Raw genomic sequence first — 144,179 nt, forward strand, 5'->3', positions numbered from 1 at the left:
ATCAAAGAGTCAAGAACACATCTCTTTTATAAAGTTTACATCTTCATATATGAAGAATGCTTAAAGCAAATTTACTGCCCCCCCCCAATGTGAATGCATGAAGTGTAGAAAAGTGCTGGAAGAAATTAGAATAGAATAGAATAGAATAGAATAACTCTGGTTATTTTATGATATTTACATCCTAGTTTTTTCTCGTGGTGCTTCTAACATCACATCTGAGGGGAATCACGACGACAGCAAAATGAAAAACATGTGTTGTGGCGTAGGATGTCAGCTTCCTTTGCATATAACGATCTTCTGCTTTTGTCACTTTTAAAATTACAGTTCAGCAACAATTTTGAGATGGAATATAGGCTTCCTGTCTTTGTGTGCATACAAACTGTTTTCTTTTGAAAGAAGAACAAGGGGATTCCCTTTTTAAGAAAGTTTACTACTTCTGCTGGTTTTCTAACAGTTCTTAGTTTCAAAACAACAACATTGTATCTGGAACAATACTTCCAGACGTTCACAGGGTCAATTCAGACTAGCTGCTTCAAATCTTTTAGCAGAAGTTTATAGGGAAACTAACAAGAAGTATATGATATTATTACACAATGGAACTTTCAGAGAATTGGGCTGTGTTCTGTAAGCACGAGAATGATGCTCTGCAAAGGGAATGGAGCTTAGAAAGAAACCAGAAACCACAATGGTGCTTACGAGTCATATTATCTGTATAATGTTGCTCAGAGATATGGTGCTGTAACAGAGTGACTGTGATGTTGTAGGGAAGGAAAATGAAGAGCTAAGTGCAGAAATCACTAGCAGTAAAGATCACTAGCAGTTCTCTTGTTTCCTCACGAATATTGTTCAAATGTTCCTGCTAGAGAACAAAGCAAGCAACACTGAATAGAATTGAGCAAATTAAAATCTGATTCAACATCCTTTCCCAAAAGCACTGTGATGGGAAAAAGTTCTGCAAAAGTTTTGTAAGAGTGGAAGAAAGTCCCGGGCATCACTTTTGCATGTCAGCTTTAAACATCTTGTCTGTGGTGCTTAAACAAGTTGGGAATGAAGCTGTCTTAAGCAAACTCTTCACTGGATTTCAATTTGTTCTTCAGCTTCGGAAACATCTGGCCAGGGGTTATGTTTGGGTGGCTATGGGGTGTGAATTCAGTGGTACAGATTTTCCAGCATGTCATGATCTACTTCCATAAGGAGACCCTGATCTAATTCTACCATCTACTCCCATTAGGGGGATCCTGAATTCTAGACAGAGACTTAAGATATCTCTCTCTCTCTCTCTCTCTCTCTCTCTCTCTCTCTCTCTCTCTCTCTCTCTCTCTCTCTCTCTCTCTCTCTCTCTCTCTCTCTCTCTCTCTCTCTCTCTCTCTTCTCTCTCTCTTCTCTCTCTCTTCTCTCTCTCTCTCTCTCTCATGATGCCTCTGTGCATGCGCAGAAGCATCCGGGGAGTGGGGGGAAGGTTGGCAGAGCCACCTGCCACCGCCACTACCAGTTGGCCAAACTGGGAGCAGCCCACCTCTGATATATTTGTATCAATGGTGGGATTCAAATAATTTAACAACTGCTTCTCTGCCCTAATGACCAGCAGGGTAGGTGGGGCTTGGTGGTCATGTTACTGGGTTGGCATGGCCAACTCAACATCACTCACATTGATGGGCGCTTCACCTTAGCTGTTACAATGTAATAAGGGTTAACCAGAGAGGCAGTTTCTGTAAGGAGGGCAATAAAGATTAGGCTAGAAACTCCACCAGAATGTTTCCTTCCTGCCTTCCTTACAGGATTAGCCTGTAAAGTGGAAAAAAACAAAAGGAGATTTCTTCCAACAACCGGTTCTCTGAACTGCTTAGAAAGTTATCAACCGGTTCTCCCGAATGGGTGCGAACCGGCTGAATCCCACCACTGATTTGTATACTCTTCATTTGTCCCTCTGTCTGCTGTGCTTTGGGTATGGGATTTCTAATCTTTGTTTCTGGATGCACACACCAAGGAGTAGTTCTTATTGGATTCCCCTCCTGATAGGATGTAGTTAGCTAGATGATAAACTTTGCCTAGTTCTATAATTCATTGCTTCCCTACTTGTGGTCTATGGACCTCTGGGGGGGGGGGAGGATGTTGTCAAAGGGGCCCTGCAAAGACTTGAAGAAATGATGATTTAAATCTTGAGTTAAGTCTGTGGGCATGGTCCAAGGCCACAAGAGATGTTTAAATGGGGTTTGTGGTAAAGAAAAGGTTGATAACCACCAGAGGTGGGTTCCTACTGGTTTGGCTGAGTAGGTAGTAACTTGGCCTGCCACGTCCCCAAACTGGTTCTATCGGTGGTGCCTACAGCAGCACCATCTTGTTTTTTTTCCCTTCTGTGCAGAATCACTTTTTCAGTGTTGCGCATGTGCACGTGCCACCTCCGTGAGCGAACCCACCCATGATAACCACTGCTTTCCTTAAATAAATCTTTTTCCCCCTCTCAGAGTTATTCAAACCCGATTTTTAAATCGCTACTTAGGTCAGAGTCCTGCTCTCAGGAAGGCTTCCTCCTACAACAGTTAGCATGGCCCTGACCCCCTCCGTTCTGTGCCAATAAATCAAGTGTCAATTTCCTTTTTGTGAAGCAAGTCTCTGAGGACAGGTGGTTTCCACTGGTATTTTTAATAGGGTTTTTTTTTAATGAGTGTCTTGGGGTTGATTGTTCTATCTACTTGACACCTTGCCATCAGGGCAGTTACCAGTGAATCATTCTTCCTCTGCCCTTGATCTAGAAAAAGAAACCCACAGTATCCCACTTTCACCTGAGAAAAGGAGGAAGGAACTGCTGTGCCGTGTTGGTAGAAGTCGGAACGCATTTCCATCCTTGATGGAAAGCAAAAAGATGGAGGTTGTGAGAGCAGACTGGGGAATGTTCCCCAAGAAACAGTCCATGTGTCATTCTCATGCTTGGGCAGAACAGGTAGAGTAGACAAGATTTTAATTCCTTTTGCTCTGAGCAGTCCTTGGTTGTCCCTCTGAGCTTTGTTGTTTCCTTGTTGGCATTTCATTACCCCAAACTCGGTACCCTCGTTTAGTTAATGAAACGTTGGCGAGAAAACAACCAAAGTCACAAAACTCTTCGTTTCAACCCTGAGCTGCACATATTCTTCTCTATCAATTCCCTGGCTCTACTGATCTCCGCATCCCGATGCAAATCAGAAAAGCGGAAGAAGAGGGAGGAATGAAGAGGGAGTGAGAAGGGAATGTAAGGAGGGTGAGATGGTGGGAAGGGGAGAAAGGAATGGTTGAGGGGGAGGGGAAGTAGAAGAGGGGATTGTTGGAGGGGAGAAATGAAAGTTGGAGGGGTAGAAGAAAGGGTGTATGAAGGATAGAAGTGTTATGAGTTGTATTTATTGCTTTTTTTTCTTTTTAACTGCACAGTATTTAAGTGATTGTATAAAGGAAAATGAAAATGAAATAAAATGTTTGAAGTAGAAAAGCGGAAGCAAGCGAGGGGAAGCATTTTTATGCACTTTAATCTGGTTTCTAAAACTATCCACAGTGAAAGCAGTTCACATGACTTACAAGAAGATATAAATATAGTTGTGATGACCCGGGGAAAGGCACAGAGGCAACACAGTTAGCTGATAGTTCAAATCACCCCTTTATTGCTCCAACTTTCCCCCAAATGCTCCCACTTTGATGGGAAGTCCCAGAGCAAAGTGATCACACACCCACACCCACCCACCCACCCACACACCTCCAGCAGCTTCTGGATGCAAGTAGTCCAGCACAACGCTGTGAGCACTATGGCTGCAAAGTAATCAATCCAGCAGGGTAAGGAAATAAGTCAGAGGTGGGTTCCTACCGGTTCGGACCCAGTTTGGCTGAGTAGGTAGTAACTCAGCCTGCCACGCCCCTGAACTGGTTCTCTCAATGGCACCGTAGGCATTGCCATCTTGTTTTTTTAGTACTGTGCATGCACACGCAGTGCATCCCTGAGCAAACCGGCAGTAGCAGCAGCCAGAACCCACCCCTGGAATTATTTTATTTATAGGGTTTGTATGCCGCCCACTCTTGAGAGACTCAGGGCGGCTATAAGTCAATGAGTCCAGGAAGCAAAGGAACAAGGCAATGATTTGTGGAAGCAAAGGAACACAGCAATTAACCCAGGAGGCAAGAAATGAAGCAAGAAGTCCAGGGAACTCCAAACAACAGCAATGGCACACAAAACTCCATGAATGCCCCTCCACCCAGCGTCTCCTTAAAGCTCAGTGCCCAAGTGTGCCTTGTGAAAAGGGGTGGGGCGCTCTCCTCCCAGGTTGTTGAGTCAACCTCTGTTGTTCCCTCCTTCTCTCCATTCTCCATTCTTGGAAATCAGGAGGGAGTGGTCCTTGCTCATTAACTGAACTCTGTTGCTCCTCATGTTCACTGCTTACCCTCTCTTGGTCACCTCCCTGCCTACAAACCATCCAGTGGTGGGATTCAAATAATTTAACAACCAGTTCTCTGCCCTAATTATTTCTTCCAACAACCAGTTCACCAAACTGCTCAGAAAGTTAACAACCGGTTCTCCCAAACTGGTGCGAACGGGCTGAATCCCACCACTGAAGCCATCCCAATCCTGAAAGGCCCTGGCCTGACTTGGTCTGCTTCTCCCCACATTCCTCCAAAGCCAACAAAGCTGCCCTCTCGATCTCCATTGGCTTCATCTTCCTCCGCAGATTCAGGCTCCAACGGGGGCACGGCAATAATTCTGTTTTGACTGAGTTTTCATTCTTAGTGTGCTGCTCCTGTGGCTTTCCTGAAAAGGAACCCCCAAAGGCAGGCTACTCTTCCCAAATTGTCAGAATTAAGGATTGCTTTGTTGCAATTGCAAAACAGTAGGCAGTTCTACTTCTCATTGAAGCGGAGAACAGCAGGGTGGAAAACCCAAGGCCTTTCATAAAAAATATAAAATAAAATTTTACGCTCTTTCTTCCCCAAAATTACATCACAGGCCCTCTTTCTCAAACAATTCTGTTTGGACATTTTGGATTTTTAAATTATTTTTTGATTAGGGTGTTGCAACGCTTTTAGCCATGTATCATCTACTTAATGAATTTCACAAATTCACCATTTTCACTTCCTCTTTCACAAAGAATTGGATTGGGGAGAGTTACACCATTGAGATATGCTGAATCATAGCTTCATCTCTGGAAATAAATTCACATTATCTTTAGTGCTTTGTCAGAGTTGTGTATTTCTCTAAATGTACGCCAGAAAGGGAAAAAAAGTACAAAAAAGGGGACAAAACATAGTTGCATAAGATTTCCTTGCTCTAATTTGTAGATGCACCAACTTATTTTGAATAAAAATTCAACAGATGTCATCTTAGTGGGAAAGACCGGATATTAGTAAGACACACTTTGTGATTTTGTGAGAACTTGCACAGTAAATATCGCTCTGTTCCTTCCTCCAAGTGTTCAGTTCTTTAACTCTTCTCAAAAAGTATTTGTATTGGTGGCTGTTTGTGGTTCTATTTTATATTTTTTAAACCTTATACAGTTGTTGTGGCCCACCAGCAGGCAGTGGAGATGGTGGCAGACTCAGAGAGTGAGGAGGTTGGGGAGGAACACGGACCAGTGCTGGAGTCTGGGGAAGGCTCTGATGAGGGCTCTGCATCAGAGGCAGAGATGGGGCCAGGGACATCCAACAATTGTCAGCTGCCTTCGGAGTTGAGATCAGTGGGGCAGAAGGACAGCTGGAGTTTGTTCCCGATGTGCGCATGCACAGAGCTGCCAGGAGAAGGGAACAGTTAAGGAACAAGGGCCGACTCGGGAGTAAAGGCACAGGTGGATGGTGAATGGCCCCTCCCAGAGGGAATAAAGAGGAGCAAAAGGGGAATGGCGTTTGCAGGAGACAATTAGTTCGCTTAATTAGTGTGAAGAATTGTTTGTGACTCTCAGAGACTCCTTGCCAATTGTTGTCTTGTACAGCATTGTGAAGATAGCGGCCTGGCAGCTCTCCAAGCCTGATAAGGTCTGTGGTTGTAAATTCACCCTTGAAAGACTGTTTGCCGGGACTTTGCTGGATGTGAATGAGAGGAATTTGCATTAGCTTAATAAAAAGGGGTTTTGTCGGGACAAGGAATCTGCATGTCGATTCCTCGGGAGAGGGCCTTCTCTGTGGCTGCTCCGGCCCTCTGGATCGATCTCCCCGTGGAGATCCGGACCCTCACCACCCTTCAGGCTTTCCGCAAAGCCACTAAGACCTGGCTGTTCCGGCAGGCCTGGGGCTGATGAGTTCCCAGCCCCACTTGAATTGTTGCGACTGTTGCTGTGTTTTTAACTTGCTTGTTCTTTTTGTTTTCCTGTTTGTATTCCCCTTCACCTCTGCTTGTTAGCCGCCCTGAGTCTCTCAGGAATAGGGCGGCATACAAATGGAATAAACATTTCAAACATTGCTTCGTGATTTTGGGAAGTCTAGGTCAGAATAACATTTCTAAATCTTATATTTAATTGTAAATTTCCAAGAAGCCCTTGTGAAGATTTGATACTCTACAATTATATAAATATATGCCTATGCAGTAGGCATTTTATCCATATAATGATTCCCTTGTGTTTCAGATTGTATTAAAATATACTATTTGTGTATTTCTATTCTTTTCCATATTATTAGGTGTGAAAGGTTATCTCTCTACCAGAAAGCACCAGAATTATATCCTAGTACTATCTTGACATGCACAATGTCATATCCTCCCCCTGATGTAAACCCTGTCAATTCCTCACTAGAATAGACTAGAATTTATCTGAGTTTTTATATGAATGCATCAGTTCTGCAAGTCCCAAATATATTAGGAGCACTTGTAGAAAATGAAACCACATTTTTCTGAATCCAGCAAGGTAATTTGTTACAGTAAAAGCAGCTTGATAGTGGAACCAATTATGTAGGAAGGTGATAAACTTTTCCTGTTGGGTGGTATTGAAGATAAGGCTGGGTAAATATTTGTCAGTGATACTTTCATCTTGATTCCTTCGCTGAGCTGAAAGCTGGACAATAGCCTAAATAGCATTTTCTAATTATTTCATGATTCCCTGGAAATGATGCGCGGAACAGATGCTTGCATTAAGGTTAGCACAACCAGAAACAAGTGAAAATTTTAGGAAAACAGATTTCAGTCAAATTGAAACTTGCTGGCAATAAGATTTCATTTACCATGGAATTGTTCATCAACCTGCCTCTTTACTTGAGGTTCTCCACCCACGAAATTATGTGTCAGGATTGCTGTGACTGGTAATTGCATTTAGATGACCTCTATGGTCACTTTCAATTTGGTACAGGTAGTCTCAAGTTCTGAATAGTCACTTAGCAACTGCTCAAAGTTACAACAATCTCTCCCCCCCCCCCCAAAGGTACTTATAACTTGGTTCTGAAGTTCTAATGGTCTCATACCCGTTAGGGCCACATTTTGGGGCATTCAGCAGTCGTGTTGCTTTTACAGCCATTTGAAGCATGAGGTTCACATTTTTGTGAGAAACCAATGTTTTCTTCTGGGGTTTTGGCCAAAAAGGCATCCATAGCGAAAAATGGGTTCACTTAATGACTACCGCATTCACTCAACAACCGCTGCATTCGCTTAACTGCAACAAAAAAGTTTGTAAAATCAGGTTGATCATGTGATGACCTCAGTGGTGGGATTCACATTTTTTCTACTACTGGTTCTGTGGACGTGGCTTGGTGGGCATGGCTTGGTGGGCGTGGCAGGGGAAGGATACTGTAAAATCCCAATTCCCTCCCCACTCCAGGGGAACGTTACTGCAAAATCCCCATTCCCTCCCAATCAGCTGGGACTCGGGAGGCAGAGAATAGACGGGGGCGGGGCCAGTCAGAGGTGGTATTTACCGGTTCTCTGAACTACTCAAAATGTCCACTACCGGTTGTCCAGAAGTGGTCAGAACTGCTGAATACCACCTCTGGATGACCTGCTCTATGACCATCGTGACTTATTAAGCCTAATTGCCAGGCTAAATTCCAGTCGTAAGTCAAGGCTAGTTGTTATTGTGTAATTCTAGATTGATAGACATCAGAAAGAAACTTGTTGTGTGTTTTCCTATTACTCCTGTTACTATAATAACAAAGCCCTTCTTAGAATGAGGAAGCTAAACCTCTTAGGTTTTTTTCCCCCCCTTTGGTCACTTCCCATCAGTTGATGTTAACAGAAAGCCCTTATTGTTTTCTAATATAGAAAGTTAGCAGCCACCCCTCTCCTAAGAGAATGAAATATTTTGGGAAATATTTAAAAAGGCAGAATATTATATTTCCCTAAAGGAGAAACATGCTCTAGGGAAGCAGCCCCCACCTTTCTTAATAGCCCCAGCAGGACTGGGCCAGCCTATCTACAAGACAAAAGACCTTCAGCTCCAGGGTGATGGGATTAAGACATAACCCATCAGGACATAATAGGATTAGCTCTTTATCATCTAGCAGCAGAGCTCATCACGTGACACAACAAACCCCTTAATTACATCACTGAGTAAGCTTCAACCAAGCCTGGAACTCAGACAGCCTACAAAGTTAGCAGTGACCCCTACAACAACCAATAGAATACATGCTCTTGCACAGGAACAGGAAGCTCAAGGGCAAAACCCAAGAGAGGGTAAAAATAACTCTCACTCTCCACTCCATGTGGTCAGCTGCCCAGACCTTAAATCCATGTGGTCCTGTCCATCAATAAACCATCTTTCCAATCAGCCTCCATGTTTCCAGTGTCTTTTTCCCTGCTTGGAATTGAACCAGATAGAGATTTCTTCCAACACTAATAAGACTTAGAAAAAAACAGCATTGCTTCTGCTCACCAAATTTTATGTGGCTAACCATGAATCACAATCCTGACTGTCAGGTTGTTGTCTACATCTAACAAATGGTCCATATATTTCATGCCTCTGACTTTTTCTGGATTTCAAGTTAAATTATTGGCTTTCCTCCAATGGAGGATGATTAAGCCCGTGGTATCTCCTTCCTCCTGGGTGAATATGTTCCACCTGTTTCTGTAATTAAATCCAGGCCTATGACTGCTATCGGGTCTCATGAAAAATCTTCTTGAAACAATGACTAATTGATTTGGACCAGAAAGGTTGATCTGCTGCCCCGAATTAGCTATGGGTCTTAGTTTTGACGTTGCTGTTTCACGAGTCCCTCCTTCTCCTTTTCTAGAACACCCTGCTCTGATCACCTCCATAGCAATTACCTTCCGAGAAAGCACAGCGGCATAAACACAAGCGATTCAAAATATCTGGTTCAATCGTTTCTTTCCAGTCCTGCTCGGTGTATGATTAAGTGTGACAGTCGCATGTTAGCACAGCGGCTCCATCCGGCTAATGTGAGTTGTTTATGTCTTGCCCATTTCACAAGAAAAGCTGTTAATGAGATGCTGGCAGCTGCTGAAATGTGGAGAACCTTTGCACTAACAGCAGAGAAAACGAGATCTTGTTTCAGCAGCTGCCCACATCTGCTCAGAGATGTCCACCTTTCGGTTACAATTAGCTGATGTGTGCTACAAGCTAAGCCAGAGGCATACAGCCACTCACATCACTGTGTGGTCACCAGAAGTCGCTTGTTACCTTTTTGAAGATTTTGCGCTGCAGCTATAGGTAAAGATTCCCCTCTCACATATGTGCTAGTTGTTCTCAACTCTAAGGGGCGATGCTCACCTCAGTTTCAAAGCTGAAGAGCCAGCGCTGTCTGAAGGCGTCTCTGTGGTCATGTCGCCGGCATAACTAAACACCGAAAGCTCATAGAACGCTGTTACCTTCCCACCAAAGGTGGTTCCTATTTTTCTACTTGCATTTTTACGTGCTTTCGAACTGCTAGGTTGGCAGAAGCTGGGACAAGTAACAGGAGCTCACTCTGTTACACGGCGCTAGGGATTTGAACCGCTGAACTGCCGACCTTCTGATCGACAGGCTCAGCATTTTAGCCACTGAGCCACCTGTGTCCCTATGCTATAACCAGTGGCTAAAAATGGGGTGAGCATCGGAGATGAAAAATCGCGCCACAGCAATGATAGATATTTCTGGTCTTCCCAAAGTGGAGGAGTTTACCAGGACTGTTGAGTTTAATAATATGAATGATTCTGAAGGTGGAGAAAGTAAGTTAGGGAAAAATTGGGGATAGGGAACGATCAGTGCCCACAATGGGCATTTGAAGCAGGTGTTTCATGCATAGCAACTTGCATTGTGTGCTAACCATCAATCTTTTGGATCATCTTACTTGAGCAGATGAAAGAAATGAGACATTTTTAGGATGATAACAGGGGACTTCATGTATCCTTAGAGAATCAAAGCCTTGTCAAAAAAAAGGAGGATGTGCCATTCAAAATGGATAAAACTAATGTGTGGCACCAACCATCCCAGATTAAAAGATACATAGAAGTATCTGTAGTGATAGAAAATTGAAATTATAGTGGCAGAAGACCCCCAGGCTAAAGGTAATCTGGGGTCTAGTCAGTGGTGGGTTCATACTGGTTTGGACTGGTTTGGCCAAACCGGTAGTGGTTTGGTGGTCTGGATCACCGGAAGCGGCAGCGACCCAGGCCTGCCACGTCCCCGAACTGGTTCTCTGGTGGCGCCATCTTGTTTTTTGCCTCTGCACATGCACAGAACAATTTTCATTGCACTGCGCATGCGCGCACAGCATGCATCAAGCATGAGCCAATTGGCAGTTACTGCCTTGCCGGAACCCACCCCTGGGTCTAGTTCTTATTTTACTATCTTCTGTTATGTAATGCTGCTATGAGGAGTACATTAAAGATCATACTGAGCTTTGGAATAAGGATGAGATATTCATATAAACATGAACAGATACAGTATACACCTAGATCATTATGGCGTTGAGAGCAAAAGGAGATAATGATGATATGTCGTTCTGGACTTACAGCAGTGACTTTGGGGATTGTTTGAAGTTACAATGGCATTGAAAAAAGTGACTTATGGCAGCTTTTAATATTTATGATCGTTGCAGCAACATCATGGTGACCTGATCAAAAGTCAGAAACTTGGAAACTAATTTATATTTATGACAATTTCAGTGTCCCGGGATCATATGATCACCTTTTGCAAACTTCTGACATGCAAAGTCAGTGGGGAAGCCAGATTCACTTAACTTTGGGGATTGGGTAACCTAGTAATCTAGTTACCTAGTAATCTAGTAAGTAAACTAGAACTTAACTTCTGACATGCAAAGTCAATGGAGAAGCCAGATTCACTTAACTTTGGGGATTGGGTAACCTAGTAATCTAGTTATCTAGTAATCTAATAAGTAAACTAGAACTTAACTTCTGACATGCAAAGTCAATGGGGAAGCCAGATTCACTTAAGTGTTTTGGATTGGGTAATCTAGTAATCTAGTAACCATGTTACTAATTTAACAACTGCAGTGATTCCCTTAACCATTGTGGCACAAAGAAGAATGTAGAACAGAGCAAAACTCACTTAACAACTGTCTTGCTTAGCAACAGAGGTTTTGGGCTCAATTAAGGTCATAAGTCAAGGACTAATTGTAACGAAGACGTAACTTGAGATTTCCTTACTTCATGGAATGGTTATGCAAGAGGGACATTGGACAGGTCCCTGGTGTTCTCTGCAGCTACTCCATGTGAAAGGGAAGTTACTCAACATCCCCACCCATCTGCCTTGAACTGATTTCACTGACAGCACATTTCCATGTTTGCATGATGCCATTCCCTCTCCTCTAGCTTCAACAAAAGACAATTGGTATAATCTTCCTCAGAGGAATTTTGCTTCCACGGCTCCAAGAGGTCGCAGGTCACAAGGGAACCCATAGAAACAGGAAACGGAGCTTCCTCAGTCTACTCTCCAATACTCAAAAACCTGTTTCCTTTCTCTCCCACAAACACACAACCTCGCAATCCAGCGTTTGGTTTCAGATCCAGGGTGAAAGCCACAGAACCAAGTGAAAGATTTCAGAGGGCCTCTGCTGAGGACCAAATGAAGGACACCATGAGGTTCTCGCAAGACAAGAGAATGTGGGAGGTATTTTCAATATTGCTTTTACTAACCTTCGCAGAAGCCAATTCAACAGACCCAGCTGTGGTTACGACTTTGGATTCTAGCACAGTGGAAGTAAGTCATCCTGGTTTGACTGTTCCTGAAGTCCAGAGCCTTGGAGGTGTGGAGGCAACATCGTCAATACCAGATTCTCCTCAGAATCCCACTTCTGTGCTGACTATCAAACAGGATGGATGGGACATAAAACACAGCCCTCTTACCACCCAGGAGGAAATTCAAAGCTCGCCAACTCCAGCTACAACGGAGCAAGGTGAAAATATCACTCTTAAAACTCCTGGCAGAGAAAAGGACAGTGATGGTAGTGGTACACATGCCAAGGCATCGATCCGGCCTAAGGAGGGTGGGCATCCAGCACAGATCCAGCCCCGAAAGGGTCCCCTTGAAAAGGAAGCACCGAAAAGTCCAGTTGTGAGCAGAACTTCCAGGCACTCGGGCTACGGCAACAACGATGGGCAGCAGGCTAAAGATAACAGAAGCCCCAGCTTTGAGACGACCAGGGGAAAGTAAGCAGAAACATATTGCCTCCAATATTTTTCTTTCTTTCCTTAGGAAGACTTTATAGAAGCCTAGGTAAAATTTCCTTCTGTTCTTCAATAAGAGCAGAAGCCATGAGAAAGTTGGGTGATTAAATAAAGCCAACTGAGTCATAAGTAGAAAGGTATAAACTGTGTTGAACTAGGCACTGCAATGACGATGGAGAAAGCAATTATTGTGGATAGTTTGGTCACAGGTAGAATTAGAATGGAATAGAGCTGGAAGGGACCTTGGAAGTCATCTCTTTCCTTCCACCTTTCCCAGGATTAGAACCTTTTTCAGATCTTCACATAATGGATCTAAATAAATTGTATCTTTATGGTTCATATTGTTTTATTTAGTTTCCTAATATGCTTTATGTTGACTGCTTATTTAGTAACCTATGGCTATCACTAAGGGTTGTATCATGATTCATGATGAATGTACCTATGATGACTATGATCATGATTTATCACTTATGTCTTTTATTTACACGTAGAATTTATGCACTGAAGACAAATTCCTTGTGTGTCCAATCACACCTGGCAAATAAAGAATTCTGTTCTGTTCTTTCTGCTTTGTTCTACTCTACTCTACTCTACTCTACTCTACTCTACTCTACTCTACTCTACTCTACTCTACTCTACTCTAGGATAATTTAGATTATAGAATAACAGAGTTGGAAGGGACCTTGGAGGTCTTCTAGTCCAACCCATTGCTTAGGCAGGAAGCCCTACACCGCTTCAGACAAATGGTTATCCAACATCTTCTTTAAAACTTCCAGTGTTGGAACATTCACAACTTCTGGAGGCAAATTGTTCCATTGATTAATTGTTCTAACTGTCAGGAAATTTCTCCTTAGTTCTTAGTTCTTAAGTCTTCTAATCCAACCCCCTGCTCAAGTAGGACACCCAACACCATTTCAGATAAGTGACTGTCCAGTCTCTTCTTAAAAACTTCCAGTGATGGAGCACCCACAACTTCTGAAGGCAAGCTGTTCCACTTGTTTATTGTGCTCACTGTCAGGAAATTTCTCCTTCATTCTAGGTTGGATCGCTCCTTAATTAATTTCCAACCATTATTTCTTGTCCTGCCCTCTGGTGCTTTGGATAATAATTTGAACCCACTCTTCTTTGCAGCGGCAAATACTGGAATACTGCTATCATATCACATAGTTTTGGTTATTTAAATTACATTGATTCTTGAAAAAAGTAAAGCAATCTGCATGTAAGATTTCTAATGTCGTCTGCAATGCAAAATGTCCTGATCTTTTATTAAAGTAAAAAATTATAAATATAAAATATTTATTTTTAACCATTTTAATAGCTGTTTAGGAAACCAGGGGTGCAGATAGTATATTACTGCTTTGTACTTAAAGGTGAGGGACACAGTGGCTCAGTGGCTAAGATGCTGAGCTTGTCAGTCAGAAAGGTCGGTAGTTCGGCGGTTGGAATCTGAGGCATTGGAATTTAATTTCCTTTTTTTGTTATTGGCTGCGTAGTGGAAAACAATTGATTTATGAATCAATTCCATGAAGGGATGTGGGAACTGACACTGACCGAAAGAGGGTTAACATTGAGCAAATAGTCATGAAGAAACACTCATTTCTGTTTTGATTCGCATTTGGCCTTCTGAATAAATTAGAGGTCAATATTCCCTAGAAAGGGAATAAAGGAAAATAAAAGGGACCCGGTGGCTCAGTAGCTAAGACGCTGAGCTTGTCGATCAGAAAGGTTGGTCGTTCGGCGGTTGGAATCCCTAGCGCCGTGTAACAGAGTGAGCTCCCGTTATTTGTCCCAGCTTCTGCCAACCTAGCAGTTCGAAAGCAGGTAAAAAATGCAAGTAGAAAAATAGGAACCACCTTTGGTGGGAAGGTAACAGCGTTCCATGCACCCATGGCATTTAGTCATGCTAGCCATATGACCATGGAGACGTCTTTGGACAGCACTGGCTCTTCGGCTTTGAAACGGAGATAAGCACCACCCCTTAGAGTCGGGAACGACTAGCACATATGTGTGAGGGAAACCTTTACAGTTACCTAATTAAAGGTGATAAATTTATACTAAGGCATGTCCATGAAGCTATTGCTCTGAAAAAGTGGCTCATGGAGTTTTTGGTGTCAATGAGTTGTTGTTTCAATTAAATGTTGGAAGTCTTCCCCATCAGCTTCTTTGCTTCTATTAGTAAATCTCTAAGCTCTTTGGCCAAGATTTTGGAGGATAAATTGAAGGAATGTTGGCTGCTATTTTGGTATTGGAGGTTATAAGTTTGTCTTTTTGCTCTTAAATGACTATGTGGTGGTCCTACACTGTAGTTTTTAATCTTGATTTTATTGCAAGAAAATTTGATTGATGCAATATTGTTCTGAGCCACCCAGAGTCAAGAAATGCAAAAAAAAAAGTAATTTATTAAAAATAAGCCAGTGAGGCAAAGCAGCAACAGAAAGGATGTATTTTGCTTCATTTTAATAGGCTACATCAAGAAAGCAAAATGCTCCTTTGAAGATCCATACAACACTACTAATGACATTGGCAAAGAGAGACAGAGAGAGAGAGAGAGGGAGGGAGAGGGAGAGGGAGGGAGGGAGAGAGAGGGGGAGAGAATATCAATCCGTTTGGGGGCAAGCCATCATTTAAAAGCCTGCAATTAAGTTCCAGTATCACAGCTACCCAACCAGTTGTTGTCAGGACTAACTATCATGATTTGTATATATTTCCTTTGAGAAACCTACTTCATTTACCTGGAAAAGATAAGAATTTATTGAATTGACTCAATAAATGCCCATCAACAGTTACCAAATTTCTTTCAAGTGTATTGGTCCAGTTCTTGATGGATGGGTCCAGATGGAGAAATTCTTCCCCCTCCCCAATGTCCTTGGCTTATTTAAACTAGACAACCTTTCATATTTCCCAATGCCATGGAGAGAAAGTTGGCTTATTTCCCCAGTTATGTCTTTAACCTTAAACTGTCTAGCAAGGACCTCACCCCTTTCCTAAGAGGTGTGTAAAGGGGGCGTGCATAGGTGCACCAGCGTGCCTACCATCCCTGTCCTACTGTCCCCATTTATTCATACCCATTTCCTGTGTTCGTGTCCATGTTTATACTTATATCTGTTATCTCATACATGTTTGACAAACAAAATATCGTATTTTTCGGAGTATAAGACACACCAAGGTTTTGAAGAGGCAGATTAAAAAAAAAGGTTTTTTTGCACTCTGCAGACCTCCCACAATGGCCTATTTTCCTGGCCCATAGCCTTTAGGGGGGCTTGCAGTGTGCTTCTGGGGTGTGCCCCCCCAAATGAGCAAAATAATGGGCTGTTTTTTGCAAAAATGGGCCTGTTTTTTGTCAAAAAAATTTCATGCATAGCCTTTAGGAGGCTTATAGAGTACTACTGGGGGCTGGGGAGGGGCAAAATTGAGCAAAAAAAGGCCCGTTTTTCAGTCATTTTTGCCCTCCCCAGCCCCCAGGAGCTCTCTGAAAGCCTCCTAAAGGCTATGCACGGCCATTTTGGAGTTTTGAGAGGCAAAAAAAAATCTGTATTTAGTGTATAAGATGCACCCAGGTTTTCAGCCTCTTTTTTGAGGGAAAAGGGTGCGTCTTATACTCCGAAAAATACGGTAGGTAAATAAAATAAAATAAAATAAATGGCCCTTATCCTTTGGCGCATCCTGTTTTCTTTGGTGACCAGCTTTTCAGAAGTGCCTCAGAAAAGAGAGATCAAAAGTCTATGGAGGGAACGAAAAAGAGGAATTGATGATGACATCTCTCACAGTTTCATAAGGTTAACAAGTCTGTTTGACACCCCAGATAATTGGAAACTTTTCTTCAAATGCATTGCAGGGAGTAGAATGTATTCTGTACGGATTGCACAGATTCAGTCCTGGCATCGTCTTTGACTAAAATGAATCCCAGAGGCTGTGGTGCTATAGGTTTTTTTTATAGAGAGATTGGTATAAGACAGATAAAAACAGAAGCTGCCAATATCTTTCTGTCGAGCCTTCTTAACTTAGCAGCGACCAGATGGTTTTGCCTGGTACAGTTACTCCTCGACTTACGACCACAATTGACTCCAAAATTTCTGTTGCAAAGGGAGACATTTCTTACGTGAGTTTTGCCCCATTTTTACGACCTTTCTTGCTGCGGTTGTTAAGTGAATCACCGCAGTGGGCTGCTGGGGGTTTGCAGGGGTTCGGGAGAACCTGTAGCTAAGATTTTGTGCAGTTTGGAGAATCCCCAAATCCCACTCCTGGCTGGCCCCGCCCACCTTGCCCCTCCCCTCCTAGGAGTCCCCACATGGCCCATTTTGGATGCAGGTAAGCGCAGGGAGTGAGGGAGGGGGACGCAGGCAAAAAACAGGCCTACCAGAAATTCAGGAAGGCCCATTTCCGGCCTCCTGGGGGCCTCCGGAGCCTGGAGAGGCCATTTTTGCCCTCCTGGAGGTTCGAGAAAAGCCTCCAGAGCCTGGGGAGGGCAAATTCCCCCCCACCTGCTGTGGTGCAGGAGGCTGACTAGGCCATGCCCACTATGGCCACACCCACCCAGCAACCAGGCAGAGAACCTGTTGCTAATATTTTTGAAGCCCATCCTGAATCCGCTTTTTAAGTGAATCTGGCTTCCCCATTGACTTTGCTGGTCGAAGGTCACACAATGGGGATAACACGGCCTTGAGAAAACAGCAACGGTCCTAAATATCAGGCCTCTGAATTTTGATCACATGATCATGATGAAAGAAACAAAAGGTTAAAAAGTTATAATGTTTATGTAGTTACTCACCAAGCACCTCTAAATTACAATAAAAGAACCAATATATCTTCACATTCCCCAAGGCTAGCCATTAGTTTTGAGCATCCGTAATGTTTGGAAATTGAAAGGTGAAAAATTTCACACGCTCTAAACACCCTAAATGTGGTGGCTCAGTGGCTAAGATGCTGAGCTTGTCGATCAGAAGGTCGGCAGTTTGGCAGTTCGAATCCCTAGCACCGTGTAACTGAGTGAGCTCCCGTTACTTGTCCCAGCTTCTGCCACCCTAGCAGATCGAAAGCATGTAAAAATGCAAGTAGAAAAAATAGGAATCACCTTTGGTGGGAAGGTAACAGCATTCCATGTGCCTTTGGCATTTAGTCATGCCGGCCACATGACCACGGAGACATCTTCGGACAGCGCTGGCTCTTCAGCTTTGAAACGGAGATAAACACTAGAGTTGGGAATGACTAGCACATATGTGTGAGGGGAACTTTTACCTTTACTTTAAACTGTGCAAGGGTCGTAACTGTGAAAAATGGTGATAAGTCACATTTTTCAGTGCTGTTGTAACTTTGAATGGTCACTAAATGAACTGTTGTAAGTCGAGGACTACCTGTACTTCCCATTATTCTCACTTAATATTGGCATAGAAGCTAGGGATGATAAGACAGTGTACAGTGTATTTGGATGGAGCCATGCTACAGATGGAAACTTCCGCTTACTAATTATTAAAAAAAAACGTATATATCTGCTTATCAAACAAAATCAAAATAATATAAATTTTTCACACGCACAAACAACTTTGCAGATCTCATGAAGACTGCAAAGAATCTCTTGGAATAAGTTGTTACACTCCTATTTCAAATACTGCACTAGCTGTTAATTCATATCACTGCCATATGTAATCTGATGTATTCGATTTTTACCCCGCCTTTATAACTTTATAAGTAACTCAAGGTGGCAAGCACAACAATACTCCTTCCTCTTCCTATGTTGTCCACAACAGCAACCCTTGAAGGTGCGTTTGGCTAAGAAAGAATGACTGACTCAAAGTCATCCAGCTGACTTTCATGCCTAAGGTGGAACCACAACATCAATGACTTAGTTTCAAACTTCATGAGAGTATGTCCAGTGGTGGGATTCAAAATCTTTTACTACCAGTTCTGTGGGCATGGCTTGGTGGGCATAGCAGGGGAAGCATATTGCAAAATCTCCATTTCCTCCTCACCCCACTAACCTGCTTTCTAGCTCCATTCTCCTGTGCAGGGAAACAAAAGAAGACCCAGCTCATCAGCTGGGTCTCAGGAGGCTGGTTTACTACTAGTTCTGAGGGCGTAGCTTGGTGGGCATGGTGTACCTTGGTGGGCATGGCTTGGTGGGCGTGGCAGGGGAAGAATACTGCAAAATCTCCATTCCCTCCGATCAGCTGGGATTCGGGAGACAGAGAATAGATGGGGCGGGGCCAGCCAGAGGTGGTATTTGTCGGTTCTCCGAACTACTCAAAATTTCCTCTACTGGTTTGCTAGAACTGGTCAGAACTGGCTGAATACCATCTCTGCTCCTGCCTCAGGTCTTCTGAGGAGGTTCATCCTTGGCTGCTACAGCTTATCTGGCAAGGATTTGGGTTGAGGGCTTCTCTATTGCTGTCTCAACTGGTTAGAATATCTTCTTGTAGAAAAGCCCTCAAAACACTTTTGATGTCAGGTGCAAGGAACTAGAAACTAGAACTAAAGTGATATGTTTCTTGTTCCTTACCTATAGACAGGAATCTTGCCAGGCTAAAGTACACATGGCATGACTACAAGGTAAATACTTCAGCCTCTGCCTTCCCAAAAGAGACTCAAGGCTACTCAACTGTTTCACTCCTCCCCTTAACTCAGTGCCAGATTCCACCACTTTTGTATATTTTTGTTTGAATTGTTAATTTTTATATAATTCTATGTGTGGTACTTATTTTCATTGATATTAATTGCTGTTTTGTTTTTAAAGTCTTTATTTTACATTTATTTTTTATTATTATAACTGTCAAGAGACTTTATTAGCTGGCAACATACCGAGCATGGAAGCCAAAACAACAAACCATTGGATAAGTAATATTAAACACAAAGTAATTTTCATGATGAGTATGCAAAGGTTTGGGGAGTTTAAGGTATAGTATGGCTGCTTCTTGCTGTTTGTAAAAAGATATAAATAATTCTTTAACCTTCTGGATTTTTAATTTTTGGAACGCGATTGCTTGAATAGTACAGATAATGACTCTGGGCAGAATTAAGCTATTTGTTCAGATGGCATTCAGAGAGACAAACTGTACAAATTGTAAGAGCACAAAAACTCTTAGTTGTCTCATCCCCTTCCCCCTTGCTTTATCACTCCCATTCAGCCTGAAATAATAGCAATTGGCTACTGGCTAACATTATATTACAACCATAAATTTAATAATAGGAACCAGAAAACACTTGACTTTGGTTTACAACATAGTCTTAAAAGTGGTTATGACCTAGGGACCAAAGAATACAATACTCGAATTTGGAAACCTCAGAACAATACTGGGCCATTAGTTCAGCCTTTTCCTTTCCTTTCCTTTCCTTTCCTTTCCTTTCCTTTCCTTTCCTTTCCTTTCCTTTCCTTTCCTTTCCTTTCCTTTCCTTTCCTTTCCTTTCCTTTCCTTTCCTTTCCTTTCCTTTCCTTTCCTTTCCTTTCCTTTCCTTTCCTTTCCTTTCCTTTCCTTTCCTTTCCTTTCCTTTCCTTTCCTTTCCTTTCCTTTCCTTTCCTTTCCTTTCCTTTCCTTTCCTTTCCTTTCCTTTCCTTTCCTTTCCTTTCCTTTCCTTTCCTTTCCTTTCCTTTCCTTTCCTTTCCTTTCCTTTCCTTTCCTTTCCTTTCCTTTCCTTTCCTTTCCTTTCCTTTCCTTTCCTTTCCTTTCCTTTCCTTTCCTTTCCTTCTTTCCTTTCCTTTCCTTTCCTTTCCTTTCCTTTCCTTTCCTTTCCTTTCCTTTCCTTTCTGTCCCTTCCCTTCCCTTCCCTCCAGGGGTGGTATTTACTTATATTCCCTATCGATTCGCAAATGTGAGCGTGCCCATGTGCTCAGCTACCTCCGTGCATGAACTCAGCCTTCCGTGCATTGTGCTTTTGGTGAAAAAAGGGCCTAAATGGGATGCCATAGATCCAGGGCGGGTGGGCGAGGCCATCCATGATTTCCTCTACCGGTTCGGTTGAACCTGTCCGAACTGGTAGAATACCACCTCTGCTTCCTTCCCTCAGTCTTTCCTTGCTTCCTTCACTCCCCTCCCCTTCCCCTCCTCCCTCCCCTCCCTCCCTTCTTAAAGGAATATTCTTCTTTGCATTTACCACCTTAGAAAGGAGGCAGTTATATAACCTGCAACTGTTATGCGTGAGCTATAAATAAACATGTTAATTGCTGGCAACGTACGCAGGAGTTTATTAAAAAAATATCCAAGGAACTAAATCTCAGTACAGGTTTTCCCAACCTGCTCCATGCTGTGAAGATTAAGGGGTATCCGTGTATAGCAATGTAGTGGGATTGTTGGAAGAGTGTGGGAAATGGCATCAAAGAATGTAATGCTTTCCTCTCACACAGAATTTCTTTTCCTGTTAAGATGAATTTATTATAAGATTCTTCTCACTGTGATGTCCTCCCAGTTGGCAGCTTTGACCCAAAATCTCCCTGTTCTGAAAAAACTGCTCTTCTATCTAGAACCGTGGCCTTAATTTTTCCTTTCTCTTCTGCTTCCTTATTAGCGAAGCTTCCTGAATTTTTACAATTTTGTACTTATTGTATAAGCCTCGAGTCCTGAGAAACACTCCTGTGTGAAGTATATATTTTTTCTACACAGGTGTAAGGTAAGACAAGATCCACTTGTCTATGCACCACATAAAATGCACCACATCTAACTGATTTGCTTAAATAACACCTCAGAGGGAGACAATGAATGCACAAAAGTACACTTTAAAAAAACACCAGACAGTCTAGAAAGACATTTAGAAAACTCTGGAGTTCCTGTAAAGAGTCCTTTGAACAATGAAAGCTTTATAAATAGCAATTTTCAGACCAAGGATCTGAAGTTCTGCTAATTTGTTTCACTATGAGTTGAATGTTACAGACTTGAAAGTGGAAGGAGTGTTGTGGCCCGCCAGCGGAGGCAGTGAGGAGGTTGGGGAGGAACATGGGACAATCCTGGAGTCTGGGGAAGGCTCTGATGTGGGCTCTGCATTGGAGGCAGAGATGAGGCCAGGGCCGTCTGACAGTTATCAGCTGCCTTCGGAGTCAGAGATCAGTGGGGCAGAAGAACAGCTGGAGCCTGTTCCCAATATGCTTATGCACAGAGTTGCCAGGAGAAGGGAACAGTTAAGGAACAAGGGCCGACTCGGGAGTAAAGGCACAGGTGGATAGTGAATGGCGCCACCCAGAGGGAATAAAGAGGAGCAAAAGGGGAGTTTGCAGGAGACCATTTGTTTGTTTCATTAGTGTGAAGATTTGTTCATGACTCTCAGAGACTCCTTGCCAATTATTGTCTTGTACAGCGTTGTGAAGATATCTGCCTGGCAGCTCTCCAAGCCTGATAAGGTCTGTGGTTGTAAATTCACCCTTGAAAGATTGTTTGCCCGGACTTTGCTGGCTGTGAATTAAGCATTAGCTTAATAAAAGGGGTTTTTGTTGGGACAAGGAGCCTGCTTTGTGATTTTGTGAAGTCTAAGTCAGAACAAGGATCTTCTTAGATTGCTATCAACCTCTGTGGAGATTGGGAGAGTGGATGTCCATGTCTCTCCAGCCGTCACCTCCATTCTTACGCCTCTTTTCTGCCACTGCTTGATGCAAATTCTTATAAGGGGCTCCTCTAGTTAACTGCTACTTTCAAGCATCCAGAAGTCATGTGGCGCACAGACAATACAAGGAGTCCTCGACTTAGGACCAGATTTCGGCCCTACATTTCTGTGACTACGTGAGACAGTTTTGTTAAGTGATTTTGACCCATTTGGTGGCTTTTCTTGCTACAGTATTAAGTGAATCACTGCAGTTGGTAAGTGAGTAACACAGTTGCTCGGTGAATCTGATTTCCCCATTGACTTTGCTTGTCAGAAGATTATCAAGGGGATCCCATGATTGTGGGACACTGCAAACGTCATAAATACGAGTCAGTTGCCAAATATCTGAATTTTATTCAGGTGACCATGAGGATGCTGCAATGGTCATGACTTTGAAAAATGATCATAAACAGTGGTGGGATTCAAATAATTTAACAACCGGTTCTCTGCCCTAATGACCAGCTGGGTATGAACTGCCGCCACCACTACCAGTTGGCCAAACTTGGAGCAGCCCACTTCTGATATATTTGTATCAATGATGGGATTCAAATAATTTAACAACCGGTTCTCTGCCCTAATGACCAGCAGGGTAGGTGGGGCTTGGTGGTCATGTGACTGGGTGGGCATGGCCAACTCAACATCACTCACGTTGATGGGCGCTTCTCCTTAGCTGTTACAATGTAATAAGGGTTAACCAGAGAGGCAGTTTCTGTAAGCAGGGCAATAAAGATTAGGCTAGAAACACCACCAGAATGTTTCCTTCCTGCCTTCCTTACAGGATTAGCCCTGTAAAGTGGGGAAAAAAAACAAAAGGAGATTTCTTCCAACAACTGATTCTCCAAACTGCTTAGAAAGTTAACAACCGGTTCTCCCGAATATGTGTGAGCTGGCTGAATCCCACCACTGATCGTAAATCACTTTTGTCAGTGCCCGGGTAACTTTGAACACTCACTAAATGAACTGTTGTAAGTCGAGGACACACACAGACACACAGAAACAAACAAAGGTGGTACATCCATTTCATTCTGACAGCTGCCATTTTCATTTTTTTTTTAAAAAACTATACTTTCTGAACTATCCTGCTTGGTTAATAGTTGTGTAAAAGAATGAGGAAATACTATTCAATAGGCTAGACTGTGAGAAACAAAAGAAAACCACCAAGGTTTTGAAGAGGCAATTTTTTTTTAAAAAAAAAGGTTTTTGCACTCTGCAAACCTCCCAAAAAACGGCCTGGTTTTTGCAAAAAGCAGGGCATGCATAGGCTTTGGGAGGCTTGTACAGTGCTCCTGGGAGCTGGGGGCGGGGGGGGGGGACGACATGCAAAAAAATGGCTCATTTTTTGATCATTTTTGCCCTCCCCAGCCCCCAGGAGTAGTTTGCAGCCAGATTTTCTCCCTCTTTTTGGGGGGAAAAACGTGTGCCTTATACTCCAGAAAATACGGTACTCAGAGTTAGTTTCAGTTGGAGCAGCAATATAAATGAAATATTAAATAAATATTTCATAAGGTCAAAGCAGGAGGAAAAGTACAGCCTGGACAGAGGCATTGGATCCTTCCTTATCCAAAAATTACAGAACTCCATGTGACAAAGGAAACAAGTGATGATAGACAAATACCTGCCTGAAATGGGTAGTTCATAATGTCAGGCCTCCATTCCGGAAGAAAACAGATATTATTTTCCCCATTAGTCATGCCACAGGGCATTTTAGGGCTGTTTTTGAGAAGAAAAGCATGGCCTTGGACTTACATGCAAATCCACATTTTCTTCGCTTCTAATCTGCTTTATAACATGATCGCTCATCCAGAACAGGTATTAGCTATCTCTAGATAAAGTCTCCAAATGGATGAAGATTCTGAGTTCAGGCAGTCCTCGAATTACAACAGATCATTTACTGACCAAAGTTAGAACGGCCCTGAAAAAAGTGATCTATGACCACCACCACCCCACTTACGACCTTGGTAGTATGATCTCCATGATCGTGTGATCAAAATTCACACAGTGAATTTTCACAGTGCCAACTGACTCATACTTATGACTGTTACTGTGACCCAAGGTCAAACATTTGCAACCATTCGACAAGCAAAATCAATGGGGAAGCCAGATTCATTTAGTAACCATGTTAATAACTTATCAACTGTGGCGATTCACTTAACAACTGTGGTGAGAAAGGTCATAAAAAGGGGGAAATCTCACTTAACAAATGTCTCACTTAACAACAGATATTTTGGGCTCAATTGTGATTGTAAATTGAGGACTACCTGTACTCTGTAGCTAAGACTCTTGTTGGGCGAAGTATTAATTATTGTTAATTTTGCTTTGAAAAGACTCTGTGTTTCATAAATATCCCAGTGTTGTCAAAAAAAAATACTTTTAATTTAGAATTGATCTTGAGCCCTTAAGCTGTGTATGTGCACAAAGGTCAACAGAATGTATGATATTTCAGAGCTGAAATAAACTTATATTTTATACAGTAACATGTTATCCGCAGGAACACTGGTGGTGGTGATTTTATTATATTAATTTATTTGATTCCTTTTATTAGTTTTATTGTTTTAAATGTGGTTTTATATTCTGTAAGCCGCCTTGAGTTGCCACGGGTAAATAGGCGGCAATATAATAATGTAATGTAATGTAATGTAATGTATTATACTATACTATACTATACTATACTATACTATACTATACTATACTATACTATACTATACTATACTATACTATACTAATATAATATAATATAATATAATATAATATAATATAATATAATATAATATAATATAATATAATATAATATAATATAATATAATATAATATAATATAATATAATAATATATTACAAGCAGAGAGCCTCTGGATGAACAGAAAGAATCTGATGAATAAAGAATCTGAGAATCTTCACTTGATTTAGAAGTGAGAACAGGCTCTGGAGAATCAATGTGACATGAAGCAATTCTTAAGTGACGTTTTCAGTGTAGGACTTTGTAGCTCAAGAAAGAAGAACAGAAATACATCATACTGCATACTACATGTGTACCTCAAAAAGCTGGTTGGGAGATACTGGGTATAAAATCCACATATGTATTTGGAAGGTGCCTGCTTTGGATACACCCTTCCTTCTTTCCTTCCTTCCTCCCTCTCTCCCTCCCTCCCTCCTTCCTTCACTCCCTCCCTCCCTCCCTCCCTCCTTCCTTCTTTCCTTCCTTTACTCTCTCCTTCCCTTCCACTTCCCCTCCCTCCCTCCTTTCCTCCCTCACTCTCTCCTCCCCTTTCTTCCTTCCTCCCTTCCCTCCCTCCTTCCCTTCCACTTCCCCTCCCTCCTTCCCTTTCTCCTTCCTTCCCCCCTCCTTCCCTCCCTCCCTCCTCCCCCTTCCTTCCTTCCTTCCTTCCTTCCTTCCTTTCCTTCCCTCCCCTCCCCTCCCCTCCCCTTCCTTCCTTCCCTCCCTCCCTTCCCTTCCCTTCCCTTACCTTCCCCTCCCTTTCCCTTCCTTTCCCTTCCCTTATTTTCTTTCCCTTCCTTTCCCTTCCCTTATTTTCTTTCCTTTTCCTTCCTTTCCCCTTCCCTTATTTCCCTTCCCTTCCCCTCCCTCCTTCCCTTCAAAACCAAATGGGCCTCTGGCATTAAATTTTTAAAAAAGTGTCCAAGTTCTTAGTGACTGCATTTTGTTTGACGAGGATACTGGAGGAACAGGCTAACTTTACTACATGCCAACCTTCAGGGTATTTAGAAATGAACAAGGAAAGGAAGCATGGCGAGGAATTGGGTAGTTGCCGAAAGACTGTAGGCAGGAACTTGGGTGATGGAACTTCAACTCTGACCTCTAGATTTTCAGTAATGAGGTCAGAAATGGGCCTGGTGGAAAGGAACAGAATCGTTCTTCCCTGGTATCTTGGTAACCAGGCAACCATTATGCTAAGCACATGCATCATTTGGACATGTGGCCTTAGGGACTAGAAGAATGTACATGCTGGTGTTCCTATATTAGCTTTGGGGCCTGTTCTATATATATACATACTGTGCGTACAGCACGAGAGTTATATCCTAGAGGTTCCTACATTTTCACCCATTTAAACGGTCTTTTAATTTTTCAGCTGCTGCTTAATGATCTTTAGCATACCGCTGAGGCGATGCTTCTGTATGCGTGGAATGAATTAGACTTCAACAAAAGTTCCGTTTTAAATCTATTTCTATTAAATCTATTTCTGCAAGTCTTCCGGAACCGACTGTAAAAGCAACGCGTGGTGGATGATACGATGCACTCCTAAAATTGCATTACCTTAATCAAAAGGTTGTGATCAATGTGATCTGCCTTATCATTTCCGGTGGCAAGGCCGAATTAATAATTCAGGATGTGCCGAACATTTTGGAAGGAAATTTTGAACCTTATGTTAACACTCTTTTAAATGATTAATGGTATTATTGTCTGTTGCCCCCCAGGATACATAAAAGGTTGAGCGTCTGAGGCATTGGAATTTAATTTCCTTTTTTTTTTTATTATTGGCTGCGCAGTGGAAAACAATTGATTTATGAATCAATTCTATGAAGGGATGTGGGAACTGACACTGACCGAAAGAGGGTTAACATTGAGCAAAACGTCATGAAGAAACTTTCATTTCTGTTTTGATTCGCATTTGGCCTTCTGAATAAATTAGAAGTCAATATTCCCTAGAAAAGGAATAAAGGAAAATAAAAGGGACTCAGTGGCTCAATGGCTAAGACGCTGAGCTTGTCGATCAGAAAGGTCGGTAGTTTGGTGGTTCGAATCCCTAGCGCCGCATAACTGAGTGAGCTCCTGTGACTTGTCCCAGCTTCTGCCAACCTAGCAGTTCGAAAGCAGGTAAAAAAATGCAAGTAGAAAAATAGGAACCACCTTTGGTGGGAAGGTAACAGCGTTCAATGCGCCTAGGGCATTTAGTCATGCTAGCCATATGACCATGGAGACGTCTTCGGACAGTGCTGGTTCTTCGGCTTTGAAATGGAGATCAGCACCGCCCCCTAGAGTTGGGAATGACTAGCACATATATGCAAGGGGAACCTTTAAATTTACCTATTCCTTAGAACTCTCTAGATCAGCATTTCTTAAAGGAAAGGGCATTACGTTAAAAATGGCTGAAGAGCTCAAAAGAAGCATAGGTGATTTCTATGTATCAGTGGAATTATGTATAGGTAGTCCTCCAATTACAACAGTTCATTTAGTGACCGTTCAAAGTTACGTCACTGGAAAAAGTGATTTGTGACCATTTTTTCACACTTTAGGACCATTGCAGCATCCCCTTAGCCACGTGATCAGAATTTCAGATATTTGGCTACCGATTCACACATATGCAGGGTCCCCCTTTGTGGTCCGCATTTGTTGCCTTCTGGCAAGCAAAGTCAATAGAGAAACTAGCTTCACTTAACGACCGTGTTCCTAATTTAAAAACTGCAGGGAATCCCTTAACAATTGGGGCAAGAAAGGTCATACAATGGGGGAAACCTCACGTAACAAAGTGCCCTTGTTTTGCAACATAACGTTTGGGTTCAAGTATGGTCGCAAGTTGAGGACTACCTGTATTAGAAATTTAAACAGAGAAATTTTTATAGAGTAGACTCTTTTCAATCTCAGATCCTCTGCCAGAGGTCTGGAAATTTGAGGGTTCTGCGAATATCTTCTGTTTTTTCCTTACTCGCTTTGCTTTCTTGCTTGCCTATATCCTGCCTTTATTATTTTGACAAATAACACAAAACAGTGGAATGCATAATACTCCTTCCTTCTCCTGTGTATATGTGTGTGTGTGTGTGTGTGTGTGTGTGTGTGTGTGTTATATTTGTGCTGATAAATAAATAAAGGGAGACTAGTATAGATCTATTTCAAGCTATTTAGCTCTCATCAGCTAGCCATACCCTTACTGGGATTTGAACCAATATATATATTTAGTGTCATAACCCCTGGTATGCCCCAATTATGGGAGGAATTTATATTTATCAGCACAAATACAACATATGTGCAGTAACTCCATGACACAAATATTATCCTTATGTATTTGCATTCCGATTTTACAGGATTTCTATCTTGACATCATCACACAGGCTTCCTCATTCTTCTCTATGTACTATGAACCCATGGAGTGTTGGATACCAACTAATGGCTAACAGATTACATTCTCAAATACTAGGATTTAGAAACTGGGCAACTCAAGAAAAATTTACAGAAAGAGTGTACATTATCTTGGTCTATCTCTTTGCTAGCCGATGAAAAGTCTTGGAAATGTGCCTTGGGAAAGGTTGCCATCTGGTGATCGATATTGAGAATTTATGCAACATAAACCGAATCACATTTGCAGCCTTAGACATTAAACTGAATCACATTTGCAACCTTAGACATTACAGGGATTAAGCTATCTAATTTTTACTTATCACATACCTGGTACTCTTCATTCAAGAAAACTGCTCTAAAGTTCTAAACTGGATTTTGATATCACTCATGGGCTGGAGGAAAGGAACAATTTAAGATTAACCCAGACACAACTGAGTGCTTATATTTTAAATTTAAATTTACTTTCTTGGAGACTCCAATAATTCTTTGGATGTAGTCCTAAATTCAGTGGGCTGTCTCAATGTCCATGTTTTAGAGGGGATAAGATGTGCATTCTCAGAGTAAAGTCAGAGTTAGCTATAGGCTAAAGCAAGGAGGCATACAAGAATTATTTTTCCCATGGGGAAAACAACACACACAAACATTTTCCCCAGCTTTTCCTCTTTATAGTTAAAAATAATTTAGTAGAAAGTCAGGAAAAAGGTCATGAAGAAGGAAAAGTCATTTTCCCTTGGCTCTTTCCTCCACTGTGAAGTTTATGCAGATATTGTCTTACTGGATATTATCCAGTTCAATCTTTATGTTTATATTATAACTATAATATAAGCTGATAACCCAGGTATTTATTTATAGGGGTGGGGGAATGTCCAAACCAAACGTAATTTCTAATGTTGAATTTTCCCCTTTATCAGAGGGAGCCTCCTTGTGGAGTACTGTGAAGCCATTACCATGGCAACTCCACTGCACTGTACAGTAGAAGTCATTTTACAGCAGTACAGTAGAAGCCATTTTAAGGCACAACATGTTGCATTGTAACAGAACACCCCCCCCACCCCCCAACGGGTGTTAGGCGTGTCTTACCCCACAGTATTTGTTTCCAAAGTGTAAGTCATCTGTGTACCCAGTTTGGTTAAAATTGCTCAAGGCTTCCAAAGTTATGCTGGAACACACAAACACACACACACACACACACACACACACACACACCATGAGTTCTAGTCATGCCTAAGGCATGAAAGTGACTTTAGGCCAGTCACTGTCTCTGAGCCCAACTCACCTTATAGAATTGTTGTAGTAGGGAAAATAGGAGGAGGAAGTTTAACAAAGTGACTGTCAAATGCTAGGGAAATCAGGAGACCCAGGCAGTTCAAATGGATATAAAGATTTATTGCAAGCTTAAGCTCTCTAGAAGAATCTGAACTACTAACAGTCAAAGCAATTTGGCAGTAGATAAGAAATTCAAGGTGGACTGGATTTGTAGGCATGAATGGATTCATAATTGGTGATGCTATGGACCCCTCCCTCTGACTCAGTCTGGTCATCTCTTACATGACTTTGCAACTCAAATAATGGTGCAGCAGTGACTGGATTAGGATCACTAAAAACTAGTTTTTGAAGCCATCTTCAGCCATGAAAGGCTGTTAGGTCTCCCTTAATTCAGCCTACCTCACTGCCATTGTGGGAAAATATTGGACAAGGGAGTACCATGCATCAAGTCCTGTGACTTGGGTTCCAAAAGATTAATTTGGATTAATTGTGAACTGAAGAAGCTTTTTGGATGAGAAGTGAAACATCTTCAAGCAAAAACAAGTCCAATTACCTTTTGAAAAACACATTTGGGACAACCATGATCTGGATGACTGAGAGTCTCCATAGATATATATCCTATGGATAGTAATCTGTTGTGGGCCAGCAGGAGCTGTTGGAGCTGCAAACAGACTCTGACAGTCTTATGAGTTGGCTCTGGAAGAGGTGGAGGACCCTGGACAGGGTTCCGACTCCAAGCATGGCGCAGAGAGGCTGGTTGGCCACCAGGAGGCGCCTGAGGCATGGAGCAGCAGTGAGAGCCAAAAGGAGTGTGCTCATGACGTCAGGCCTTGGAGTAGTGATGAGGAGACAAGGGAGGTGGTCCTGGATGCCAGGGAACGCCGGGCAGATCGATGGAGAAAACAGCTACGCAGTTACAAAAGATAATTGGACTCAGCTGGTTATAATTAGGCTCCACTCAAGATTGTATTTAAGGAGGGACTCGGGGAGGAGTCTGATTTGCAGGATTCAACTTCATTCATAATGCTGGAGAAGCTGTTATCTGTCTATGTCAAAGTCTGAGTTGCTGCCAAGGTTCTTATCTGTTTGTTTATGCTTTGGCTTTCAGCCACCGAAGTTTATGTTCCCTGTTAATTAAAGTGCTGTGAAATTCCAGTTAAGCTTGTCTCGGCATTTGTTACTGGACGCAGGAGTGGGTCAGAACAGTAATCTAATACAATGGATCCAAATTCTGCCATCTGCATCATCCTACCTCTTAACATAGTGTTTTTTTTCCCCAGATGCCCATCAGAATTTTCATTTATGTTATCAGTTCTATAATAAATCTTATTTCTCCTTCTATTTGCCTAGGAACTGGTGTGCCTACGTTCACACAAGGCTTCAACCCACGATTGTGGTTGACAATGTACAAAGCTACAGCTCTGGGAGAGCCAAGCCGTGCACTTGGATTACGGGATCCTGTGGAACAAGGTATGTAATGGGATTTATATCACTCAGGTGCTTTTTAAATGATGATTAGCTACATTAATGAAGACTGTGAAAACTGCTTAGAAATATTCAATCCTCGTAGGCCAATCTATAGGAAGAGAGAACTTGAAATATACAGAATACTCCATCCAAGGATGGGATGAAGGAAAATAATATTAAATGATCTTTCTGCTAAAGATTCTGGAAAAATTAAAGTTTTCTCAATGGTGGAACACAGAATACAGTTACATATCAACCTTCCACCTACTTCAATCTAGTAATTGGGAAAAACTATCCAAAATTCCAGATAATAGCAATAGCAGTTAGACTTACATACCGCTTCATAGGGCTTTCAGCCCTCTCTAAGCGGTTTACAGAGTCAGCATATCGCCCCCACAGTCTGGGTCCTCATTTCACCCACCTCAGAAGGATGGAAGGCTGAGTCAACCTTGAGCCGGTGAGATTAGAACCTCTGAACTGCAGATAACAGTCAGCTGAAGTGGCCTGCAGTACTGCACCCTAACCATTGCGCCACCTCGGCTCTTATAAGAAAGTATTGTTTTTAATGCTAGCTGGAGATGTTGAGGGGTGAACGTTGGACTTTCTGCATGGAAGGTACATGATTCTTCCTGTTCTTATACAAAACAGCAACAACAACAACTACAACTCACTGTTCAATATCTTTACATTATTAGTTTATAACTTAGTTTTGTTTTTCCAAGATATGTGCCACTGGATTCTAATAATTAACTTAATTCCACAAGAAGACTATATCCCCCAAACCAGGGGTGGGTTGCTGCTGGCATTACTGCCGATTCAGTGTACGTGCAATTTTGTGCACATGCACTCACTTCGCTCATGCGCATTGCGCAGTTGCTCATAAATAGGTCTGCCCATGCCAGAGAAAAAAACCATGCCGCACCGACTAGGGAACTGGTTTGGCGACCCAGGCCAGCAAACCACTATGGCCGAACCAGTCCAAACTGGCAAGAACCCACCTCTGACCAAAACATGTAATAGTGATGCTACAGTCATTTTCATAAACATTTGCTCTGTGAAATAATGGATTATTTGTTCAACTCATACTTATATCCCTTAAAATAACTACAGAACATAGTAAAATGTTCATTGTTCCCTTTAAATGTTCTAGCTGGATAATATGTACTATACTTTCAGTTTTCCTGTTTTAATTTCCAGTGTTTTTTGTATTGATGTGTGTGTCTTTGTGTGTTGGAATCACTGGTGGGTTATGACTGGTACGCCCCATCAGTGGGTGTACTGGTGTCTGCTGGGAGTACCACATACCGTTTCTGTACGGTGCTCTGGAGGGCCCACCCGCCCGCCTGTACTCTTACCGGTATTTGAAGTTTTGGGGGCTTCTGCGCCACGCATGGAGCATATGGCACCTGCACGACGCTCTACCAAGCAGCTGGAGCGTCATGGAGGTGTAGCGGAGCATCGTGGGTGGTAAGTACACATTCGCAGGCTGCATGCATGTGCGTGCGCACTGCATTTGTTCATCTGTTGGGCGCCTGGCCCTGTTGCACTGTACCAGTTGCAGCGGGATCTGGAACCCACCACTAGGTGGAATTGTAGAAGAAAAGCAAGGAGCTAGTGGAATGAACCAGTTTTTCCTATAGTCTTGCTTTTTCATTTTAGGTGTTAAGGACTACAAACCAGTAGTTGATGGACTACTCTTACTTCTCTTGCGTTTAGTTTTTGGAACATGATACCTGCATAGCTTGATTTAAGTGCTTCTAAGAATAGGATAGGATAGGACAGGACAGGACAGAACAGAATAGAGAACTGAACGGAACATTCTTTATTGGCCAAGTGTGATTGGACAACTAAGGAATTTGTCTCTGGTGCATAAACTCTCAATATACATACAAACAACAAAGTAAATTTAATCATAAGATACCAGTAGGACAAGGTAGTAGAAAAGATGAGAAGGATAATAGTAATACATCCATACCAGTGGTGGGTTGCAGGTGGTACGCCCCGGTATGGGCGTACTGGTGCCTGCCGGGAGCACCGGGTACCGTTCCGGTACGGTGCTCCGGAGGGCCCACCCACCCATGCACGGAGCGTATGGCATCTGTGCAACGCTCTGTCGAGCAGCTGGAGCGTCGCGCCGTGTCGCAGGAGGTAAGGACCCATGCGCGTGCTGTGCACGTTCATGTGGTGGATGCCGGGCCCCGTTGCACCTTACCAGTTGGCAACGGGATCCAGAACCCACCACTAATCTGTACTAGATGGGTAAATATCCATAGACATGAGACAGCACTGTAGGAATTACCTATTCAGCAGTGATAGCACAACGTGAAAAACCTGTCTCTGTATCTAGTTATTCTGGCATTCCTGCATTATAATTAATAGTGTCAATATAGCACCACCTTAAACCTTTAATCATAAAGTTAGCCAACTACAAGAAGTTAGACTCTCAGGGTCAGTCAGATTTTCCTTATCCTTGTGCCCTTTATTTGTAGATTGCCTGGACACATTAGCCATTGTCTGCATAGATAGCTGATTAATTAAGAAAGAAAGAGAGACATTCTATCAATCACTCCAAGAAACAAACCTCAGTTTACCTATGAAAGATGCTAAACACTAGCCAGAATAACATGAGGGATATCTAGGGCTGCCTTTAAAGAAAAGAGAGTGAACTTAACTAAACAAACTATTAAAGGATTTAGGTTTTTGACCCATATTCAGCATTTTCCACTGAATATTACATGTGCTGTTTTCCTGCCTTGCCAATGGATATTTCCTGTTTAAAACTGTGCTTTGCAGCTGAGGTAATTCTGTCGCTATGCTTTACTTAATCAACCCCTCCAGTTTTTATCATACGTGTTTATTGCTTTTGACTCCGCAAACTGCTTCCCCGATTTCAGTGTACCAAACCAGCATGTCTGTGAAAACGTGTGTGTGTTAGAAAAGACAACACAAGCATGAAGGTGTGCAACACTATTAGGTTATGTAACATCTATAGGTGAAATCTGTTTTCAGACAAGACTGAATTCGCTTCTGATCCAATGATTGGACTAAGGCAAGATCGTGTGTGCCTCAGTTTTGGAATGGCTGGTTGACAAATACAATGAGATTTTACAGGCATCCATAGTCAATGAGTTTGTAGCCCCTCCGAATTTCATCTATTTTTCATCCAGCTCTTGTACAGTAATCTAAACTGACAAGCTTTTCTGGACTAAGAAAGCTTGTAAATATAATCAGAACTAAACAGAACAGAGGGGCGTTCACCTCCTCTGTGTTCAGAAGCGACACAATTTTTTGCTGTCTAGATTATTTGTGGTACCCAGGCTACATATTGGCAACTCGTGATTAAGGATGCTTTTTAGCTGATCTTCGTGAATACAGATATGAATCGTCAACTTTGTTATTCATTATTAAGCTTTCATTATTCATTGAGAAAGCTTACCGATGAGCTTTTGCGCTGCCTAAATTTTCCCCAACAACTCTCACACCACCCACAATTTATGCTACTGGTTGGGGCGAGCCAATCTGAATCGGCTGAATACCACCTCTGATTCTCACACATTAAAAGATAAATCTAAATCATAAATGAGATAGAAGAGACTTAAGAAAAAAAAAGAATTCTAGAAACAAAACTGATTTGCCTATCTCTACCTATGTGTTGGATGCTAGATTTTTAAGATTTCAACAGCTTAAAAATAAAAAATTTCTGCTTGGAGAATTTCCTGAAGTTGAAATGGATGATTATTTGCCTTCCTTACCCAAGCATTTGGTAATTCTCAAACCTATTAAAAGGAGCAGTGTTTTCATTCAGTTTTCCTCAATCTAATACTAGTTTGGGAAATATTTGTTTTAATTCTCCAAATGTATATATATATCAGATTTCCCAGGATCTTCAAACCTATTTGGTCCATTTTCCACTAGGTGGCAGCCTGGCATATCTATAACGTACGATTAAATTCTAGGAGCAATTTTTTTTTTATTAAAAAAAATGTAATCCATCTCCTTTTATAAAACTCAAACCCATTCCGGTGTTCATATCTTTGTTGCTGTGCCTCAAATACCCTTCATCCAAGATCAACAGCAAATTTAATTACATAGTCATTCAGCAATTGAAATATGCATGGACTTGTTTTCCTCAAACCGTTTCTGTTTTGAATCAGGTCAGGCTGCAGTCTTAGTTTTAGCTCAGATATTCATGTAAGGAGCTGAAGACAATTGATTAATAGTCCATGGCAATCCAAACACATTTCTTAGTCTTAAATAACTTGAATATATGTGAAAGGGATTTAAATGATGATCAGGGAAAAACCTTCTGAAATGCTGAAGTGTATTGAGGACATGAGTATTAGCATCAAAATGTGCCTGGAATTCATAACGTTCTTCCTTTAGCCAATATTAGCATTTTCTCCAGTCACCACACAGTAATTTGTTTCACAATGGTTGCTTATATTCTTACAAGATACAAATTCTATGGGGGACAAAGAAAAGCAACTATTTAAACAGACAGATTCTATACCCTCAAGAAAAGCAGGATATTAAAATAAAATCATGAACATGCTGACTTTTAGGACTTACCTTTCTCCCCACCAAAGGTCTAGGCAGTTTAAGCAGTTTAAGAATTTTGGGAATATTTCATAGGTATTTTCACAATTTACTTTGTGCACAAAAGCATTTATCCATGACCAGAAGGCAAATGGTGACTTTCGCTCTCTCTACCACTCTTATCACATTTTCTTCCTTGTTATGTTGTTGGGGGAATATAAGTAGACATCTATCCCAGGAATGGTTATGGTGCAGGGGTGGATCCCTGCATTACTACCAGTTTGGCACACACACAAATCTGTGTGCATGCGCATTTGCAGCTTAAAAGATCTGTGCATGCGCACAACATTCGAAAAGGGAAAAAAATACATTTTTCCAATGAAGATTGTTCTGCGCATGTGCAGAACAGAAAATCAAGATGGCACCGCCAAGCATAGAACCGGTTCAGGGGTGTGTCCAGCCGAGTTACTATCTACTCGGACGAACCGGACCGAACCGGTAGGAACCCACCTCTGTTATGGTGCCTTCTTATAAAAAAATATAATACTGAGAGTGTTGCTTTGCTATGTAGCATAAATGCGTTTGTGAGCAGCGAAGAATCAGGGCCACACATTAAATTCCAGTTAAGCTGAGTTATTGCTCATGCCTAGACACAGGAATCTAATGCTAAATTGGCACTAGATAAGAGTTAATGTAAGACTGCTTGTGGGCACCTATTGATTCCAGGCTAATTCCTCTCTTGACTCTGCCCCCATGCCTGTCATTCTCCTACAGCAGGGGTGTCAAACTCAAGGCTGGATCTGTCCCACAGGGTGCTTAAATCTGGCCTGCAGGCCCACCCTGGAAACAGTGAAGGACCAGGCCATGGTGCCTCTCCCAGCAAAAATGGAGCCAGGGTGGGCTGTGCGGAGTCTCCTCAAGCCCCGTTTCCTCTGGCAAAGGGCTGCAGGAGGTCATTGTGGCTGAAAACGGAGCCCGGGTGGGTCATCCATGGCCTCCCTGGGTTCTGTTTTCCCTGGTAGAGGGCTGCAGGAGGCCATCACGGCTGAAAATGGAGCCTCAATGAGTGACATTGAGCTGGCCATGCCCATCCTAGCCACGCTCCTCTCTGCCCCTCCCCCCGAGGTCAAGCACAACCCTGATGCAGCCCTTAATGAAATCAAGTTTGACACCCCTGTCCTACAGCTTCAATTCTTAAAAGTAAATAAATAAATGAAATAATTAAAAAAAATCCTTAAGAGAGGGAGCAAGGCAGATGTTTGCAACTCATCTTCAGCCTTGTTCTACATAAAAGGCCTTAAAAACAGAAGATGGCATTTCTATTTCTGAAAATCTCTCCTCTACACTAGCAAAAATGTCCACTCACTGTTTGTTAACGTATAAAATCCTGACTATTCCTTTTCCAGCACTTTACTTTCCAAGGCATCCTTTGTTTCTTGCTGCAATAATCTGTTCTTTAGTTGCGGGAATAGAAGTCTGCCATCTTCGTGCATGGCTCTTCTACACATAGCCAGACAATGTGGAGAAAAAAAGTGAGGGTCCTTGATCATAAAAACTCCTTGATTTTTTCTGTTTGAAGTATTACGAACAACAGTGGTGCAGTGGTTAGAGTGCAATACTGCAGGCTACTTCTGCTGATTGCTATCTGCCTGCAATTGGCAGTTCAAATCTCACCAGGCTCAAGGTTGACTCAGCCTTTCATGCTGAGTCAGCCGAGGTGGCGCAGTGGAGAGCCGAGGTGGTGCAGTGGTTAAATGCAGCACTGCAGGCTACTTCAGCTGACTGCAGTTCTGCAGTTCGGCTGTTCAAATCTCACTGGCTCAGGGTTGACTCAGCCTTCCATCCTTCTGAGGTGGGTAAAATGAGGACCCGGATTGTTGGGGGCAATATGCTGACTCTGTAAACCGCTTAGAGAGGGCTGAAAGCCCTATGAAGCGGTATATAAGTCTAACTGCTATTGCTATTGCTTCCGAGATAGGTAAAATGATTGTTGGGGACAATAGGCTGACTCTGTCAACCGCTTAGAGAGGGCTGTAAAGGACTGTGATGAGGTATCTAAGTCTAAGTGCTATTGCTATTAATTTGCTATTAATTTAAACTAAGCACTTTGTTCATTGCGCGGAGTGTACCATATTTTTCAGAGTATAAGACACACCGGAGTATAAGACGCGCCAAGGTTTTGAAGAGACAAATTTTAAAAAAAGGTTTTGCACACTGTAGACCTCCCAAAAATGGTCATGTTTCATGAAAACAGGCCATTTCCCTCCCCCACAAAAAAGGCCATGAATAGCCCTTAGGAGACTTGTAGAGTGCTTCGGAGGGGCAGGGGGAATTGAGCAAAAACCAGCCCGTTTTTTTGCTCATTTCTGCCCTCCCAGCCCCAAGGAGCTATCTGAAAGCCTCCTAAAGGCTCTGCATGGCTATTTAGGTGAAGGGGCGGGGTTTCAGGAGGCAAAAAAATGCTGTATTCAGCGTATAAAGAGCACCCAGATTTTCAGCCTCTTTTTTGAGGGAAAAAGGTGTGTCTTATACTCCAAAAATACGGTATTCAGAATCACCCATACTATCTAGAACCTTATGATGATGGAATCTTGACTTTCAGAGTAATCCCAAATGCATGGCCAACTATGCGTAGGTTGTTGCTTGACTGCAAAATCCAAAATCATCCCAAGTAGGTCGCAATGATAAAAAAGAAGATGTAAATGTGAGCAAATCCCAGAAGGCAATTTGGTTGCAAAAATCTCCCCGCTAATTAAATGTTACTCTAGCAACCCGAAAAGGTTTCTAGGGATTCACTTGAGCAGAAAGTTTGAGTGGACATGAGTATTTCGGAACCAGATTTCATGCTCTTAATTACACACATTTGCATTGCATCTTATTCATAGTCATGCTGAAACCGAAGGCATAATTTTAACTTCTGGGGGGGAAAAAAGGATATTTATTCAGTTTTGCTCTTAGCCTACTGCACTCCTTGCCTTCAGTGTAAGTAATGAAAATTCAAATAGAAATCTCAAGTGTAAAGGCTATAAATAAGATTACATTTGATATAATTTGCTTTTTAGTGTATCATCCTCTTCTCATGGAAAGCTATTTTTGTATTATGCTGTAATTATCACTCTTTCCTATTAAATGGACCCCCTTCTTCTGGAAGGGTCTGTTTTGATCTTGTATATTTCATAAAAGGTAACACAGTTACCAGTCCTAGCCACTCATTGTGGCTTCCAGAAAAAACTCCCTGGTGTCTCTGTCTCTGTCTCTGTCTCTGTCTCTGTCTCTGTCTCTGTCTCTGTCTCTGTCTCTCTCTCTCTCTCTCTCTCTCTCTCTCTCTCTCTCTCTCTCACACACACACACACACACACACACAGAGGTGGGGTCCTACCGGTTCGGTCCGGTTCGGCCAAACTGGTAGTGGTATGGCAGCCTGGGTTGCAGAAGTGGTGACCCAGGCTGGCCATGCCCCCAAACTGGTTCCCCGGTTGTCACCATCGCCATCTTTCTTTTCTAGTTCTGCTCATGCACAGAACAATTTCCATTGAACTGTGCATGCGTGCATCCAGCGCATGCGCAAAGTACACCCACCAGCAAACCAGCAGAACCCATCCCTGACACACACACACAGACACATAAACACACACACACACACACACACACACACACACACACACACACACACACGGCCTCCAAGTCAAACACAACCTTGATGCGAACCTCATGAAATCGAGTATAGCAAAATTCTAAGTTTACAACTTTGTACAACATGCAAAAATACTGAGTTATTTTTTAGGGTCTAAAAGTTGAATGCCTTTTTTTACATTCTTGTGATGACTAGAATCTCTGTGTCTTAACAAACAGGGCCTTTTTGATCTGAAGTGATCAGAAAGTGATCAGAGGGCGATTTTTTTGGCCCTCGTCCCTAGGATTCCTTTTTGAAATGGTATCTTGTTTACTTCTGAGCATCGAGGGAAAAAGCATTAGTTTTTTTGCAGTGTGATACCAATTCCATGGTTCATAAGCACAACATTTCATTGCTCTGCAATGTCTTACTTTTTCTTGGGAATTATTTCTGTTTCTCAGACATTGCTGAAAATTTTCCTCACAAAGCAGACAATCATATATACTTAAATAAATGCCTCTTCTCGCTCATTTGTGCTCCTGAAATGTTTATTATTATTAGCTTTGACATGCCTTGATTCTGTCAAAAAGCATTTGCTCGTAGTCTTCCACAAGATGCGATCAATAAACTTCAAAACGAATCCCCCTGTGGCCTATTACTGATCTATCATCCTATATCATGTCCCTTCACCCTGACCTCCTCTAATGTCTGCTTTTCAAATCACCTTGCAGTTCCCAATCAAGGACCCAACAAGTTTACAGGATGAAACATATGATAGTTACCTCGCTGGAGTGGAAGTGCTGTCCAGGATACAGTGGAGGAACGTGCCAGCCAACAGGTATGGAAGATATTAAAACGATAATAACCACAACAACCTTTTCTGATAATCAAAGTCGACTGGCTATCAAACTGGTACAGAAGAGAAAAGCTATTTTGATGAATTAGCAACAGAGGTCTTTCTAGAGCAGGGGGGTGTCAAACTCAATTTCATTGAGGGCCGCATCAGGGTTGTGTTTAGCCTCAGCGAGTTTGGGTGGGCGTGGCCAGGGTGGGTGTGGCCACTTTGACGTCACTTGTGTCGAGGCTGCCTGTGGAGGCCCAAGCGCTCTGCCAGAGAAAACGGGCTCCTGAGCTCCCTTTTTGGCTGCAACGGCCTCCTGCAACCCTCTGCCAGTGAAAACGAAGCTTGGGAGGGCCGCATGTAGTTCTCCTGAAGCACCACAGGCACTACGGGCCAGTCCGCTGTTTTCAGAGCAGCCCCGCGGGACAGATCTAAGCACCCCATGGGTGTTGGCTGCTGGGCCTTCAGTTCCTCTGTTCCAGAGGAAGAAAGAACAATTTTTGTTATTACTATTAAACCTAGTCCTGTCTTAGTGCCAAATCTTTGAGACAATCACTGTCTGCCTGTCTGTCTGTAGCAAATCTTTCTGAACTATTGCCAAGAAAACAGCAGAGACTTGTCCAGGCTGAAGGCAGGAGTGATTTGAGGCATGCACGTACCAGTGGTGGGTTGCAGATGATATGCCCCGATACAGGCGTACCGGAGCCTGCCAGGAGCACCGAGTATTGTTCTGGTATGGTGTTTCGGAGGGCCCACCCACCCGCCTGAGCTTCTTACCTGTCCTTTAAGCCTGCGCGACACTCCGTCCATGTGGGCGACTCTGGGCCTCTTCCAACCGTACCAGTTGGAACGGGATCCGGAACCCACTACTGGCACGCAGGCACGCACACACACATATGCACACACAAACACAAGCATACACATACGCAAGCATGGACACATAAATAAATGTAGTCCTCAACTTACAACAGTAAGTTTAATGACCGTTCAAAGTTACAACGTCACTGAGAAAAGTGTCTCATGACTGATTTTCACACTTACGACCGTTACAGCATCCCCATGATCACATGATTCAGAAATGTGGAAGCTTGGCAACTGGTTCGTATTTGTGATGGTTGCAGTATCCCGTGTGTGTGTGTGTGTGTGTGTGTGTGTGTGACGTGATCCCATTTTGCGACCTTCAGACAAGCCAAGTCCATGGGAAAGCAGGGTTCACTTAACAACAATGTTCTATCAACTATCTATCAACTGCAGCGATTCACTTAACCAATGTGGCAAGGAAGATTGTAAAATGAGGCAAAACCCACTTAATGAATGCCTTGTTTAACAACATAAATTTTTGGCCGAATTGTGGTCGTAAGTCAAGGACTACCTGTATTGGAAGTCAGAAACCGTTGCTGGCCTATTACCGCTCATTTGGAGATCTACCTATGGATTGAGATCTATCTTCTCCCTGCCCGTTATACAGCTAAGTAAACTTGCAACAGTTAAGAGTGAGCTAAAGTAGACATACCTTATTCGTAATTAATTACGAATTACGAATTCATTACAGAACAAAGCTCTAAAAAGGGTTCACCATTAGAGTATTACATTTAGCCTGGAAAATTTCTAGATTCAGACACCACTTCAGCTGTGGTAGCCCTTATACCTGTGATGGCAAACCTATGGCTCGCGTGCCACAGGTGGCACGCACAGCCCTCTCTGCAGGCACGCAAGCAATCACCCTAGTTCAGATGCCCCGTGCATGCGCGTGTGCCTCCCGCCAGTCATCTAGTTTTCTGGTCTCTGCCACACATGTGGGGGGCGCACTTGGGGGGCGATCATGTGTGCATGCACGGCAGGAAAGGGCGAATGAGGGTTACATGTGCATCAGGGGTGGTTTCCTGCCAGTTCTAACCTCTTCTATAGAAGAGGTTCCACAAATCTACAGTGCCGTTTAGAACCGGTTCCAGCTCCCTCCCCCCGCCCGTCCCCACATCATCAAGATGAAGAGCGAGAGGAGGAATTCTGGGAGTTGAAGTCCACAAGTCTTAAAGCTGTCAAGTTTGAACACTCCTGGTTTTTTTTTTTCTAAAGTGTTAGGGGTGCAAGGGTCTTGTAAGTTGACAGCTTTAAGACTTGCGTGCTTCAAATGCCAGAGTTTCTGAACCAACATTTTGGTTGCTTAGCAAGAGCGTTGTTAAGTGAGTTTCACCACATTTTACGTTTTGGCCATGCCCACCCAGTCACATGGCTGGCAAGCCACTCCCACAAAGCAGGCCACACCTACAGAAGAGGTTCTAAAAATTTTTGAAATCCACCACTGATGTGCATGCTTGGCGGGTGGGGGGAGAAGATGTGCAGGGTGGCTCGCTCATACACACGCTTCTAGCACTCAGTAACAAAAAGATTAGCTATCACTGCCCTATACCTAGCAAATTTACCTAGCAAAGTAGTTGTGTGCATAGCAGTTAAAGTGAGACCTACGTGAGCTGTTTCCGAGCAGCTGGAAGGAATGATGAATATACATATAACAAAGAAAGGTGATTGTTATAGAATTACTCCATTAGTCAGTGGTCAAGAATAGAATCAATGTATTACAGCTATAGAGCCAAATACCAAGAGAGTGAAAAGCGCTGAAGGATGGAGAGAACTGGCAATACACCACAGAACAAATTAAACAATTAGGGGCAAAGGTCTTTGTCTTACACTGGCACTTGCCTTGGATGAAGATCCTCATGTGAAGAGCCAAATACTGATTTCTGAAGCTACCAGGTTACGACGACTGTCGTAGACAACAACTGTATTCCCATAATATCATTCTGCCATTTCTCTGGAAATTCTTTCTTTTGTGAATTGCAACAATCCAAGAAACTAGATCAACTAAAGAAAAAAAAAGTTGGAAGGGACCTTGGAAGTCTTCTAGTCCAACCCAACCCCTTGTTCAAGCAGGAGACCCTATAGCGTTTCAGACAAGTGGCTGTCCAATCTCTTCTTAAAAGCCTCCAATGATGGAGAACCCACAACTTCTGAAAGCAAGTTGTTCCACTGGTTAATTGTTTTCACTGCCAGGACATTTTCTCCTTAGTTCTAAGCAAGTTCTCTCCTTGTTTAGTTTCCATGCATTGTTTCTTGTCCTGCCTTTGCCTGCTTTGGAGAATAAGTTGACCCCCTCTTCCTTGAGGCAGCCCCTCAAATATCTCTGCCTTCAGTTTTGATTTATTCACCGAATTCTTTGATAAAACCTAGTACATCAATATTATTTAAAAGGATTGCTGTGTGTGATTTTGGCCAGCTTAGTACCTGGTGGAGAGATTTGTATAGCCAGCATGTGATCGTTTGGCTTTCTTTTATTGGAATTAAAAGGAAAATGATATAACAGTCCTTAGTTCTTGAAATTGTCAGCAATGGAAGGCTGGTGAGAAATTAACCTACGGTAAGATGGGCAGCTACAGTGTTTAAAAATAATAAATATTTATAAATAAGTAATTAAACAAACAAACTAATTAATCAATCAATTAATTCTGGGAGTTGGTCCACACATCAGATGCCTTTTGATTTTAATGATACATCATTGGTTACTGAAAAGCGGAAAAGAAAAAATAAAATGTGGTTTGAACTACTTTCTTATTTGTTATACATATTATACTTTAAGAGGATCCCTGTAAAAATGCTGTAGTGTAAAACAGGAGAGTTCTGGGTTGAATCCTTTTCTACTATTTTTTTTTTGTAAAGAAATTTCAGGAAGGAAGGAAGGGAGGGAGGGAGGAAAGAAAGGAAGGAATGGCAAAAGAAAATAAGAGAGAAAGAGAGAAAGGGAGAAAGAGAATGGGAGAAAGAGAGAAAGGGAGGGTAGGAGGGAGGGAGGAAAAAGGAAGGAAAGAAAGAATGAAATCTAGAACAGAACAGAATAGTTTAATTGGTCAAGTGTGATTGGACACACAAGGAATTTGTCTCTGATGCAGAAGCACTCAATATACATACAAATAACAAAATAATATAATAATGATGATTAACAATGAGTATATTAATGATTAATAATGATATCAATAAGGGAAGATAGTAGAGGATAACAGAAGAAAGGAATGAAGGGAGGGAGGAAAGAAAGAAAGAAAGATGATAAATTGGCTGTGGCTCCATCTCCACCATAGTTACAATATACTCTCTGTTTAACTCCTGGCAAGAAAAGCTGGAGTCATTTCATGGAATCATTTCATAAAGTAATTACTTGGAGATATTAAATCATGGCCGTCAAAATGCCTCTTGTTTAAAGATTCATTCACCTCTAGTTGTTTGACCTGTTGGCTTTTTAAGGCATGCCAGCTTTGAATGTATTCCAGCCGGAGGGCATGCATTTAGATACTCAACCCCATTCCCATTGAAGTCAAATGAAATTTGCATCTGGAGGTTTCCTCTGGCTTTACGTTGGAGGCAGGTGGCAAAATGCCATCCGGATGATTCTGCCCACCTTGTATCTTTCCCCTGTATGTTCTGATTAGCCCGGTGATCAAACATGTAACAAATTTGCCCCCGTTTGAAAGGCGTTCAGCTCGCCTTGTGCGAGAGCTTCCTTTGAAAAATAAGAAATGGCATCCATATACATATTTTACATGGATGAATATTACAAGACATGCCATTAGCTGCGGTAGGGAACTCAATCAGTGGTGGAAAGGAGGAGGCTATGATTAAAAATTTATGGGCAGAAACAAAGAAATCTCACCGCTGTTCCCATCCAAGGGGTAGAACCCTTAATTCTTGCAAACATTAACCTCCCTGAAAGCAAGAAGCTCTCGCATGCCACAATGGAGACTGCTAAACCCACACAAACCTAAGACGTTTGCAATGGGTTCCTCTTATTACGCCTCTTACTGTATTCGGTTATAATAAATATAAAAGATTAAACAAGCCAGTGAAAATAAACGGTGTTACAGTGCTTTCAGGCACCAGCAAGCCCTCCCCAGACTCCTCCCTGGGTACCCATTAGGCACCCTATCCCATCTGATTATTTTTTAATGATTCTTTTAAATGAAAAAATAAATAGGGAGCTGTCATGTTCGAAAGCATTAGCCTCTAGCAGCGTATCTATTTGCAGTACTGCCTTTAGGCCTCACCAACACCCCTCCCCTCCACCAGTAGTAGTAGAAAGTATCCAGGGAAAAGGGCTGCGGTCCCTTCTGGTAAGTGGATTATTTGTGTCTCTCATGATAGCCATTTTGTGAGTGGAGTCACCTATGCTCTCAACATACATTTTAAATATGCCCTTAAGCGCCAAAGGTTTATTTGATCTTGATTTATAGAACAGGGGGTGGGGGTGGGGGAAACCCTTAGAATTCTGTGTTTTCAGTCCAAAACAGGATACCTTGGGGGTCTGTTCTTCTTTTTCCCCTTTATTGCCCAGATTCCACCTCTTTTGAAGTGTTAGGTAAGCAGCCTGAAGGGTGGTATGGAGACTCTATGGAGGGAAATATTTAGCTTCATTTGTGGAAACCTGGTTGTATTTATTCATTCATTCATTCTATGAATGAGCAACATTGTCCATCCATGGAGTATCTGCAGTTCATAGCAGTCCAATTTGAAGGACTGGGTGAAGTCAACCCAGGTTATCTAAGGGCATCATGCATCACATCTGCTAAAAATATTAAAAATGACAGTTCAGAAAATCATTTAGCTGGGATTTTGTTTCACAGAATTTTGGAAACAGTTATGGTTGATTGTGTACTACAATTCCATTCCATTCATTACTTCCATCCTTACAAAGATGGAAGCGATTGTGTATAGCTGAAGCAGGGGTGGGTTCCTGCCAGTTCTAACCTCTTCTATAGAAGAGGTTCCACAAATCTACCGTGCTGTTTAGAACAGGTTCCAGCTCCCTCCTCCCCCCGCCCGTCTGCACCACGCTTCCCCTCCTGCCCCTCACTGATTGGCTGGCTCACCAATTGCCCTGCCCACCTCTAAGAGTCCTATCTAAACCTTAAAGTCTTAAAGCTGTCAAGTTTGAACATCCATGGGTTTTTTTTCCTAAAGGGTTATGGGTGCAAGGGTCTTGTAACTTGACAGCTTTAAGACTTGCACACTTCAATGCCAGAGTTCCTGAGCCAACATGACTGGAGGAGGAATTCTGGGAGTTGAAGTCTACAAGTCTTAAAGCTGTCAAGTTTGAACACCCCTGTTTTTTTTTTCTAAAGGGTTACGGGTGCAAGGATCTTGTAACTTGATAGTTTTAAGACTTGCATGCTTCAAATGCCAGAGTTTCTGAGCCAACATTTTAGTTGCTAAGCAAGAGCGTTGTTAAGTGAGTTTCACCACATTTTATAAGTTGGCCACACCCACCCAGTCACATGACTGCCAAACCTATGAATGTTGTTGTATTTTAAATTTGCTGTTTGTCTTATTTATTCCCTTTCCCCTTTTTATTGTAAGCCGCCCGGAGTCCTTCGGAAGTGGGTGGCATACAAGACTAATAAACAGAAACAGAACAGAAGCCACTCCCACTCGGTCACATGGCTGGCAAGCCACTCCCACCCGGTCACATAGCCAGCAAGCCATTCCCACAAAGCAGGCCACACCTACAGAAGAGGTTCTAAAATAATTTGAAACCCACCACTGAGTTGAAGCCACCAAAGATGGACATAACTCATTTGTCATCCCAATATAATTTATTGGTCTAGATTACTACTTTTAATTTCAGGATGCTGAGATCTCACACAAATCAGGAAGTGCGTGTGAATTTCACAGAATTGGAATAGTTATAAAGGAGGCACAACCTTTAACTGCCATACCTAAATTACCTGGAGCTGAGCCTTCTCAGATTATCTCAATGAGTAGAGTAAAGGACAATCATGTTATCGTCTTTCAGGGTGCTGAAGAAACTGTAAAAACTCTAAAAGTATAGCTGCAGAAGTTGATAAAATCTTGACCTAAAATTTTGCATTAGAAATGGTCAAATGCATCAGTTTGACCATCATTCAAAAAATTGGGTGGAAAGGAAAAAAAAAAACATTTGTCCTTTTCTCTTTGGAGAAGTTGGACCAGTGGTGGGTTTCCAAATTTTTTATTACCAGTTTGCTCATGCGCTCGTGCATGTTCCCGGACGTGCATACTGCTTCTGCGCATGCACAGAAAACGTCCGGGCGGGTGGGCAGAGCCTTCCACCACAACTACTACCAGTTCGCCTGATCCAGGCCAAACCAGGAGCAACCCACCTCTGCGTTGGACAAAGCTAGCAAGTGCAAGTTTTAAAAATCTGTTTCCAGAATTATGCAAAGCAAGCGAAGCTACACAGGTTGAGAAAAAGCTTTATACTTTCCTTATCATTTCAGTATTAGAACGTTTGCAACCTAATGGCCAGAAATATGAGCAGAACCAGGGCAAAACTGATCTAAAAGAGGTATAAATGTCATCTTCTTCCAGGATTATTTTCCCAACGTATGTTGTAATATAATTCCTTGTGTAGGCGTAGCGGTCACCCATGGCCCAGTTCATACCGGGGCATGCAGAGCCACGCTGAACCACACAGGAGAAAACAAACTCCTAAAACTCCATAACATCCTGATAGTTCATAACATAACATCCTGAGATGTGCCCTACCAATGACGCCCAGGATTTGACCATATATAGACAGAACTTCCCTGAGCAGTAGATTAGAAATTGTAGTTTTACAGGCTGTTTTTAAGCACATGCTATTGCTCCTCCTGCCTTTGTCCTATCTCAATAAAAGGGGCTCTCAGACCCCCAATCTGGGTCGCTCCATCCCGAGAAAGATTGTGTCCTGTCTTTTCTCCACATTGGCCTCATGGACGAACCACGGGAACATTACAAACGTACAAGAAAAATCTTGTAAATTCCAAAAATCTTGGAAAATATGGACATGTTACTGATTTAGTTCAGTTTAAATCAAGCATCGTATGCCTTTCACATGAGTTTTCTACATCTTCCATAATAGATAATGCTGACTGCATCTGATATGAGTTCGTGTCATACATCTGAGAGGTACCAAGTGAGGGAATGTGGGTTTATATATAATGTTGACCTTCCAAACATTTATTTATATTATGGTGCTTTATTTTTTCTCATTGTTTTTTTTTGCAGAGAAGGGAGCTAGGTTTCATATAAGATATTCTCAATTTTACTAAGACGAATTCTAAGAAAGAAAAAGGGACAGTACAATTGTAGAATTTTCCCAGTAGATGGCTGTATAATGTTTACAATAAAGAAACCCATCTAGAGTATGGAGCATCAGACAAAAGAGAAAGATCAATACTCACGCATGTATACAAATATCAGAAGTGTTTTATTGCGCCTCTATAAATAGCCAGTAAACCGATTCCTAAGAAAAAAAACTTAGTGTTGCTGTTGCTTTCACACCAAGACAAAGGATGCAGCAATAGCATGAAACAGCTGGTTTTCTGAAACATTATTTGAATCCAGATTGCAGATAAAACTGAGCATTTTTTTAAAAAAAACGTCCATCTGAGAAGGGAGATTTACCGTATTTTTCAGAGTATAAGATGCACCTTTCTCCCTCAAAAAAGAGGCTGAAAATCTAGGTGCTTCTTATACACTGAATACAGCATTTTTTGCCTCCCCAAACCCCGCCCCCTTCACCAAAATGGCCATGCATAGCTTGTAGGAGGCTTTCAGAGAGCTCCTGGGGGCTGGGGGGGGCAGAAATGAGGAAAAAAGGGTCGTTTTTTGCTCAATTTTGCCCCCCCCAGCCCCCAGGAGCACTCTATAAACTTCTTAATGCCTCTTTTTGACAAAAAATGGGCTATTTGCTTGTCCCCCCCCCCGGAACACTCTACAAGCCTCCTAAGGGCTATTCATGCTCTTTTTTAAAAAAAAAAACAAATGGGCCCGTTTTTGTGGAAAATGGACCATTTTGGGGGGGTTTGCAGAGTGCAAAAACTTTTTTTTAAATTTGCCTCTTCAAAACCTTGGTGTGTCTTATACTTTGGTGCGTCTTATACTCTGAAAAATACGGGTAATCGCATTTATCAATCAATGGGACTTAAAACCTTTCTGGTCATATTGATTCTGATCATGAAAATCTTCTTTGGACATTCTCGAATCCAGACCTAAAGGAAATGTATTAAAAGCCAAAGCTTTTCAATGCCAGAATCAGAATATTTTACTTTGTTAAGCAAAACCAGGGTTACATTGATTTTAATCTTCCATCACTCATTAATGCACACAGTTCGCCCCATCTTTAAATGACAACTTCGAAGATGTTTTGGTATGAATAATAACAATGGAGCAAGTGATAAGATTAGAATTAAGATTGTTGGGAGAAATATAAACAACCTCAGCTATGCAGATGATGCCACTCTAATGGCAGAAAGTGAAGACGAACTAAAGAGCCTCTTGATGTGGGTGAAGAAGGAGAGTGTAAAAGTTGGCTTGAAACTCAACATTAAGAAAACTAAGAGCACAGGATCCGGCCCTCTCAGTTCCTGGCAAATAGAATTGGAAGAAATGGAGGGAGTGACAGATTTTATTTTCCTGGGCTCCAAGATCACTGCAGATGGGGACTGCAGCCAAGAAATTAAAAGATGCTTTTTCCTGGGGAGAAAAGTTATGGCAGATCTAGACAGCATACTAAAAAGCAGAGACATCACCCTGCCAACAAAAGTGTGTCTAGTCAAGGCTATGCCAATTTCTTGCTTGAAATAAAGACAGTGAGGAGGGATAAAGCTGGGTGTCATCAGTACTCCAAAGCTTCAAATGACTATGCCCAATTGTTCCATGTAGACACTAAGCAACATAGGACCCAAGATGCAACCCTATGGGATATCATAGGTCAATGGCCTCGGGGTTAAGCAGTAGTCTTCCAATGCCAGTTTCTGGTTGCATCTCAACAGGAAGTAAGAAAACAATTGCAAAACATTTCAGGCCCAGAAGATGGCCCATTTTGTTTGGTGAAAAACTTTTATCTCTATCTAAGAAACTACGTGATAACCAGCACTAAATGATAATGATACAAAGGTAATCAAATCCAAGTCAGTTCTAACCAAGTTAACACCATCACCCATATATATGCAGCAAGCCACTCCCACAAAGGAGGCCACACCCACAGAGTCGGTTCAAACAATTTTTGAAACCCACCACTGTGCAGGAGGCCAACTAGGCCACACCCACCATGGCCACCCCCACCCAGAGACCGAGCAGAGAACCCGTTACTGAAATTTGTGAAGCCCACCCCTGGTCCTATTGTAGTTGTTCATTCTTCTTCTCAAAATGTTCTTCTAATTATTCCATCTTTCTTCTCCTGGCATCTTAATGGCTACATGTATTTGTATGCCTGACATACATGCACACAAGGAATGAGTTCTTTTATTATTATTTTTTACGTTTTCTCTGATTTTGTTTCCTACTATGAGATATCTTGAAATATTTGTACTGAAGGGCATGTTAAATTCCTCAAGTAAGGTGTCGCAACTATTTAGCATAACTTACCACTGATCTTGCTGTGCATTGTGCAGCCACAGGAAGAATGCCAGATTCTTCTAGGAAACTCATCAATGCAATGTGCTTCCTTGAACCCTTTGACATTCCAAAATCTCCCACAATACGTGGGAACTTTCTGGCAGTAACCAACATTCAGCTGAATGGAAAGTGATGAGCAAGTTTCTCTAAATTGGGAAGTTGGCAAACCACTCTTTTGTTTTGTTTTTCACCTTTTCCAGGGAATAAAGTTGGATGAAATCAGTTTCCATTCCCCTCTATTTTCACCTCTCCAAGATGACTCGTCTCGTTTTTGCAGCGTCTCAAATACTTTTTTTTTAAGTTTGCATTTAACAGAATAACAGACTTGGAAGGGATCTTGGAAGTGTTCGAGTCCAACCTTCTGCACAGACAGGAAGCCCTATACCATTGATAGCTAATCTTTTTGTCCTCGCGGGCCAAAATTGCACACATGCGAACCACACCCACAATGCAATGCCCCCCGCGCATGTGCACGACCCCCCCCCCCCGTGCCCCACTTTGGACCTAGCAAGCCTCCCTGAAGCCTCCTGGGATCAAAAATGGGGCATAGAGGAGAGCTCCCCTCGCACTCCCCCACCCACCATGCCCACAATGCAATGCCCCCCACGCATGTGCATGACCCTCCCCCCCCCGTGCCCCACTTTGGACCTAGAAAGCCTCCCTGAAGCCTCCGGGGATCAAAAATGGGGCATGGGGGAGAGCATGCACAGCAGAGACCTGAAAATCAGCAGGGCCGGTGGGGGGGCGGCCCGCATGCACGGTGAAGCTGAGCTTGGTGACGGCTCTCGCACCTACAGAGAGGGCTCCGCTTGCCACCTGTGGCATGAGTGCCATAAGTTCACCCTCACAGCCCTATACTATGTCAGACAAATGGTTGTCCAATCTCTTCTTAAAAACCTCCAGTGTTTTAAAAGCTATGCATTTTTGTGTGCCTTATAAAATGCAGACAAAACTCATCCCCCCAAAAAATCAGGGGGGGGGGATTTTGAAGGCCATCTGTGCTGCAGCATGCATTTCCATTCAGAAGTAAGAAAATGCAAACGCTTACATTAAAATAAGAAGCGAGCAATTTTGTCCCCCTCCGACATAGCTCCAGACTCCAGAGCTCCATCACACTATTTCTCCCGGGAGGCCTTTGAGGCAGGAATGAAGTTGCTTCAGCAGCGCCTCCTGGTTCGTAAATCCTGCTTCCTGGGATGCACCCAATCTGGCATTGCATTCCTCTGCTGGCAAGTTATTATAATAGTATGTTTTCTCTCTCCATGGTTTTATCATTGAAGAGACTATCTGATGCTGACTACGAAATAACTGGGGAGAGCATTATGCTGACCTCAAGCTGCTTTTTTCTATTTTTAGAAAGTTAACAAGAAAATGGATCAATTTCACACGTTTTTGTTAAGATATGCAAATAAGACATTTGAGTGGGGAAAAAAGAAGAAGCTGTATAATATCAAGCCAAATGATGGGCAATTTGTGGTTGCTGTTTGGGATTTTTTGGTTGGGGAAATTTGTGGGGTTTTCTAAGGTCCATAGGATATACACTGCAGTGGTGAGTTACAACTGATACGCCCCGGTACGGGCGTATCCGTGTCTACTTGGAGCACCAGGTACCGTTCCGGTATGGTGCTCCGGAGGACCCACCCGCCTGCCCACTCTCCTTACCTGTATTTGACCCAATTGGGCCACTTGCGTATGGACATGGAGTGTACAGCGTCTGTACCAGGGGTGGGTTTCAGACGGTTCGCGGCAGTCCCCGCGAACCGGTTGGTCGGCGAACCCGGAAGTAAGTAACTTCTGGGAATGCTGAAGGATCCGCCTGCCCGCCCGCGTTTCTTACCCGGTTTTGATGAGTTCTGTGCTTCCACGCATGCGCAGAATGCATACAGCGCCTGCGCGATCCTCCAGGAGCAGCTGGGGCATCGCACAGGCGCTAGTATGCATGCGTGCACTGCGCGCGTGCATGAGGATGCCGCCGGCCCCGTTCCAACCGAACCGGTTGGAACGGGGCGAGAAACCCACCCCTGGCCTGTACGATGCTCCGCCGAGCAGCTGGAGTGTTGTAGGTGGTGGGTACTCATGTGTGTGCTATGTGTGTGCACGTGGTGGGCGCCCGGCCCCGTTGCAGTGTACCAGTTGCAGCGGGATTTGGAACCCATCACTGATACACTGATATCACTATGAGTGTTAGGAACCACCAATATCAGATGACCTGATCTGGAGATTGATTAGGTTTAAGAGTTGGTGTCATTACAGAGACTCTCTACCAGTGGTGGGTTCCTACTGGTTTGGACTGGTTTGATCGAACTGGTAGTGGTTTCCTGGCCAGGGTTGCTGGAACGGGCAGCAACCCAGGCCTGCCATGCACCTGAACCAGTTCTCCGGTTCATCTTGTTTTTTGCTTCTGCGCATGCAGGGAACAATTTTTATTGCACTGTGCATGCACATACAGCATGTATCAAGTGTGCGCGCAGTGCTCCCACAAGCGAACCAGCAGTAGTGACTTCCTGAACCCACCCCTGCTGTATACCACCATCTCACCCTTGGTTTTGACCCCAAATTTTGAAATAGCAATAAGAGTTAGACATATATACCGCTTCATAGGGCTTTCAGCCCTCTCTAAGTGGTTTACAGAGTCAGCATATTGTCCCCAACAACAATCCGGGTCCTCATTTTACCCACCTCGGAAGGATGGAAGGCTGAGTTAACCCTGAGCCGGTGAGATTTGAACAGCCGAACTGCAGAACTGCAGTCAGCTGAAGTAGCCTGCAGTGCTGCATTTAACCACTGCGCCACCTCGGAAATCAATAATAAGAATATCAAATCGAATGTTTGGCTACTGAATTTTGTTGGTGCAACCTAAGAATACCACTAAAATAGGTCTCAAGTCCCCCCCTCAACTATGTTTGGGAGCATAGCTCCCAGGCAGAAAGCTTTTCTACCTCTTTATATTTGTCCTTATAACTTGGAGATCCTAAAAATTGATGGAGTATTAGCTAAATTAGGTAACGACAGCTTGCTGAGCAGGTAAGGATAGGTCAAGCTAAACAATAGAAGCAACACATTGAGATATGGCTTCCTGCAATGAGGATCCTGCTACTTTTAAATCTTGATTCCCCAGGTTTACTTCCTTCCCTCCTAGGTTGACCCCACCAAGTTTTTTGGGGAGGTCTATCACATTTGACTGTCCTCCTTTTAAAGCATACTGTCTGCCACATCCTGCCAGAAGATGATGAATGGACAGGTACTTTATCATTCCTGCTTGAAGTCTGTCAAACATAGCAATAACAACACAAATAGAAATATATACCGCTTCCCAGCACTTTACAGCCCCCTCTAAGCAATTTGCAGTGTCAGCATACTGCCCCAACAATCTGGGTTCTCATTTTACCGACCTCAGAAGGACGGAAAGTCTATCCGATTTTCCCTTCATCCCTTTTAAGCCTACTGTCTATCACATTTTGCTTGAGATCTGTCAAGCATAACAGCAGCACTTAAATTTAGATAGTGCTCCACAATGCTTCACAGCCCTCTCTAAGCAGTTTACAGAGTCACCATATTGGGTCCTCATTTTACTGAGCTCAGAAGGATGGAAGGCTGAGTCAATCCTTGAACCCCATCAGGATCGAACTCCTAGCTGTGGGCAGAGTTAGCCTGCCATGTTGCATTCTTACCACTGTGCCACCACGGCTCCTAACATCAGCGACTTCTAAATGTAAGAGAGAAAAATGTTCATTTTTCAGACCTTGGCTTGGGCCAGCTCGTCTAGATCAGAGGTCTCCAACCTTGGCCTATATCCAACTTGACTAAACCCTGAGTCAACCAAATCAGGGGTCTCCAACCTTGGCAACTTATGGACTTCGACTCCCAGAGTTCCTCAGCCAGCCAAGAACTCTGGGAATTGAAGTCCACAAGTCTTAAAGTTGCCATGGTTGGAGACCCCTGATCTAAGCAACACCTTTGAGGTCTACCATTGAATGACATAGCACAAAAGCAACCAAGAGGAACTTAGAAAGGAAGCCATGGGGTTCTGGATTGACTTCTTTCCTGAATGTACTTTCAGTGCTAGCCTTATGTTTGTTGGGATATTGTATGTCATAGCTTACATTTAAAAGATGATCATCAATGAAACTATCAAGAAGAGTTGAACTGTTGTATTTTTCAAAGCAAGCCAGCTCACTAATCTAATGCAGAAGAGGTTGCATGTGATTGACTGACTGGGGCGGCGGAGGAATGTCATTGCCAGGCTAGTGAATATCTTTGGGAACAAAAGAATGGTAAGCGAAGGAATAAAGGATATCCATCAGGTGTCCTTTATCAGCAGAAAGTAACCGATTCCTCCAATCATAGATTATATCTGCTTGCTGCCACCTGATAAATCCTACATAATTAACTGGGATGAATGCTTAAGTCCTGTTGACAGCTATGGCCGTCTGGAGATAACATAGCTGCTGAACATGTAGCTTTCAGTTGATATTGTACTTGTAAGTATTGCCACAATAATGCTTTAAGGGTGGCTAGATTACATGTACATTTATGGAGTACTTCAATATTGTTTCCATAATTACACATGAAGGTTTGTTTCTTTCAATCACAGCCTTTGGTGTGCTTTGACCTGTCTGTCCATTCTTAAATAGAAAGGATCACATTTTCTAGGTTAACTTTCTTGTGATTGGGAGTTGAATTTTGGTCCCTTCCCTTCATCCTTCCCTTCTTTTCTCTTCCCTTCATCCTTCCCTTTGTTTCCCTTCCCTTTTCCTTTCAGTTCTCTTCTCTTCCCTTCTTCTTTTGCTTCCCTTCATCCTTCCCTTCTTCCTTCTCTTCCCTTCATCCTTCCCTTTTCCCTTCCCTTCACCCTTCCCTTCCCCTCCTTTCCCTTAATCCTTCCCTTCCCTTCTTCCTTCTCGTCCCTTCTTCCTTCTCTTCCCTTCCTTTCCCTTCCCTTCATCCTTCCCTTCTCTTCCTTTCCCTTCCCTTCATCCTTCCCTTCTCTTTTCCCTTCCCTTCCTCCTTCTCTTCCCTTCCTTTCCCTTTCCTTCATCCTTCCCTTCCCTTCTCTTCCTTTCCCTCCCCTTCATCCTTCTCTTCCCTTTTCCCTTCTCTTCCCTTCATCCTTCCCCTCCTCCTTCCCTTCCCTTTTCCCTTCCCTTCATTCTTCCCTTCATCCTTCCCCTCCTCCTTCCCTTCCCTTTTCCCTTCCCTTCATTCTTCCCTTCATCCTTCCCTTCCCTTTTCCCTTCCCCTCCTCCTTCCCTTCCTTTCCCTTCCCTTCATCCTTTCCTTTTCTTCCTTTCCCTTCCCTTCCTCCTTCCCTTTCCCCTCCCCTCCCCTCTCTATACAGGTAGTCCTTGACTTAGAGCCATTTGTCTAGTGCCCGCTCTAAGTTTTGATGGCACTAAAAAAAGTGGCTTATGACCATTTTTCACACTTACAATTGTAACCGCATCCCTGTAGTCATGTGATCAAAATTCCGACACTTAGCAACTGGCATGTATTTATGGCCATTGCAGTGTCCTGGGGGGCATGTGATCCCCTCTTGTGACTTCTGACCAGCAAAGTCAACGGGGAAGCCGGATCCACTAAACAACTATGTTACTAACTTAATGACTGCAATAATTCACTTAACAATGGTGGCAAGAAAAGTCACACACCATGGGGTAAAATTCACTTGACAACTGTCTTGCTTAGCAATGGAGAACTTGAGCTCAATTGTAGTTGTAGGTCGAGGACTACCAGTAGTAAGAACTGAAATACACCTTTGGTTTTCATCACTGTGCAGAATGGAATAGAATAGAATAAATATGCTGGAAGGGACATTCCCTTGGAAGAAGTCTTCTAGTCCAGCCCCCTGCTCAAGCAGGAGAGCCGATACCATTTCAGATAAGTGACTGTCAAGTCTCTTCTTAAAAACCTCCAGTGATAGAGCACCCACAGATCAGTAGCAAAACAACAACCCATCCCAGCTTATTTTATTTAAAAGTAAAATAATGGAGAAGAGGAAAGAGAGAGAGAGAGAGAGAGACAGAGACAGAGACAGAGACAGAGACAGAGACACAGAGAGACAGAGATAGAGAGACAGAGATAGAGAGAAAGAGAGAGAGAGAGAGAGAGAGAGAGAGAGAGAGAGAGAGGGAGACAGAGACAGGAAGAGATAGAGACAGAGAGAGAGGGGGGGAGGGAAGGAGACAGAGACAGGAAGAGATAGAGAGAGACAGAGAGAGACAGAGAGAGACAGAGATAGAGAGAGAGAGAGAGAGACACACACACACACAGAGAGAGAGACAGAGAGACAGACACACACAGAGAGACAGAGTGACACAGAGAGAGAGAGAGACAGACAGACAGACAGAGAGAGATAGAGATAGATAGATAGATAGATAGCAATAGCAATAGCAATAGCAATAGCAGTAGACTTATATACCGCTTCATAGGCCTTTCAGGCCTCTCTAAGCGGTTTTACAGAGAGTCAGCATATTGCCCCCAACAATCTGGGTCCTCATTTTACCCACCTCGGAAGGATGGAAGGCTGAGTCAACCCTGAGCCGGTGAGATTTGAACCGCTGACCTGCTGATCTAGCAGTAGCCTGCAGTGCTGCTTTTAACCACTGCGCCACCTTGGATAGATAGATAGATAAATAGATAGATAGATAGATAGATAGATAGATAGAGCAATTCTAACACTCGCATTCTAATCATGCTAAAGTTACATCCACCTTTGAATGTGTCAAAAGCAGAAATATTGATTGAACCCGAAGTGCCGATATCCTTTTCAAGACTCTTTGATCTGACGGGTTATAAGACAAACTAGTTTTTTAGAGCCAGATCCTGATATTAAGCAGGCTTTTCTGCACAAAATAGCATTAGGAGTCAGAAATCATGTCAAGCAAGTGACAATCCTCAGCTCCCTCCTTTTTCTTCTTCTTGGCAACCTGGTGACCCCTGCAGGCATTTATCTGCAAATAGCAGCAAGCCCACTGGATCTGTTGAAGCCAAGATAAGAGAGAGGGAGGGGGGGAATACCGAGTGAGTCCCACTCTTTTCCTTAATCCTTTTGTACTTCAAGAAACCTTTCAGACTCAAATTCCGTTTAAGACCGCAGCTGAGGTTCATGATGATTCCCCCCCCTGTCTTTCCTTCCTGCCCTCATTTTCTTATTGTACTTTGCGCTCCTTCCCGAATCTCTAGGATGGATTCGCTAACCCTACATGAAGTCATATATTAACACAGACATTCCAGGTTTCTGGAATAACTAGGGCTGTCTCTTGGGGCCTGCCATAAACGACAGAAGACTCCCCAAAGATTTCAAAACATTTCTGGCTTCTCTATGCCTCCCGACAAAAGGGAAAATGAAAGAAAAGAATAAAAGAAAAGAGAGAAAGGTCATTGGGTATTTAGGAAACTGCAGGACATGTTGGTTCGGCTGTGTTTACCCTAGCACGGGTGCCATGTCAAACGGTAACCTTTAAGAGAGAGAGAGAGAGAGAAAAAGAGGCAGAGTAAATAGAAATCCTAAAATGTTTCCAGGGGTGGAATTTTGGGGTCACAATAGTAGACTCCTTCTACTCAAGATGAATGACCTCCCACCTCCATTCATGGGGCTGTTTTCCACCTGTGACGCCTGACTGATGAGATGCTTTTTTGAAGAGAAGAATAGTGACCCGTCAATAGAAGATAATGTATTTCATTTATTTATTTATTTATTTATTCCGTTTGTCAAGCATGTACGAGATAACAAGTATAAACATGGACACAGGAAATGGGTACAAATAAATGGGGCAGTAGGACAGGGATGGAAGGCACGCTGTGTCAGCACTCCTCCATTAGATAATCAGGAAAGGAAAACCACGAGACTCCATTGATAGAAATCAAGTGTACTTTTACTAATTATAAATGATCAGAAGTGTAGCAAAGTGAAGACTGATTATTTTGGTGCAAAAGCAAATGATATATAGAATAACCCATTCCCCACCCCTTGGCATCCCAATTACAGTCCAATCATAATTCTCCCAAGTGTCAGGTGTGAGATAACTTCGAAAAGTATCACCAAGATGGAATGTCGGTGCCGTTGGCCTTGGCGGGAAACCTCCTCTGCATACGCAGTAAGACAGGTAGCAGAAACTCCAGAATCCTCCTCCAGCACAAGTAGTAATCCCCTCCCGAATACCATGCCTACCCTCCCCGTTTCAATGGCAGCTGAAGCAGCAGTAAAGCAGAGGCTGACACGCTGGGGCGCTTACACACACCCCTTTACCGACCTCTTAAGAATGGGGTCAGGTCCATGGTAGACAGTTTAGGTTAACGTTACGGGGGTTTGAGAATGTAACAATGGAGTCAGGTAGAGCATTCCAAGCATTGACCACTCTGTTGCTGAAGTCGTATTTTCTGCAATCGAGTTTGGAGCGGTTTGCTTTGAGTTTGTATCTATTGTTTTCCCGCGTATTATTGTGGTTGAAGCTGAAGTAGTCATTGACAGGTAGGATGTTGTAGCAGACAATTTTGTGTACTACGCTTTGATCAGACGTTAATCGGCGTAGTTCTAGGTTCTCCAAGCCCAAAATTTCAAGCCTGGTAGCATAAAGGTATTCTATTGTGAGCAGAGGAGTGGAGTTTAAGACGCACCCTTTTCCCTGCAAAAAGAGGGTGAAAATCTGGGTGCACCTTATAAACTGAATACAGCATTTTTGGCCTCCTAAACCCCGCCCCATTTGCAAAAATGGCTGTGCATAGCCTTTAGGAGACTTCCAGAGTGCTCCTGTGGACTGGGGAGGGCAAAAATGAGCGAAAAACAGGCTATTTTTTCCTCTCCCCCCCCCCAGCCCCCAGGAGTACTCTACAAGCCTCCTAAAAGTTTTTGGCAAAAAACAGGGTTGTTTTTGTGAAAAATGGGCAGTTTTTGGGAGGTCTGCAGAGTGCAAAAACTAATTTGCCTCTTCAAAATCTTGGTGCATCTTATACTCCAGTGCGTCTTATACTCCGAAAAAATACGGTAACCTGTTCAGAAATACAATCAGCATTGGGTCTTTAGTTTCTCCAGATATTAATGAGAAGAACCTCTGTCTGAAAACCTGGAGAGCATTTTATCAGTTGTAGATATATCCCTGAGCGAGATGGATCTTTAGGAGCCCAAGATCACTGCCGGACCCACTGCTCATCCATGCCCTTAGTTTTTGTTCTCTAATACTCCAAGGAAGGTGAGGTTACTTTTTTGCTTGACACCTGGGTCTTCTGAGACTGTGAACAACTCTAAGCTGTCTGTCTGACTCTCATTGGAATATTATTGCTGTCCATCACATGATATGTTTGTCAGAGTTAGCTTGACTCTCCCTTATGTAGAAGAAAGCTCCACAAAAGATATTCTTTCAGAATTCAACTTACATTCCTTTATTCAAAAATACAGTGTCGAGTACTGATCCCTCCCATGAAATCATTTTAAGCATTCCTATGATGCTAAACAGGAAGCCCTTTGAATACTCAACAAGTAATGTACAAAAGGGGATGAGGTGGCTCAGTGGCTAAGACGCTGAGCTTGTCGATCAGAAAGGTCAGCAGTTCGGCGGTTTGAATCCCTAGCGCCGCGTAACGGAGTAAGCTCCCGTTACTTGTCCCAGCTTCTGCCAACCTAGCAGTTCAAAAGCATATAAAAAATGCAAATAGAAAAATAGGGACCACCTTTGGTGGGAAGGTAACAGCATTTCGTGCGCCTTCGGCATTTAGTCATGTCGGCCACATGACCACCGAGACATCTTCGGAGAGCACTGGCTCTTCGGCTTTGAAACAGAGATGAGCACTGCCCCCCCCAGATTTGGGAATGACTAGCATGTATGTGCGAGGGGAATTTTTACCTTTTAATGTACAAACACTGAGTATTGCAACCCTTTGTAATGTGATGTTCTCTGCTGCATTGTAATAACAAATATATATATAAATAAAACTGAACCAGGCTACAAGCAGAGGTAATTTTCTATAGAATTACTGCTGCTCACACTTACTGGAAAGTGACTCTCTTAAGAGATCAGTTCAGAGTATTCTCAAGTACCTAGAGTGCAATTTTGTTCCTTCTTTATTAAAAATGATACGGTTCTCTTGCAGGTCCCTTGGGTAACGTCTCAATATAGATTTAATTATTCCTCATTCTTATCAAGACTATAGTGTGATATTAATAGCAATAGGCAAACTCCCCCTGGCCTGATTCAGAATAGACTCAAGTAAAATGAGGCATTTCCCAAAATTGCTGGATAAAAAAAAAATGGTAGAAAATAAAATCCTTTCCCTTGATTTTATTCCAGATTTGATCCAACCCTGGAAAGTTGCTACAGTTCATTAATCATCCACAGGATATTGCTTGGCTACTACAATACACCTTTTGTCAGGCTCACTCACATGAGGATTGTTGGTAGCAGAAAGCGGGGCTTGTCTATGTACACAGAGAGAGAGAGAGAGAGAGAGAGAGAGAGAGAGAGGGAGGGAGGGAGGGAGGGAAGGAGGGAGAGAGAGAGAGAGAGAGAGAGAGAGAGAGAGAGAGAGAGAGATGCCTAAAGACATGACAATAGGCAGCATACAATGGCAGGATTCTCTCTCTCTCTCTCTCTCTCTCTCTCTCTCTCTCTCTCTCTCTCTCTCTCACACACACACACACACACACACACACACACACACACACACACACACACAGAGAGAGAGACGCACACGCACTTCCTAGGATGAACACTAGGGAAAATCAAATGTATGCATTGACCCATTTCTCTTTCAATCTGATGAAACAAAATTGGCTGTAGAAATTCTTTCAAAGGAGGATTAGAGCGTGTGAAGTTTGCCCTTGCTTAGTCATAAAGTGACCATAAGGGGAACAAGTGGGAATGTTGTGTCTCTCGCTGTATAGCCATTTTTCTCCAAATTTGCAATCTGCTTGATTTCTCACCTTTAATTAAATTCCAATGCACAGCATCATAATAGGGGGTTCCTCAATTGCATGATATGCTCCCATTAAACACACACACACACACAGGCATGTGTAATTTTCCCCAGTTATCGATGCTACTTATCTAAAAAAATCTCTTTCAAACCAATGCAAGTTTCTTATCGCTTTCAACAAAACGAATAGCATATCTGGTAGCTAAGAATGATGGAAGTGGTAGGCTCTCCAGAATATAATTGCCTGTTCACTGTTTACAACTGCAATGGAAACAAATCTGGAAACTCTTCGGGATGGCAATAGTCCCAACATATCAAATTGTCTGGTAATCGAGTTATCTAAATAGCAAAGAATGTCTTTGCATTACAGAGGCATTTTCAACTGCTTCTGTGCACATTGCTGGCTTTGGAAACTATCTATATGATGCAGCCTATAGGAATGTATTTGAAATCAGAAAAAAAACGACCCTGCTTATAAACTAAATAATCATCATCTTCTCCTCCTCTTCCTCCTCCTCCCCTCCTCCTCCTCCTCCTCCTCCTCCTCCTCCTCCTCCTCCTCCTCCTCCTCCTCCTCCTCCTTCCTAGTGTATTCAGAGAGGTGCAGGGTCCATTTATTTATAAAATAAATAACATGTTTAATTCAAGTAGTGTCATATGCTCACAAATTGGTCTTTACAAAAATGACACCCATCTGGGCCTGGAATTGGATAAGCAGACGGAGACTTAACATTTGCCAGGAGCAGGGGGAACATGCAAAAGACATAAAAACGTGATGTGGACTAAAGTTCAAATGACTACACCAAAGTCAGCAGACAGAAGCCACCCGTGGAACGAGGACAGAGAAGGCAGCGTGAGACTCCCAAGTGGCAGAACTTTGATTTGTCATCCTATAATTTGGTAGGCTGATAAAAACGCAGGGCAATGCTGAATAAATGGCTAATTGAACGGGAAACAGATTAATGATGCAGACACAGTATCTATGTTGTGTTGGCACAGAAATCTGTTTTCTGTTGGGGGATCCCTCAACAGAAATCATGTTTCAAATTTTGAGATGCTTCTCTCAGAGCAACTTAAGAGTCCGTAAGGTCACGCAGACATCTAAAGTGAATCAGTCTGATTACTTTGAAGCAGGGCTGGGCTGCTGGGGGCTTGGAAGGATTTGGGAGAACCTCTAGCTAAGATTCTGTGAAGTTTGGAGAACCCTCAAATCCCACTCCTGGCTGGCCCTGCCCACCTCTCCCCTCCCCTTCCAGGAATCCCCACGCAGCCCATTTTGGATGCGGTAAATGCAGAGAGCATGTGAAGGCTCAGAGAGGGTGAAAAATGGACCTACCGGAAGTTCGGGAAGGCCATAAACAGGCCCATTTCCAAATTCCAGAGGGCCTGCGGAGCCTGGGGAGGCCGTTTTTGCCCTCCCGGAGGCTCAAAGAAAGCCACCGGAGCCCAGGGAGGGCAAAAACTCCCCCCCACTGTGGTGCAGGAGGCGGGCATGGTCACGCCCACCATAGCCGCACCCACCCCGTAACCAGGCAGACAACCGCTTGCTAAAATTTTTGAAGCCCACCCCTGCTTTGAAGGGAATATTGGTCTACCTCAAAGGCTCTAGTTCAGGGGTCTCCAACCTTGGCAACTTTAAGACTTGTGGACTTAGCCAGCTGGTTGAGGAATTCTGGGAGTTGAAGTCCACAAGTCTTAAAGTTGCCAAGGTTGAGACTCCTGCTGTAGTCGACTCAAGGTTTATTCAAATTGGTTAGATATATATCTTTATTTTAAATTTAGGTGAAAGCTGATCTCAGGTGTATCCAGGACAGTCAGAAATGATTTATTTCAGAGAAATGTTTGTGGGGGAGTAGCCCCTGTTTTGACAAAAACAAAACAAAATAACACCCAGCTCTTCATAACAATGTCATTTCCTAGACGCAACAATGAGTATCCTTGGAGCCTACAAAAATTGGTAGCTGAGCCAAAAAGTTATCCACTCCAGCATAAAGCTTACCGAGCTTTGTACAGTAATGATGTCCTTTGGGATTTCAAATCAATATCAAGTCACCTGAATGACTCACATGTTTTTTTGATATATCATGTTTAGGAACATTGAATTAATTATCCCCTGACTTCTCGAGTTCTTTTCCCCCCTTTCACTCCTGATGCCATCCTTCCTGCTGCCCTCTGCTTATGCCCTGCTAAGAGGTTGCAACTTCTCTACCCAACAATGCTACGCATACACAAACACACTTCAGGCAAGAGGCCAAAGAGAATCAAATAGCTATAAAGGTAAAGGTTCCCCTCGCACGTATGTATTAGTTGTTCCAGACTCTAGGTGGCAGTGCTCATCTCTGTTTCAAAGCCAAAGAGCCAGTGTTGTCCGAAGACATCTCCGTGGTCATGTGGCCAGCATGACTAAACACCGAAAGTGCACGAAACACTGTTAACTTCCCACCAAAGGTGGTCCCTATTTTTCTACTTGCATTTTTTACATGCTTTCGGACTGCTAGGTTGGCAGAAGCTGGGACAAGTAACGGGAGCGCACTATGTTACGCAGCACTAGGGATTTGAACTGCCAAATTGCTGACCTTTCTGATCAACAAGCTCAGCAGCTTAGCCATTGAGCCACCGTGTCCCTTCAAATAGCTGTAGTTGAACACAAAACCCTAATTTGCAGTTATGTCAAATTTGGCAACACTAAGATCCTTTCCCTAGTAAAAATTCAACAATTTGCCAAGCCTCCTGCCCATTTTCAATCAGCAGTATAAAAATTTCTAGAGTTTTAGCGTAAAGGCAACACTTGAGATCCAGACTGATACCTATCAGAGGTTACGCAACTGAACAGAAACCAATTATTTTGATAACTCTTCCTCAGGATCGTAGGAACTCTGCAAAAGATGCGATGTAATTATTATACAGGACTTGTTCAATGCTCTTTTCTAACTCTGTGGTGTTAAGCATGCCAATCTCCCAATGATTTTAATGATAAAGGAGAAATTTTTTTGCAACTTCTGCAAATCACAATCAATTGAAAACTGGAGGAGGTAGTTTTAATCTTCTTTGGTAAGAACTATAACCATTTCACATCCTCTAACAATCTGGTAGCATAGCATGTGGCCTAGATGGACAGAATAGCCGACTCAAGAATTAGCACAGATATTTTAAGTCTGTGGTACGCGGTGGCTCAGTGGCTAAGATGCTGAACAGAAAGGTTGGCAATTTGGCGGTTCGAATCCCTAGCACCACATAACAGAGTGAGCCCCCGTTACTTGTCCCAGCTTCTGTCAATCCAGCAGTTCGAAAGCATGTAAAAAATGCAAGTAGAAAAATAGGGACCACCTTTGGTGATAAGATAACAGCATTTTATGCACCTTTGACATTTTGTCATGCTGGCCATATGACCATGGAGACGTCTTTGGACAGCGCTGGCTCTTCGGCTTTGAAATGGAGATGAGCACCGCCCCCTAGAGTCGGGAACGACTAGCACATATGTCTGAGGGGAAGCTTTACCTTTTATCTTAAGTCTGAGAAGTGGAGGGGCACCAAAGAGCACAGATTAACACATTAACAGAGTTGGAAGGGACCTTGTATGTTATCTAGTCCAACCCCCTGCCCAATCAGGAGATCCTACACCATTTCTGATAAATGGCAGTCCAATCTCTTCTTGAAAGCCTCCAGTGGTGAAGCCCTCAACAACTTCTGAAGGCAAGCTGTTCCATTGGTTGATTGTTCTCACTATCAGAAAAAAAAAAACTCCTTATTTCCAGGTTGAATCTCTCCTTGGTCAGTTTCCATCCATAATTCCTTGTCTGGTCTTTGGGTACCTTGGAAAATAGATTGACCCCTTCTTCTCTGTGGCAGCCCCTCAAATATTGGAAGACTGCTATTATGTGTACCCTGGTCCTTGTCTTCACTAGACTAGCCATGCCCAGTTCCTGTAACCGTTCTTCATGTTTTAGCCTCCAATCCCCTCATCATCTCGGTTGCTCTTCTCTGCCCTTTTTCTAGAGTCTCAACATCTTTTTTATAGTGTGGTGAGCAAAACTGGTTGCAGTATTTTAGGTGTGGTCTTACTAAGGCTTTATAGAGTGCTATTAGTACCTCACTTGATCTTGATTGCATACCTCTGTTAATGCTACTTAGGATTGCATTGGCTTTTTTAGCTCACACTGCTGACTCATATTTAACTGATTATCCACTGAGACTCCAACAGGTCATAATATTGTTGAGTATTGAATGAATTAATCACATTGGACAACTCACCCAACTTTGCTTCTTCTTCTTCTTCATTCAGCCCAACAGGATCAAATACTCATCCACAGCAACCAGGCAGAGAGCAACACAGCTACTACTGGGCAAACTCTGGGAAACCAACAGCAGCAGCAGGAGCTCAACGACCAAGGTCAGTAGTAATTGTAATTATTATAGTTCCCTGCACTACCATTGCCAATTCCATTTATTAAAACCCAGAACTAAAGGAGATTCCTTTATACTCCAAAATGTGGTCGAATCATCAGAGCCTTTTCTTTCTTATACTCAGAAAGGTGATGGGGCAGAAGAGAATATTAATAGAGAATAGGCTTAGAGGAGAGCTACTGAACTGAATCAGCAAAAAAAAAAATCGTTTTTAGGCATAAACTGGCGATGACCTCATAAGAAGCAATTAAAGCAATGCTGAGTCAAGAGCTCCAATGGCATGAATTCAACGGATATAGTAGTTGGATATAGTTAGCTGCTATATTCTGTGATCCAGAGAAAACTATAGATAGACCATTAGACCTTTTCTATTTTATAAGCCACTAGCCAATATCCCAGTGTTGCCCAAGTATTTATTTATAGGGGGAAGATGTCTGGACCAAACGTAATTTCTAATGTTGGATTTTCCCCCTTACCAGAGGGAACCCCCTTGTGGAGTACTGTGAAGCCGTTACCATGGCAACTCTACTGCACTGTACAGTAGAAGCCATTTTACGGCAGCACAGTAGAAGCCATTTTAAGGCACAACAGGCTGTAACTTAACAGAACACACACACACACCGAGGCATGTTAGGGGTGTCTTACCCTCACAGTATTTCTTTCCAAAGAATAAGCCAACTGTGTACCAAGTTTGGTTGAAGTTGCTTGAGGCATTCCAGAGTTATGCTGGAACATACACACACAAAAAACACAGCCATTTATATGTATATAAATGACACCAGCTGCAACCCCTTCGGATTGTTCTTGCAAAAAATACCGTATTTTTCAGAGTATAAGACACACCAGAGTATAAGACGCAATATAGGATTTTGAAGAGGCAAACTAAAAAAAAAGTTTCTGCACTCTGCAGACCTCCCAAAAATGGCCTGTTTTTCACGAAAACGGGCCCGTTTTTTGTAAAAAAAAAAAAAAAAAAAGGACATGCATAGCCTTTAGGAGGCCTATAGAGTGATTCTGGGGGCTGGGGGGGGTAAAAACAAGCAAAAAATTGCCCCTTTTGTCGCTCATTTTTGCCCCCCCCAGGCCCCCGGAGCACTCTGGAAGCCTCCTAAAGGCTATGCACGGCCATTTTTGCAAAAGGGGCGGGGTTTTGGAAGGAAAAAATGCTGTATTCAGTCTATAAGACACACCCAGATTTTCACCCTCTATAAGACGCACCCAGATTTTCACACTCTTTTTTGAGGAAAAAAGGTGCGTCTTATACTCCGAAAAATACGGTAGTTTATTTCAAGGTGTGCTACCCTGATGCCTTTGGATTGAAGCGTATCTGCAGACATCTTCCTTATACCTGACTCCCCACCACCACAAAGCTTGTTTCAATTTTAAAAAACCGAATAGGTAGCTGGCATGCTGCAAAGCAAGTCACCCACTGCTGGCATCTCCCTTAATTTTTTGGCTCCCCTATAGAAGGCGTTATTATGCAATAACAGTAGTAGATGGGTGCTGTCATTGTTTCATTGAGAGCCAATATAATAAAGGAAGAAAATGAACTCTGTAGGTTGCATTACGGGGTGTTTCAAGATAAAAGGATGCATTTCAGGATCCGTATTCTGAATGGTGTTTAGGAGGCCACAAGTAATTATTGATGTCAACAAAAGGGGCGGAGATAAATTTTGGGAGAGGGAAAGGGGAATTTTGTTCTTGGGGGTGGGGAGGATGTTCTATTTCAATTGGGGTGGATATTTTAAGGAAGGGGATGGCTGAGGCTTGATCCAAGCTTGTATCCTTTAGATATTTTGGACAGGAAATGTTTATTGTTTTAATGTTTTACACTATATTTTATTTAATGTTTGTAAAGCCCTTTGAATTGCCTTGGATGTAGGGGTGAGCTTCAAAAATTGCAGCAATGGGTTTGCATGGAGACTCCTGGGACAGGCAGGACAGGGCGAGATGGGGTGGGATGGGCGTGGCCAGCCAGAGGGGCATTTGGGAGTTCACCAAATTGGACAGAATCCTAACTAGAAGATCGCCTGAACCTGTGCAAACCACCAGCAGCCCACCCCTGCTTGGATGACACGAGAGGCATACAGGTTTCATAAACAAATAAAAAATAAATAAAATCATTCCCAGGGAAAGTGGATTGTAGTGTCCATTGCTAAAGGAGCCATATATTGCTGAAGTGCAATTTAATTTTTGCACTGCAAATTCGTATTAGCACAACGGCTGTTAAATTCTGCATAGGACCGATCGCATAGAGTATATAATGGATTTATTGAAACAGTAAAAAAAAGCAATTGACTAGGTAGACAACGACTCCACTTACGCTCATTAAATTTCTGTTAACTGTTTAATAGACTCTCCTGGAATTATAACTACCCTATAATGAATATGGATCATTCAGCCATTCTTGGCGACTGTTGCTTGTAGAAATGTATGTCGCCCAAGATGCGTGACAAAAATCAAAACGGAAAACTCACTTGAGTGTGTGAAGAAACTTTCCGCCCTCTTTCTGACAACAGGCTGAGGGTTCCATTTTGGTGGATCCATGTTTTTCCTTGCAGTAAAAATGCTTTTATTGCATTTCTTTCTATTTCTCTCCTTCTCCCCACCCCCCAATATAGCGGTTGCACAAAAAGTGAATGAACAGATTAGCAGCCAGGAAATGAAACTGACTTTGCTACAGAAGAAGGTTGACAACATTTCAGTCGTCATGAGAGACGTGAGCCAGACACTTTCTTCTCTGGAAGGCAAAATCAATGAAGATAAGAGCAATGATTTGGCGGTGTTTCTAAAAGGTAAAAGGAAGAAATTAATGCAATCACTCACCTACTTAAAAGGGCCAAGAAAAGAGCAAGAAAAGAGGGGGGGGTCAGAGGGGGAAGAAGAAACTACCAGCATTTGCGATTGCAATATTCCATATTCTTCAAAGAAGCACATATTATTTAGTTCTTCTTTTCTTTCTGTTTTCCTTTCTTCCTCCCCCTTACCTTCTTTCTTTCTTTCTTTCTTTCTTTCTTTCTTTCTTTCTTTCTTTCTTTCTTTCTTTCTTCCCTCCATCTTCCCTCCCTCTTTCTCTCTCTCTTTTCTTTTCCCTTCTTTCCTCTTCCTTCTCCTTCCTTCCCTCCCTCCCTCTGTCTTTCTTTCTCTCCTTCATTCCTCCCTCCTTCCCTCCCTCTTTCTTCCTTTCTCCCTTACTTCCCCTCCCTCCCTATTGCTCCTCCTCCTTCCTTCCCTCTTTCTTTCTCTCTCTCTCTCTTTCTTCCTTCCTTCCTTCCTTTCTTCCCTCCCTCTTCCCTCCCTCTTTCTTTCTTTCTCCCTTCCTTTCCCTCCTTCCCTCTTCCTTCTCCTTCCTTCCCTTCCTCTTCCTTCATTCCTTCCCTCCCTCCCTCGCTCTGTCTTTCTTTCTCTTTCTTTCATTCCTCCCTCCTTCCCTCCCTCTTTCTTCCTTTCTCCCTTACTTCCCCTCCCTCCCTATTCCTCCTCCTCCTTCCTTCCCTCTTTCTTTCTTTCTTTCTTTCTTTCTTTCTTCCCCTCCCCCCCTCTTCCTCCTCCTTTCTTTGCTCCCTCCCTCTTTCTTTCTTCTTTCTTTCTTCCTTCCCTCCCTCCCTCTTCCCTCCCTCCCTCTTTCTTTCTTTCTTTCTCCCTTCCTTTCCCTCCCTCCCTCTTCCTCCTCCTTCCTTCCTTCCCTCCCTCTGTCTTTCTCTTTCTTTCATTCCTACCTCCTTCCCTCCCTCTTTCTTCCTTTCTCCCTTACTTTCCCTCCCTCCCTATTCCTCCTCCTCCTTCCTTCCCTCTTTCTTTCTCTCTCTCTCTTTCTTTCTTCCTTTCTTCCCCTCCCTCCCTCTTCCTCCTCCTTTCTTTGCTCCCTCCCTCTTTCTTTCTTCTTTCTTTCTTTCTTTCTTTCTTTCTTCCTTCCCTCCCTCTTCCCTCCCTCTTTCTTTCTTTCTCCCTTCCTTTCCCTCCCTCCCTCTTCCTCCTTCTTTCTTTGTTCCCTCCCTCTTTCTTTCCCCTTTTTTCCTTCCTTTCTTTCTTCTTTTTCTTCCTTCCTTCCTTCCATCCATCCATCCACCCATTCATCCATCCATCACAAGATATGCTCCCAACCACCAGAGAGGATATGATTCAGTCAACAATGCTCATAGTTTGCAACCGCATTCTAGCCCTGCTAACTATATACAGGTTTTTATTGTGTTTTAAAATGTATGAAATACTGATATGACCAGAGGTTATACTGGTGCAAAAGAAATTAGTGTGTACTGGATACACAATGAAGATACTGCCTTCTCCTGATTTTCAGGATTACATGCATATTTTTCAAGCCAGCAGCCCGTTTTCCTGCTGGGCTGCCTTGAAAAGCTCTTCTTACCATATGAACAATCCAGCTGATGAGTCAGTGCATTGTATGAATGGAAGAATAAGGAAGGATACTATTGCAAGGTGGCTTCATGTGACTCATGTAATATAATGAATGCTTATTCTATCCATTCAATAGTATGGTTCTCGCAGTGTTATCGCTATCAAGGATATCCCATAAATGGAATTTCTTTTGAGTCATTGACCAATGGAACAAATTAAAATGCTTATAATGCAAACATAGAATCTAAATTTAAAATTTCTCCTATCGTTGATATCATGTTACAAATTGGAGGACCTTTTGATCGTTTGGTTTCTCAGCTCTTCTGCATGCCTCCTTTACAGTTTTTCAAGATTGAAATGTGCCAGCTTAGAAAGCATTGTCAAAGCAAAAATTGCCAATAGAATAGAATAGAATAGAATAGAATAGAATTCTTTATTGGCCAACTCTGATTGGACACACAAGGAATTTGTCTTTGGTGCATAAGCTCTGAGTGTACACACAAAGATAAGATACATTCATCACAAATCATAAGGTACAGCACTTAGTGAGAGTTGTAGGGTACAAATAAGCAATCAAATCATATTAGGAAACAATCAGTGATGGGATCCAGCCAGTTTGCACTTATCCGGGAGAACCGGTTGTTAACTTTCTAAGCAGTTTGGAGAACCGGTTGTTGGAAGAAATCTCATTTTGTGTTTTTTCCACTTTATAGGGCTAATCCTGTAAGGAAGGCAGGAAGGAAGGAAACATTCTGGTGTTGTTTCTAGCCTAATCTTTATTGCCTTGCTTACAGAAACTGCCTCTCTGGTTAACCCTTATTATATTGTCACAGCTAAGGCCAAGCGCCCATCGACGTGAGTGATGTTGAGTTGGCCACACCCACCCAGTCACATGACCACCAAGCCACGCCTACCCAGCTGGTCATTAGGGCAGAGAACCAGTTGTTAAATTATTTGAATCCCACCACCAGAAACAATCAATATAAAGGATACAAGCAACAAAGTTACAGTCATACAGTCATAAGCCGGAGGAGATGGGTGATAGGAACGATGAGAAGACTAATAGTAATAGTAATGCAGCCTTAGTGAATAGTTTGACAGTGGTGAGGGAATTATTTGTTTAGCAGAGTGATGGCGTTTGGGGAAAAACTGTCCTTGTGTCTAGTTGTTCTGGTGTGCGATGCTCTATAGCATCATTTTGAAGGTAGGAGTTGAAATTATTTATGTCCAGGATGTGAGGGATTCTATAATGGTATAATGGAGGAATCAATGCTCGATTGTCTTCTTCATGACTGAGATCTAGGCTGCATTTTAGGATCAGAAGGTCGTAGAATCACAGTCTAAATGCATTAAAACATTTTTCAATGTAATCATCTGGTGTTTTTTTAAAAGGCTATAAATATAACAACACTGATGTTAGATAAACATTGTCAAGGAGAAAATTCCATTTTGAGGATGCCATCAGAGAGAAGATTCTTCTTCTAGTAGCCACTTAATATCCTTCATTTGCATTGGGACATCTTGAAATCTTATTTTTAAAGTCTTGGAAGTATAACTTGAGAGTTCCAAGCAGGGATCTTCAAAAGTTAATATAAGTGCCAGAAAAAGATTTGGCCAGGGAAAAAAAGGACGAGGCATATCCAATCCAGAGCATGGCAGTATTCTTTATTTTTATTGTTCATCATTTGTAAAAATTTGCTGCTAACTCTCAATTTTTGCCTGAAATTATTGCCATTTCACAAGCAGCAGACTTGCAATAAATGACATAGCAACAATTAGCGATTACAGCAGCGATTAGAAAACATCTTAATAAATTATAGTCCCATTTCTGGCTTGCCTCTAGAATTGTTAAGCTCCAGATGTTGCACTTAAACAATGTTGCTTTAGCCATACTGATATTTACACCTTCACTCTTTTTCATCCCTTCCTCTCTCTACTCTTGGTGTATTTTATTGTTATGTGGCATTCTTGACCCTTAGGTATAGGTTCCATATCTCTTGGAATATTTCCCATTTCCTTTCCGCTTCCTTTTCATCCATTTCTCTACTCCCTTCGGGTTAATATGTGCCCATTCGGTTATAAATGTGCCATGATAGAAGTCATGTGCACTATTTCTCTGTATCCTTTCCACATTTTTTTTCCTGCACATGAACCCATAATAAAATTGCAATCGCCACAAGGATCATGCAAAATTCAGTATGTTTGGCCCTAAGTGGAGACCTAGATAGACAACAGGTTGTGTAGCACATTGATACACAACGCCTCAATTTCACAATCTAGGATCCTATTCAATAAAGAATTCTTTTCCTGTGTTTTTTGTTTCCCAGTGAAATCCTTGTTATGACCAAGCTTAGCTTTCTTTTTCTTCCAAGTGTTATATCTAGAATGTATAGCATGTCAGGCTACACTCTAATATACAATTACATATAACACACACTCTCTATGAAAATTCTTTTATTCTCCTGATGTTGTCCTTTCTACAGAAAATGTCCACAACAGTGAAACAGAATATTCAGCATTCCAACACAATTACTGACTCTTACTGAAATATATTAATGCTACATTTAGCACAGAAAGATATTGCTTTCATTTACCCATTTTTTCCCCCTTTAGGGCAATCCATTTAAACAAAGTTCAAATTTGCAGGTTCCCACAAAGGTCACTGCACTAGTACATTGCTGTTTCAAACAAAAACAAGAGTCATTATCCCCGAATTGTCAGAATTATGACAACTGTTGCAGGAAGAACTTTGTTATAAATTGTTGATCTCTGAATAGGGAGGATATTGTGACAGAGATACCGTTCATCATCCTCATAATACTTATTTTTTCATTTCATTTTATTTATTAAACAAATTTAAGTAGCCATTCATCTCACAGAAAGAGACTCTTTGTAGCGTACAACAGTCTCGTTAAAACAATGATTAGTTTAAACCATTATATAATAGTGGGGTACAACAGTTTAGTTAAATAAAACAGTGATAAGGTTAAAACATTATATAATAGTGGGGCACAACAGTTTAGTTAAATAAAACAATGATTAGTTTAAACCATTATATAATAGTGGGGTACAACAGTTTAGTTAAATAAAACAATGATTAGTTTAAACCATTATATAATAGTGGGGTACAACAGTTTAGTTAAATAAAACAATGATTAGTTTAAACCATTATATAATAGTGGGGTACAACCATCTCGTTAAATAAAACAATGATTAGTTTAAACCATTATATAACACTACATTACACCCGCCCACCTGAGCTCCTTACTGGTCTTTTGAGACTTTGGTGCTTCTGCGCAAGCACATGGCGGGTACAGCGCCTGCACAATGCTCCGCTGAGAAGCTGGAGCATCGCGGAGGATCATGGAGGCACTATGATGCATGCACGCACTATGGAATGGCCACCGGGTCCGTTCCAACCATACCAGTTGGAACGGGATCCAGAACCGACCACTGATCCAGGTGTTAATAAAACTCTGTTTAGTGTAGAAGCTTTACTTACATAAACATTCCTAACAATGCTGGTCTTATAAGTAGATGTCCTTTCATTTTATCCTAACATATCCTAACAACTTTCCATATATCATGTTTCCCTGAAAATAAGACCTCTCCGGCAGGGGAGGGTTCCAGCAGGCACTACTGCTGGCTTGCTTGTGTGCACGCCGCGTGCACACTTGATGCACGCTGCATGCACATCAGTGGTGGGTTCCGAATCTTGTCGCCGAAGCCGTCCATCCACCTCAGGCATGCGTGCTGTGCACGCATGCACTCACCACCACCCTGTAATGTTCCAGCTGCTTGGCGGAGGTCGCGCAGGCGCCGTACATTGTGCCCATGTGTGCAAATGGCCAGGATGGCTTAAAAAGAAATTAGGAACGTGGGCAAGCAAGCGGCCCACCAAAACACCTTTCCGGTAAGGTGGCCACTACTCTCAGCTGCCACTGGTACGCCTGTACTGGGGCGTACTTCCCAGAACCCACCACTGGTGCACATGTACAATACAATTAAACTTGTACCCAGGCTGCCCAACCACTACCAGTTCAGTCAAACTGGTCCGAACTGGCAGGAAACCACCACTGCTCCCTGGATAATAAGCCCAAACATGTGCTAAAATAAGCCCTCTCCCGAAAATAAGCCCTCCCCAAAATATTGCAACATAGCAGCAGCCATGAGGTGACCACGCTCGCTGCCTCCTGTACCTCAAAAACTAATAAGACGTTGCTGAAAATAAGGCCAAGTGCTTATTTCGTGGGTCAAAAAAAATAAGACCCTGTCTTATTTTCGGGGAAGCACAGTACCATCTCAGACATTGCCATTGCAATGTAACAATACTTGTCTCCTGTCTTCTAAGAGTTATATTTATTTTGAATGTGGTGCCACTACTTTATAGAAGGATTAGAAATCACCAGGCCTAACAGTGAGTTCATCCAGGGAGAATTTATGAAGGCTTGGTGAAGTTTATCAGTTGCTGAAATGTATTTCTTGTCCACACGCTGAAGAGTTTCATGTTCCCTTTTCCTTCAAGGACAATCTATTCTGAGGGATTCCGACATTTTTCTTTAATGTCTATAACTCTTCCCTGTATAAGGGTATTAGGGGTGTCTGACCCCCACAGTATTTGTTTCCAGAGAGTAAGTAATCTGTTTAACTCTTCCCTGTATAAGGGACACTTTGATCTGTATACAATTGTTGTTGTTAGTTGCGAAGTCATGTCCGACCCATTGCGACCCCATGGATAACATTCCTCTAGGCCTTCCTGTCCTGTACCATCCCCATTTAAGTCCATTTAAGTTCACACCATTTAAGTTCACTGCTACTGCCTTGGTGAATCCATCCAGCCACCTTGTTCTCTGTCGTACCCTTCTTCTTTTGCTCTCAGTCTTTCCCAGCATTAGGCTCTTCTCCAGTGAGTCCTTCCTTCTCATTAGGTGGCCAAAGTATTTGAGTTTCATCTTCAGGATCTGGCCTTCTAAAGAGCAGTCAGGGCTGATCTCCTCTAGGACTTACCGGTTTGATCGCCTTGCAATTCAAGGGACTTGCAGGAGTCTTCTCCAGCACCATAGTTCAAAGGCCTCCATTCTTTGGCTCTCAACCTTTCTTATGGTCCAACTTTCACAGCCACGCATTGCAACTGTATACAGTCTATGAGCTGTATTTACAGAATTGGGCCATTAGAAGGGAACTGCTGCTTTTCAAGACTTTTTAAACTGAATTTTCTTACCAGCTTATGTCAGCTTTGTCCAGGAGGCTTGAATGCCCTCTTTATCTGCCAAAGCTTCTCTTTGATTCATATTAGTTACTCGCTGATAACCCGGTGCTGCCGGGTATTTATTTATCCCAACCCTTCCATGAATGTCACCGCAATTTTTAATGTTGGATTTTCCCCCTTACCAGAGGGAGTCTCCTTGTGGAGTACTGTGGAGCCGTTACCATGGCCACTCCACAGCACTGTACAGTAGAAGTCATTTTACAGCAGTATGGTCGAAGCCATTTTAAGGCGCAACAGGCTGTATCTTAACAGAACACAGGCCCCAAGGGTTGTTAGGGGTGTCTTACCCCCACAATATTTGTTTCCAGAGAGTAAGTAACATGTATACCAAGTTTGGTTGAAATTGCTCAAGGTATTCCAGAGTTATGCTGGAACAAACACACACACATAGCTATCTATTTAGCTCTCATCAGCTAGCCATACCCTTACTGGGATTTAAACTTGGGCTATTTTACATATTAGGCAGTTATATTAACCTCTAAGCCACAAGCTCTCCTCCCTTATCAGCTGAGGCAGGGTGGTGTTTTGTCAAAGGAGGAGAGCCTGTGGCTTAGTGGCTAACACAACTGCCTAATATGTAATACAGCACAGGTTCAAATCCCAGTAAGGGTATGGCTAGCTGATGAGAGCTAAATAGCTTGAAATAGATCTATACTAGTCTCCCTTTATTTATTTATCAGCATAAATGCAACACAAATGTAACAAAGGCAACATTAAAAAATAATGGCTTCCTGTCTGGTTGGTCTTTTGTGATGAGCCGATAGACAGAGAAAGGAAGCATATGCTTCCTCCCATATTTGGGCATACCAGGGGTTGTGACACAATACATACATACATACATACATACATACATACATACATACATACATACATACATAATACATAATACATACATACATACATACATATGTGTGTGTGTGTGTTTTGCATTTGTGCTGATAAATAAATAAAGGGAGACTAGTATCAATCTATTTCAAGATATTTAGGTCTCATCAGCTAGCCATACCTTACTGGGAATCGAATTTGGGAGATCTATATATACACACACACACACACACACACACACACACACACACACACACACATGTTATATTTGTGCTGATAAATAAATAAAGGGAGACTAGTATAGATCTATTTCAAGCTATTTAGCTCTCATCAGCTAGCCATACCCTTACTGGGAATCGAGCCTGTGCTGTATAAGGGTATGGCTAGCTGATGAGAGCTAAATAGCTTGAAATAGATCTATACTAGTCTCCCTTTATTTATTTATCAGCACAAATATAACAAATGTAACAAAAAGGCAACACTAAAAAAAAATATTGGGTTCTGTCTGGATGGTCTCTTGTGACGAGCCGAAGGACAGAGAATGGAAGTAGTGATCTTCCTCCCATATTTGGGCATACCGGGGGTATACACACACACACACACACACACACACACACACACACACACACACACACACGATTTATGAATTAGATTGCTCTTCTACCAGATGCTATATGAAAAGGTTGCAATCTTTCCATGATCCATTTCCCTTGCCTTTGAACTGCTTCCTATATGGATTCCGTGAGTAGTTGTTCTCCAGGGTATACAGTTAATATTTCTTCAAAATTGCTCTACAATGTAGCAGCATCTTCGTCCATCACAAAGAGTCTCATTTCCCAACCCGACCACCTCTTTCTACTGAACACTCCTATCCCCTAATTTAGAAGCTATTTTTAGGATCCTTCTCTCTTTATCTTCTTCCTGTGACTCAGTGACGCTTTTGTAGTTTTCAAATAAGGTTCTTAGTCTGTTACTCTGGGGTTGCGGCATAATCAATCTGAGGAACCATCAAGAGAAAGAGAGCCAGGAAATGCAAATCAATAGGTGAGAAAGTTTTCATTACCATTATTGATTACCTGGATGCTGAGAATTTGAATGGAATGATGACCATAAAACCATGCGATACCTGAGTTCACAGATTAGTTGCCAAACATAAAGTGTCTTCCAATGCATTTAAGTATAAAATCAGAGTGAGTTGTCCCTTTCCTACTTCACCAACTTCAAAAAGGAAAGACTTATTATAAACACATTGTCAATCTTTCCCATCAAAACCAGTGAGACCTTCATGTTGACCTGAGAGTTTCTATGGGATCTTTTCAGTTTTGCTCTTTAAAAAAACCCCTACTCACATCTTCATTCTAAGGTACCTGTGAGTATGCATGTGCACAGACACAGACACAGACACACACACAAAAACACACACACACATACACACACACACAGGCATCAAAATCATGCAACCTTTGGAGCCCACTAATTTGTCGATTCCCGCAGCTTCACAAATTTTGATGTCTTACTTTGCTTGTGATGGCAGATTCTGCCTTTGTGCTTTTTTTAGCCTTTCTGTTTTCTGACCATATTAGATTTATGTCTCCCAGGCTCCCAGTGGATCTGTCATGCCTTCTCCATTTGTTTTGTGCAACCTTCCATCCTATTTTCAAAGCTGACCTTTGCATAGCTTAACATGACCTCTGAATTGTCCTCATCCCTCATCCCTTCCCTGCTCTTCATCAAAAGTCAACTAGAGAATTAACTGGGAGAGAAATTCAGCAAACCCTGGTATGGGGCAGGGGATTGAAGTTTAGTTATAACACGCCTCCATTGAACTCAGGGCAGAGACTTAGCGGGGAAGAAAGGACAATGGGATTGGCTCTGCGGCCTTTGAGGAGAGCGGCACAGAGAACTACCCAATTGTGGGACTGGCTAGTGCCTTGAGAGCCCCCTTCTTTTAATCCAACATTAAATGGCCATTTTTGGATTTTTTTGAGGGAAAAAATCCCTTCTGATATTCAATTGTCATCATTCTATAATTTTGAAAATTTCAATCCTAGTTTAATTCTAAATTTTAAGGTTAATTTTTCTACGTTGTTTTACTTATAGGTTACATGACATTGTACAACCCCCAGAGATCCTCTTTGAGGGAGGTGAGGTTTATATCTAGATGCTACAGGCTTTTTAAGAAGCTACCCAGATAAGGAAGCCTCAGGTTAGAGGCTACTTATTCCACTTACTGTATTTTTCGGACTATAAGACGCACCTGAATATAAGACGCACCAAGAGTTTGAAGAGGCAAATTTTTAAAAAAAGTTTTGGCACTCTCCAAAGCTCCCAAAAAAGGTCCGTTTTTCGCAAAAATGGGCCTTTTTTGTCACAATAGGGCATGCATAGCCTTTAGGAGGCTTATGGAGTGCGCCTAGGGGCTGGGGGGAGCAAAAATTGGCCCATTTTTGGTTCATTTTTGCCGTCCCCATCCTTCAGGAGCACTCTGGAAGCCTCCTAAAGGCAATGCATGGCCATTTTTGCAAAAGGAGCAGAGTTTTGGAAGGTCAAAAATGCTGTATTCAGTGTATAAGACACACCCAGATTTTCACCTTCTTTTTTGACGAAAAAATGTGTGTCTTATACGGTATTTTGAAATGCTGCAGTAGATTGAGCCCTTCAGACATCAACACCTGTGAGATGATTCTTCCTTTTTAGTTGAAAGTTGGCCTTCACTAAGCAATTAGTGGTTGTGTAGTTTCTTTAGCTAATTAGCACTTATTAAGGATTTGAGATTGATCCCCATAGGACTTGCCCTTGGTTTTGATATCACATGGTCGCAGGTTCTTCCTTATATTCCAGTTAGTTACATCTTTCCTTCTTCCCTTTTCTTGCTCCGTTAGATTAAAATTATGTTCTTGACACATCATTAACCATTTCTTCTGCTTAGTGAGATTAGCTTTTCAACTTTAATCCATTTTAGATGTGCATGTATGTGGATTGATATATGCATTGCTGTATTTTCCTTTTGAGGGACGCAGTGACTCAGTGGCTAAGACACTGAGCTTGTTGATCAGAAAGCTTGATCAGTTCAGCAGTTGGAATCCCTAGCACTGCATGTTGGAATGAGCTCCCATTACTTGTCCCAACTTCTGCCAACCTAGCAGTTTGAAAGCACGTAAAAATGCAAGTAGAAAAATAGGAACCACCTTTGGTGGGAAGGTAACAGTGTTCCATGCACCTTCGGCATTAAGTTATGCCAGCCACATGACCATGGAGATGTCTTCAGACAGTGCTGGCTCTTTGGCTTTGAAACGGAGATAAGCACTGCCTCCTAGAGTCAGGAATGACTAGCACATACAGTATGTGCAAAGGGAACATTTACCTTTACCTTTAATTTTCTTTTCTACCTGATAGAACATTATTAAACCTATTTCTGTATATTCCCTCTTCAAAAGATATTTATCAATATTAAATATGCTGAATAGATTGAAGTCAGGTGCCTTCTTTAATTAGATCTAATTCATCTAAATTACAACTCATCAGGGTATAGCTTAATTCCTTACAATGCAGGATTAACAAAAAAGATTTTTCATACAGGTTGGGTAAAAGTGCAAATAAGTAAATAAATATATCATTATTTTGTGTTTATTTGCCTACAAGCAAAGCAGTTGTCACTCATATCAGAGGTTTCTCTGGGCATGTTGTTTCTCTTTCAGCCAGGAGGGAATTTTACTTAGAACATTTCAGGCAATTACAGCAGGTTCTGTCTTATCTGTAAGCTCACAATGTTTCTTCACATTCAGTGAATTTTGAAAATTGAGGCAGGGATGACATATAGTATTGTGGTGTACAGGGTATAAAAAACAGGTGGGCAAACTTCAGGACATATTTCCCTGCCCAAAAGGCATTGGACATCCACCATGATTCCAGCCACCACCTTATTCACCTCCATTCCATTAATCCTATATCTCTAAGAGAAGAACAAGCAGAATGGGGAACAGAATTAAGTGTGTCATCATCTTAGAATTATTATGTTTTCACAAGCAGACCAAGTCCAATCCCTCCTGAATTCCCTTGACCCTTCTCCCATGCAGGTTAATGCTGAGTTGACCAGATTCTTCTGCATAGGGTTAAAAAAAATTAGGCTGCAATCTAACAGATGGTCCTGATTCTTTGCACCTGACAATATCAACTTTAAGGTGACCCTGAAGTTCTAAATTGTTCCATAAAGGTAGTCATGTGCGCAGAAACTGCGGTCCCCATGTTGTGGAAGAATCAGAATTGAATCGAATAAGAATCAAATCAAATCAAATAGGAATGGGAATGGGAATGGGAATAGGTTAGGATAGGATAGGAATGGGAATGGGAATGGGAATGGGAATGGGAATGGGAATAGGAATAGAATAGGAATAGAATAGGAATAGGAATAGGATAGGAATAGGAATAGAATAGGAATAGGAATAGGAATAGGAATAGGAATAGGAATAGGAATAGGTAGAGGAATAGGAATAGAATAGGAATAGGAATAGGTAGAGGAATAGGAATAGGAATAGGAATAGGAATAGGAATAGGAATAGGAATAGGAATAGGAATAGGAATAGAATAGGAATAGGAATAGGAATAGGAATAGGAATAGGAATAGGAATAGGAATAGGAATAGGAATAGGAATAGGAATAGGAATAGGTAGAGGAATAGGAATAGAATAGGAATAGGTAGAGGAATAGGAATAGAATAGGAATAGGAATAGGAATAGGAATAGGAATAGGAATAGGAATAGGAATAGGATAGGAATAGGAATAGAATAGGAATAGGAATAGGAATAGGAATAGGAATAGAATAGGAATAGGAATAGGTAGAGGAATAGGAATAGAATAGGAATAGGAATAGGAATAGGAATAGGAATAGAATAGGAATAGGAATAGGAATAGGAATAGGAATAGGAATAGAATAGGAATAGGAATAGGAATAGGAATAGGAATAGGAATAGGAATAGGAATAGGAATAGAATAGAACTTAAGGGGCCTTGGAAATCATCTAGTCCAGCCCCCTACTCCTATACTATTTCAAAAAAGTGACTGTCCAGTCTCTTCTTAAAAAGAGCACCCAAGATTTCTGAAGGCAAGCTGTTCCACTAGTTAATTGTCCTCACTGTTAGGATGTTTCTTCTTAATTCCAGGTTGCCTTTCTTCTTGATTAGTTTCCAAGCATTGTTTCTTGTCCTGCACTCTGGTGCTTTTCCAGTCTTTCTCCTGGAAATTAAATTTGCCCCAAATTAGAACAGAGTTGAGGTTTTGGTGAACTTTTTAAGTTAGTGGGATAACATCTGAGGAACTTTGGGCATCTTTCATTCCTTTGGGCCTTTAAGAATTATATGACATTTAATATAGTCATTCTAGAGTCATATGATTATGTTGGGATAAACATAATCTCATTGGGGTATGGTGGGGATAAACACCTAAGAAACAAAGAGATAATAAACAAAGAGATGCATGAAGATTTTTACTGGACAATGCCACAGCCTTTTTCAGGCGTTTTGCTAATGATCTGATTCAAACCTGCAGGTGTTGTTGTTAAGGGCTGGCTGAGAATTATGGGTATTGGAGTGCAATAGTTCAGGAGAGTGCAAGATTGGGGAAAGACTACCCTTAAGAGAGCAAAGGGAACTGTCCAAACTAAGGAGAGTTCAGTTCAGTTCAGTTTATTGCATTTATATGCCGCCCTTTTCCCCCGAAGGGGACTCAGGGTGGCTCACAACTCGAACCGGGGAAGGGGGATACAGACAAAAAATTTAAAAATTTTAAAACAACAAGCATAACAATATTATATATATATAAAAAAACTCACAACAGTCATACCATTCGAGACGGGGGCAACAGCTCTTTAGCCCCAGGCCTGTCGGAACAGCCAGGTTTTGAGGGCTTTGCGGAAGGCCTGGAGGGTGATGAGGGTTCGAATCTCCACAGGGAGTTCATTCCAGAGGGTTGGAGCAGCTACAGAGAAGGCTCTCCTCCGGGTAGTCGCCAGTCGACACTGGCCGGCGGATGGAATTCGGAGGAGGCCTAATCTGTGGGATCTAATCGGTCTAGAGGAGGTAATTGGCAGCAGGCCTCATAGGTTAGAAAGATAACCTATGAGGCAGCGGCCTCATAGGTTAGAAAGATGAGTAATGTAGGCACCCAACTGCTTCCAATGGAACAGAGAGGAACGGCTGAAGAATCAAGAGGTAAATCCTATTAGCATAAAGACAATTCAAGCAGAGAAACTACTAGATGTGAAAGTAACTAGAGATAGATTCCTAGAGGCTCCCAGGATTAGGCAGTTGTTGTTTTTCTGATTATCATTTCGAAGTGCAACAAAGAACTTCATTCTAGCTATATTATGAAGGATGTGTGTGTGTGTGTGTGTGTGTGTGTGTGTGTGTCTGGGGTGTGTGTGTAAACCACTGCTTCCCAGTTCTAGTCCTAAGGAAAGAATTTCAAGGTCAGTGTCCAAGCTTCAGCCCGGCTGCATAGCCATAAATCTCTCTATAAATTCAGCTGGCACTCAGTGGAGCCAGCAATAGAAGAGTCAAGGATGAGTCTCAGCCAGATAAATTATTGTTACTGCCCTTACAAGACGTGGTCATAACAAAGAATATCCATTACGGCACTGTACAGCCATCCAGCCTCAGCCATTTAAATTTCACATCCCTTGCGCTTGCTCTAATGTGGTCACAGATTTTGCTCCTTCTTTGACAGCCTTAAAAGTGGAGGCCAGTTCATTTGGATAATGGTCCTGTCAGGTCTCTCACTGTTTGTCTCCATCCTTGGCAACTTGAGCCCTCCCACATAGTCCTCATTTTTATTTTAAAATCTCCTTTAAGTTGCTTTGAAGGAATCCAGCAGATTCATTCCAAATAAATAAATAAATCTTAAACTGTAATTTTAACTGCAGTTTAGATAACAATACATTTTTAAAAAAATCAGTACTATTGATGGAAGATCTTCCTACACCCAACATGGGTGATAGAATATTGGGATAGTTCCTTTAAAACTTTAGACTATTCTGCTGGAATCTGTGGTTACATTTTACCCTGTCACCATGGCTTATAATTGGAGGGAGCATATACTATGTCTTCTCCCCCAGGACGGCAAAACTGATTAAAAGGATGAGAGTGACTAGCAAAAATGCTATTCAAACAGAGCCCCTTTGAGACTCCACGAAGACAATAATCCACCCAGGAACACGTTGTGCAAATGTTATTGCACAAAACATTGTTTCGTTCCCACCACCTACAGAGACAAAACAATGGGTTTTAGGTGGGGGAAAGAGAGAGAGAGAGACAGAGACAGAGAGAGACAGAGAGAGAGAGAGAGAGAGAGGCAGAGAGACAGACAGAGAGACAGAGACAGAGAGACAGACAGAGACAGAGACCCTGAGGTTTGCTTAAAAAATGGATTTTTGTTTTCCCCCTCATATTAAGGAAAGCTTTTGTGTCTTTCTCTTCCCTATAGCGTTAAAATCCAAAGGTGTGACTGAAGTGATCAAAGAAATCGTAAAAGAGCAGTTTAAAGCCTTCCAAAGTGACATGCAAGAGACAGTGGCTCAGATTTTCAAGATCACTTCTGATCTCTCGGAAGATCTTGAGAATACCAAAGGCTTGGTCAAAGGTTTGAATAAATCCTGCCAGAGATTTGCCCGTGATATTGAAAATAAACCTTCAAGGGTTGAAATACTAGACATTCGAACCCAGATCCTGCATATCGAAGAAGATATAAGCTTTACATGTGAGAAGCCAATCCAAGAACTGCAAGAAAACCAGAGATCTTTGGAAGCTGACTTAGAGCACCAACGCTCAAAGAGTGATCTTTACTATGCCTCTCTGAACAAAACTCTTACCCAAATGAAAGAAGCAAATGAGCAACTGTTATCAGCGGAAAAAAGCTCAATCCAGAATGTACCCATAGCTGCTGAATCAATGAATGATAATCTCACAAATTTCGTGACAAATTTACAGGAGAAAATGAAAACACAGAACCTGATGGTTTTGCAGCTGTACGATGATCTCAGAATCCAGGATAACAAGATCAATAACCTAACCATCTCGTTAGAAATCCAGAGACATGACCTACAAGGTAGATGTGACAACGTGTTGTCCAAATGCAAAAGTGACATCCAAATGCAAATAAGGGGTGTAGAAGGGGATATCCGTTCCTTAAATAAAACTGTGGAGAGCCTTATATTTCCCTTGGATGATAAGATGGAGAAAATGAATGAGCAGATTAATGACCTCTGCTATGACATGGAGATTCTCCAGCCCTTGATTGAACAAGGAGTTCCTTTCAGCCTTTCCTCAGAGGATGAGTTGCGGCTCGAAACAGATACTATTAGCAGAAAACTGGAGAATTTAACCAGCCTTGTGACAACGCTGAACTTCACCATAGAGGAACTCCACAAAAATCAGAAGGAGCTTAAAAATGACGCTCAGGCTCATGATGAAATTTCTAAGAGGCAGATTGATGAATGCTTCGTTTTAATGGAGGATGGGTTAAACAAAACCATGATGGTTATGAACCGCGCTATTGATTCCATCCAAGATAACTATGTCCTCAAAGAAACCCTGATTACCTGGAAAAATGAGACCAAAGCTTGCTGTGATCGCGGGGAGAAGATGGAAAACATGTTGATGTTAATACCGCAGTTTCAAAAGATGAACGAATCCCTCCAGATACTAGTCAGCCAAAACGAGAAACCAAAAAGAATTTGGCCCTCTGTAGAATCTTCATTTGGTGAACAGAACATCCCTCACCTCAGCAGAGGTCACGCCAACCAAAACACCACATTATTAAATGTTCAAGAGCACAAAAGAGACACTGGTCACCCGGGTGAGAAAATATTGCACTCCAGCAATGAATACAATGATCATGAGATGCGTCTGCAGGCCGTGGAGGGGAAAATCATCAAATTCCTGGCGAACAATTGTGTCTCGGTAAGAAACGTGAAGGCGGCTGCCACAGAAAATGAGAAAACCGTCTCTCTCCAGCTTCAAACTTTCAATTCCAGAATCAGGGCTCTCGAAGGCAAAAGCATCCGCTTATCGCTGAGCATCCCTCTCTTAAACAAGACGGCCAACGAAGCGAGGAACTTGTGTCAGGATGTCTCTGGAACCATCCGAGAAATGAATGCCAGCCTTCCCAAACTGATGCCAACCGTTCACTCAGATGGCCTATTGTTTCAGAAGGGCTTCCAGGAATTCACTGGTGCCATGATAGAGGCCAAAACAGAGACACTTCTAACCAACCTAACCTTGTACATAGACAAGTCCCTAGAAGGGGTAGTAGACACTATAACCAAGCGGTTAAAGGCAGCTGCTACTCTTCCGAAGAAGCTGCCACCAGGGAAAAAAACGCCCGTGAACACCATTACCAATCAGGCTGGGAGAAGTCAGAGAAACACGGAGTCTGCTTTAGAAACAGGTAATATTTCATTTAATATTTCATTGAATATTGCCACTCTTATGGGTGTCGCCTGAACATATTCGATAGACGTGTTTCCTTGATTCACAATGCATAAATGCAATACGATGTAAGTGCCCTTTTTTTGGGTAAAACTCTGCTCATTTTTATGGGAAAATGAGATTCTGCACATGAGCAGATTTTGTATTTATGTCCTTAAAAAAACAAAGAAAAATACAAGCTCATGGCACCAAGTATGACTTTTAAATGAACATCAAAATATTTAGCAGGATTTCTTTTGTCTTTACTGACTAGGTTCAAATGTTGAGTGAAGTCATAATTTGTTTGTATATTCTATTCTATTCTATTCTATTCTATTCTATTCTATTCTATTCTATTCTATTCTATTCTATTCTATTCTATTCTACTCTACTCTACTCTACTCTACTCTACTCTACTCTACTCTACTCTACTCTACTCTACTCTACTCTATCTATTCTATTCTATTCTATTCTTTTTTTCTATTTTATTCTATTATATCCCATCCCTTGCCAAAATTCAAGCAAACCACCTTATGGTTATCACGATCTTCATGGGTTGACATATCAGAATGCAGCTACTAGGTAGAATTATTTTTCTCCAACCAAATCTGTCGGAATGACATTTTCTAGCACTCCCAGGTTGTCAGATTATGAATTCTGGTGATTTTATATCCTAGCTTATAGGGCGATAGGTTTTGAAATAAAAAGAAATATAGACATCATAAAAATAAAAATAGATGCTGGAGCAACCAAATGCAAATGCATATGTGATAGCTTTCTCAAAGCTGGTCCTCTTCAGATTTCTTGAGACTGACACTCTCAAAGCCTCTGAACCAATTTGATAAATGGCTATACTAACTGGGGATTCTGAGGGAGGGTTATTGTATGCTATTTTCAGCCACTTGTGTTAAAAGGTTTTCCATGTGTTTATTAAACATGTTCTGTGTCGGCAGACTTTAATTTTCCTGATCTGAGGCAGGGGTGGGGACTCTGGCCTTTTATGACTTGTGGACTTCAGCTCCCAGAATTCCTAAACCACCTGGCTCGGGAATTCTGGGAGTTGAAGTCCACAAGTCATAAAAGGGCCAGAATTCCCTACCTTTAGGTTAAGAGCTTGTCCAACAGTAGGAATGGAATAGGAATAGGAGCTTCTCAGGAATATTTGCTTAGCTCTAAAACTGACCTAAAATTATATTAGTGTACTCCTCACTTTGTGACTACAATTGAGGCCAAAATTCATGTTGCTAAGTGAAACATTTGTTGAGTTTTTCCCCATTTAACAACCTTTCTTATGGTCTGTAAGTGAATCACTGCAGTTGTTAAGTTAGTAATATGGTTGTTAAATGAATCTGGTTTCCCCATTGGTTTTGCTTGTCAGAAGGTAGCAAAAGGTGATCACATAACCCTGGGACACTGCAATTGTCATAAATATGAGTCAGTGGACAAGTGCCTGAATTTTAATCATGTGACCTTGGGATGAACTAACCTTACGCTGAAATGGTTGATCGGGCAAACTGGTAGTAGTGGCGGTGGGAGGCTCCGTGTGAGTACACGCACGAGCGAACCGGTAATAAAAAATATGGAAACCCACCACTGGGTTGTACATGGGGAATATGGTCATAAGTCATTTCTTCAGTGCTGTTTTAACTTCAAGTGGTCACTACAGGAATTGTTGCAAGTCGACGACCACTTGTGTAAGACAATGTGGATAAGAATAATCTAAAATCAACCAAAACAAAAGAAATGAGAATAGAATCAATGTACTATAAGGTGAAGCCAGGGGTGGGTTCCTGCCAGTTCTAACCTCTTCTATAGAAGACGTTCCACAAATCTACAGTGCTGTTTAGAACTGGTCCCAGCTCCCTCCCCTCGCCCGTCCGCACACCATCAAGATGAAGAGCGAGAGGAGGAATTCTGGGAGTTGAAGTCCACAAGTCTTAAAGCTGTCAAGTTTGAACACCCCTGGGGGTTTTTTTCTAAAGGGTTAGGGGTGCAGGGGTCTTGTAACATGACAGCTTTAAGACTTGCGTACTTCAATGCCAGAGTTTCTGAGCCAACATTTTGGTGCTAAGCAAGAGTGTTTTTAAGTGGGTTTCACCACATTTTACAAATTGGCCATGCCCACCCAGTCACATGGCCGGCAAGCCACTCCCACCTGGTCACATGGCCAGCAAGCCACTCCCACAAATCAGGCCACACCTACAGAAGAGGTTTTAAATTTTTTTTGAAACCTACCACTGGGTGAAGCTAAACACTTCCATTAGAATGAGCTCCTGATGACCATATATTCTCTTCTTAGCAATTCTATGGAAATGTTCTGTTATGGTCAATCTAACAAAGGGTCACCATAATACAAGTCAATTTAAAACTTATGAGAAGAAAAAGCAGTAACTTCCTGGAGATAAGACTTGAGTAAGTAGCAATAGCAACAGCTTTTAGACTTATCTACTGCTTCACAGTGCTTTACAGCCCTCTCTAAGCAGTTTACAGAGTCAGCATATTGTCCCCAACAATCTGGGTCCTCATTTTACTGACCTTGGAAGGATAGAAGGCTGAGTCAACTTTGAGCCAATCAGGATCGAACTGTTGAACTGCTGGCAGTCGGCAGTCAACACAATTAGTCTGCAGTACTGCATTCTAACCACTGTGCCACTACGGCTCTTTAAGTCGTAGTAGAGTATATAGTAGACTATATACATAGCATAATGTCCCAAATTTTCTATGAAAGGAAGTCAGCACTGTTCCAGAGGAGTCAGCTGAATAATGACTATAGGACTGAGACTCCACGCAGATGTGGCAAATGCTTTATAAAGTCCCCTGGCAAAAAAAATAATAAAATATAAGACTGCTACAGAATTTCTTCAAAGACAAGACACATATTATTTTAAATTATCTTTTTTAAAGATGGATTTGAAAAAAAACAGAATTATTTCCATGCACAGTAGGGTGAACACCAAAGGCACTTTAATTCTTTTTGTGCATTGTTGTCTCCATTTAATAATTTAAATTTTAAATATTAAATTTTAATAAATGTATGGCATATTAAATAAACCAATCAATTTCCATTCCTTTCATCTCAGAGCGCTGTTCAGAGAATACCTCTGTGCTTGCAGTTTCTCTGACAATTGAGCGCACAAAAAGTTTAAACTGGATTTGGGCTTCAACAATATTCAACTCGATTTCATATCTTAGCTGCTTAATAAACCTTAATTCCCTGGAAGCATCTTTTCTGCAGCAGTAAAAACAGTCGAAGTCAGCAATTGTAGGAATGAAGGATAGCAGCTCATTTTGGCAAACTTTATTCCATCTTTTCATGAAGGCAGTTCATGAAGATGATTCCAAAGAGATTAGGAAAAGTGAATAGATTCACATGAAGTTCTATCAAACCATTCATCTAGCTGCCCTAATATTACTTGTGTAATTTTGGAAAACTTATACTCCCTTAAGATTGATTTTACCTAGTGCACTAATTCCACTTTGAACAAACCCCTTGGGGGTCATTTTTGTTGTGGGATTAAAAAGCCTCACAATCTTGGATAATGAAACTCTACATTATATAGGCGAGTACTCAAAAGTGTGTACAGTCAAGGCTATGTTTTTCCCATTTGCAATGTATGACTGCAAAAGTTGGACCATAAGAAAGGCCGTGCGCCAAAGAATGGAGGCCTTTGAAGTATGGTGCTGGAGAAGACTCCTGCAAGTCCCTTGGACTGCAAGGCGATCAATCCGGTCAGTCGTAGAGGAGATCAACCCTGACTGCTGTTTAGAAGGCCAGATCCTGAAGAGGAAACTCAAATACTTTGGCCACCCAATGAGAAAGAAGGACTCGATGGAGAAGAGCCTCATGCTTGGAAAGATTGAGGGCAAAAGACGAAGGGGATGACAGAGAATGAGGTGGCTGGATGGAGTCACTGAAGCTGTAGGACTGCAGAGGATGGTAGAGGACAGAAAGGCCTGAAGGAACATTGTCCATGGGGATTGTGATGGGTCAGACATGACTTCACAACTAACAACAACATATGAGTCTGGACCTTCTCCCATTGATTATTTATGCTTATTGGGAAAGTCACTCTAGAGTTTTTTCATACATCCACAAGATATGGAAAGCAAAGAAGCCAAAGAAGGGTGCCTCCAAATGACTTCTAGAAAGACACAACCAAGTGAAAGGCTCACAAGATTATGTCTGTTATACAGGAAGACAGTTCTTATTATATGTTAGTTCTCAACAGAGATTTAGATTTCCCTCTCGCTCCCCACCACCAGCCCAAAAAACATGAAAAGATAGAATACAAGCTGGGCTATCTGACATAGCAATTGTATCAAGAGACATATGCATATATTCAGTGCCTTGAACAGAACTATTTTGCAGCTCCAGGAGCATTTCTTATCAGGGAAGAGAAAATATAATGATAAACAAGACCATGTTCTGCTCTGACTGTTATAAACAGGCTGAGGATGAAATTTGGAATAACGATAGTTGAGGATTTTTTTTTTAAGGAAAAGAAAAAGAACTATTCATAAAATCAGCATGTTGGATTAGCATTGCGTGGCTGCTGGCCATGGTGCTGAAAGTGATGCATTGATACAGCATCTTTGGTCCCTTCAGTCCTTGCTCAGTCTTCATGATTATCTCATATTTGATTTGGATTGTTGCCTCCTCAGGGCAGTGATGATCACAACAGGCCAGAAGGCATTGCTATCTTATTGTAAGATTAGAAAAAACCAAGCTTTTCGGGAAGCAAGGGTCTTAAAAATGGAGAAGGTCAATACAGTGCCATTGTTTCTCTAAAGTAGCAAACTTACTTCTGAAGTTCCTAGCAACAGTCCCATCATAGGAGGTTCTCATCCAATAAATTTTCCTGCATCTAAACTTCTTTACTGCTTTTCCTATGCATGTTTTATTCTGATACTACAAACTTCTGCACACAGAGGAGGACTTAGCTTTCTAATATTCTTGCTTAAACATATACCATATGTGCTAAAAGTGTGTATAGAACCCACTGAACAATAGTTACTGAAGATAAATCTCTCTCTCTCTCTCTCTCTCTCTCTCTCTCTCTCTCTCTCTCTCTCTCTCTCTTTCTCTCTCTCTCTCTCTCTCTCTCTCTCTCTCTCTATCATCTATCTATCACCACCGTCTATTTATCATCTATTGAGACTTGGGGAGAGAGATAGAGGGAAGACAGTTTGATCTTATAATTAAGGAATTAGGTTAGAAATAAAAAAAACAGTGAGTTCAAGTCTCTTTTTAGCCATGAAATCCAGCTGGGTGACATGGGCTGGTCACTCTCTCAGCCGAGTCAAACACTCAGGGTTACTGGTGTGGGAAAAAATAGGAGGAGGAAGGTGTGTTGGAGATGTTCATTACCCTGAATTACTGATAAAAATAATAAAGGCAAGATGTGGAGGGAGGGGTCCATGTTGGAGTTGGCTGAAAAATTAATATCAGATCCCACTTTCCCCTGCCCTATCTTACTCCCTCCCTCCTCATCCTTTAGCTATTGCATTTTGTAATTGTATAGATTTGTAGTATTTTATTTATATAGCTTTACTTTTTAATATTGTGAGCATCCCAAAGTTACTCTACAGTAGAGTGCACATGTAAATGCATATGTATATGTATCTGAAACTAGAACTCTAATTGTATATTGCTTTGTCCTGGACATTATTGCTATGATCAATGAAATACAATGTGTGTGGGAGCAGAGAGAAAGAATGAGTAAATGATTAGTTAAGTGTGTTTCAGGCTGCAAACCTCATCTATCTAACTTTTGAAGGGGAAGGTGGACATACACAAAGCTTTGCATTAGCCCAGGAATCTCAAATTCATCACTGTTGAAGTGCTATGATTGGACTGCAAATAAAGATAGCTCAGAATAGCAATGAAGTGCCCATGAAAAGAGGCAATTCATACATCTGCCAGCAATCAGCACTCATTCTGGAAACCCTTTTCATCTCCTAAACTCATCTACCTACCTCTTGAGCATACCTGGAGTATTCATTCCATACCTGGAGGCTGAACTGCCTGGAAATATTGTTAGAAGAACATGAATACTCTGCTATTACAGTTTAGGAATCCTAAGTGAGAAATACGTTGTATAGTCTCTCATAATTCAGTGCAAATCAATTATGCACCACGGTGTTATAGAACAATGATTTCTAGAGTCTAGTTCAAGAGGGTTCTGGCTGTATCTGAGTATTCAGTGTTTACTGTATCGGTAATAGAATCAAGAAAGTATCCTATATCCAGATGTATCAACAATGCAAACTGCATGGAAGAATAATTAGGATTTGTTTATAAAATGCCTACATTTTAGGAGTTATAGGAAGGTTTTAAAAACGATCCAAGTTATACCTATGGGGAGAAAGTAGAAAGGCAACATAGAGGAGAGAGGAAAACAAATAAATTCAGATATCCTAAAATCCTAGTGATATAGGGGGGAAATTGATGCAAAAAAGGCAGTTCTTAAAAAGGAGAAATAAAGAGCCTTTTGATGCAGGTGAAGAAGGAGAATGCAAAAGTTGGCTTGAAACTCAACATTAAGAAAACTAAGATCATGGCATCTGACCCTCTCAATTCCTGGTAAATAGATGGGGAAGAAATGGAGGTAGTGACAGATCTTATTTTCCTGGGCTCCAAGATCACTGCAGATGGGGACTGCAGCTAAGAAATTAAAAGACTCTTGCTCCTCGGGAGGAAAGCTATGGCAAATCTAGACAGCATACTAAAAAGCAGAGACACCACCCTGCCAACAAAAGTGCATATAGTCAAGGCTATGGTTTCCCCAGTTGCAATGGATGGTTGTGAAAGTTGGACCATAAGAAAGGCCGAGCGCCAAAGAATTGAGGCCTTTGAACTATGGTGCTGGAGAAGACTCTTGCGAGTCCCTTGCACTGCAAGGTGATCAAACCAGTCAGTCCTAGAGGAGATCAACCCTGACTGCTCTTTAGAAGGCCAGATCCTGAAGATGAAACTCCAGTACTTTGGCCACCTAATGAGAAGGAAGGACTCACTGGAGAAGAGCCCAATGCTGGGAACGATTGAGGGCAAAAGAAGAAGGAGATGACAGAGAATGAGGTGGCTGGATGGAGTCACCGAAGAAGTAGGCGTGAGCTTAAATGGACTCCAGAGGATGGCAGGGGACAGGAAGGCCTGGAGCAATATTGTCTATGAGGTTGCGATAGGTTGGACACGCCTTTACAACTAACAAGAACAAAAAGGAAAGTCAAACAGTTGTTGGTTTCAACCAAGCTGAGAAGGTGAACCAAGCACAGAAATCTTTCTCATTGTGTTGACCAGGTGGGATGGCTACTAACTACAGGTAATGAAAAGCATCAAGATATTATAGGTTTTGAAACCTTCTTTTTGTAGAGACAGCTTTCAGTTTGAGAGGTATTTTAATTTCACTGTCATCCTCTACCTGCAAACTATAATGGGTCTGAGAAGAGCTACATAGCCTGATTGTGTTGTACTTACAGGCTGGATTTATTCTTTGGCCTACTCCTATATATGAAAAGCTTTGTGGTATCTTGTAGAATATTCAAAATGCCTTCAGGTGCTTGTTCTATTTCACTAGTATTAACATTGTTAATACATATACCTCCGTACCTGGTATTTCAGACATGAAAAGAGAGACATGTTTATGTAATAAACTTATGTAAGCCTCTTACCAGATACTGCTTATTATATTGCTAAAGGCTATATTGGTCTGCTATATTGAATGTCTTTGCAATAACTTGTCCTGCTTTAAAAGCCAGGAAGGCATTAGGTACTGGTGGAGTTATTACAGCAATGTTTTTTAACCTCGACAGCTTTAAATGGGTGGACTCCCTCCCAGAATCCTCCAACCGGTATGCCGACACAATTCGGAGAATTGAAATCCATCTATCTTGAGATTTGCCAAAATTGAGAGATATTGGATGACAGTGTCAGGCCAGAGTTTCAGAGGCCTGGATTCCAATCAATTATCAACCCTTCTGCTCAATCATAACCTAATTTACTTGCTTTCTCAGCAGGTTGTGGGGAAAATGAGATGAGATGGGAAGCCATGCACTGTATACTCTCCAGTGCCATCTACTGTGGTGGCGCAGTGGTTAGAAGGCAGTATTGCAGGCTAACTCGCTGTTCACTGCCAGGAGTTTGATTCTGACTGGCTCAAGGTTGAGCCAGCCTTCCATCTTTCCAAGATGGAAGTAAAATGAGCACCCAGATTGTTGGGGGCCATATGCTGACTCTGTAAACCGCTTAGAGAGGGCTTTAAAGCACTGTGAAGCAGTATATAAATCTAAGTGCTATTGCTATTGCCCTGACTATTTTTGGGAAGAAGATGGTTCATAAATATAATGATTAATATTCCCCAGTATGTAAGGGACGTGGTGGCTCAGTGGCTAAGACATTGAGTTTGTCAATCAGAAAGGTCAGCACTTTGGCGGTTCGAATCCCTAGTGCTGCGTAATGGAGTGAGCTCCTGTTGCTTGTCCTAGCTTCTGCCAACCTAGCAGTTTGTAAGCATGTAAAAATGCAAGCAGAAAAAAAGGAACCACCTTTGGTGGGAGGGTAATAGCGTTCCATGCGCCTTCGGGTTTTAGTCATGCTGGCCACATGACCACGGAGACGTCTTCGGACAGCGCTGGCTCTTTGGCTTTGAAATGGAGATGAGCATCGCTCCCTAGAGTCAGGAACAACTAGCACATATGTGCAAGGGGAACCTTTACCTTTATTCCCCAGTGTGACAATGTTCATATATTGCATGCCTTCTGGTCTAGGATGGTCTACCAACATTTTAAGAAGATTTAAATATGAAATTAATTCCTAATAAGCCAAAATTGTGGCCAAGAGCAAATATTATTCTGGAAGGATTGTTTCCCAAACGTGGCTTCTTAAAGATATATGATCTTCTACTCCCAGAATTCCTCAACCAGTCCACACATCTTCAAATGATCAAGGCTGAGAAACACTGTAATGTTCACCCAAAATTTCTATTTTGATGATAAAGGTACAGACTTCCATTATGCTAATACTATCAGTTAATCTTCAGAATAGCCAATTTTGTTCCAGTCCAAAATCCTCAGAAAATCACAGCTCAGGTTCTCAACTATAAAATGGTTACCAGGATGATAAAGCATTAAAAGGTTTTGTATTGATGAATGGAATGTTACTTGACAGTATATCCAGGCGTGCACAGTTGGGTTGAGTGCATCCCATTCACTTTAGATTGGCAAAAATGATGACTGATTAGTCAGTTGAATCCCAATGTCATCTACGCCAGTAAAAACGTCTGATGAAATTCCCCGATGGCAAATAACATTAGAGAGAACAAATACTCTGCTCCTGAAAACAGCATAATTTATATGCAAATAAATAATGGTGGCTGCCTTTTTTCTGCTTTCATTCTTAACTATGAATGGTAAGAAAGAATTCTGTTCATTTCTCTAGTTTAAATAAACTGGCCTAATTTTGCACTTACCAGACAAATATTTTATAGATATAAAAAGTTTTTTTTTCCCCCATCAGTCTCAACAATTCAGTATTTCAGCTTTAAAATTTAACTTAGAGGGTGAAAAGGTTTGTCTCAAATCCAGTGTTTTCTTCCCGTCAAAAGACTATGGATGCATGACTGGGAATTGTTACCTTTTATAGTGGATTTGTAAATTTTGAGACGGATGTCTATCAGCGGTGGGATTCACTTACCTTCCCTACCAGTTCGCAAATGGGAGTGCATGCGCACCGCCTTCTGTGCATGCGCAGTGCTCGTGCATTATGTCGGGACGGGTGGGCGGAGCCTCCCGCAGCCGCCACTACCCGTTCGCCCGAACCGGAGAGAACTGGCTGAATTAGAACCTCTGAATTCTATGCTCTAACTCAAGTACTAAGGAAAAGATGAATGGACTACGATACGGATGTCAAACTCATGGCATCATGTTGCCATCACATCACGTTTTGTGATGTTTTTTCCTCTTTGCAGAGCTGGGGTGGGTGTGGCCAGTTTGACGCCCCTGGACTAAGTCCAGGCCTCACCTACTTCTCCTCTTTTAAAAAGTTTTAAATAGACTTTAGTGTTAATACTGATGTAGTATTTTATCTTGTTGCTTTTATTGATTGTAAGCCACGATTTCTAGGTGAGATGAATGTCATATGTTAAATAAATAAATAAATAACTCATGCATGTATGTTGGGTAAAACTAGTGTTGTGGTCCGCCAGCAGCCAGCGGAGCTGGTAGCAGATTCCAACAGTGAGGAGGTTGGGGAGGAAGATGGGCCAGTCCTGGAGTCTGGGAAGGCTCTGATGAGGGCTCTGCATCAGAGGCAGAGAGGGGGCCAGGGCCATGTGACAGTTATCAGCTGCCTTCAGAGTCAGACATCAGTGAGGCAGAGGAACAGCTGGAGCCTGTTCCCAGTGTGCACATGCACAGAGCTGCCAGACGAAGGGAACAGCTAAGGAACAAGGGAGTAAAGCCACAGGTGGATGGTGAATGGCCCCCTCCCATAGGGAATAAAAGAGGAGCGAAAGGGGAGGGGTGTTTGCAGGAGACAATGAGTTCATTCCTGCATTCTTGCCTAGTATTGCAACGTCTGAAAGATATCGGCCTGGCCACTCTCCAAGCCTGATAAAGGTGGTGAAAGACTGTGGGCTGGGACTTTGCTGGAGAGGAATTCACTGTAAATTAAATAAAAAGGGTTTATCTGGTCGAGGACTCGGCTTCGTGCTGCTGGGGAAACCTAGGTCAGAACAACTACAGATAGTGGCATATACTGGCAAAGTAAGACATAAACTTTGCAAAACTTTGGACTCAACGTATAGAAAACCGACATCAATTGTGCCGAGGTGGCACAGTGGTTAAATGCAGCACTGCAGGCTTCTTCAGCTGACTGCAGTTCAGCAGTTTGGCTGTTCAAATCCCACCAGGCTCAAGGTTGACTCAGCCTTCCATCCTTCCGAGGTGGGTAAAATGAGGACCCAGATTGTTGTTGGGGGCAATATGCTGACTCTGTAAACCGCTTAGAGAGGGCTGAAAGCCCTATGAAGCGGTATATAAGCCTAACTATTGCTAAAAAGCCTCTTGCTAAAAATTAAATGATGGAGTCCTATTCCTCCCTATCAAGTTGGTGGAGAGATGACAGAAACCAGGAACTACAGATTTATTAACTTTAATTTTGGGTGCTACTTTCTGCTATTGGCCATTCATGCTTTCTCCCTTTCAATCCAGGGGATTATCTGAGCTGCAGTAGCTCCCCGTGCCAAAATGGAGGGACCTGCATCAATGAAAAGAGGGCCTTTGTCTGTGCTTGTCGCTATCCTTTCGGAGGAGCCAACTGCAGCGCCAAGATGACGGAGGAAAATGCTGCAGCCATCGGTGAGCATATGCAAAATGTATACACCTGTTTCAGAACAACAGAATGATAGAGTTGGAAGGGACCTTGGAGGTCTTCTAGTCCAACCCCCTGCTCAAGCAGGGGACCCTATAGCATTTCAGACAAATGGCTGTCCAGTCTCTTTTTAAAGGCCTCCAGTGATGTCAGAGGTGGGCTTCAAAAGTTTTAGCAATGGGTTCTCTGCCTGGTTGCTGGGTGGGCATGGTGGGCCTGGCCTAGTCGGCCTCCTGCACCCCGGTGGAGGGGGTGCGTTTTCACCCTTACTGGGCTCTGGAGGCTTTCCTCAAGTCTCCGGGGCGGTGAAAACAGTGCATACGTGGGGAGGGAACGCATTGCATTTTGGGGTTTGGGGCACATGCACGCACATTTGTGCTTGGTCCAGAAAAGGTTAGCCATCACTGATTTATGCCTTCAATATTTAACTTCCCATTTAGTTGGGCTTCCCAAGCCTACAGTCATCTCCTCCTCCTCCTCCTCCTCCTCCTCCTCCTCCTCCTCCTCCTCCTCCTCCTCCTCCTCCTCCTCCTTCTCCTCCTCCTCTTCTTCCTTCCCTCATCCTCCTCCTCTTCTTCCTTCCCTCCTCCTCCTCCTCTTCTTCCTCCTCCTCCTCCTCCTCCTCTTCCTCCTCCTCCTCCTCCTCTTCCTCCTCCTCTTCCTCTCCTTCTCCTCCTTCTCCTCCTCCTCCTCCTCCTCCTTCTCCTCCTCCTCTTCTTCCTTCCCTCCTCCTCCTCTTCTTCTTCCTCCTCCTCCTCCTCCTCCTCTTCCTCCTCCTCCTCCTCCTCTTCCTCCTCCTCTTCCTCTCCTCCTCCTCCTCCTCCTCCTTCTCCTCCTCCTCCTCTTCTTCCTCCTCCTCCTCCTCCTCTTCCTCCTCCTCTTCCTCTCCTCCTCCTCCTCCTTCTCCTCCTCCTCCTCTTCTTCCTTCCCTCCTCCTCCTCCTCTTCTTCCTCCTCCTCCTCTTCCTCCTCCTCTTCCTCTCCTCCTCCTCCTCCTCCTCCTCCTCCTCCTCCTCCTCCTCCTCCTCCTCCTCCATCATCATCATTATCTTAAACCGAGCTGGGTTTTTTGGGGGGCCGGACAACAAATGCAAACTTGTTACTTTTGAAAAGAGTGTGATTAAACATTGGAGGAAAAGAAATTGTGATTTTAAAAAATCCCCCCTTAATAAAGTAGCACAGGATGGCAAACACAACAGTTTGCCACACACATTTTTTTTTTCTGGTGCGTTTTGACAGTGATTGTGAAGAGAATTGCTTTCTGTACAATTTAAAAATTCATTTCCCCACCCTTTTTCTTCTTTATATCTCGGGAAATTGACAGATAGCCTGGGGGAAAGTTTATAACTCTACCTGTGTCTGCTATATGAAGCTGATCCCTCTTAAATCAGCAATTCCGCATGAGAAGACAACAAAAGGCGGGCTGGGATGTTATGGCAGGCTTAGAGGGCGAAGGCTGAAAATAGCATTTCGGAGCACAGATTCCCCTGCACTGCTTTCTCATTAAACTTATTCTGTGACAAGGCAGCATTATGCTGATTTCTCCTCCCTTGTTTCTCCCCATTGGCTACTACTTCCCGGGGAGGTGTAGAAAATTTGCAGCAAAATGACAGCGGTGGTACGAGAATATTACCGGGCAGAGATATTCTCCTGCATTTTCCTCTTTTTACCTTCATTTAATTTGAGGGGGAAATGGTTTTGAAACTCTCCCCCACAAAAAAAGCTGTAAATTTCAGAGAAGTTGTCACGAAAAGAGTGTAGTGTTCTTGCCCTTATTTAATAATAGGGCAAAAGATTTGTGTGTGCATGAATACCCTGCCTTTTACTGTATAGTCACTTGTCTTCAAACAACTTGATTTCTTGTGCTTTCCCTTTTCTATGCCCTATTGAAACATTATCCACATTTGGTAAAAAAAATTGGAACATACTTGTGTTCAGCTTTAACCAAGAACTAAATTAGATGCCAAAACTAATCATGACAGAATAACAGAGTTGGAAGGTATTGCAAGCGGACTCTGCCCACAGCCTGGAGTTCGATCCTGACCGAATTAAAATTGACTTAACCCCCTATCCTTCCGAGGTCCATAAAGTGAGGACCCGGATTGTTGGGGGCAATAGGTTGACATTTGTAAACCGGCTCAGAGAGTGCTGTAAAGCACTACGGGGAAGTATATAAGCGTAAGTGCTGTTGCTATTATTGTAAAAATGGCATCTCATTTAAGAGTGATCTTCAGAAAGTTCTAAAACTTTAACAAGTGTTCTCGGTGCAGCCTCATTGACGCTTTGAGGTCCTCATCTCTCTTTGATTTTGGCCTTTCCAATTATGGGTTCAAGTGTTTCATGATGTCTATTAACAGCATTCCCCAGTTGCCAAAGAGGATAGCAATAGCAATAGCAGTTAGACTTACATACCGCTTCATAGGGCTTTCAGCCCTCTCTAAGCGGTTTACAGAGTCAGCATATTGCCCCCAACAACAATCCGGGTCCTCATTTTACCCACCTCTGAAGGATGGAAGGCTGAGTCAACCTTGAGCCGGTGAGATTTGAACAGCCGAACTGCAGAACTGCAGTCAGCTGAAGTAGCCTGCAGTGCTGCATTTAACCACTGCGCCACCTCGGCTCTCGGATCATTGGTTGCCCTCTCCCCTCCTTGGAAGAGTTCTATAGCTCCCATTGTCTTAAGAAAGTTCAAAACATTCTTAAAGATCCATCTCATCCTGGGCACCTCCTTTTTTTTTTTTTGAACTATTACCATCTGGCAGACGGTACAGGACAATAAAAAGAAGGACAAATAGGCTGAAAAACAGCTTCTATCCCAGAGCAGTAGCTATACTGAATTCTACTGCATAGTGCAATATTAACGCAGCATCAGGGGTTTTCAGTTTAATTGTATAGAATGTGAAGGATGTGTGTTTCTGTTTTATTTTTTTTTTACAGTTTTTTTAAAAAAAATGTATAATGTACACCGCAGATGGCATTTAATTTCATTGTACGAAGTGCAGTGACAATAAAGTATATTATATTGGCTTCGAGGGGAGGAGCTGCCGCCGTCGGGAGCTCAATAAAGCTCCTGCCAGGACTCTGGTTCGTATATCTTATAAGATCTATAGATATCTCCCCTTTCTGGCAGAAAGGGGCAGGGAGAAGGTCAGTCGTTAGGATCTCTTTGTAATTCATAGCTTTTCTTTTTGCTGTGAATGGAGAAGAGGTTCAACATTAGCTGAGCCTTTACTCCGGCCAGTTTTCCGTGCTGCCTTTTTTGCAGCCTAGGCAGATTGCCTCCCCCCCCAGGACAAAGCTAAGCTATTTAAAAGCCAATCTGGGCGGGGACCATTCCCGAGGAATTTCTTCTATTACTATTTAAAATACCAGCTTCAATTTCGCAAAAGGCTCCCTTTCTTTTTTAGCTGCGTCACAAGATGGCGATCTCGTAGCTTTTGTGTTTGATCTGACGCAGCTAGTTGACCCTACCCTCCTGAAGGCTTCTCCGTACTAATTGCTAAAAGATTAACTGAGGGGAGCACAGACTTTGATTTTTGGCTCGCTTGATTGCTTGTCTTTTATTTTTATTCTGGAATGGCTCCCAAACCTAAACAGAAGCGCTTCCTTAATAACATATCTCCAAAAACTGCTATGAAGTCGCTACCCTTGTCTCCTACACCCTCCACGGGAGATTTGCTAACACAAGAATTCCTTCTCAAAACGCTTAATGATTTCAGACAGGAGATTAATCAACTGATATCGGATTTATGTGATCAATTTGATGCTAAAATTGCTCAGGCAAAGCAGGATATGATCGGAGTAATGACAGTCATGACAGATTATATTGCTGAAACGGAGGACAAATTGGAACTTTTGGAAGAAACTAACCTTAATCTGATATCAAAAATTCAAACGTTAGAACAGGAAATTGCATCTGCCCAAAAAGAACTTGTCATGATAAATTATAACAAGTCTGCCTTTGCTATACGAGTTAGAGGGCTGCGTGAAAACCAACAGGAGAATTTGAAACAGACATTCTTTGAAGCTTTCAGTCGCTTGGTGGGAAGTCCGGGACTTAACTTTGATTGGCAGATTCAAAGAATTTACCGCCAGAATTCCTGGGTAGCAAAACAGCGACAGCTTCCAAGGGACATAATAATATACTTTACTACAAGGGAATCTAGAAATGAGATAATACAGAGGCTCTACGGAAAGAGGTTGAGAATTGATGGGGATGACCTGATTGTTTTTAAAGAGATACCATTTCAAATATTAAGAACAAGAAGACAGTACGCTTTCTTAACTGAAGAGCTCAGAAACTCTCAGATTTCATACAAATGGGAAGTCCCAGCTGGTATTACAGTTACATTTGGCAACCAAAAACACCGCATTAACTCCGTCTGTGAAGCCCGAAAATTTTACTACGAGACCCTGAAGGCGGGACTTCCTGATTCATCCGGATCTGGGGAGAGACAAGGAGAAGGAGAAGACAAACAGCGAGACACGTGGCTACAAGGCGGAGGGTGTTGCTTTCCTCTTCCGGAAGGGCAGAAGACTAAAGAATAAAGACTAAGCGATGTTTTTAAAGCTTTATGATTTCCGTCTGGGATAAAATGGAAAAGTAGCATATTGATGATGAGACATGGAGACTGAAAGAAGCGTTGCTGATTGTGGACATATATTCTATAGAAGTTTTGTCTGAACTCTAACTCAAATTGTGCATGAACTATTTTCTTAGGCGAGGAGAACGGAAATTGTGATCTTTTTGAGTTGCGGTTTGGAACGAACGGAGTTGGGAGGTGCGTGGGAGAGGGAAGGGCAGCGAAAGTTTAATTAGATTACCTGGGGCTAGAACGCAAGCTGATGTTTGTTTGAGTTGCTATATCAATATAAGGTTAAGAAAGATTGGTCGGAGAATCTTCAGGAAAGTGGAGTAAACATGGGAGGAGCAATGAATGTGGATAAAATATATATGTGGATATGGATAAAGGCAGGGTGGAAGGTAAAAACTTTATATGTGGAGGTGGGTAAGGATAGAAAGGGAGGTGTTGGAAATGAAAAATGAAAGAAGTATTTGAGTTTAATGGTGTTATAGAAAGGTTTGGATATTTGGATAAAAAAGAGATAAATTAAAGGTCTGAATAGATAGACAAAGCAAGGAGATTTTTAGTTGGGGAATTCTAATTGATCAACTTACCTGGCTCTAATATAGTTTGAAACCCTGCAAGTAGCAAAATAATCGAAATTTGGAATGAGTCACATTGTTTAAGATTTACAGATAATGGGAAGCTGTGTTAACGTAGTGGGTTTATTGACCCTTTTTGTTTCTTTCTTCTTTTTGTGTGTGAGTGTGGGTGTTTTTTCTTTCTTTTTTTTTTTTAATTTCTTATTTTCTACTATTTTTCCTTTTTCTTTTTGGCTTTACTTTTATCTTATTTTTTTTTAATTTTAAAGTTAGCTGACCTTATTATACTCAAATGCTTGTTAAAGAACTATGCCGGGCATGGGACCTGCGAAGCCGTAAGGGGGTTAGGGAGGGGGGATTATAGAGGGGAGGGGGGAGGGTGGAATTACAGTTTCAATCCTTAGAACAATAAGAATTCACTTGTGTACTGCGGCTCGTTTTTCCTTTTTTTTTCTTTTTTTCTTTTTCTACTTTTATTGTAAAAAACAAATTGAATTGTATGGATACACCAAAGTGAGGAGAAGAGGGAAAGAGAAGGGAGAAGTAAAGAGGGAGTGAGAGGGAATGTAAGGAGGGTGAAATGGAGGGAGGGGGAGATGTCTGAGGGGGTAGGGAAGTAGAAGAGGGGAATGCTGGAGGGGTGAAAGGAAAGTTGGAGGGGGAGAAGAGAGGGTGTATGGGGGAATGAAGTGTTATGTTGGGTTTTTTTTTTCCTTTTTTCTTTTTTTTTTATGCACAGTATATAAGTGATTGTATAAAATGAAAATGAAAATGAAAAAAAAATAAAATAAAGTATATTATATTATTATTATTGTTCAAAAGCTCTACCCAGCTTTCCCCCCCCCCCCACACACACACATTCTGACCCTATTATTTTATTGCTTGCTTTTTTCACAGATTTCTCAAAGGGATCTTACCGATATGCACCGATGATAGCCTTTTTTGCTTCGCACACCTACGGGATGAACACACCTGGGCCTATTCGATTTAACAATCTGGATGTCAACTATGGAACCTCTTATGTCCCTGCCAACGGAAGGTTCCGCGTACCATACTTGGGAGTGTATGTCTTTGAGTATAACATTGAATCAAGCAGCCCTTCCATCTCAGGTTACCTGGTGGTGGACGGAAACGACAAGCTAGCTTTCCGATCTGAAAACGGAAGTGGAGACAAATACGTCACTAGAGTAGTTACCGGAAGTGCTATATTGGAACTGAACTACGGACAAGAAGTCTGGCTCAGACTGGCAAAGGGCTCTATCCCGGCAAAATACCCCCCTGTAACTACATTCAGTGGCTACTTATTGTACCGTACATAAAAAGCTGCCATCCAATATTTCTTCCCTGTTACTTCTCACTTCCTTCTATCCTAATAAAGGAAATCTCATTTAGAGTTCTCAACTCTTCTCTGGTAGATTTCCCATGCCTCTAATTTATGCACAACAGTCCGAAATTAGATAGGAAATAATTTCCCCATCCTTGGATTTCAGCGCTGGCCCAAAAAACCCCAAGATAAACGTAGTTAATGACAAATGGATCCCATTCAGTATTTCCCCCAATCTTGGCAACTTTCTGACTTGTAAATTTCAGCTCTCTGATCTCCCATTTATGGAATTCTGAAATTTGAAGTCCACAAATATGAAAAGGGCAAGATTAGGGAAACCGTGTTGTGCATAAAGTTATGATTATTCTAACCATGTAAAAGAATTTTTTGGAGAACACGTGAAGTTAATTATATTTTGATAGCTCTTGATACGGACATGGTATCAGCTAAGGGCAAATGGACCTGCCCTATCTACTTTGTTTTCTTTTTATTAGGAAAATGGAAGTTTTTCAGCTATAACGTATTCTGCCTTCATTTGAATTAAATATCCTAGAATTGTGGGGAAAGGTCTGAAGGTTGTATCCGAAGCTTTGGAGGAATTACTTGCAGTCCTAGTAATATGCTAATAGATTCTGGTTTGCCTTCTGATCATTTTTGAATTCATTGTTTTGTTCATCTACAACTTGTATCTGAATGGTTCTGTTCCCATGTCAATGGGGTGAAAAGACCCATTGTGATATACAGTATGCTCCTTTTATATTTAGGCCTTTTATATATTCTCTGCAGGAATGGGGGCTCAGTGGTTAAAACACTGAGCTTGTTGATCAGAAGATTGGCGTTCAAATCCCTACTGCCATGTAACGGAGTGAGCTCCCATTACTTGTCCCAACTTCTGCCAATCTAGCAGTTCTAAAGCATGTAAAAATGCAAGTAGAAAAATAGGGACCACTTTTGGTGGGAAGGTAACAGTGTTCTATTCACCTTCACCATTTAGTCATGCCGGCCACATGACTACAGAGATGTCTTTGGAAAGCACTGGCTCTTCAGCTTTGAAACGGAGATGAGCACCGCCCCCTAGAGTTGGGAACAACTAGCACATATGTGTGACGGGAACCTTTATATATTCTCTCAGTAGCCATATAAAGTAGTGCTATGAAAAACTGTCAAGATATTAGGACCAGGGTGGCAAAAATATTTTACAGCCAAGAATTTTGAGGTCATTTGGGGGAGGTGGTGGTGTTGTTTTAAGTTAATTTAACTTGGCTTCAGAAAGAGCAGTAGTAATATATTCATATCACTGAAAAAAGTAGTTTCAGGAAATTTGACTTGCCTTTTCTACATTTTGGGGTCTAGGAGAGCGAAAATGGCAAAATAGACAATAAGCATATAAATGATGAATGTTCCTTCCATTTGCTTTTATTTTTTGCCCTTATTTTTGAGAGCATTTTTGTGGTTTATGAATTTTTGCCCTTATTTTTGAAATGGGGAAGATCGTGCTACTGAAAATAACCAGTGATTTATTTCCACATTTTAACTGCACGATCTTGGGGAATTCTAGAAGCTGCAGAATGGGAGTGCATTAGCCTACTCTTGAATTAGGAGGAACATTCAAAGTGAGGAAATGCAGTTGATTTCATTTTTCAAATTCAGTATGTGGTTGAAACTATCTGCAGAATTTTACTTTATTCTTCAAGCATATATCATCTGAAACTTAAGTCTCATAACCAAATTAAATTTTAATGTTCTTATTTACCCATGGTGTATTTTGTAGTTATACAAAATTAAAGTATAAATATACTGTAAAAATTATCCATTTAAATACTTAATTTCCAAGGTGTGCAATTGGCTTTTGAGTTTTTAATAAATTGTGTGTCATGCATGTAAGAGATTAATAAATAAATTGAAGCATAGGAGAACTTTAAGGATCTTGAATGAAGGTAATTTTACTTGTTTTAAACAATAAGAACATAAGTTGCTGTAAAAAGTATTCTAATTACCACTTACTTCAAACGAAGTCAGCAGTTTTCTTGTCACCAACATGGCTCACCATTCATAAAGTAGTGCTTTGCTGAAAATCCAATTAAAAATCCATATATTTAAACTTTATTTACTCAATTAGTCAATTAACCGCATCAATTAAGGGATTTTCATCATTCCTGGCTCTACTGTTGACCGATAAGGAATCTGTGATGCCTTAAATGTCAAACAAAATGAGCTGTAGTAGCAGAGTCGTACCGTCAACCATTACTGAAAACTGTTTCAACCCACTCCATGTGTTTTTTTTTTTTAAACTGCCTTCTGTTTATAAGATAAATCTTCAACACACCATAAATCCTGGATGTATATATTACTGGCCTTTTCTCTACCGGTACCATATCATTTTGTAAATACTTAAAATCCCCAATTTGTCACTAAATTATCCTAGCGTATCATTGAATCTTATCATGCCTCTTGCCCACATGGCTGAATCCCGCCCTACCCCCTTGTTGGCTTTGTCAGTTTAATAATCTATTTATCCCCCTTTACTTCTGCTATGGATAAGGCTAAATGGCGTTGAAGTTATCCTACAGATGATATTCAAATGACCCACTGGAGACTGCATCTTCCCCTTAAATATGACTTTCTTTGTCCTTGCTGCTCTCGTCACTAAATCCTTCAAGCCAGGTTTCTATCCACAGAGATGTTAATTGTTTTCTTTCAAATTGTGTTGTGGTGCCCCAGTGGACAGCGGGGGGGGGCCACAACACATGGGCCAGTCCTGGAGACTGGGGAAGGCTTGGACGAGGCCTCTGCATCGGAGGCAGAGATGGGTCCAAGGCCATCTGGCAGTTCTCAGCTGCCTTCGGAGCTAGACAGCAGTGAGGCAGAGGAACAGCTGGAGTCTGTTCCCAGTGTGCGCATGTGCAGAGCTGCCAGAAGAAAAGAACAGCTAAGAAATCAGGGTCAACTTGGGAGTAAAGCCACAAGTGGACAGTGAATGGCCCTTCCCATAGGAAATAAAAGAAGAGCGAAAGGGGAGTAGGCTTTTGCAGGAAATAATCTGTTTGTTCGTTTCAAGAGTGTGAAGATCTGTCTGTGAATCTCAGAGACTCTCTGCCCAGTCTTTCCTTGCACAGCACTGCATTTGGAAAATATTTACATGGCAGCTTTCCAAGTTAGATAAGGTCCAACTTCCCCTTTGAAAGACTGTTTACCAGGCCTTTGCTGAAGAGGAATGAGAAGAATTCACCTTCATTTAATAAAAGGGGTTTTGTTGGGACCAGGAATCTGTTTTGTGCTGTTTGGGGAAGCCTAGGTCAGAATAAACTGAGATTCTTGATAGGCTTTCTATAGGTGTTGAATATGTGGAGATGAAACCTAATTTATGGGTGCCTCCTGATGTTCAGTTCAATCTTGGATCTTTATAGATATCTCTCCTAAAGGTTGGTTGAATAACTTTAATTGTGGATATTTATAGATCTGTTATTCTATAGGGTAGAATAAGGTAGTAAAGCAATAAAGAACAGAATAGATAGTCCCAAAGGTGCTTTTTTTTTTCAAGAGGCAATTTCGCTTTCTCATCCAAGAAGCTTCTTCAGCTTTGGAAATATCTTCAAAGAAAAACCAGAAAGTCCAGTTGCTTCTTGAAAAAAGCACCTTTGGGACAACCATGACATGGTTGACTGAGAATCTCCATAGACACAGAAGAGGTAATTGGTAATGGGTTCATCCATTCACTTCCATATACCGTTTGGGTCAGTTTGAACCAAGGAGATGACTTTTGACTCTTAATCATGGCATCAACCACTGATCTGGTTTCTGCCCAAGAAAACTTCTGCCATTATGTTTGTGCTTTGAGAGATGGGATGCGGCGGGGGGGGGGGGAGTAGACAAAGTCCCATTTCAGACACAAAGCCAGTAGGATGACCATTTGTAGACATATATGTTCTGACCACCCCCTCCGTATGGTGAGTCATTCCAACACAAGATTACTGCTAGACAATTTATTCACAGTAAATTAACACACCGACGAGACTTTGGCAGCAACCCAGACTTTCACAGATAATAAATATACACACAAGCTTCTCCAGCTTTAGTATAATGGTTGAGTATAATGGTTGTGTCCTGCAAAAATCCTCCTCCCAAAGTCTCTTCTTATATACTCTCTTGGGAGGAGCCTAATCACAACCACCTGGCCCCAATTATCTTCTATATCTCCGTAGTTGCTGTCAGCGCTTATCTGCCCGTCTTTGCCTGGTGTCTGGGACTAACTCCCTTAGCTGCTCCCCACTGCTCCAGGGCCTGACGTCAGGGACAAACTCCCTTTGGCGTTCATCGCTGCTCCATGCCTCAGGCACCTCCTGGTGGCCAACCAGCCTCTCTGGCCCCTGCTCAGAATCTGAACCCTGTCCAGGGTCCTCCACATCTTCCAGAGCCGACTCATAGGGTCCCTCACTATCGGAGTCTGTTTGCAGCTCCAACGGCTCCTGCTGGGCCACAATACATATGTATGTCTATCTAATAGTCCTTCTCACAGCAACCATCATGGAACAACTGTAGAGCTGTATCCAGACATGCAATGACTGTCTTACCTAATTCAGTTTGTACCTTGATGTAAAGAAGACTAATTATTTAGAGACTAGCCTAAGTACTTCCATCATCCAGGTCAATGGCAAAACTCTACTTGAAGACAAACTCCTTCCATTACTTAGGATCCCAGCTGCAAAGAGATGGTGGCAATAATGGAGAAGATTGTGGAGAATGTGATTTATGACACAGACTGAGGGGAGGGAAGGAACAGGGGTAAAGTTCAGCCATTATTCAAAGGAGGGTAGATCTGGCTGCAATGAGATCTTGCCGAAATGGTGTTCCTTATAAATGACTGGTTTTATTTTAAAACTTGGCTCGAGGCTCATGAATTAATTAGGGCTTCTTTTGGAAACCTGACATAATGTTTCTAACAAGCTGCGTGAGTTCAAGATGGCCAAAAGCGTGTTGCTGCTGATTTTCATTTGTACTTGGTGTCTGATGCATCTTGCTACAATGTCCAACAATAGCAAGCCAGCATTGATGGATTACAGTTGCCCTGATACAATTTTTCCATTGTTGCAATGTCCAGGGGGAAACTTTCACCATATCCAGCAGTGACTGCACCAAGATTTTTGAGAAAGAAGTCCAAGTGTGAATGCAGAAAATAAATCGTCAGTGACATGAAGTTGCACTTCATAGTCTTGTATGCTATAAGAAGTTTGTCAACCAACTGAATGTGGTTTGGTGCTCTGGAGTTGCCAAGAAAATTTTCAATGACATCCTTGAATGCTTTCCAGGCAATTTTCTCTGGTCCCATTAACAGACCTTTGAACTGCTTGTCACTGATGACATATTTGATCTGCGGACCAGCAAAAATTCATTCTTTAATCTTGGCATCCGTTATTCTTGGAAACATCTGTCTCAAATAACAAAACCTTCAGCTATCTTGTTCATCACTTTTACAACATTTTTCATCAGTCCGGGTTTTATGTGAAGTGGACACAAAATTATCTTTGTCAGGTCAACAAGTGATGGATGTGCAATTTTTTTCTGCCCTGGAACCAAATTCTTTGAGGTTGACCTTTAAAAAAAATGTAGTGCAATTCTCTTGCATGGCTGTCCCGTTCGGTATCCCCAAGCTGCATTCCAAGCATAAGGATAATTACTTTTAGATTTCTACAGATGTTCCAGGTGTACTTAGTGTATTGAATGTGCTTCAGCAACGGTTTCCATGTTTTCATATGTGCGCAGCATAGCCAACAGGTAATGAAGGGTGTGCTTTGGCATTGTGCAGAAACAAAAGATTTTTTTATAAAGCAGTATGTGATAGGTTAAATTATAGGTTATTTTTGTGATTAGCAGCCAAAACAGAATAACAGAATAGTGGAGTTGGAAGGGATTTTGGAGGTCTTCTAGCCCAACCTCCTGCTCAAGCAGGAAACCCTATACCATTTCAAACTAATGCTTGTCCAATCTCTCCTTAAAAACCTCCAGTGTTGGAGCATTCACAACTTCTGGAGGCCAGTTGTTCCATTGATTAACTGTTCAAACTGTCATGAAATTTCTCCTTAGTTCTAGGTTTCTTCTCTCCTTGATTGGATTTCCATCCAATGCTTCTTGTCTTGCTTTCAGGTGCTTTGGAGAATAGCTTGACTCCCTCTTCTTTGTGGCAGCTCCTGAAATATTGGAACACCACTATCATGTCTCCCCTAGTCCTTGTTTTTATCAAGCGTGGCATGACAAAACCGCGCTCGACTAAAGCGCGCCCGATTAAACCGCGTCGCTGACGTCATCAACAGGGCGACAACAACGAGTGTGGAGAAAGAAGGGCGCTTTAAATAGCGCTTTGAAAGCAAGCCGATTCAAGTTAAGGTAAGGGTTAGGTTTAGGGTTAGGTTTAGGGTTAGGTTTAGGGTTAGGTTTAGGGTTAGGTTTAGGGTTAGGTTAAGGGTTAGGGTTAGGTTTAGGGTTAGGTTAAGGGTTAGGGTTAGGTTTAGGGTTAGGTTAAGGGTTAGGATTAGGTTTAGCGTTAGGTTAAGGGTTACGTTTAGGGTTAGGTTTAGGGTTAGGTTAAGGGTTAGGTTTAGGGTTAGGTTTAGGATTAGGTTTAGGGGGGTTAGGTTTAGGTTTAGGGGTTAATTTTAGGTTTAGCGTTTATAGCGTGCATTTTTCTCCGCGCTGTTGTCGCGCTGTGATGACGTCAGCTACGCGGTTTCGTCGAGCACCCTTTAGTCGAACGCGGTTTTGTGGTGGAACCTTTATCAAGCTAGGCAGGCCCAATTCATGCAACTGTTCCTCATATTCTTTAACTTTCAGTCCCCTAACCATGTTTGCTGCTGTTCTTTGCACTCTTTCTAGAGTCTCAACATTTTTTCTTATATTGTGGCAACCAAAACTGGGTGCAATATTCCAAATGTGGTCTTACCAAGGCATTATGAAGTGCCTAAAATCTATATAAAATCTATAATTAAAGGTAAAAGTTCCGCTCGCACATCTGTGCTAGTTGTTCCCGACTCTAGGGGGCGGTGCTCATCTCTGTTTCAAAGCCGAAGAGCCAGCACTGTCTGAAGATGTCTCCGTGGTCATGTGGCCAGCATGACTAAATGCTGAAGGAGCATGGAACACTGTTACCTTCCCACCAAAGTGGTCCCCATTTTTCTACTTGCATTTTTACATGAATTCGAACTACTAGGTTGGCAGAAGCTGGAACAAGTAATGGGAGCTCACTCTGTTGCATAGCACTAGGGATTCGAACCGCCGAACTGCTGGCCTTTCTGAGTCTTAGCCACTGAGCCACCAAGTTCCTATAAAATCTATAAGATATACCCAAAAGAGTTCAGGAAGCAAAATCTTTGTTGTCCAGTATTATTGAATAAGATTCTTTGTTTCAGACAGCAAAATATTTGAGGTTGAAAATGTGAGCACCCCAACAATACTTCTACAATCTTCATATCCGTCTTCCTTCTGTTTGTGTTAAGAGCATCCTCTGAATGCTTTTAAACGTCTTGTGACCACACTTGCCACCCCAGACAGACAGGGTTGCCTTCCAAATGTCACCAGTTGTGTCACTCCACTCCGTTCCCCAGCGGCACCCAAGTCAACACACTTCATTTGAATTTCGCTCAGTCGTGGAAGTAGGCTATCGGCTTCCTTAATCTAAGGAAGCATTTGTCTTTGAACGTAACTGCAAATCGATCAAATCAGCGCGGCAGAGCATTATGCAGAAGAGAGTGGAATCAATCACTCTCCCTTCCCTTGGATCTCTCTCCTCCCCTTCCCTCCGTCTTTAAGAATAGGTTCAAAGAGCATCTCAGGCTGCCCTTTCATGTTACGTTTTCCTTGCTAATCCAAGGATGAGCGTTTATCTCAAGCCAAGCTCAAAAAGGTATCCAAGCCCTGTGCCCTGCATATGGCCAGGCATGCAGCCGCTGCCTCGGTGTATTTGGATACTCCAATTACCATGGCAACATTTTTATCTGCTTTGGGTTTTGACAAGCCCATCCAATTTATTGTGGCACTCGGAGCTATTATTTCCTCACTTGTGCCCAGCAAGCCACCCTTGAATGCATTTGCCAGCACTTCAATATTTAGCATGCTATGTTTGCGAGCTGCCCCTTTTACAGCGAGTTTCTTTTTGCTAGCTGAGCCACAAGAACTCCAGGCCACATTTATATATCTGAGGTGGTTGTCACCACCATCCATCCATCATCATCATCATCATCATCATCATCTTCATCATCATCATCATCATCACCACCATCATCCCAAATTTTTCAAGGGCTTTATTATTGCAGACTGAGAGATTGTTTCTCTATAAATACCTACGTTTTTTGCCTTTTTAAAAAAAATATAATGTAATATAATAAAATTCTTTATTGGCCAAGTGTGATTAGACACACAAGGAAATTGTCTTTGGTGCATAGGCTCCCAGTATATATAAGGAGAATAAAATGCATTCCTCAAGACAGAGGAAAAAGGGGAGATGGACTTTAAACCCAAGAATATTGAATCAAAAAAGTTTCCAGCCATATATGGAAAAAGAATTAACATTTTTTCCCAGGAAAATAGAAAGGAAGGCACATCATTACAGAACATATGGGACACTTGCAAAGCATACATCAGAGGCCTTGCAATGACATACTTAGGGAAAAAGAATAGACAGAACAGACAAACTCAAAAGAAGTTGGAATCAGAGTATAAAAGTCTGGAGACGGAGCTGCAGAAAAATCCACAAAACAAAAAAAGTAAAAGATAGGATGGAGCTGCAAAAACATAAATTGAACCTGATAGAAAATGAAAACTTGGCAAATACAATAAAATCGGCAAAACGAAACTTTTTTTGTAAATAAAATGCAACAATGCGAAATGCAAATAAACCAGGACTTTGGCTGGCTTATAAAATGAAAAAGGAAAGAGAAAAAAGGCTGACAAGCCAATTGGTGGATGAAGAAGGGAATCTACAACATTCAAATGAAAAAGAATAAAAAGATACAACACTTAGGGATAGTCAAGGTTACTAGGCAAACTATCAAATGCAGATTTGAAAAGGGGTTCAGAAAGTACACGAATGAAGAGCTGGCCATAAATGGTTGGCCTTCTAAATTTTTCCATCAAATTGGCTAGATGACTTCTCCTAAAATGACGTCTCTGTTAGAGACCCCACACGCCCACTTCATGGTCTGTTTCTGCTGCTCCCCTCTGGGAGGAGGTTTCGAAGTATTTCTAGCAGGACTACCAGATTCTGTAACATCTTCGTTCCCTATGCCATCCATCTGGTCAACTCACAAGGTTTGTTTTTATTGCCATGTACATGTATACATCTGGACTAGACCAGTGATGTTTCTCTGTGTCATATAATATCTGTGGAGTATATGCATAATTTAGTGTTTATTTATTTTGTCATGTTTATGTAGTGTATATTAGAGGTGGAGAACCTTTGAGAGCTGTATACAACGAAATTTCATTTCAATGTATGCCAAAGTGACAATAAAGTTATTCTATTCTATTCTATTCTATTCCATTCCATTCCGTTCTTCTACTCTACTCTACTCTACTCTACTCTACTCTACTCTACTCTACTCTACTCTACTCTACTCTACTCTACTCTACTCTACTCTACTCTACTCTACTCTACTCTACTCTATTCTTCTGGTTTTTGTTAGTTGTAAAATGTGTCCAACCCATCACGACCCCATGGACAACGTTCCTCCAGGCCTTCCTGTCCTCTACCATCCACTAGAGTTCATTTAAGCTCACGCCTCACTGCTTCAGTAACTCCATCCAGCCACCTCGTTCTCTGTCGTCCCCTTCTTCTTTTGCCCTCAATCGTTCCCAGCATTAGGCTCTTCTCCAGTGAGTCCTTCCTTCTCATTACTCTACTCTACTCTACTCTACTCTACTCTACTCTACTCTACTCTACTCTACTCTACTCTACTCTACTCTACTCTACTCTACTCTATTCTTCTGGTTTTTGTTAGTTGTAAAATGTGTCCAACCCATCACGACCCCATGGACAACGTTCCTCCAGGCCTTCCTGTCCTCTACCATCCACTAGAGTTCATTTAAGCTCACGCCTCACTGCTTCAGTAACTCCATCCAGCCACCTCGTTCTCTGTCGTCCCCTTCTTCTTTTGCCCTCAATCGTTCCCAGCATTAGGCTCTTCTCCAGTGAGTCCTTCCTTCTCATTACTCTACTCTACTCTACTCTACTCTACTCTACTCTACTCTACTCTACTCTACTCTACTCTACTCTACTCTACTCTACTCTACTCTATTCTTCTGGTTTTTGTTAGTTGTAAAATGTGTCCAACCCATCACGACCCCATGGACAACGTTCCTCCAGGCCTTCCTGTCCTCTACCATCCACTAGAGTTCATTTAAGCTCACGCCTCACTGCTTCAGTAACTCCATCCAGCCACCTCGTTCTCTGTCGTCCCCTTCTTCTTTTGCCCTCAATCGTTCCCAGCATTAGGCTCTTCTCCAGTGAGTCCTTCACTTCTCATGGCCAAAGTGTTTGAATTTAATTCAATGCTAGTCCATTCCATTCCATTGCATTCCATTCTACCCTACCCTACACTACCTAATTCTTCAAGAATTTCTCAAGGGGAGGATTTTCCTTTAGCACTAACAGTCACACTGCAATTGAAAAAGCCTGTCTGGAGAAGTTATCTCTGTATAAATGGAAGATTGGAAACTAGAGAGGCTGCAGACCACTGGAGAGCAGATATAAAAGACTATGCTTACACGTGTGTTTGTATGTGTGTGTGTGTATGTGCGCGCACAGACACTCACATATTTTGTGGCCTCGCAGCTAACTTCAAGATCACCGTTTTCAACTTGTAAGAATTTTATTCCTCTTTGAGCAAACTCTTAAAGCAAATTCTTCTTCATCAAACTGAATGAAAACTTTTGGCCTACCATGGTATGGAGGTATATAGTAATAGGTTGTACAGTTTATGGTGAAAAGTTGGTAGATAATTAACTCCAAGCATCCATAATTAGCCAACTGCAATTAAGTGTTAATAGGACTCCAGGGAAGACTTTGTACTTCAAAGATGTCCAAATAGGAAATGCCACCTTTTAAGAAATATGCCTGATTTCCATCTTGCTGACATTTTAGCCCTGGTCCAAATTAGAGCTATTTTGTTGAGCCTTTAAGAGCATATTGCTGTTCATGCAATGAAGAGATATTTGCCCTGTTCCTAAAATGCTAGGCTTTTATTGATGTTTTTACTGATACATTATATTGCTTGTTTGTTTAACAGTGCTATTATTTGCCCTTCTAAAATTAAGGGTAGGGATCAAACTAATTCACATGTGCAGGAATCACTCATTTCCTCCCCTCCCCTTTCTCACCTGGCAAATCAGGGGCTTAATTTCTTCGTTTTAACCTTTCCATTGAAATTTGGTCTGAGAGCCATTATATTTGTGTACAAATCATTGCATCGGTTACTTTTTATTGTGATTATGGGAAGCAGAAAGCTGCCTGTTTAAGATTGGAATCAGTACCAAAACTTGTGGGAAAAAGCATTTCTATGGACGCCTATTTATTTATACAGGATTTTTGTTTTGAAGAAAGCACACTGCAGATTCCTGAAGAGTCACTTCTAAATATCTCATTTCCACCCCCTAACATTGGCAACTTTACTTGGGAGCTTCCTTTCAATTCTGTTGATTATAATAGCCAATGGCTATGATAAACCTTCTTTCCACTTGCAGTAAGGACTCCAAAAATCATCTGGATCATCATATATTTGACAAAGCAGATATTGTGACATGGCTAGAACTCCTCGGCTCAGCAAATCATTTTTTTCTGTGCGTCTTCTGTCTATTAAATGCAATATGGACAGTTTTTGCGCCCCCCCCCTGAAAAAGGCAATTACTGAGATTCATGCAATGTGAACAGGCTAGACCGTGGATTGGAAATGTTTGGAGTTCTGAGATTATATGCAGATCAACCCTCTGTCATTACATGGGATAATCTTGTATATTTAGAAGAAAGGTATTTCACTGGCCTGTTTAAGCAGCTCTGCAAAGCTAAAAATGCAGTCATGAAATAAGGCAGGAAACTTGACCTAAGCCCTTTTAGGGAAGGTATGCTCCAGTTCAGGCGTGTCAAACTCGATTTCATTGAGGGCTGCATCAGGGTTGTGTTTGACCTCTGGAGCAGGGGTGAACTCCACTTACCTTTGCTACAGGTTCGGTAGCAATGAGAGCACCCACAGACAGGGACCTTCCGCACATGCACAGAGCATCAAAATGGTGGGTGGAACCTGCTACCGAGCGTGACCCGACAAATGCGTGCATGACAAATGCACACCAAGAAAACCACGGTGAGAAAACCGTGAAGTTGAAATCGCGCCTACAACAGCGCGCCAACAACAGCGCACCGACAAAAGTGCGATTAGGGTTAAGGTAAAGGTTAGGGTTAGGGTTAGGGTTAGGGTTAGGGTTAGGGTTAGGGTTAGGGTTAGGGTTAGGGTTAGGGTTAGGTTTAGGGTTATTACTTTGTTTTCGCGTTGTTTGCTGATAGCACGCTTTGGTTGGCGCGCTGTTGTGGACGCGCTGTTGTGGGCGCGATTTTGACTTTGCGGTTTTCTCACTGCGGTTTTGTCGGCGTGCATTTGTCGTGCGTGCATTTGTCGGTGAACCCTACCGAGTGCGCCTGCAAAGGTAAGCGACTGGGGAGGGGGAGGGAAATCAGCTCTGTCACACGGTTTAGATTAGTTAGAAAGCAGGAAATCCTGCTTTCTAGCTACTATAAATCATGTGGCACAGCTGATCATTGGAAAAACTTTTTTTTTTTACTATCGGTTTGTGTGAACAGCTGGCATCTTTACGACTGATTCAGGCAAACCAGTCTGAACTGCTCCGTGACTGGAGTGGGTGTGGCCAGGGTGGGCATGGCCAGCTCAACATCACTTGGGTTGGGGGCGCCTGTGGTGGCCTGAGTGCTCTGCCAACGAAAATGGGTTCCCAAGCTCCATTTTCGGTTGCAATGGCCTCTGGCAACCTTCTGCCAGAGAAAACAGAGTTCAGGAAGGCCCTCATGCAGCCTTTCTGAGCTCCATTTTTGTTGGCAGAAGCACAGATCTTCACTGTTTCCAAGGCAGCCCCATAGGCCAGATCTAATACCCCGCAGGCTGGATCCAGCCCCCTGGCCTTAGGTTTGACACCCCTGCTCTAGTTTAACAAAGGTAAGGTGTTTGGGAGTCATATCAGGAGGTTTCTAAATTTTGTGAGACAAGTTTATGTTGCTTACTTTGGCAAGCAACTGTGGATTTTTCTAGCTTCCAGCAGCAGAGTTGCAGCAGTTGATCAATTCCATTATTGATTTGAATGAGATCTGTCCTTGCTTGGATGTTTCCACCATCTCTCACCATCTTAGTATATGCACCTGTCAATAGTTCACTTGTTTATCCCCAAAGAGCAGTTATCAAATGCTTACATTCCAAACACCAAGTGATTGATTCACAGCAGATGGACAATTTATTTATTTCCAAAGAATTTTTGACGTTGCCCTTTAATTTTAAACAATTCAGGACAAATTGTGGTATAAAAGTACAAATAGTAATTTTTTAATAATAATATTAGTGGACAGTAACAGAATAGAATACAGAATAATAGAGTTGGAAGGGGCCTTGGAAATATTCTAGTCCAGGGGCATCAAACACAAGGCCCAGGGGTGCTTAGATCTGGCCCGCGGGGCCACCCTGGAAACAGTAAAGACCGGCCTGCAGTGCCTCTGCCAGTGAAAATGGAGCTCAGGAGGGTTTTCACTGGCGGAAAGTTACAAGAAATCATTGCAGCCAAAAGTGGAGCTCAGGATCCCGTTTTCACTGGCAGAGCTCTTGGGCCACCACAGGCATCCCCAACACAAGTGACTTCAAGCTGGCCATCCCCACCCACCTGACCCCCCAACGTGAAACACAACCCTGATGCAGCCCTCAATGAAATCGAGTTTGACACCCCTGTTCTAGTCCAATCCCCCGTATATCATTTCAGAGAAGTGGCTGACCAGTCTCCTCTTAAAAGCCTCCAGTGAGTTCTTCCTTCTCATTAGGTGGCCAAAGTATTTGAGTTTCCTCTTCAGGATCTGGCCTTCTAAAGAGCAGTCACAATTGATCTCCTCTGGGACTGACCGGTTTGATCGCCTCGCAGTCCAAGGGACTAGCAGGAGTCTCCTCCAGTACCCTAGTTCAAAGGTCTCAATTCTTTGGTGCTCAGCCATTCTTATGGTCCAACCTTAGCAATAGCAATAGCAGTTAGACTTATATACCACTTCATAGGGCTTTCAGCCCTCTCTAAGCGGTTTACAGAGTCAGCATATCGCCCCCACAGTCTGGGTCCTCATTTCACCCACCTTGGAAGGATGGAAGGATGAGTCAACCTTGAGCCGGTGAGATTAGAACCGCTGAACTGCAGATAACAGTCAGCTGAAGTGGCCTGCAGTACTGCACCCTAACCACTGTGCCACCTCGGCTCACAGCCATGCATTGCAACTGAGAAAACCACAGCCTTGACTACACACACTTTTGTTGGCAGGGTATAATTAATAACCCACAAATTTAACTTGTATAAAAATTCCAGCAATTTCCAACTGAGGATCACTTTTTAATTCATATCCCGCTGGCTCACCGATTCCTGACCTAGACATAATGTCCAGGGCAGTATAGAGAAAAGAGTGCTCTTTACATAGATTCCTTTGATATCTATATGCCTATTAGACACCTGGCTTTAAAAATGTTCAGAAAGGAAATACAATCTGAATAGAAGGCTAAATCTCAGGAAACTACAATTTCTTTAATGCTTTGCATTTCTTTATTCACAAAGCTTGCTTCGACAGGGAAATAAAAAGTGGCAACTATTATATTAGCATTGTTAATTACGTGGTGATAGGTTGCTTTGCATTCTACAAGACAAAGATAAAAATGCAGTTCCTAGTCTGATGAGCTTGTAATGTAAAAATCAAACTCCCATCGACTGATGATACTATGAATGTACCACCCAGTTACCTAGCAACTTCTGAGATCTGATTAACCCTTTTTTAAAGGGTGTACAACACTTGGGAGACTGAATTCCCAAATGATTTCCCATAAATTTTATACATGTCAGCCTCATACTTTTCATATTGTTGCCCAAATGTTAACGAAAATATTCCTAATGGCTAATGGGTGTATGAAATTAACTGTTCTCCTATTGATAAAATTGGACTAATAAAAAAAATCCTTTTTATTAGGCTTTTTGTGGGTTTTATTAATGGATGGGGAGTTGCTTTCTGACTCATAATCTTTAGAAACAATGTATAAAAACTGAGTTGAAAGGTAATTTGGGAGAAATGGTTCAGTGTTGCCTGAGATAGAAAGAACTAGGTAAACTTTCCAGGATATATTTTTCAGATAAAATAGTTTTCCTTAAAAAGGGACAAAACAATGTTGGCCCCTCCAAGCTGTCAAAAAGGTTGTTCTTATAGATACTCGCAGAATTGGAAAAAGTAAAATATCTTAGAAAAAGGGAGGGAGAGAAGGAAGCAAGGAAGGAAAGAAGGAAGGAAGGAGGGAGGGAGGGAGGAAAGGGGGAGGAGAGGGGAGGGAAATAAAGACAGAAAGAAAAAAAAAGGGAAAGGAAGGAAGGAAGGAAGGAAGGAAGAAAGAAAGAAAGAAAGAAAGAAAGAAAGAAAGAAAGAAAGAAAGAAAAAAGGTAATTGCTAATAGTAGGTTTGGCTTTGAAAAATTGCTGGCAAACTTTTTCCTATATAGCAGAAATATGATGAAAATATTTCTCCAGTTTTCTGCTCTTAAATAGGTTAGAAATTGTTGAAAAACTGTCAGTTCACATTCTACCTCCAGAATTTCCAAATCAAAATCATTTTTTTTTGCTTCTATAACCATATATGAAAATCAAACATTGCTCCTATTCAAAAGTTGCTTTCTTTGAATTTTGTGATGTGGCTCATGAATTAAAACCATATTAGAGGAAAGTTTGTTGGACAATGCATGCATTCATAAACCTGATGTGCAAAATCAAATCTTCTAGTTTCATTAGGCCAAAGGATGCCTATTTTGAGATATGCATGTGCAAATATATAAGCTTTACACACATTGTAATGGGAGGATGAACTGAATCTACTAATGGAGATATGAGAAAGTGAAAACAAATCTAATAAGCAGGAATATTGGTAGACTCACTCATCCCTAATAAGAAGTCCAGCAATAAGCAGGAATATTGTTGAAGTCTCAGCAGAACGTTTTTGACATGGACCTAATAGCAATAGCACTTAGACTTATATACTGCTTCAAGAGCTTTTAAAGCCCTCTCTAAGCAGTTTACAGAGTCAGCCTATTGCCCCCAACAATCTGAGTCCTCATTTTACCCAATTCGGAAGGATGGAAGGCTAAGTCAACCTTGAGCCTGGTGAGATTCAGACTGCCAAATTGCAGGCAGCTGGCAGTCAGCAGACATAGCCTGCAGTATTTCATTCCCACCATTGCGCCACCGTGGCTCTTATGGGCCAATAATGGCCCATAGCAAAGGGTGTAAGATGGATGGCTGCATTCTTCTTGTTTGTCCTTAGGACAATGACTGATCAGCATTCTTCTAATTTTAGAGCTGGGTAACTGAAACAGAGATTTATTTTTCCTGACAAAATTAGCCAGGGTTGTGATTAATATGAGGTACTGTGACTCAGGATCAGCAGTTCTTTCAGACACAGGTCACTCTTATGAAAACTCACGTAATAGCTCGGAGGTCTAAAATGTTAAAACATTCAACAATATTAAAACTGGATGATCTCGGTTGATTTCGACAATCCCAATATCGTGATTTGGAACAGTTTTGGCAAGGGAACCAATCTTGTGAATGTTGGGTTCAAAATCTAAAAAGATTTCATGCGAGACGATTGAAGCTTCCTGAGATTACAGCCATTTTTCATTTGTAAAATGCTGGAGTGCTGTAGAACCGCATTTGTTCTGGGATTTAAAGTTGTCCTTCAGTCTATCCCTAGACTAGGGGTCTAGGGATCCCTAGTCTAGATAGACTATCCCTAGTCTATCCCTAGACTAGCACCGTTTTCACTGGCAGAGGGTTGCAGGAGGCTGTCCTAGCCAAAAACAGAGATCGGGAACCCATTTATACTGGCAGAGGCACCAAAGGCCGAAACCTTTACTCTTTTCAGGGATGAGCCAGATCTAAGCACCACATGGGCTGGATCTGGCCCTCGGGCCTTGAGTTAGATACTGCTGCCCTAGACTATCTGATAAAAACTGTATAGATGAAGTTTTATAAATAATAGAACCTAATCTTCAAAAGATTGAGGGCTCCAATGTCATTGTTTTTTTCTTCCTCCTCTAACTCCTCCTCTTCCTCCAAATCCTTCTAAATATAAAGGTTGCTGTGTTCAATTTTGAGCATCCATATTCCCTAAGAAAGAACCTAAAACTTCAAAGAACTGCAGGGATATGAGACATCTCACAAGTCAAAGCAGAAGGGCAGCCATGGCATACGCAGGATATTTGTTTTCAAAAAGGTTAGCAGCCAACAAAGGCTCAATTTGTCCCTAGAAGAAATCTCAACCAAACTAAAAAAGAAATCTTCATTGGCTCCAGCCTTGCTGCTTCCCAGCTTGTCATCTGGAGGCCAGGCCAGGAGAGAGAACAATTAAAACCTCCCAGGACAAAATTGACAGATGGCAAGAGAGACGGGAGGAGAGAGAATCGCTTTCTGCTTTAGCTAAACCATCTGACCTCTGCAAATTGCCTTCAAGGAAAGATTGGTGGTCAGGTGGGGGAGAAGTTTTGTGAGCCATTGCTGAGATTCTCGGCTGTCTTTTTTTTTTTTAATTGTGGAGAGAGAGTTTATTATGATTGGAACAATAAGAATTATTGATACCAAAAATAATCATTAATACGTTATATTAATATGCCTTGTTGCACAGTCCGCAAGAAATTGAGACTGGGTTTTGCATTTTGGTCTACCTATCGAGTCCTTTCCAAGGACTTGAATAGGCAGATGTGGATGTTTGATGGTGTTAGAGCAGTGTTGGTGAACATTTTTGGCCAAGAGTACCGAAACTGGGGGGGGGGGGCACGTGAGTGCCAGAAACCAGAAGAGTAGCTGCCTAGTGCACATGCGCCCACCGGGAAAATGTTCTTCTGGTTTCCATCGCATGCATGGACAATGGCCACCTGGTTTCTGTCGCTCATGCGTGCGCAAAGACCAACTGGCCGGGGTGCATATGCATGCCAGAAACTGGAAGATAATCTTCCCAGTGCGGCTGCTCTTCTGGTTTCTGGGGCTGACACGTGTGTGAAGACCAGCTGGCCAGTGTGCCAGAAACCAGAAGAGCAACGGGTGATGGCTCGCTTGCCTGGAGAGATGGCTCTGTGTGCTATTTCTGTCATGTGTGCCATAGGTTTGCCATCATGGTGTTAGAAATATCATTGCAGAATGTATATCATGATTGTTATTTAAGGTTTAATCTTCACTTCTATTTGCAGTCTGGGACTGGTAAAAACCTAACAGCTGAAGTCCTAACCCAGGACCTAAAGACCTATTAAAGTAACGCCTAAGTATATAGGCAGTTACAAGTAGGGTGAGTTTTTTTGCAGTCAGGATATTCCGGTCTAATAAGATCAAAATTTCCATGTATCTAGGCAGCCCTTTGGGTATTGCTCCAAGGGCTCCTATTAACCATTGATTTCCAATGATGATGATGGTGACATTTGCACCTTGAATGAGAAGCCCAAGTTGATTTGTTTGATGATTCATTAGTTATTTTACTTGGCTGTCCATGGTACACTCAGGAGTCTTCTCCAGCACCAAAGGTTAAAAGCATCAATACTCTCACTATCCTCCTTTTTTAAAGTCCATCTTTCATTTCCATTTAATAACATAAGGTGTTAGAAATTCTGTTTATATATAGCACCACAGAGCAAACAAAGTGTACAGTCACCATGTGCTTCACTGCTCAATTGTTTTACTTTAACAGGAAACAGGAAACTCTGCTTAGAACAAAAGAGCATAGAGTATACACCATAGATCCAAACTTGTAAATACTGCCATGTCCTGGCTGAATACTACTGTAGTGTTGCATAGAAATACATTCCAACAATCAATTCCAACATAAGGAATACCATGGCTTGAAGAATACAAATCTTCATTGATGTAGTCACATCATAGCCTTTGGATATCTGTTTATGATTTGTAGGAAGTTAGCACCCACCCTTCTCCTAGAAAAATGAAATATTCTAGGAAATAATAAAAAGGCAGAATATTATATTTCCTTGGATGAGAAATGCAGAAACATGTTTTGTTAGGCAGGAAACAGACTCACTCTTAATAACCCCCACCCTCCTCAATAATTCACAGCAGATGTCATCACTTAAGAGATAACGAGTTAGGTCTATTCAGAGGCAAATGCCCTCACCCAAGTTCCAACAGGTAGGATTAGCAATAGAACTCACCACATGGCACCTGGGAAGATTACATCACCCAGCAAAGTTCAACCAAGCTTAGGACTCAAAACACAAATATATACAAAATGTTTTATCGTTGGCATTTATCACCAATAAGATTGGCTAAAAGGTACCCAAACATGAAGCCGACCTGCTGGAAGTGTAAAAAAGTACAAGGGATTTATTATCACATATGGTGGACCTGCCCGGAAACAGAAAAATATTGGACAAAAATTTGGAAATGGGTGCAAGAAATTACAGGAGAACAGATAAAATACAAACCCGAAATCTTTCTACTGGGAATAATCAAAGGGAAATATACAAAGAAAATTAAGTACATATTAACACAACTGCTAACTACAGCTAGAATAGCATTTGCCCAATGCTGGAAACGAAATAATACCCCCTCGGACGAATTAGTGATTAAAAAAAACTTGGGATTGTGCAGAGATGGACAAATTAACACTGAAATTAAAAGATAAAGAAGAGTCGGAATATTATGAAATTTGGAACAATTGGTACAAATGGTTGCAAAACAAGAATAAAATTAATTAAGCCAAAAAACAATATATATAAACATATATAGAACTGTGTATAAAGATGTGTAAATATAGAAGCAAAATATTATATACATGTACAGGTATGATGACATAACAATGTTGATATAAAGATTGTAAGGTGTTGTAGAAGGGAAAAAATAATAAAAAAATATATGTTAAAAAGAAGGACTCAAAACACAACCTGCAAAGTTACTCCTGCATGACCCCATGGGAATCTGACAACCGATCAGAATACAAACTCAAATTCAAAAGCCCAGAGAGGGCATAAAACCTGGGTCACTCTCAGCATCTCTTCCCTTTTTCTTCACTCAAGATCTTCAAGGCATGTGATCCTGCTCATCAACAAACCTTCTTTCCAAGCAACTTCCATGAATCCAGTGTCTTTCCCCTCACTTGGAACTGAACCCAGATTTCTTCCAACAGATTGAGCCTAAAAGCCAGAAACTAAATGTATCTTCAATATCTTCATTGTCAGTATTAAGGCTGGTTGTTCTACCTGTTGTCATTAGTTTTGTCTTATTTATATTATGAAACAGTAGAGTGTAATATTCCAAGTAAGTGGAATATTCCACATATACCATTTTTCCTGTGCTAAAAAAAATCCAAGTAGAAAATTACTACATTCTTTTTACTCTCTATTCTAATTTTCTGGCAGTAGATATTTTTAAAGATAGAAGAGTTAAACCACTTTAAAACATTTCATGTCTGCTGTCTGCATTCTATTCCATTACATGCATAAACAGGAATTAATCAAGGTAGAGAAAAAATTGAAATGCAGTACACAATTATGGGTAGATATCTCAATGAAAATTAAAGGAATTTTGCTTCATGTTTTTATCTCTAATTGGAGTATTCGGTTGCTAAAACTGAAATTAAAGATTATTTATAAAATAACCACTGAATATGGGCCTTGGGCATTTCAGTTGAATTGCCATCATGTTTGAAAGTGTGGCAACTTCCTTTAAAACATCGCTAATGTTTGAGCATCGTTCAAACATTACTATTAGAGTGGCCTTCTCTTCCTTTATTGAAAAAAAGAAAACGTTTTTCTTTCCATCTGTTTTCAATATTAATTTTTAATTACAAACATGTATGTTTCAATTTGCTCATTTGCAATAAAATTCTTACATATTCTGGCATATCCAGCCAGTATTAAAATAAGCAAATGTCAACAATTACATTCATCTTCACTTTATTCATTTCAATTAAGATTGCACAAATCCCATACTTTGGGGGAGCAAGTTTATTCAGAGGTAGTATTCAGTCAGTTCTGACAGGTTTTGGAGAACCGGTAGTGGAAATTTTGAGTAGTTCGGAGAACTGGCAAATAAGCTGGCCACGCCCCTGCTGCCTCCAAGCTGATCTTCTTTTGTTGCCCTGAACAGGAGAACGGAGCTGGAAAGCAGGATAGTGGGGTGGGGAGGGAATGGGATTTTACAGTACCCTTCCCCTGCCACGGCCACAAAGCCACGGCCACAGAACCAGTTGTAAAAAAATTTGAATCCCACCACTGAGTTTACTCCTATAGAAATATTTTGTAATACCATACTACCTATTTAAGATTATAAAGCCATTTTATTCTCCACTTAATGCTACTAATAATAATAATAGAATGGCATTCAAACAGCAACTGCATTAGGATGTCAACAGAGACTTTAAGAGAAAGAAAAGAATGGATTAAGGAGTGTAAGAAACCACTGAGTAAAGAAAATGGTAGAGTAGTCAAGAGAAATCACATGCAATCTGCATACTTCCTTTAAAATCTGGATTCCATCTTCCCCTCCAACCTTCCAAGCTATGGAAAAATAATTCTTTTGGGTAAGCAGGATCCATGACGTAAAGGCATTGATAACTTAAATTGTATACTTTGAATTTAACTCAGGAAAAAAAAAAGAGATGCCAAGACTGGCTGTGCCAAAACTCGGATGTATTCATAACACAAAGACTGTGTAATTTATTCATAACCCAGCAATGTACCCACCAATGTCTTTTTATGAGCCAAGAACGGAATTTTATGGAATCTTACTTGATGCTTCTTTCTAGATTGATGAGAAACTATTGATTATACATTTTGACCATAATTTTTAAGCCAAGCATTTATCTGTTTAATTATCATGCTTGTGAGTACACACATAACTAGCTTCTAATCAAAATGTTATGCAATACCTTAACAACTGATTTACTGAAATCAAGATATATTATTTTATTTTATTATGTTGTACGAGGTGCAATGACAATATAACCTAACCTAACCTAACCTAACCTAACCTAACCTAACCTAACCTAAACTAAACTAAACTAAACTAAACTAAACTAAACTAAAACTTATGTCAGTGTTCCAAATGTCATCCAGAATTAAATCAGAATTCAAGGCATAGCTTTCATCAAACTTCCAATTTAATCAGAGACATGTTGGTACATCTGTGAAAACCCGAATCTGAAAGCTTCCTGGGTTTCCACCCAGTTGAAAGTTCATGATCCTGTCCCCACACCCACAAGTCCATCACATGGTCCAATCTTCCACTGCCATGCTGGCATTTCTACCCATCTAGTTCCAGTCAGGTGCAGAGGTGCGGAGACAAAGAATGACCTTGGGCTTCTAGAAAGGAATGTTTTATTTTAACAACAACACATTCTACTCCTTACTATCCTTCCGCCCAATTCCCCACTAATGAAACAGCATAGTAAAGAGAGAGAGAGAGAGAGAGAGAGAGAATGTAGCAGGCCAAAGATCCTAAAAGGAATCTGAAGGCCGAACAACTATGTTACATCTACAGCAGAGGTGGGTTGCTGCAGGTTCGGCCCAGTTCAATCGAACTGGTAGTGGAATTCAGGCCAGGGTCGCAGAACCAACAGCGACCCAGGCATGCCACACCCCTGAACCGGTTGCCTTGCCACTACTGGGCTGCTGCCATTTTGGATTTTAGTGACTGCAAGTGCGCAGTTCACTGTAAATTTCACTGCAATTGTAGAAGACTACAATTGTCCAATTTTTTAAAAAAAGATTTGTACCGCAAGACTGATTATTATCTATGCTGACGTTGGGTAATTATCATTGTTGTTTTAAATATGATTTACAGACTAGTATGTTTATGATATTAATAGCAGTTGTCCTTAATTCATCAGATTGTATTTGGCCCCCTTCTTAAACATAAGATCATTGCTCTCCTCTGATAGTCTGACATTTCATTTGTTCTCTGGGATTTCTTAGTACATAAAGCATGGGCCAGAGCATCAGCCTGTTCCTTCAGTCTTATAAAATATATTTTATCTGTTCCTGAAGAGTAAGCCTATTCAAAGGAAAGACCTTCATTCTGCCTCCTTCACTATGTTCATAATAATTGACTGCAATAATATGCACAAACTTATTAAAGAAGACAACAGCTGTCTTCTTTTGTTACTTAGTGTATTGCCAACATCATGGAACACAAGACAAACTGATTCTTTTATTTTTGAATGACATGAAACTCTTTTTTGTTGTTGTTAACATTGTTTATCTCTCTGTTTCTTGGGTTTTCTCATGACATTTTTTTCTAGGCCTGGATCATTTTCTTTATGATCTTTCCAACTTTATTTTCTGATTGCAAGGTTGTTGTTTTTAATAAAGCATGCATCTTTTGCCGTGTTCTAGATTTTGCCTTTAATACAGCTGTTAGCAGTTGCATTAGAATTGGAATAAGTGACCTCTGAGAAGCTTCATCGATTTCATGTATTTCGTTCTTCACCAAACATACAATTGGACTCATGCAACCCAACAGGTTACAGTGTGATGAGCCACTTGATGGTTCATTGTATTGTACTGAATCTCCCCAGGATGATCACAACTCGAAGCTACATGTAACATTTCTTTTAATAGTAATTTCATTGAAGATTGTAATTTAAAACAATAAAAATAAATGTGAACTAAAGAATCATATAAAGTGTAGTAAAAAGAGAAAAATAGATAGGAAATAGAAAAAAAATACAAATATAGTAAAGAAAAAGAAAAATATATAAAAAGTGTCACAACAAATATAAACAATTTTGGTAATTCATCACCTTCTCTTAAAATGTAAGTGATGTCTTCTTCCCATATTCCATTGTCTTATCTATAAAAACACATAATATTTCCAGTAATCAAAAGTTCATTAAGCTTACCAGGGATAATAACTTATCTATTTTAATCTTGATCAAATAAACTAACTTTATATTCCTTCTTTTTACTTCTAACAATCTTGACCTTTAATCTCTTCAAATAATTTCTTAGAACTTGATTTTTTTTCATATTTATCAAGTTCTGGGTCCATTGTTCAAAAATATCCTTCAATATGTCCAATGTTAATTTCATTCGGTATAGTAAAAGTAGAAGTGTTCTTCTACTTTCATTGTAATCTTTATAATTCTAATGTTGCTTCTAATGCTCAACTTTCAAAATTTTAGTATGTATGTATGCATGTGTGTGTGTGTGTGTGTGTGTGTGTGTGTGTGTAACAGAATTAATAAAGAAAAACATTTTCCCATGGGAAGGATTCCTATAATTAATTCCAATTTATTAATTATATATTTGTAACTTTCCCAAATCAATATTTTCATTTTCTTTTTTGCTATTTATTCCAAAAGTCCTTCAATTTTTTTTACTTACAACTTCTTTCACTAAAGATTGAAAGAATCTTTCCCAGTTTTCTAAAACCTGATAATCCAAAAGTTCCTAATATCTGAAAAACTATTAACAAGCCATTTCCAAAAGTGATTTAAAAGGATGTATGCAAATTCAGTATCCACAAAGGCATCAAACATAGTTCCAGCAAGATTTTATGTTTATTCATCAAATTTTGACATCCCCCATCTCACTCATAGCAATATTATGAGTGTACAATTAAGACATAAAGACATATTAAAAGTTTTACATAGAAAGATGGCTATTCCTTCATCTCCCAGATGTCTAAACTGACCAGAAACTGCTGTCTTGGGGTCTCCTCATAAGGGGCAACTGTGTGGAGCACTTGTGAGTAAACTCATGTTTGGAGAATCAATCAATCAATCAATCAATCAATCAATCAATCAATGAGAATAAAGCTGAAAGAGACCTTGGAGGTCTTCTAGTCCAACCCCCTGCTCAAGCATTTCAGTTTCTTCTTAAAAACTTCCAGTGATGAAGCACCTACAGCATCTGAAGGCAAGCTATTCCACTCGCTAATTGTCCTCACTGTTAGGAAGTTTCTTCTTAATTCCAAGTTGTTTCTCTCCTTGATTTGTTTCCATCCATTGTTTCTTGTCCTGTCTTCAGGTGCTTTGGAAAACAATTTGACTCTCTTCTTCTTTGTGGCAGCCCCTCAAATACTGGAATACTGCTACCATCTCACTGCTAGTCCTGTTCTCCAGACAGGCCAGATCCAATTCCTGCAGCTGCTCTTGATATGTTTTTATCTCCAGGCCCTTAATCATCTTAGTGGGTCTTCTTTGCTTTTTCACCCCCAAAGTCTCAACATCTTTTTTTTTTGTAATGTGGTGACCAAAACTGTGTGCAGTATTCCAGGTGTGGCCTTACTAAGGCTTTATAAAGCAGTACTAATACTTCACATGATTTTGATTATATGCCTCTATTTATGCAGAGTTGGTTTACTCATTGGCTTCTTATTCTTCCACAGTCATTGGCCCAAGCGTGGGCTTCAAAAATTTCAGCAATGGGTTCTCTGTCTAGTTGCTGGGTGGGCGTGGTCATGGTGGGCATGGCCTAGTGGGCCTCCTGCACCATGGTGGGGGGGGGCATTTTTGTCTTGCCCAGGCTCCGGAGGATTTCCTCGAGCCTCTGGGAGGGCAAACATTGCTTCCCCCAGGCTGCAGAGACTCTGCAGAGGCCAGAAACTTCCTGAACTTCTGGGAGGGCCATATTTTCCCCTCCCCTAGCCTCTATGCATTTACCTCGCATCCAAAACAGGCTGCGTGGCAACTCCTGGGAGGAGCGAGGTGGAGTGGGCGGGGCCAGCCAGTGGAGGGATTTGGAGGTTCTCCAAACTGGCCGTAATGTTAGCTACGGGTTCTCCTGAAACCAGGCGAACCCCTTAGTAGCCCATCTCATGCATTGGCCTCACTTTTACCTGAGCTGTCTTCCGATCACCGTTTCTTCCCCAGAAGCCTGAAGCCCCATACGACATTCCCTGGCATGCGACAAGAGCTTATATTCATAGTCAGACCGCTGATGCTACTTCGGTTGGCTCAGCGGAAGAGGAAAGCATCTTGAGCACGCCCGCAAGCCAAAGCAACAAGATCGTAGATAATAAAGATATGCAAATGACACTGTATCAGTGTTAAATAACATCCCCATTTATGCAAATTGGTCTCTTTCATAATGCAGATGTTGCCTGACCCATTTAGAAAGGTAGTGAAACCGCATCGCCTTATTAGCTGAGCTGAAAAGCGGGTAGAACGGAAAGCCTCCATGCAGGCACCGAGGAAATACAAAAGCTACCAGGATAAGAGATTGATGACTTGGAGAATTTATTTCCCGCATAAGAAGAGAGGGGGAAAAGAAAGCCACCTAATTTGCTGCTGTTCTAGTTAAGATCATGGCAAGGGGGGGGTGGGGGATGGGGAAGGAAATGCTGACAATGACAGGCCAGATACAAAGCGGCTTTATCAACTAACAACCTTAATGAGAAATGTTCTGGCTTGGGGTTTGTTTGGTGTTTTTTTTTTAATCTCCCCCCCCCCCTCAGCAGGATGGCTGCCCTTTTGCAGCCTTGCATTCCGATCATGTGCTCATGTATGCTGATAACAGCATGCAACCAACCTCCGCATTGTTAGGAGGCCCATGGATAGCGGCAGTATTGATTGTGAGAACAGAGGCATCCTATTCTTGCAAAACCTCCAGAGGGAAAAAATAAACAGAAGGAATCTCTCTCTCTCTCTTTCTCTTTGCTTCCGACCATGGAGAATATGTGGTCATCTTTAAGAAGGCTTCCACTGCTGGTTTTTATGATGCCTGGGAAGTTCGTATGGAGCAATTAGCTCCGTGGACAATAGGCTCCCTGTGCCAAAATATGCAGCTATGAGTAGCAGGTGGTTGTCCCAATCAGTTCCTCTCTGTGCATTGTTTGGAAAGGTTTCTTGGTGCAACGGACCACAAGAGGCTCGCAAAGCCCATCTGCATGGGCAGCTCCCACAGCTTCCTAACGGTATGTCATTCTGAGGCTCCCTTCCAGCAATAACTAATGGATGGTTGGGTAGCTGTTCAACCAGAAGCAATAGCAATAGCAATAGCAATAGCAGTTAGACTTATATACTGCTTCATAGGGCTTTCAGCCCGCTCTAAGTGGTTTACAGAGTCAGCATATCGCCCCCACAGTCTGGGTCCTCATTTCACCCACCTCGGAAGGATGGAAGGCTGAGTCAACCTTGAGCCGGTGAGATTAGAACCACTGAACTGCAGATCACAGTCAGCTGAAGTGGCCTGCAGTACTGCACCCTAACCACTGCGCCACCTCGACTCTGAAGGTGGATAGTGATCTTGATGTTGCCACCAGGAAGGGACAAGGAAAGGAAATCACATGGGACTCTTTCTGCCTGTTGCGCTGGAGCATCTTAGCTTGATTCTGAACCTCTTTTTTTTCTCAGAATCCATTCTTTTTCTCTCTTTCTTTCTCCCTCCCTCCTTCCCCTTCTCCCACTCCCTCTCCTTCTCTGTTATCAAAGCAGGAGGTTGAGCCACAATGCAGTTAGTTCAGGGATGGGCTTCAAAAATGTAAGCAAGGGGTTCGCTGCTTGGTTGCTGGATGGGCATGGTCATGGTGGGCGTGGCCTAGTCAGCATCCTGCACCATGGCCCTCCCCAGGTTTCAGAGGCTTTCCTGGAGCCTTTGGGAGGGCAAAAATGGCCTCCCCAGGCTCCGGACGCTCTCTGGAGGCCTTCCCAAACTTCCAGTAGCCCCATTTGTTACACTCCCTGAGCCCCCACATGCACCCTGCACTTACCTGCATACAAAACAGTTGCGTGGAAACTCCTGGGAGGGGTGGGATGGGAGGGGCCAGCCAAGAGTGGGATTTGGGAGTTCTCCAAACCGCACAGAATCTTAGCTAGAGGTTCTCCCAAACCCCTGCGAACCCCCAGCAGCCCACCCCTGCGTTAGCTTAATTCTGAATAAGCATATTGCATGTAACCCGCCCACGTGGTTTATAAACCCTTGATTTCAAGGCTTAGTGCAGGGATGTCAAACTCAGGCGCCCCCAACACAAGTGATGTCGAGCTGGCCAGGCCAATCCCGGCCATGCCCTCTCTCCCCTCCCAAGGTCAAACACGGCTCTCAATGAAATCACGTTTGACACCCCTGTCTTATTGTAAAGTTGGCCATGGCTTGTTTTTGACTGATGACTTAGTATGTAATGTGAACAAAGTCATAATATTTTCCGATCGTGATCATTCCAGCTCCGGCAACTAGGGATGATTGCAAAAAATTGCTTTTTTTTTACAGCACACTTTTGAAAGGGCAGAGATTCAGATGAGTCCCTTGCAGCCACTGTTGGCCATATACCGTATGTTCTAAGCACTGCCTATGACACAACTTTCACTTAGTTATATTTTTATAAGGACACAATAGAAGTCAAATCTGAATCCAAGCTCCTAGCTACCACAGTATGTATGTATGTATGTATGTATGTAGGTATGTATGTAGGTATATATGTGTGTGTGTGTGTGTGTGTGTGTATGTATGTGTATGTGTGTGTATATATATATATATATATATATATATATATATATATATATATATATATATATATATATATATATATATATATATATATATATATATATATATATATCCTGGAAGCACGAAGCCTGAAGATGACGAATGAGACTTCGTCGAAACGTCGCCAAGACACCTCCAATTTTATGCGGGAGAAAACCCAAATAATCAAAGACATATGTTTGTGTGTGTATGTATGTATGTATGTATATGTATATGTATATATATTAGTGTTTGTTTTTACAACCCCCGGTATGCCCAAATATGGGAGGAAGATCACTACTTCCATTCTCTGTCCTTCGGCTCGTCACAAGAGACCATCCAGGCAGAAACCCAATATTTTTACTGTTGCCTTTTTTGTTACATTTTGTTGTATTTGTGCTGATAAATAAATAAAGGGAGACTAGTATAGATCTATTTCAAGCTATTTAGCTCTCATCAGCTAGCCATACCCTTACTGGGAATCGAACCTGTACTGTATTGCATCTTAGGCAGATGTGTTAACCACTAAGCCACAGAGTTCGACTCCTTATCAGTCAAGCCAGGGTGAAAGGTATCTATTTAGATTTACAACCCCCGGTATGCCCAAATATGGGAGGAAGATCACTACTTCCATTCTCTGTCCTTCGGCTCGTCACAAGAGGCCATCCAGACAGAAACCCAATATTTTTACTGTTGCCTTTTTATTACATTTGTTGTATTTGTGCTGATAAATAAATAAAGGGAGACTAGTATAGATCTATTTCAAGCTATTTAGCTCTCATCAGCTAACACATCATGGTTAACACATCTGCATAAGATGCAATATATATATATATATATATATATATATATATATATATATATATATATATATATATATATATATATATATATATATATATATATATATATATATATATATATATATATATATATATATATATATAACGCTATGCCAGCTCTTTTCTTTCAGTTTGCAGCACGATCAGTTGTGTACCGCTTGCCAACAAGTATAAATGATCACCAGGTAGATAAATGTGATAGATACTTTCCTGGGGATTCATGAACCGTATTTTATAAGAGGAGAAAGTGTACCACCATCAAAGCCAAATGATATAAACTTTTTTTTAAAGGCAGCAGGGGGGAAGGTAATAAGTGCCTGTTTGGATGAGGGAGATGCTACAAAGAAGGCTTAGACTTTTAAGAAGATAATCCTGTTGGGTAAAATAACTTTTTCAAGTTTTGGTAAGGAAGGTAGACCTTTATCATTCCATTGTCTGCTCTATACTTGCTTTGACCTTGGGTTGTTCTGCTACCTTCTATTGCTTCTCATAATGCAATCCGGCAAGAATGCTTCAAGCTTCGTTGAAATGCATGTGGGGTATGCTCCCATTGTAGTTCAGGTACAACACTAACAAATGAAAAATAATTATACATATTTAGAGTCTTCCAAGGATGAAGCCGTATATGAGCTTCATGAATCAGCAAGCAAGCAAGCAAAGGAATACATTGCATTGTTTATATTAGATGTATTATATTATGAGCTGTGGTGGCGCAGTGATTAGAGTGCAGTACTGCAGGCTACTTCTGCGGACTGACGGCAGCTTGCAATTTGGCAGTTCGAATCTCACTAGGCTCAAGGTTGACTCAGCCTTCCCTCCTCCCAAGGTGGGTAAAATGAGGATTCAGATTGTTGGGGCAATATGCTGACTCTGTAGACTGCTTAGGGAGGGCTGTAAAGCACTATAAAGTGGTATATACGTCTACGTCAGGGGTGGGTTCCTCCCGGTTCGCACCGGTTCGCACGAACCGGTTCGTCGGTGAACCCGGAAGTAATTAACTTCCGGGAACGCCGGTACCGGTCCTGGCCCCTGTCGCTGCAAAGCGCCCTTTTGCCAGCGCATCGCAGCTCACTTGCTCATTCCCCCGCCCATCCGCAGCTCGCTCCCTTGCTCCCCCACCCGTCCGCACTAAGCCCAGCCTGCCGCTGACTGATTGGCTGGAGTCCAGCCAATCAGTGAGCGGGCTGGAGGCGAAGTGAAGCTTTTTTCACGCTTGACCTCCATTTGAAAATTCCCTTCGGCCTTCACTTGCTGCTTCCCCCTCAGGTAAGCAACAAAGCCCCAGTAGTGGGACTCGGGTGGGTGGTGGTGGCCCAGCTTTCGTGAGGGAAGGCCTCCACCATGCGGCCGAAGCTGGGTGGGGGGGCAGCATTAGCGGCGGTGTTAGCAGCGGCGTTAGCGGCGGCATCAGCGGCGGCATTAGTGGTGGCATTAGCGGCGGCGTTAGCGGCGTTGGCGTTGGCGGCGTTGGCGGCGTTGGCGGCGTTGGCAGCGTTAGCGGTGGCGGTAGTGGCGGTAGTGGCGGTAGTGGCGGCGGTGGTAGCGGCGGCTGCGGTTGAAGTGGGGGGGTGGCGGCCTAGGTTTCACAAGGGAAGGCCTCCAGGCCTTCCCTTGCAAAAGCCACGGGCTCGTGTGCACTACGCGGCCGAAGGCGGGTGGGGGGGGCGGCGTTGGCGGCGGCGGCATTAGCAAGCCACTCCCATCCGGTCACATGGGTGGCAAGCCATGCCCACAAAGGAGGCCACGCCCACCGAGTAGGTTCGAACAAATTTTGAAACCCACCCCTGGTCTACGTACTATTGCTAATTGCTATTACCAATTATCAAAGTCTCTAGGCAGTTGACCATGCATTAAAATGTTCCAGGACAAAGAAAATACATCCAAGGCAGAGTTCTTAGGTTTGTGATGCAACATTCTTCTAAAAACGATGAAAGAATTTGTGTGACCCTCTCAATGAATAACCTCAATGATTTTATTGGGATTAGGATTGTGCAAGAAAGGATTATTAATACTTACTAAAGGATATATGGGACATGGTGACTCAGTGGCTAAAACACTGAGCTTGTCGATCAGAAAGGTTGGCATTTTGGAGTGAGCTCCCGTTACTTATCCCAGCTTCTGCCAAACTAGCAGTTTGAAAGCACATAGAAATGCAAGTGGGAAGGTAACAACATGCTGTTCATGTGATCCTAGAGACCTCTCTGGACAGCACTGGCTCTTTGGCTTTGAAACGGAGATGAGCACAGCCCCCGAGAGTCGGGAACGACTAGCACAGATGTGCAAGGGGAACCTTTACCTAAAGGATACATAAATTATGCTTTCTTGATTTAGGATTCTTTTTCTCAGTATATTAATAAATTGACCTTTTAATCTTTTTTCCCCATCCAACAATGCCTTTCTCACTTTAAAAGGGTTGAAGGATTAAATAATAGTTAAAAATGCTGAAATTCATTAACCAAGTCACTATGGATAAAGGCTACTATATGCCACAGCAGAAATAATCTGTTGGGAGACAACGATCCACCAAGCCTAGGACTAATAAGTTGCTGTCTAAGCATCTTGGCAACTGCTCAGAAAATGGATTTTAATAACTAGGTAACCCCAGAAGCATCAACTTTGATTAAGATCAGTTAACATTTATGCCAGAAAGGACTCTAAAGTCATCAATTGATTTGATTAAATCTGGCTTAGAAAATTCAAGTTTATTAGTTTGTATGAACATGTTGATGACTTTTTTTTTTATAGAGAGAGAAACCGGGAAACTCGGGAGTTCACCATTCTACCCATCAAGCCAGCTGATTACTGCCAATCATAATAAATCATAGACATTTGCAGAATGCAATATTTACTCTGGCTAGTTTCAATGCACTTGGTTTAGCAGTCGTTGATGGTAAACACCCCCAAAATTCCTTCCTGAGGATGACTTTGTCCCTTGACTCTCATGCCATAGAGCAGAGGTGGGGAACAATGGCTCCTTTATGACTTGTAGACTTCAACTTCCAGAATTCCTGAGCCAACATGGCTGGCTCAGGAATTCTGGGAATTGAAGTCCACAAGCCATTGTTCTCCAACCTTGCCATAGAGGATGTGCAGCATATCAGTGGTGGGTTCCGGCCCAGCGGTGTCCACATGGATGTGTGCAGCATGTGTGCACATGTGCGCAGCACACACATGGGTCTTAGTGCCTCTGTGAGCTTCTACGATGCTCCAGCTGCTCTGCGGAGTATCGTACAAACGCTGCATGCACCATGCGTGTGCGCAGAAGCACGGAAGCCTTAAAAGACAGATAAGGAGCTCGTGCGGGCAGGTGGGCCCTCTGGAGCACCGTACCGGAACGGTATCCAGTGCTCTGGGCAGGCTCCGGTACGCCCATACCGGGACCTGCTGCCTGCAAGCCACCACTGCAGCATATCCAGTTGCACTGTGATTTCTAGCAGAACCTGTGTGATGCAGTAACTCTGTCCCTTATAAAAGAATTCTCAGGAAGAGATTATCACTGATGCATCTATCTTCTAGCACAGAGGTTTCCAACCGTGGCTACTTTAAGACTTGTGGACTTCACCTCCCAGAACTTCAACTCCATTTCAACTCAGACTTCAACTCCACAAGTATTAAAGTGGCCAAGGTTGGAAACCCCTGTTCTAGCAGATCATAAGAACATTATTGCCTGCAGTGTGGTCACTTTTTATTCACTGCATCATTAGAATGATGCACCAAACATTGTCTCATAAAATTAAGTTTCTTTTAACATTTTTGCCTCCCCTTCTTTCTCCTTTCCTTAAAAAAAACCCTTTTAATTGTTTACGTTGATATTCTTTTATTATTTTTGCGATGTACATAGAATTTTATGAAAGCCTGCAATAAATATTATCTATCTACATGTCTGCTCTGACTATCACAATACGCTAAAAGTTCTAAGCACAAATCAAATAAGAAATGCTTCAGCCCAAGAAATCTTGGAGTTTATTACCCCCTTGGAGAAATTTAATGCAGTGGTTCTTCTCATTTGTTTGCCCACAAAAAAAAAGTATGTAATTCTTTTCGAGAAATGATAGCCATTAAAAATCATAAAGAAGATGTCCAACCAGTTAGTTTTTGAAGCCTCTGAAACCGGCTGCTAGATATTCAACAATAATGTAAAGTTATTTTGTGATGTTGAAATACCCAATAATCTTTTTAACCTTCTAAAGCTTTGCTTAAAGCAGCTAGCAAGCATCAATGCATGGGATACTGTGCCTTTAAAAAAAAGATTCTTTAAGTGCTTTCTTAATGGCAGGAAAGACAGGGCATTATGAGGAGTGAAATGTGCTGCCTCAGGAGAGTACCTAGTTGAAGAAAGATACGATACACAACCAATTCAGCGCTGAACAAGAAAGATCGGAAAACAGATGTGAGAGGAGTCGGCCAACACTCGTCAAGGGGGAAACAAGTTTACAATACTGAATAGTGCAAAGTCAGCAGAATCACACATGCAAAACAGGAAGTGAATGAAGCACAAGGCTATTTGGCAACTTTTCTAAGTCTAGATGAGGAGTGGAAGAAGACTATGGAACAAAGCAGACAAAATAAGAAAAACAGGAAGCCTAAATTGGCTGCTTAACTGCCAAGGACTTACCTCAACTAAAAAGGTGTTTAGCTCTATTCTGCTGAGAAACTACCTACCTGTTTCAATCTCAATTGTCCTCTACTAGAAACCATGTTAACACAAATTCATATGGTTTCCAGCAGAGGTGAAATCAATTTACCTTCACTTCGCAAATGTGAGTGCACAAGTCACTTCCGTGCATGCGCAGAGCATCAAAAATAGGACATGAAGATATCTGGGTGGGTGGGCGGAGCCTCCTGCCGACACTGCTACTGGTTCTCCCAAACTGGCTGAATTGCACCACTGGTTTCCAGCTAAGTGGTGTCAACCCTGAACCTGGGAACCTGGCTGAGACCATCGTGGAAGCTTTGGGGTTGCCACACCACACATGGAGGGGGGAAAATAATTAGATGGGGGTTTTGTAGCCAAAACAATAAAGTTTTTCCTGTGGGAACCAAGGTCATTCTCACAGGTGACTGGCCAGAGGAGGAATGAAGTAACCAAGCAACCAGCCAGTAACTGGATTGGATAACGTGACCAGTGACTTGGGGGAAAGGGGAAACTTTTTAATTAGATAACAGCTGTGGGAACTTTCAGAGTTGGCTTTCACAAGTTGCCAATATGATGCATTCAATAAATATTACAAAATCTCCATTCCCTCCCCACTCTGGCGCCAGCCAGTAGTGGTATTTGCCGGTTCTCTGAACTACTCAAAATTCCCGCTACCAGTTCTCCAGAACTTGTCAGAACCTGCTGAATTTCACCCCTGCCCAGGAGGCTGCAGGAAGACTTACTAGGCCCAAAATGGGGCACAGGGGGTGCAATGCCCCCCCACAGCCCATATTTGCTCCCAGGGAGAGGCCGGTTGTTAAATCATTTAAGTCCCACCACTGGGTGTAGGTATATACATATATATGTATATAGGCTATCTATAAGTGTACACTTTATGTATGTGTACACTTTGAGAGCAAGCAACAGAATTTCATTTTTAAATGCCTGCCGGTGTGCAACCAGGAGCATGTGTGTGTGCGTGAAATGACAATAAAGGTTAACTTTTGGAGATTCTAATGCACATATATAGAATGGATACATCTAAATAATTTTATGGCTGAAAAGATACACATATTTACCTGGTAATAAAGGCCACTGATCCAAAAAAAAAAAAAAAAGGAGTGATTTGTGTGGAAAAGTCCTCATGAAATTAAATTTGTACTAATGTCAATACTTTTGGCACATGCAGTAAAATATTGCCATTTTAAATAATATTTCCTCAGAAATGGAGCAGTTTAATTCAAATGAATAATGCTATGGTGTGGTGAAAATATTGATTGGGACATTCATCACAGAAAAATATTAAAGCTTTCCTATCCAAGCCGAACTTTCCACAGACCAGAAAGAAAGAAAAGTGGTATTTTTGTTAGCCTGCAATCCCATTTCAGTATGCTTGCATGATGTAAGACCAATGCAGTACATATGCAAATGAAAAAAAACAAGATTTAAGAGTTTCTTGAAAAACCATTCTCCAAAACGTAAATATTTCCCAGAAGTTCATATTGCCTCGGACGGCCTTTGTGTTAAATCACTTAACTAACTTTTTACTTAAAGTTTTAAATCTTGCAGAAACTGGGAAATGTTGATCAGCGCATGAAAATGGGCCAGTGAGCACAATGTTCAGACTATATCACATTTGCTTAGTCTTAAGCTGAAATAAAATGCAATTCATAAATTTTGTTTTCTTCTCCAAACTATACCAAAGGTTTCCATCTCTACATTTCTTTTTCATCTTTTACATTTCTCTCTCCCCCCCACTCTCTTTCTCATATTTTCTATTATAAGAAGATTTTACACAAGTTTAAAAGACTTCAGAGATATAAAAAGAAAACTAGGAAAAGAAAGAAAATTTAAAAGAGTAAAATAAAATGTGAAGAATAAAAAAGTAAAAAAAAAAGTTACCTAAAGAATCTATCTTTAATCCTTCTTTGCAGCAGTTACAAACATAGCAATGACCATCTCCGTCTTCTCATTTGGCATATCATAGTTTCCTTCTTCCCATAAACAATCCTCTTTAATTAATAAATCCTGAAATCACCAGTTCATTTTGATCCATTTTCAACAAAAAGTCCATAAAGGGTTTCCAGATTTTTATAACGTTATCACAGGTCCCTCCTTAAACAAGCAAAGTCAATTTTGTGATTTCTGCAAAGTCAGCCATTTCCCCCAATCCATTCCTTCATTATGGGTATTTCTGTATTCTTCCATCTGTCAATGAGGCAATGATGAAAGCTGACCTTAACATTAACCAGAAATCACCTCAGGCAGCTGAAAATTATTCAAGGAAGTTGTGTGCTGCACAATCTGTCTACATCTCCCTACTTAGTTTTCTATTGACTGATGCAGTGAAGGCTACCGGATTCTTCAACCAGGACTGAAGAAATTGAAAGTCTTACTGATGAAATCAAGCAATGCGCCCTTCTTCTTCTTCTTCTTCTTCTTCTTCTTCTTCTTCTTCTTCTTCTTCTTCTTCTTCTTCTTCTTCTTCTTCTTTCCTCCTCCTCCTCCTCCTTCTTCCTCTTTTTTCAACTGTGGCGACTCTACAAAGAAAGAAGGAATTGAGCTGTGAAACCAGATGCATTTCCATGTGCAGTAAGATAGATAGATAGATAGATAGATAGATAGATAGATAGATAGATAGATAGATAGATAGATAGGTAGAGGTAGAGGTAGAGGTAGAGGTAGAGGTAGAGGTAGAGGTAGAGGTAGAGGTAGAGGTAGAGGTAGAGATAGAGATAGAGATAGAGATAGAGATAGAGATAGAGATAGAGATAGAGATAGAGATAGAGATAGAGATAGAGATAGAGATAGAGATAGAGATAGAGATAGAGATAGAGATAGAGATAGAGATAGAGATAGAGATAGAGATAGAGATAGAGATAGAGATAGAGATAGAGATAGAGATAGAGATAGATAGAGATAGAGATGGAGATGGAGATGGAGATGATAGAGATAGAGATATTTGTACCTTAAAATAACAATTGCAAGACTGGATTGATTGGAGTTGAAGAATTACAGGAGGATATACAGAAAAAGTCATTCTTTAAAAGCATTTCATGATGGAGGAAGTCACTTTTTCAGACCAAAATATCTCTTTCCTATGAAACACATTTGAAATGCAATAGGAAAGAACAGTTCCCAAACTACTATTTTAATTTCAGAAATATATTTTCCTCATTACTACTCAACTCTACTATGAGTGGGAAAAGATACTACTGTACGTAGATTTCAGAATAAGCAGGCGGCAAACTGTTCAGGATTTTTAAATATTAATATTAGTACCTTGAACTACCTCTGGAAGAGATTAAAATGCCACTAAGGTGAGGTGAGCTTCCAGAATTGTCACGTTTTCTTGTGGAAAATGAAATCTGAGTCCCAGAGTGGACATGGTTAAAATTTACAGAAAAAATGTTTGTGTGTTGGGGGGGGGGGTTGGGGGGTATTCGAGTGGTGCTTCTTTTGATATACTTAGATACTCACAGACATGCCTTTATCTTCAAGTGGTTTGAGCAAAGAATAAGTGAGGCTCAAATACCCTGAATGAACATTTGGCCAAGCCTTTTGAATTAACAAAATCAATCAAAGTACTAGCAACATCGATCTTTGATTCCAACAAGACATGTAATCCTTCATCCTCCTTGAACAAACAATTGGCACATACAATCTCACCAAGCAAGTTCTGATTTTCTAAATTTTAACCACCGTTGCAACTGCCTTTGTTTTACATAGAATAGAGTAGAGTAGAGTAGAGTAGAGTAGAGTAGAGTAGAGTAGAGTAGAGTAGAGTAGAGTAGAGTAGAGTAGAGTAGAGTAGAATAGAATAGAATAGAATAGAATAGAATTCTTTATTGGCCAAATGTGATTGGACACACATGGAATTTGTCTTTGGTGCACATACCCTCAATGTACATTAAAAAAATAGAATACATCCATCAAGAATCATAAGATACAACACTTAGTGATAGTCATAGGTTACTAATAAGCAATCAAATCATACTAAGAAACAAATAAAACAATATAAATTGAAAGATACAAGCAACATGGTTATAGTCATTAGTGGAAAGAGATAGGTACTAGGAAGGAAGAGAAGAATAATACTAATACAGTCTTAGTAGATAATTTGACAGTGTTGTGGGGATTAGTTGTTTAGCAGAGTGATGGCACTCGGGGAAAAAAACTGTCCTTGTATCTAGTTGTTCTGGTGTGCAGTGTCTTATAGTGTCATTTTGAGGGTAGAAGTTGAAACAATTTATGTCCAGGATGTGAGGGGTCTGTAGATATTTTCACAGCTCTCTTTTTGACTTGTGCAGTATACAGGTCCTCGATGGAAGGCAGGTTGATAGCAGTTGTAAACTTTTGTTGATCGATATTCATTTAAGGCATGAGATTCCCCCAATTCCCCCCCCCCATCTTTTGTTTTTCAATTTAGGCTGTCATCTGCTGGTGTGAGCTCATGGTTAGGCCAATAATACAGAATATAATGCAATTTCAGGCGGGGTTCCCTCTTCCCTTTTGTAGTTTGAACAGGGCTTTGAAACCAAAACCAAGCCACTTTAATTACATAGAAAATTCACATGGAATAATAATTTGGGGAGAGAAAGAAGAGAAGGCGAAGGATGAACAATAGCAGCAGATGAAAATTACTTTGCCATAATACTTTATAAGCATTGCAAATACAGGGCACTGCATTCATAATACAAAGAGCCAATTGGAGACATCATATATTGGGCCAATTAAGCTTATATAGAATGGGGGCCATTTAATGGGGGCCACCCTTTGGGTCATAATGAAAAGTCAGGATACACGCCCTCTCTTTTAACCTTGCAGTACCACCAAGAGGGAGAGGAATGGCCTTTGTAGCCAGGAAGGATCTCCCATGGGGTTGATATGTCAGAAGGTAATTTAGGGGAAAACGCTCGTCTTTGAGCAAAATGCATGGGATACTTCCAGTAATTTGTGGCTGTCCAAATAAAGAAGAGCAACAGAATCGCTAAAGGTAGATTGACAGGCTGTAACAAAAGGATACTAAGATATTCTAATTGGGGGAAAACATTCTACACACCATACATAAAACATCAAGGATGAAGCCTGTGCATTTTCATGACAAGTTTGTTCAGAACAGCCTGCGCACTTTGAAAACACCCCTTGAAGGCACTCGGGCTCAAAAAAGAGGTAGCAAGTTGCATCAGAAACAATCACTGATATGGCTTCTCCGCATGAGTTCAAAATAAGCATGTAGTATTAGATGACTGTCAGGCAGCCAAGGAGGTGCTGTCAGTCTCTTCGTAGAGACCATGCTGCGATTGGGGAATTACTGATTGAAATGTATCTAATAGAAAAGGTAAGGAGGAGCTGCGTAGGAATTGTGGATGAAGCGGGAGGAAGTTGGTGTCAGGCCTGGAGCCAGGTTCCTTTTGGAACTTTGGCCTGTCACACTTCTGTCTATTATGTTGTTTCTATAGTGTGGAAATGGAAAGAGGATAGTAAGAAGTAGAATGTAATACAACCAAGATAAAATTCCTTTTAGAGTTAGATTTTAGATCCTTTCTCTTTGCACTTCTGCACCTGACTGTAACTGGATGGGTGGAACTGCCAGCATGGCAGTGGAAGATTGGACCATGTGATGGACTTGTGGGTGTGAGGCAGGGGTGGGTTCCTGCCAGTTCTAACCTCTTCTATAGAAGAGGTTCCACAAATCTACAGTGCCATTTAGAACCAGTTTCCAGCTCCCTCCCACCGCCCACCCACACATCATCAAGATGAAGAGCGAGAGGAGGAATTCTGGGAGTTGGAGTCCACAAGTCTTAAAGCTGTCAAGTTTGAACACCCCTGGGGTTTTTTTCTCTAAAGGGTTAGCGGTGCAAGGGTCTTGTAAGGTCTTGTAACTTGACAGTTTTAAGACTGGCTCACCTCAATGCCAGAATTCCTGAGCCAACTTGACTGGAGAAGGAATTCTGGGAGTTGAAGTCCACAAGTCTTAAAGCTGTCAAGTTTGAATACCCCTGGGTTTTTTTTCTAAAGGGTTAGCGGTGCAAGGGTTTTGTAACTTGACAGCTTTAAGACTTGTGTGCTTCAAATGCCAGTGTTTCTGAGCCAACATTTTGGTTGCTAAGCAAGAGCGTTGTTAAGTGAGTTTCACCACATTTCACAAGTTGGCCACACCCATCCAGTCACATGACTGGCAATAAGAAACAATCAGATAAGAGTGGCAGCAGCCCTCTGTCACTTAACAGTCAGAGAAAGAAGCTATGGACAGACCTGCACTAATGGAGCAAGCAGTTAAAAATGGAGGGTTGGAAGTTTGTACTTTCACACTTTCAAGATTCTGTTAATATAGCCTTATAATAAAATAGATTTTGCTCATCTAATTTAGTTTCCCGTCTGGTTTATTCAGGAAAGCTAACAACGCGAGACCTTACATTTTTATTGACAATCAAGCATTATTTGTGCAGTGAACTACAATCATTATATCTTATTGTGTATTTCAGTTAAATAAAATATATGGAGATTTATTTTATATGAATAAGTTTCAGTGTTCA

At 41.8% G+C, this 144,179-nt stretch overlaps 1 protein-coding gene across 1 annotated transcript; it reads left to right on the forward strand.

The window, feature by feature from the left end:
* Window positions 1-11,771: 11,771 nt before the first annotated feature.
* On the forward strand, window positions 11,772-103,509 carry MMRN1 (multimerin 1). The gene is made up of 8 exons (XM_087724104.1): window positions 11,772-12,532; window positions 30,796-30,915; window positions 39,793-39,899; window positions 65,554-65,661; window positions 68,297-68,470; window positions 83,602-85,563; window positions 96,792-96,938; window positions 103,015-103,509. Exons 1-8 carry the CDS (start codon window positions 11,949-11,951, stop codon window positions 103,434-103,436), a joined length of 3,624 nt encoding a protein of 1,207 aa, XP_087580230.1. The 5' UTR covers window positions 11,772-11,948; the 3' UTR covers window positions 103,437-103,509.
* The last annotated feature ends 40,670 nt before the right edge of the window (window positions 103,510-144,179 follow it).

Source organism: Thamnophis sirtalis, unplaced genomic scaffold (assembly GCF_051295495.1).
Source record: "Thamnophis sirtalis isolate CommonGarterSnake01/CBP01778 unplaced genomic scaffold, rThaSir2_p1.2 scaffold_10, whole genome shotgun sequence".
Taxonomy (NCBI): domain Eukaryota; kingdom Metazoa; phylum Chordata; class Lepidosauria; order Squamata; family Natricidae; genus Thamnophis; species Thamnophis sirtalis.

Bases quoted from the DNA above. Each gene is read 5' to 3' on its own strand.
- MMRN1 (XM_087724104.1), top strand. From the start codon at position 11,949: ATGAAGGACACCATGAGGTTCTCGCAAGACAAGAGAATGTGGGAGGTA. The intron at 30,916-39,792 runs GTATGTAATGGG...ATCACCTTGCAG, and splicing joins ACGGGATCCTGTGGAACAAG to TTCCCAATCAAGGACCCAAC. The intron at 65,662-68,296 runs GTCAGTAGTAAT...CCCCCAATATAG, and splicing joins GCAGGAGCTCAACGACCAAG to CGGTTGCACAAAAAGTGAAT.